A 122,399-nucleotide genomic window follows, 5' to 3' on the forward strand; every position below is an offset into this window, starting at 1 on the left:
CCCCTCTAGGTGGTCACAAAACACCGAGCTGATCTCCCTGTGCCATGCGGCTGCTTCCCACTAGCTATCTATTTTACGTTTGGTAGTGTATACATGTCCATGCCAGTCTCTCACTTTGTCCCAGCTTACCCTTCCCCCTCTCCGTATCCTCAAGTTCATTCTCTAGTAGGTCTGTAACACAACATTTTAAATCAACTATAATCCAATAAAAATTTTTAAAAAATTATCCTTAGGGTCCTCACTAATTCTAAGACTATGTACATATAATATTGATTCAAAATGTTTTGAGAATGGATGAGTCATCTCCTGGGGCAGGACTAAGGGAGACAGTGTGACAAAGAATGCTCAAGGCAGGAGAGGGGTCGGGGCAAACACCAGGTCCTGGGTGTGGCTCTCAGGGTCTCAGGACCCGAGAGCAGTGTTTCAGATACACAAAGCTCAGTGTTGGGGCATCCCCATCTGCCAGGAGGTTCACTTTTTCCCCTCACAATCTGTGTCAGACCCTCCTGCTAGAGTACGCGATCTTACCCCAGTTCGCACTCCCATAGTGGGTCCGATTTCTGGGGAAGTCAACCAGGGTCACCGAGATTCTCGGTTAAGAGTCCGCACGGGCCGGGACTGATTCTTCCCAGACCCCCTGGATCCAGATCACGGCGCCCTAACCCTTCCTCTTGCTGCTCTCGGGGACGGGGAGGGGGTGGACGGACCCGGGAGCGCGGGATCAAGAGAGAAACGGCATTTGTGGAGGAAGAGCTAAGGGACCGCCTGGCCGGAGCTGAGGACCCCGGGGAAAGCCTCTTCTGCCCCGACCCTTCCGCCACCTGGACCCGGGCCCGGCCCTCCCCCGTGTCCCGCCCCCTCCTCTCGCCCCCCGCTAAAGTCGCGGCCTCTCTCTGTCCCGCTGTCCCTTTCCCCTCTTCTCTACCCCCCTCACCCTCTCCTCCCCTCCCGGCCGCGTAGACCTCGGCCCCGGCACCAGTGCGGGGGTGGGGAGATGGGGGCTCTCAGCGCGTCCCCACCGCCATGCTCCCACTCTCTGCAGTGTTTCAACACTGCTTCCCAGCCGGTGGCCGGGAGCCCTGGTATTTCACCAGGAGCCTGAACACCTGCGCGGCTACTACAACCAGAGCGAACCCTGTGAGCGACCCGTGCCTGGTTCCAGGTCATGACCCCCATCCCAACAGATGGACCGCGATCGCCCCGAGCTTCGCTGGGAGGCTGCGGCACCCGCCCGCCCAGCCCCTTCCACCCGGAAGGAGCACGCGGCTTCTTTCACCCGGTTTCATTTTCAGTTTAGGCCAGCAGTCCCCAACATTTTTGCACCAGGAACCGGTTTTGTGTAAGACAATTTTTCGTTCGGGAGCAGGGGAGCGCGAATGGTTCCGGTGGTAATGCGAGCGATGGGGAGCAGCAGATGAAGCTTCGCTAGCCCGCTGCTCACCTCCTGCTGAGCGGCCCTGTTGCTAACAAGCCGGGGACCGGGACCAGTCAGCAGCCCAGGGGTTGCGGACCCCTGCTTTAGGCTATAATCACTGCCCAGAGGTCCGGGAGAGGCTGGCTTTGGGGTGGGGCTAAGTGGGCAGGGCTTAACGTGGACGGGGTTGTGTGGGCGTGGCTGGTCGGGGCGGGGCCAGGGTCTCAGACACATGAGTGGTTTGGTGGATGCGATCCGTACCGTGTTGCGCGCCTCCTCCGCTGGGTACAGTGAATAGGACGCCTCTGATGGCGTCGGTTACCTCGCCCTGAACGACGGCGCGGTCTGAGCTCGCGGAGGGCAGGGCGGCTCACATCACCCGCGCGAGCGGGAGGCAGCCGGTGAGGCGGAGCGGCACAGGAACTACTTGGAGCGGGAGTGCGTGAAGTGGTACCCCAGACACCTGGAGAATCTGACAGGACGGAGACGCTGAAGCGGATCTCCCCGACCTCCCCTTGGGCTGGGGCTAGTTTCCCACAAGAGGGAAAAGTGGAATCAGCGTAAGAATACCGCCCCTCCTGCTGCTCTGTAGAAGGAGAAGCCCACCTAGATTTTCATCTTCTGTACTACAGAGCGACTGGCCCAGAGGGTTCGCCTTTCTTTCTTTATTCCTTTTTTTTTTCTATTTTTGTTTTTATTTTTAATTATCACACATTAAAATTGACTCTTTTTGATGTACAATTTCATAAATTTTAACACATGCATAGATTCGTACAACCATCACCATAATCCAATATATAAATAGAACAGTTTAGTCACCCCCAAAACACTCTCAGGCTTCCCTTTTGTGTTCACATCCTCCGCCCGACCTCCAACTCCTGGCAACCACTAATCTGTTCTCCACCACTACGGTTCTTTCTTTTTGAGACTGCTACATAAACCAAATAATACAATTTAATTTTTAATGTTGGTTTCCTTAAAGGACTGTTAAGGAACACAGTCTCTCGCAATGGAGGGGGAAACGATCCCTGAAACGACTGATCAGCTGTTCCCTTTGACTCCGGCAGCTGTCTTGTGAACCACGACCTTCTCTCTCAAGCTCTTGTTCTTTGCCTGAGGACATCCTTGGAGGCCTGATTCCGGTATTTCTAAGTCATTCACCCTCTACCCCGGTCAGGAACAGCAGTCTGTGTTCTCCTTCTTAGAGACTTGGAGCCTCCTATCACAGGCTCTCACCCTGATTTTAGAACTTTCCAAGGAGTAGAAGATTATCCCAGATTCGCCAGTCCAGGCTGATGTCTGGGGTTTCTGCTTCCTCCTTCTAAACCAATTGTCCTGTCCATTCTCAGGATGGGCACGAGTGCTGCTTCAGTGGCCTGTGAAGGTAACCCAAAGTGGGAATTTTCTGAGTCTTCCTCCTCAGAATCCCCAAAGATGCACGTAGCCCACCACCTCATCTCTGCCCCTGAGGTCACCCTGAGGTGCTGGGCCCTGGGCTTCTGCCCTGCAGATATCGCTCTGAGCTGGCTGTGTGACAGGAAGGTCCAGATCCAGGACATGGAACTTGCGGAGACAAGGGCTTTCCAGAAGTGGGTGGCCATGGGCATGCCTTTAGGAGAGGAGCTGAGATACGTCTGCTTAGTGCAACAAGCCCATCACCCTGAGATGGTATAAGGAGGGGGCTAAGAGGTGGAGCTTCTCAGAGAAAGCAGAAGCCCTTCTGGACACCTTCAGCAAGGTCAGGGCTCAAGCCTGAGGTCTGGGCCCCTCATCTCACCATCCCCACCATGGGCATCTTTGTTGGCCTGTTTCTGTTTGTGGTCCCTGCTGTGGTGACTAGAACTGTGATGTGAAGGAAGAAGCAGGTCAGGTAGGGAAGGGAGGGAGGGGATCCGAGTTTTCTTATCCCATTGGAGGGTTTTAAGCCTTAGGTAGAAGCTGGCCCTGCCTCATTAATGGGAAATATGATCCACACACAGGTACTTGCCCAGTCTGGAGCTAATTGCTAACCCTTACTTTTTTGTAAAGCACTTGTGAGAATGAAAGACAAAATTTTCACCTTGATAATTCTGGTGTGCGGACCTGATCCCTGACACTCAAAGATCGGAGGGGAAGGTCCCTGCTGAGGACAGACGTCCAGGAGGGCATTTGGTCCAATTCTTCTATGTTTCTTCATGTTTCCCCATCCTGCCCTGAGTCTTCAGTCACAGTTCTAGGAACTTCTCTGCAGTCCAGGACTAGGGGGTTTGTCTAGGATCTCATGGTCCAGTCTTCTCCCTGGCCTCTCACGTGATGTTTTCTTCCCACAGCCAAAACACAGGAGGGAGCTCTGCTCAGGCTGCGTTAAGTTTGGGTGGGGATGTGGGTTGATCCCTGAGAACCGTGGGAGGGTGTAGGCAGGAGCCCATGGCCGGGACCTCACCCAGCCCATAATTTCTCCCTTAGTCACATCTCTGGGCTTTGACCACATCCTGTTTTTGCTCTAACCCAGTCAGTGAAAATGATCAGTGCTCTGATGTGTCTTTCACAGATCCTAAAGGTGAGACCCTGGGGGCCTGGAGTGAGGGAGGGGTTGGAGCAGAGGGGACATAACAGGGTTATGGAGATTCTCTGAGTGGGACATTCTGAGCACGCGTGGACTGTTGAGAATGTCAACAGTTAGTGACTGGCCTGAATTTGTTCGTGGTTGTTTTCTTCTGCGGTGTGAGACAGCTGCCTCTGTGTGAGACTAGTGATGCAAAATTTGTTCACTCTCTTGCCATGTGACATCAAGGTCCCCTGACCTCTTTTCTCGCAGGTGGTATCTGAATGTGTCTGTGTTCCTATTAGCATCACGTGAGGAGGTTGGGAGACTGGCCCACCCCTGCCCACCAGGACCCCCTCTCCACATGACCTGTGTTCTCTTCCCTAGTCAGCTTTCCTGTTCCATCAGAGGCAGCGCTGGGCCATCTCCATCCCTGACTTGACCCCACGTTGTACTAATAATGTTTTACTTCCTTATGGAAAATAAAAAACCGGATATGAATTTCTCGTTTCTAATTTGTGTCTTGTGGGGTTGATGGGTTAATAAAGGAGAAGAGGGGCTTCTCCGGTGGCACAGTGGTTGAGAGTCCGCCTACCGATGCAGGGGACACGGGTTGGTGCCCCGGTCCGGGAAGATCCCACATGCCGCGGAGCGGCTGGACCCGTGAGCTATGGCCGCTGAGCCTGCGCGTCTGGAGCCTGTGCTCCACAACGGGAGAGGCCACAACAGTGAGAGGCCCGCGTACCGCAAAAAACATAAATAAATAAATAAAGGAGAAGATTCCTAAAGTTTGAGGCGGGAAGTAAACGGAAGCACTGAGAACCTTCCAGCATGCACGTGTTTGCTGTTGGGGGCCGGGGTGGGATGGGGAAGACTGAAGAGCGAGCGTGGACGGGGCGTACATCAGTGCCCAGTGCACCAGTGCTCAGTGCATCCTGGGCTTGGGTGTGGTCACTCCTCAGCTGGGTCATCTTCTCTTCTCCTTTGTCCTTGTCCCTTTGGTAGAGCCTTGTCCCACCAGCACCTGTGATCACAGGGACTTAGACATCACCTTGTTCCCGTCCTGTTTCTAGGACCATGGGCAGTGAGGGCTTCATGTAGCCGGGTCAGCCTAGGTTCAGGCCTGGGTCCGGCCCTCAGCTCCCATCTTCTGTGTGTTTATGTTTTGCCTCTGTGTTCTTTTGGATTATGCCTGTTCTTTTCCGTGTTTAGAGTTCTGGTCTCATTCTCCTCGGTCTCATTCTCCTCCTCATTTCTGACAGTAGCAGGAGTCATTTTGCCTGTCATCGTCCCCACAAGTCTCAGGGAAGCCCCTACACGCAGGAGTCTCTGTGGTATTGAGATGAATTTTCAGACTCATCCAGCTCTTGCCCTTTTTCTAGGGGTGTTTCTTAGATTATTCTTCCCATACTTTACCAATATTTTTTTAAAGAACCAGATCCTGGAATGAGCAGAGCAGAGGGATCTGGTAGTTTCTCATCTTAATTAAGTTCCTGTTGGGTTTCTAGCTTCTCTGCAACCTGCCCTCTCTCTCTGCCCTTAGCTCTCATAATCGGAGTGCTGGCTCCAATGCAAACTCATGGATTTATAGAGTCTAATTCAACTCACAGTTGCTTAGAAAATGGGAGCTACAAGCCTAGGCTCATCGTTTCTGAAGAGAGAAACTGAATTGTGTGCTGTAGTATGCAGGAGGGTTGGTGTGAGAGGGGGAGCTTGGTGGAGGGAAGGGAAGGCAGTGCTCGTGAGGAAAGTACAGGTGGCACTGATGTCAGTGTGAGTGGCTGCTGTGCTGCAGCTGCCACGCAACAGCATTTGGCCTGAGGTTCCATTAATAAAGACACTGTCTCTAGAATAGGGAGGTGCTCTGTACTGCTCATTCAGTCAACTGATATCTGTTGTGTGTCAGATATATGACACAGTATTTTTACACCTAGGAAACCTCGGTGAACTAAAAACAAGCAAACATTGCTGGCCCTGTGGAGCATATGTTCTGTTGGTAAGAGGGAGACTATACTATAAGCATAGTAAATGAGGGAAGTGTTTATGTTAGAGGTTGGTTAGAGCTTTGAGGAAAGTGATTCAGAGTATATATGTGAGGGGGAGAGCAGATGGCTATTTTACTGGTGTGGTCAATGCGGGCCTCATTGAGAAGGTGACCTTTGAGAAAAGATTTGCAGGACATGAGAATCGTCTAAGAGGATATCTGGGGGAAGTTCTTTCCAGACAAGAAAAGCCACCAGTGCAAATGCACTAGGCAGGAGTCTGCCTGTGTGTTCAAGGAAGAGTGAGGAGGCCGGTGTGGCCAGAGCAGAGAGGAATTGACATGAGGTCTGATCATGTCAGACCTGCCTAGATCATGTAAGGCCTCAAGGATACTGGAAAGATTTTGAAACAAAAACATTTTGTTTTGTTTTGTTTCTTTTTTGAAACAAAAAAGAAGAGCAGTTATGTTTTCTAGTCTCCTTCCCCAGCCCTACTCAGAAGACTTAGAATCTTCTCTAGCTTTGGCAACCTTATCCACCTAGGGACTGGACCCCATTTCTGCACGCCTAGCCCATTGCTGTGATCCTGCTTTAAACCTCATGGACTGACCACCTGAAACAGCAAGGTTGCTGCTACCCATCTGGCCCCAAGTCATGTCCACCTGGAGACTCTTGTACTCAATCCACAAGATCACAACTGCTATTAAGTTGATACTGGCCCTCACCATGAGGTCTCCAGGCTCTTGTCAATACCATGGTAAGAGCTGCTGGCAACCACCCAGAGGCATTGCCTCTAGTGAGTCTGTTGACCTGGTCTAAGCCCTCTGCAGTTCTAGCTCCTGCTTCTTTCCAAATGTCCAGACACTGAAGTCCCAGCAAGCTTCCTGGTAAGCCAGCGCTACATATGTGCCCCCATATTTTACAGATGAGAAAATGCAGATTCAGAGTAGTTGAGAAGATTACCCATAAAAGCAGCGGAAGATTGGCAAAACTTATGTAAATTGGGACAGAGGGGCACACATCACAGTTACTGCAAAAGTTGGACTTAATGAAAGAGTACTATAACAAAAGATTTGAAATTAAATGGACATGTATTAGAATCCTGGCTCAGGTACTAGCTGCAGTATTGTACATGCCTGACGTGTTTCTCAGTTTTCTTACCTCTAAAATGGGGGTAATACCTGCATTAGTTATCTAATACCCCTAATCAAACCCTAAAACAACAAACATTTATTACCTCATAGATCCTGTGGGTCAGGAATCTGGGCCTGCCTCACCTTGCAGCCTCTGACTCAGGGTCTCTCAGGAGGTTGCGGTTACGATATCAGCCAGGACCAGAGTCTCATCTGGAGTCTCACGCATCTGGGAGGCCAGACTCAGTTCCTCTTGAGCTGTTGGACTGAGGGTTTCATTCCTCACTGGGTTGGCCAGAGGGCCTCCCTCTGTTTCCTGCCCCAGGGTAGCTCACAGCAGGTCAGAGCAAGCAAGCTAGAAAGCAGGAAAGGGCCCCGGAATGTAAACCAGGCTTTTTATCTCCTAATCTCTGAAGTGTCAGTCTTTCACTTCTGCCATATTCTTCTCTTCTTTAGAAATGAGTCACTAAATCCAGACCAAACCCAAAAGGAGATAATTACACAAGGGTGTGGACACCAGGAGGAGGAGCCAATGGGCGTCATCTTAGGGGTGAATCTTAGATTCATCTTAGGGACTGACTACCACAATGCCTTTAATGTAAAGACTTAAAAAATAGAAAAAAAATATGTACAGCATCCCGCATACAGTAAGAGCTTAATAAATAACACATATTGGTGAACTACAATTTCTACCAAAGAATCCTTGTTTAAAACCACAAATGTATACCTCCCAAAGAAGGAGGTTTTGGGCTTCCCTGGTGGCGCAGTGGTCGAGAGTCCGCCTGCCGATGCAGGGGACACGGGTTGGTGCCCCGGTCCGGGAAAATCCCACATGCAGCGGAGCGGCTGGGCCCGTGAGCCATGGCCGCTGAGCCTGCGCGTCCGGAGCCTGTGCTCCGCAATGGGAGAGGCCACAGCAGGGAGAGGCCCGGCGTACCGCCAAAAAAAAAAGGGAGGCTTGGTAAGTCCTTAGATGAGACTCATTTTTATTAGAAGGTGTTTCTGTTTGATCAGTAAGATGGTTATGCTTCATTGTATTTCAGAATAAGTTTCAGGAAGTGAAACAGAGATTTCTGAAATGTTTATCTGACATTATAAGAAGGAGAAAATCATAGGGTCAGGGTAGGTGTGCCTAGTTGCTAGGAGAGCAAAATCCCTTTAGAGATTAGTCATTTTGAAGGTGATGCTTAATAATGGCATTTAGTTTTAACTGTAGTGTTAGTGAAAATAATCAGGTAGATAAATGTTGAGACTAGAGGCTGTCGCACTTGTATTCTTCATAAAGAACATTACGAAGACTTAGCCTGTGATGGAGGAAGTTCGTTCCTGACATGTGCTCCTCCGACCCCTCTGAAGCTACTACTGAGAGTTTGCTTTCTGTCCCCTTAAATTCTGTGATTCTGCACATGATCTAATATGTCTTTCTGTGACGTCTTTCTTATGACAGCACTTATGTGTTAGAATTGTTTGTCAAAATGTGTTTCTCCCAGTAGAACATACACTACTTGCCTTAGTTTTATTTACTAAGTGCAGAGTGCAGAGTCCTTGCCTTAGTTTTATTTACATCCCCAAGTCCTAGCATAGTGCCTGCAGAGAAGACACCCAAGAAATGTATGTAAAATGTTGCTGAATAGTCCATTTCCCCCTCTTTGCAAAATAATTCAGATTAAGATTTTAGCACTCGACCTGACAGGGCATCATTTTTTAGTATATTTAGGGAAGCTTCAGTAATTTTCAGAAACATTCATTTGACAATCTCAAAAAATCCAATTCTTTACAACTTACTTGAAATAGTTTTATAGTAGGGTTCCCCATGACACTAATAAGGTATCAGATGTTCTGAATCCCCTCCAGATTTCCCAACGACCCTTCTTCAAAGGAGTCAATTGATTACGGCTATCTTAAAAAATAATAAATTTCTCTAAAAGTAGATATTGAGGACAGTCCAAGTATGCTGACTGGAAATATAAAGAAAAAAAACCCAAAAAACAAAAAAAAAAAACTGCAATGAAAGTGATTTTTCCAAGATGAAAAAGAAGCAATCAGAAGAATCTGTTGTAACCAATCACGGGCCAGTTTTATATTTCTGCTGAAATGTCACTTTATTCTTTGTTAAGTTCCTGACTCCTTGTCATTTCACTCCCCACTTGCCAACAGATGCTGCATTTCAAGTTGGAACAAAGGTTTCTTTTGAGGAAAGTGGCATCGAATGGTAGATTTTACTGTCTTCTCTCATTCTCCGGGCACATGTTCCTCCTTTATCGTACTTCTTTGTCATTTCACCCTCACCTTCCCTCTCCTCTTTTTCCATCGAATCGTCTCACTGTCACTTCAAGCACTTCTTACTCATTTACCCCAATGTCTTTCCTTTTTCCTCTTCACTCCCCACATATATTCACCACCCATTCTGCTTTATAACGCACTTTTTTAACTCTTTCATTATTGAGTCCTCTTTTCTTGTCACACCTGCTTCTACCCTCAGCTGGCTATCATCATTTTTCAAACTCTATACTTAAATGAGCACATCAGTGTGCATCTATTGGAGAAGGGAAAGTAAATAGTGTTTTTCCAAGTTCATATTTTCCCCTTTTAATAATTTGAGCATAAGCTGTTAAGAAGAAAGATGCCTCTGCCCACCATCACATTCCTAGTCTTTATTCTACCTCTTTAATTTTTTTTATTTTTTGGCCGTGCCGTGCAGCTTGTGAGATCTTAGTTCCCCGACCAGGGATCGAACCTGGGCTCTCAGCAGTGAAAGCAAGGAGTCCTTACCACTGGACCGCCAGGGAATTCCCATTATTCTATCTCTCTTAAAAATGGCATTATTTAATTTAGCTCACAGGAGCTAGAGACAGTACAGAGGGCATCAGAGCACTCAGTGAAGTCAACTGGAATGAGAGAAAAGGGTACACTACTTACACCCTTGGAGATGAGTCACTAGGTTAAAGGGAAGAAGCCAGGCAAGAAAGAGCAGAGGACGAGTTGAACGAGACCTTGTGTAATTCAGAAAAGGCAAAGCCATCACATTTCAGTCACCCTTCTAGAACCAAAGAACTTACAGAAACCGCTTGACCAAGAAACATCCCATGTATCATTGTTGAATACATTAGTGACTGGGAAATATACATTATAAACAAGGAGTCATTTTCCATCTTTAATCATTTTGTCAAAATAATCTGAACATGGGTACATAAATACTTGATTTGTTATAAGAATGTGCAGCATAAAAGTCCCTGAAACATATCCAAGAATGACTTGAACTGTATTCGTTGCAATTATTCACCATACTAATTACCAAGGGCTGGGCTCCCTTCCCTGATATTTAAGGCATGTTATTAAAAAAAGATATATATCATATATACACACATATATAAAATATAAAAATTACATATTATATATAAATAGATATATATTTTACTAATGCTACATCAGAGTCTCCCTCTCTGGTGCCTGGATTTTCCACCAGTTTACTGATGCTGTGTAGTAAGTCATTTCCAGACTGTAAGGAAGGCACTTAGGGAGGTAAATTAGTTCTTTAAGCCCTACGGTGCCAGTTAGTAGAATGAGGGCAATGGAACTAGAAGGTCCCAAGAGAAGATGTTGTCCAACCCCCTCCTTTTGCAGTTCAAGTGACAGAGGCTCAAAGGAGTTGTGACTTACACAAGCACGGCTGGTTCTGCCACTATTACTGTAACCTTAGGTAAGTCCTTAACCAGGTCCCTCTTCTGTAAAATGGACTGGTGATCATCACAGCTAACATCTTCCAGGTGCTTCCTGTGTGCCCGACGTTATCCTGAGTACTTTAAGTGTCTTTTCTAATTCTCCCAACACCTCCATAAATTATATATGATTACCTTCAATTAGAGATGAGAATTTCAATACGCAGAAAGCTTAAATAATTTACCCGAGATGAGACAACTAGGAAACGTTGCAAAGCTGGTCTAGTAACTGCCTCCAAAATTCTCTAATTCCAATTCGTATAAGAAAACCCCAGCAGGTAGGTTCTCAAATTCCTATCTCTAAAAGTCTAGAGCAGAGTTAACAAACTATAGCCCACAGGCCAAATCCCGGCACCGCCTCTGTTTACAGATTGTCAGTGGCTGCTTTTTGTACTACCAACAGCAGAGGTGAGTAGTGGCAGCAGAGACTGTATGGCCGGCAATGCCTGAAATATCTACTCTCTGGCCCTTTACAGAAAAAGTGTGCTGATCCCTGCTCTAGAGCTTTGAAAATTTGGAGCATCCTGTAACTGTATAGCACTTTACAATGTACAAAGCACCCTGGCAAACACATTTAAGCCTTGTTTTGCAGGGGCATTCATGCATTATAAAGGAGGACGCTAATTTAAGTAACTCGCCTAATCAGGGCCACAGGGGCAGAAAGTGGCAAAACCACATACCCAGGTTTTGACTCCAAATTGCGAGCTCTTTCCATGAAGCTACCCTGTCTCCTCTAAATTACTGCTGAGGAAGGGTTTGGAAACTGGAAAGGACCTGTGAATACTGAAAGCAAGTCAGACTGTCTTCTTGATGCAAATATTTCAGGCGTACTTGTGTAATTAAAGTCATCGAGCACTAAAAATATTAAATTAAATTTGCAATACATTTGAAAGAAAAGTTTATGAAAGCCATTTTGAAATACATGTGATGCATCTCTATGTATTTTTATATTAGCGTATGTGAAATTTTAACCTGCTCAATTTAGAATGACTCGAAAAATGTAATCATATAAAATGAGCAATTGCCACATTTCTCTGGCTGTTTGATGAAATTAGCCTAAAAATATATTGTTTGTTCCTTACCCCAAATTTGCACATAAAACTGCAATTATACCTTCCTCATGCTAAGTATTCAATAAATAACATGGTTAGTTTTAAATAGAGTTAATACCAAGGAGAGCATTAGTAAAATAATACTTATTTAACAATATAAATTAACCAGAACAAAAACAATTTTTTAAAAAAAAATTCACAGAAAGCATAGTGCTTCTTCCTAGTCTGCAAATTCTAGCTCAACCTAAATGGCAGTAATGACTCTTGAAATAGTGTGGCTGAGCTTTAGGGATTCATTTGAAATACATGAATAAAAAGGAAGGCCACTTCCTTTTTATTTCAGATATATTCTGTAACATACCCTGAGATTTAATTCTACAACCCATATAAATGGATAAGGAGGCACCCTGAAACCACTGCAAGAAGGGAAATAAACCTCTCTCTCTGTCACCAATTGAGTCACCACTATGTGTTAAGCACCTTATTACTTTATTTCCTGAACAGCTCATAAGGAGCTGTGAAGTCATTTCTTGCCCCATTTTACAGTTAAGAAAGCTGAGACTCAGGGTTATTACTAATTTGCCCAAGGTCACATGGCTGGAATTCAGAGTTAAGGCAGATTACCTTCAAACTATCCCCCACTGTCCCATGTAGATTCCCAATAACACCAAGACCACTGACCAATAATTCATAAATACTTATTTTAAGAATAGAATATTTCCTTCTTTATTGGGGGTTCTATTTTGATATAATTTGATAATTATCAAATTATTGATAATTTGATAATTCTGCCCATACTATAATATTTTAATGAGGACATTTTATCCAGGGATTTCAATTTCTCCTTTTAAGGAAAAGGGAGAATTGAAGCACCTAGACGTTAGTAAGCTTTTCGAACAAATGCATAGAGATAAAAGTGACTTTATGATTCAGCTAATTGTACTAATCAAATGCAAAATTACTGTTTACAGCAGAATTCTGTATAAACCTAATTAATCTTGGACCTTACCCACAACAGTCACTGAGGGTGCTTATTATAATAAATCAAGGAGAAAAAAACCCCATTATTTCAGGCTTTAAATCAACTGGCTTTCTAATAATTGATTTATGGTATTATTAAGAATGTCACTTTACTCCTAATTTATCCCTCCCCCCCAAATTAGGAGTTTGGGATTAACAGATACACAATACTATATATAAAACAGATAAAAAAGGATCCACTGTATAGCACAGGGAACTATATTCAATATCTTGTAATAACCTATAGTGGAAAAGAATCCGAAAAAGAAGATATATTATCTATAATATATATGCTATATAGAATATATATTATATATATATACTACATATATAATATATATATTAACTGAATCACTTTGCTGTACACCTGAAACTAACACAACACTGTAAGCCAACTATATGTCAATCAAAAAAAAAAAAAAGAAAAAAAACAAAAAAAACCCACTGGATTAATGCCCAGTCAACATATTTGGGCTTCCCTGGTGGCGCAGTGGTTGAGAGTCCGCCTGTCGATGCAGGGGACACGGGTTCGTGCCCCGGTCCGGGAAGATCCCACATGCCGCAGAGCGGCTAGGCCCGTGAGCCATGGCCGCTGAGCCTGCGCGTCCGGAGCCTGTACTCCGTAACGGGAGAGGCCACAGCAGTGAAAGGCCCGCGTACCACAAAAAAAAAAAAAAAAAAAAAAATGGGGGCTTCCCTGGTAGCGCAGTGGTTAAGAATCCGCCTGCCAATTCAGGGGACACACGCGGAGCAACTAAGCCCGTGCACCATAACTACTGAGCCTGCAATCTAGAGCCCGCGAGCCACAACTACTGAACCCGTGTGCCACAACTACTGAAGCCCACGCGCCTAGAGCCTGTGCTCCGCAACAAGAGAAGCCACCACATGGAGAAGCCCACGCACCTCAACAAAGAGTAGCCTGGGGCTTCCCTGGCGGCGCAGTAGTTGAGAATCCGCCTATCAATGCAGGGGACATGGGTTCGAGCCCTGGTCCGGGAAGATCCCACATACCGCAGTGCAACTAAGCCCGTGCACCACAGCTACTGAGCCTGTGCTCTAGAGCCCACGTGCCACAACTACTGAGCCCGTGTGCTGCAACTACTGAAGCCTGGGCGCCTAAAGCCCGTGCTCCACAATGAGAAGTCACCGCAATGAGAAGCCCGCGCACTGCAATGAAGACCAAACACAGCCAAAAATAAAATAAAATAAATAAATTAAACAAACAAACAAACAAAAAAAGAGTAGCCCCCGCTTGCCGCAACTAGAGAAAGACTGCGCACAGCAACAAGGACCCAATGCAGCCAAAACTAAATTAAATTTTTTAAAAAAGAACGTTACTTTAAACAAATAAGTTCTGCCAATTGATTTATCAAAGTCCACTATTTACTTTTTGACAGTGGTAGATTATAAGAGCCTTAAAGAGAGGAACCTAGCCTTACACATTTTTGTTTTTCCCGTGGTGCAGGTACATGGTGACACCTAATATGCTGTTCATTCAACAACTTTTAAAGTCAATGCATATATTTTCAAAGTTGGTCCCACAGCACAGTCTCAAGGGCACTAGAAATGTGAGGATGTACCCACTGTACTACTGGGCAGACCAGGAGGGGAACCTGGTGGCCCCAGGGAGAATTGCAGATTTCTGTAACAAAAGATAAAGTTTTTACTGCAGGCACTGATTAAGTTCTATTCCCTAGCAACTAAACATTTAACTTAAAACAGACAGAATCAAAAACTGCTATTAACAGACAGGAAACTTTCTTCCTTTTGCATGATTCCATAATACAGTGCAATCCCTTTCATTGTTCTGCAGACAGGTAATGCCAGGACCCCATGGAGGACTGACTTTCCAGTTTTAAATTTCAGCTCCAGTAAAGACACAAAATAAATAATTTTGTGGAAAGTGACACTGTGGCTTCCTTCTCTTCTGTTTGTAAACACAGCCTGGTTTTCTGGGAGGAAGGGAGAAGAAGGTTGCTTCTGCTTTATTTTCACATCTGTAATTTTAATATGCTTTTTAAAAGATCCAGGTTATAGAAAAACATAGACAGTTAGCAGATGATTATTCACATTATAAAGGGATTCTCCATAGGGTTCCATTAAATATTGCGCTCTTCTAAACAGTGAATTTGATTTAAAAGCGGCTTTTCAAGAATACATTTGTGTAAAGTGAGGTACACCAAATATTCATCCTAACTCTTCTCCAAGGACAATCCAGCATCTTGTTTCCATTCATAAAGCAAGGGAACAAACAACAGCACTTGTTAAGGAAATCGGTGGATTCTTGGACCACCCTCCTCACCTTTCTTAGGAGATGACGCTTTGAGAAATCCAGGCACAAAGAGAAAGACCCACCTGTGGCCACAGTCCTTTCTCTATCCTGCAACAAGGCTCCTTCTGAAACCAGGGGTTTGCCGCATTCGGCCCAGTCACGTGAGTGGAGGAGCATTGTGTGAGATTTGGACTCAGCGCAGGCCACAAATATGGCCTGTGGCACACGAGGAAATTCAGAGCCACTGACAATTGTTTCTTGTAGGTAAGCTGTTTCTTCACCTCTGCACTGGTTACAAGGGGAGGAAGGCCCCCATCTTCACCCCAGAGCTCAGATGCCCTTGGACAGCAGAGGAAGCCCAACTGTTAGCTGTCCAAAAACCATGAGCACCCAGGACCCTTCCCACCCAGTCTTTGTGCTGAATAATATTACTTGGTAAATCAACTTTAATCTATGGGAATAGATTAAAAATGGGTGTTTGGAAAATACAGTCCCATGATCCGGCAGTTAAGGAGATGCACAGCGGAGGATCCGGAGGATCCAAAAGCCGACGACTTGGCCTCCCTGGGTTACAGCCAGGGGAGGGTGGCTTCACCGCTGAAACCAGCCAGCCAAGTTAGGGACGCTCTTGGGCTGGTCCCCAGCCATCTGCACAGCCTGGCAGGCCCGGCACCAAGGCTCGTCCCAGAAGGAGGTGACGTGCACGGCATAGCTCCGACGCCAGCTGAAGTATCCGCGGTAGGCAGCTGGGTTTCGATCGAGGAATTGCAGGTGGGCCGCCAGGGAGGAGGCATCAGGGAAGTCGTCCACGTGGATGAAGGCACGGCGGGGCATGAAGCGCTCGTAATTGGCACGGTCTGGACCCAGCACCACCGGCACCGCTCCAGCCAGGAAGGCGTTACGCCACAGCTTCTCCGTGATATAATCCAGGTGCTGCGAGTTCTCGAAGGCCAGGTAGAACTTGTAGCGGGCCACTGTGTGCAGGAGCCCGACGTCAGGCAGCGGCTGCCCGGGCCCACCCTTGCCGAAGACGTCTACGGTCACGTACTGGCTCAGCTGGCGGTAGTAGCGGACCCGCGCCTGGCGCTCGTCCCAGTTGCTCACCACCCAGGCCACCAGCCCTTGTTTCCGGGCCAGCGGCGGGACCAGACCCGGCGGCTGCTCGCTGGGATGGGTCCTGGGGTAGAGGTAGCCGTAAGGCACGAAGATGTCCGAGTCGGCCCGGTAGGAGAGCGTCCAGTTGAAGAGGTTACCTGCCAGGCTCTGCAGCCCCGGGGAGTGGGTGGGCGACTCGAAGTTCATCCACACCCAGCGCTGGCCGGGGGGCCTGGGGCCCGAGGCAGCCAGGGCTAAGGCCTCCGCGGCTTCCTCCTCGTCGTCCATCAGCACCTGCTGCTCCTCCGCCGGGCGCACGTAGACGCCCCAGGGCGGGGGCCAGTCCTGGGGTCCCCTCACCAGGTCTCTGTGGTGGAAAAGCACCGCCTGGGCCTCCCCGTATGCCGCGCGATCAGTGAGCAGGAGGCAGCCGCTGATGTTGAAGCGCAACCGGCAATCGGGGTGCGGCCTTTTGGCTCTGTGCCGGCCCCCGAAGGGCTCCCACCACAGCAGCACGCTCACCCGCCGCGGCGGGACGGAGGAGGCCCAGGGCAGGGGCGGCAGCTGCTTCCAGCAAACATAGACGACCACGGCGCTGCACACCAGGCTGGCGGCCATCAGCGCCAGATGGGCCTCGGACAGCCTCAGGCCTCCACGCGGAGTGCGCCGCCCGCCCCACCGCGCGCCCATGGCGAGCGCCGGCAGAGCCGCCACCGCCTGCCGCGCGGCTGCAAGCCCGGAGCGGCGGCGACCGCTCTCATGCTGCCACTGAGGGTCCAGCCTTCGTTGCTGCTCGCCACCCGACCTGGAGCGGGAAAGGGCGGTCCCAGTATCTAAAGGCCCGCAGGTCTTCCTCTCTTCCTCAACACTCATCGCCCGGCGAGGGTCCAGGGCGAGGGAAGCAGACGCGGCGGCCCAGCCCGGCGCAGCCCCGTCCCTCCCCTCAACTGCGCGCCCGACCAGACCAGCCCGGCCAAGCCCTGGACGCCTCCTGCGGCACCTCCGCCCACTCCCCGGCCCCTCCAGGGTTCCCGGACTCCCCGGCAGCGCCCCGCCCGCGACTCCGGATGCCGTCGCCGTGATCCCGGACCTCTCCGCGTACCCCACGCCTTGGCCTGGCGCTGGTGCTCTCGCCCGCCGGGGATTCCCTCCCAGCTGCGCCCGAGCCCTCAATCGCGGCCGCCCAGATCCTTGCCTTCCAGAGTGAGGGCCCGGTCCATCCCTGGGCGCCGGCAGGTGGCGCGAGACCCTCCAGAAGCCGCGGCGGCGCGAGCGCAGGCGGGCACGGGAGGAAGGCGGCCCAGGGGTGCCGAGCCTCCGGGCGGGATCGAAGATCCGCTTCCTTCCTCTCGCCCCATCAATGGCCAGCGACGCCTGCCGGAGGGAGGGAGCCCGCGAGGCCAAGGAAACGTGCTGAAAGAGGCGCAGCCTACGCGAAGCCGACCTTGACCTCGTGACCTGCCGCCGACGCAGGCAGGTAGTGCAGTCAGCTCCCGCGGCGCGGCCCACAAAGGTGGTGCATTTTGTGAAACCAAGTTTTCAAGGAAACCCTACTGTCAGGAGAACATTCGCTTTGCCTACAGCCCCAAAAGAGGAAAGAGAAGAATCGAGAATTTTCTGAGCAATGAAAACACGTTCTTTTTCTTCGCTCCCCCACTGAATGAACGCTTCTGCCTGCTGGCTCATAGCTTTCTTTGTACCAGAGCTATGAATTTCCTGCCTATTCAGTGGGATGAATGAATGAACAACACCATTAATTTTACTAATCACTTAAGAAACAGCTTAGTATCTGCACTCATGAAGATCCAGCAAAACACTCTGAACTATAAAACGATGACTAAGATAAATATTATAGCATCCAAGTTTAGGGTATAAAGGGTAAGTATCACAGTGGCCTCTTCAGGTTTATCAATGAAGCAACTGAGGCATCTACCTCTACCTTGACTTAAGGAGTTTTTTTTCCCTGATGGCTTGAATTTGAATTTCTGGATTTTGGCCTTCATTTATGTAATTTAACTTTTATTCAGCAAAGTTCTAAATAGGGCATGGGTGGGCTGCTGACCTAAGGAGAGGAGGCAGTTTTGAGAGAATTTCTAGATCGCAGCAGTGCATTGGTGGTGCCCCGGCCCAGTGCCATGTAAGTTACAAGATGTTAGGGAATAAGTAGACTTGCTGGGAATGGGGCCATCCTCTCAGGTGTTTTTGATGTTATGCCATTTGGATTTATTGTGCAGAACTTTTTCATTGAAAACCAAGTACAGATTGTAAAAGCCTCTATAAAAATGGTTTCATTTAGGTAGTTTCAAGTGGCATTACCTGCCCACCCACAGTGACAATTTGGGAGCTGAATGGACAGCGCTAGGTGCTCTGGCTGTACCCATCAACCTAGTGACACTTTCTCCTACACACCAAAAACTTTTATAATGTTTTTATAGAATCATTTTTCAAGCTAGTTAAGCAAATTGTCTTTGAAATTAGAAATTTCAGTGATTCTCCACTCTTATTTTTAATTAGAAAGAAAAAGCTATAAATGCATGAATAACTTTTTTCAACCAAAGGAAGGAAAGGACATATTGGCTTTTCTTTTTATGCAATTCAAAAATCTATACCTTTATGCCCATTCCTCCCCAACTTCAGTTAAATAAGACATCATAGATAGAGCCTAACATTGTGTTTGGCATTTGCTAAATGTTAGCCTACTTGCTTGTATCCTCCCCCCACTCCCAATTTTCCCTAAGATCCTTCAGATATTCCAATTTTAATTTGCTTTAGCAACTTTTTACTGGCAGAACGGCTCAGATCTCATGAATATCAATTTCCATTGTGTCCACTTATCTTGGTAGGGTGCAGGACCACAAACTGTCCCTACTTCAGTCATATCTTGGTGTATGCGAGGGGATACCAAGCAGAAGGTTGTGGCTGGATCAGTGAAAAAGTCATGACTTACCTACAAACCATATGCATTTATTCACCGGGCAATGGTTTGTTCTTACTTAAAAGGGATGGAGGGGAGGAGGCAAGAGGAGGAAAGGCTTTAAGGGAAAGTAATAAAGCCAGGTGTTCTCATTTATTCATTTAGCCAACTGGGAAACTGGGATGAAAAACACTATTTCTACCTTTCAGAATCTATGGAGAGGAAGGGATCTTGGAAGGTTTTGAGAAGGTGGTTCCTGGAATAATTAGGAATGATTAAAATGGGGGAGGAAGAGGGCTGAGACATTAGTCTAAACAGAAGAAGCAGCATATGCAAAGGCCAGGCAGTGAGAACCAGGATAGTAGGTTAGGAATTACAAGAGTTTAGTTTGGCTAAGCAGATGGGGTTTTATCCTGAAGCCTGTGGAGAGTCCTTGAAAGGCTGTAACAAAGCAAGGGAGCAATATAATGAGATTAGTATTCTTTTTTAAATTTATTTATTTTAGTTTTGGCTGCGTTGGGTCTTCGTTGCTGTGCGTGGGCTTTCTCTAGTTGCGGTGAGCGGGGGCTACCCTTCGTTGCAGTGCGCGGGTTTCTCATTGCGGTGGCTTCTTGCGGAGCACGGGCTCTAGTTGCACAGGCTTCAGTAGTTGTGGCTTGCGGCTTCTAGAGCGCAGGCTCAGTAGTTGTGGCACATGGGCTTAATTGCTCTGCGGCATGTGGGATCTTCCCAGCCCAGGGCTCAAACCTGTGTCCCCTGCATTGACAGGCGGATTCTTAACCACTGTGCCACCAGGGAAGCCCTGAGATTAGTATTTTTAAAAACTCATTTGTGGGAGGAGGTGAGTATACAGAAAAGGACGTGAGATGGGCTTCTGGTGTGATGGCCATGTTTATTGATGTGGGCGCTGGTTAATGGGTGTGCTTGGTTGAGGAAATTCATCAAGCTGTATGCTTACATATGTAATTTTATGTATGTATATAATATGTCAGTAAAATGTTGCTAAGAAACAAATCATTTTGTCATCACTAAAGAATGAGTTGGATATTAGGGACCAGGATAAGAGTAGAAGTATCCAGTCCAGTTAGAAAGCTCTTGCTATAGTTCAGATGTGAAACAAAAAAAGCCTGAACTAAGACAGTAGCTGTGAGGATGAGTTTAAATTAAAATTAAAGGAGAATAGATGCAGAGGTACTTAGGAAGCCAGTCTCTTTCTCCAGGAAGCCTTCCTGGACACCCATATGAACACATCCAGGGTAGGTTACATGCCCCTCCTGTGTGTGCCCATATACACATCTTTCAGAACATCATTGGGCAGCAATCATGGCTGTTTCAGTCAAACTCCATCTCTTGCACAGAACCAGGCATCTAGTAGTATTCATCATCTCAATGAATACTTGAATGAATGAATGAATGCTCTTAATGTATTATTGAAATGATCTTTTGGTATCACTGTTCCCCAACTAGAAAGTGGGCCAGTATCAGGAGAAGCTGACAATGTGAATGACTTGCTGTGACCTTAAGAAGCTCCTTAAGCTTTCTGTGTAAAATGCTACACATGTATTAATCAGGACCCCGGGGACAAGCTTCAGAAACTCCATCAGATTAGGCTGGGTCTCGGGGCTTCCCTGGTGGTGCAGTGGTTGAGAGTCTGCCTGCCGATGCAAGGGACACGGGTTCGTGCCCTGGTCTGGGAGGATCCCACATGCCGCGGAGCGGCTGGGCCCGTGAGCCATGGCCGCTGAGCCTGCGCGTCCGGAGCCTGTGCTCCGCAACGGGAGAGGCCACAACAGTGAGAGGCCCGCGTACCGCAAAAAGAAAAAAAAAAAAAAAAAAAAATTAGGGTGGGTCTCATCGGCCCAACCTGGACAGGGTGCTCATTCTCGAAGCAATCACTGTGGTCAGGGGATGTGGACTCTCTTTACACCCTCTTCTGGATCTAGGGGGTAGAATCAGTCCCATATAAACCTCATGGACTAATAGTGGGGTGAAGGTAGTTGCCCAAAGGAAAAAGTGAAGTGCTGTTCCCTGAAGAAGAGGGAAGGGATGGTGGACAGAGGCCAACACAACGTGTCTACCAGCCTTGTGCAAGGAATTATTATTATTCTAAATGAATTCTAAATCAATTTAGAACTTTAAACATTCTATGATTCTTTTTAATTTGGTAACAATAAACAAATGTTTCTTTTGTGTATTTAAAGGCCTCCCAGTTTCCACAAAATATTACACAGGAAAAACTGGATCTCAGTCGCAAGCATGATGACAAAGTCAGGTATCAAGAAGGGCTTTTGGCCCCTGAATTTGCTAAAGATGTGTAGAGGGGAGCTCCAAAATTCAAGGCTCATTTTTTTTTCTTTTTTTAAAAAATACGGAACACTTCATGAATTTGCATGTCTTCCTTGTTCAGGGACCACGCTAATCTTCTCTGTATCGTTCCAATTTTAGTATATGTGCTGCCAAAGCGAGCATTCAAGGCTCATTTAATCAAGATAGATGAGGGCTCCATGCACAATGGGGCCAAGAATGGCCTATTCAGTTCCAAATTCTCTGGGGGCAAGAACCAGGCCAACTGTGGTTCCTCAAAATCTAACTCGTGCTTTGTTCTTCCCCAGGGAAAGAATTCGTTTTAAGCCTGTCCTACTGCTCCTCGCCAGAGACAGTTGCTGTTTTCCAGGGATGCCTCAGAACATGTTCTGACCGCCTTGAGTCTGCCCGCGAGCACCAAGCTCTGTCAGCTGCAGGTGCATGAGAAACAGGCTACCCTCAAATGGGTGGCTGTTTTTCGCTGAGATTTCTGTGGCTGAACATTGACCTGCCAAGTATACTTCAAATGTTTTTCTTGAAGAGATAAAATGGCAAAGTTCCTCCCAGTATTACGTACTTACCGGGAAATGGGGAGCGGCCAGTGAGCAGGTGCAACTGGAAAAGCTAACCCGTACGCAAAAAAAGATGGAACTTATTTCTTTTGTCAGATACAAGTTTTTAACTGTGTATAACTGGGCAGATGATTAGGCAATGATTGTTAGTTTAAAAGTATTAGGAATTGTATAAATTCCCCAACAATCCACAAGTTATTGGTCATTGCCCTATTCATTCCTTGATAGAAAAAGAAAACTAACACCAGCTTTTAAGGTCATTTCTTTTTATCTAAGTGCAAAAATTTACTGCCCCTAAAAGATATTGCTATGAATAGTCAATATGAGAATTTATTACGTTTATTTTAGGGTTTTACTCGCATGCACTCCAGTTCTTCCTGTATTCTTACTTGACTGAACAGGTAGTGCAAGAATTTTGGATGTTCAGGAAAAGGTACATTGTGAAATTCTGGTTAAAGTCAGAAATATTCGCACCATATTTAAAGTATTTATAGGGCTTACTTCTGCATTCTTCTTGTTAAACTACTCTTTCCTAAAATAGAGTTTATTTGCAGTCACATGTAGAAGTTATGGAATACAAGACTTACACAAAAGAAAATTATTTTGACATTGCAATAAACATGTTAATATCACACAGTGCAATGCCTGGCACATACGAGGTGTTTAATAAATGTTTGTTAAATAAATGATAGATGAGTGAATCAATGAACACCACTGTTAATTTTACTTTTCATGAGGCACTTATGAAACAGTTCACTTTCTTCATTCATGGAGAGTATGCAAAAGACTTTGGACTAAAAAGTAATGACTAAGATAAATAATATAGCACAAGTGTAGGGTGAAAATGGTAAGTATCATACTGGCCTCCCCAAATCCTCTTCAGGTTCACCAGCATCTCTGTACCTCACCTGAAGTCTACTTGGGTCCTCAGTCAAATGAGTTAGCTCAAATTCCATATGGCACTGCAGGAACCACTTCTATCCTGGAAGCACCACTGGACTCTGCAAAAAAAGGGAACTTCTTTGAGTGAGCTCGCTGTTCAAAGACTTAATTTCCAGGATCATCTAAGACAGGAGGGGAATAACAGCCCCTCCTGAGGTCAGAGAAGAGAAATTAGATGTGAATAAAAGCCGTAGATGCTGCCTGACCACCATTCACACATTCTCACCGTTCGTCACTGGAAATCTGCTGTGCCTCTTTCGTTCCCTTGAAACTCTCAAGGGCCCATTTCCCTGTCCACAGTTTGAGAAAGAACTTTGGGGATTGTTGTTAGAAGATTTTGATATGATGACCCCAGGATTGGCTGTGTTCCTTTAAAAGATAAAACACTGCAGTTTTTCTTTATTTGGATTTATTATGACGACTCCTTTGTCATTATCAGCTTGCAGAGCTATTTTTCAAGTGTGTTCCAGGAAATACAGGACTGAGAATTGTTCTATATTGACATTTGAAGGGCTCCATTAGGGTCAGACCTTGTTTGGGCTTAAAAACTTGCAAAGGCTATAACTTCATGTAGTAACACTTATTGGATGTCAATTATGTGCCAGACACATGAGGTATATTTGAACAAACAGACAAAAATTTCTTCCCTTGTGGGACATGTAGCTATCACACTCAACCCACCCGCGTAAATTATAGCTTTAGAGAAATTCCAGATCTGAAGAATCCAAAGGTAGACTTCAGAAGCTGTGATGTGTTAGGCCTTTAGTAACCCTGCCTATTTGCTTCTTGAGGCAACATTTCCTTGATTGCCTTGTCATTTTGTCATTTGTCACTTCTGAACTGATCAAGTGTCATTATCAGAGTGGAAAGGTCTTTCAGACACCTATCTTAGCAACTTTCTCATATCCATTTATAAATAGTTAAGCAAGGTTTGTTCATATTATCAAAGACGTTTTTCAAGTTAAAGCGAAGCCATGTTTTTTTTTGGGGGGGGGTGTACACCTGGGTCTCTCCACCCAAAAGTTTCCACTCTAACCCCTTTAGTTATAGAGACCTGGAATTATGAACCGGAAGGAAGCTATTTAGCCCACACACGTGCTCCAAGCAGGTATTATAATTAAGCCAGATAAAACTAAAGGCAGTTGTACTACTAAGGATTCTTTTTGTTGCCATTACAGTGACTTACTAGAGACAGCTTTATGATGACTGTTTCTTTTTTTTTTTTGGCCACACCGTGCAGCATGCAGTATCTTAGTTCCCTGATCAGGGATCAAACCCATGCCCCCTGCAGTGGAAGTGCAGAGTCTTAACCACTGGACTGCCAGGGAAGTCCCAGCTTTAGACCAAAAAATAAAAGGGCAGGGTTGGGGACAAAATTTACTGTCATGTAAGAAGGGGACAACATTTAGTTGTCCCCAACTAAATCTTAGGCCCAATGACGTTGCACCCTACCCCCATGTCCCTGGATATATTCGTTTGGGTATATTTTTCTTTTTAATTTTCTCTTTACATATTGTAATATTATTTCTTAGGAAATAGGTAATACTATTAAATAAGAATATGGAAAGCCCAATTAGAGTTTCAACACAATCCCAGCTGCAGGGGAAATCCTAATCTCTTTGCTTTTTAGCATTCCGAGAAGCAGTCCTTTCTTTCCCGAGATAATTTTCCTATGCTCTGTTTTGTTTTGAAGATATACATAAAGAACACAAAACTTGGGCTTCCCTGGTGGCGCAGCGGTTGAGAGTCCGCCTGCTGATTCAGGGGACACGGGTTCGTGCCCCGGTCCGGGAAGATCCCTACATGCCGCGGAGCGGCTGGGCGCGTGAGTCATGGCTGTTGAGCCTGCGCATCCGGAGCCTGTGCTCCGCAACGGGAGAGGCCACAACAGTGAGAGGCCCGCGTAGAACACAAAACTTAAGCACACAGCTCAGTGCTTTTTACATGCAACACACACAAACTCTTACTTGTGTAACAACTACCCAGATAAAGATATAAAACACAACAGGATCCTTCACGCTTGTTTCTAGTCAATAGTTCCCAAAGGAAACCACTATTTTTCATAGTTAAATTTATCATTTTTATTGTTTCTGACTTTCATATCATACTTAGAAAATCATACTTCTCCACCCCAATATTTTCTTTAAAATCTGCCCATATTGTCTTCTGTTACTTTTATTGTTTTATTTTATTTTATTTATTTTTAAATTGAAGTATAGTTGATTTACAATGTTTCAGTTGTACAGCAAAGTGATTCAGTTATACAGATATGTGTATATATATATACATATATATACACACACACACAGATATGTGTATATATATGTATATATATATACATATATATACACACACACACATATATGTATTCTTTTTCAGGTTCTTCAGAAGCTACTATTTTGACTTCTGTCTCTATAGGTTAGTGTTACCTGTTTTTCAAAATCTGTACAGGGATTCCTCCAGTATGTTCTCTTTTGTGCCTGGCTTCTTTTTGTCATCATAATGACTGTGAGAGTCACTGGTTTCATATGGCTTATTCTTTTTTGTTTTCTTGTATCTTTCCACTGTATAAATATATTACAATTTATCTAGTCTCCTGTTGATAGACATTTGGGTTGTTTCCATTTTTAGGCTATTTTGAATAAAGCCGTCATAAACATTTTTTCACTGTCCTTTTAAGTGGCATCATCTATTGTACAGGCACCATAAAAAAATATGGGTTTGTATTTAAGAGATATCATTACCATTTACCATCAAAAGGGTATCTAAAAAGAAAGAAAACAAAGCTGAAAGTAACTGAGACATGGCAAGAAATAAAATATATAAAATTACCTTGGTGCGGTCAGGGAAGATTATTTCATAGCATTTATTGTGTTTGTCTCATATATACAGCACATATTTACTATATAAAAATTTTTTTAATATAGAAAATATAAAGAAGAAGATAAAGAAAATATTGCTCCTCCCCCAACTCCATCCCCAGATAACCACTGTTTGTATTTGGATATTTAACGAATATACAGTATAATATAGTTTATATACATATGTAGTTTATATATATTGTGTATTGGGCAGAAGTAGAGTGGAAACGAGGAAGGAAATCCTTGAGCACGTGTGTGTAAAGTAACCCTGAAAGCCCAAGTGCAAACAGGGCATCGTTTCTAATGGGTGAATAAAAGTCAATACTCCCCAGCCACTGCTCCTTTTGTGTGGCATCCTAATATACATGCAGAAAGGTTGATTGTAAGAATCTGGGGGAGGTTAAGCGTTTAGATTCATAAGCATTGTAAATGTTTTACCCCATTTTCAGGTAGTTTGGGGTGTTATATTTCTTGACTAATTGAAGATGTAATCTCTCCAATTTTAGCCACTGGCTCACAACACTGTTTTTTAAGTAGCCAATGATGAGAGAGTTCCATTAACATGGTGATGGCTGGAACTGGCTTACATGTAGGATCTCTTAATGTGTATTAACTAAATGGAAGTTTTTGTATTAAATCTGGAAAAGTTTGGATTTTGACTCAAGAGATTATTGACTGTTTCACAGTGTAAATATTTTTAAGTAGGGAAGAGATATACCCAGTCAACAAATCTTTGTTGAGCTGACTTGATTTATTTCATTAAATCTGAGAAATAAACTTGAGAACCACGAATTGGAGGAAGTTTTCAGATGAGCTTAAGAAAAGAAGGAGAATGAAACGTGTATAACCAGAATACTAGGAAAAAGAACTTTTTAAGTGGGTGAGGGGGTGTAAGTAAATCACAACAGTTATGTATAAAATGAAAAATCTGAAAAATCCAAAGGTCCAAAACATAGAGTAATAAATGCAAAAATAAATAGTACAAACATATAAACATTTTTAATATAATTATTCAGTTATATTTTAATGAGTGGGAAATTATATGTTGTGTTACATATACCATACAATGTGATTCAAATATTTCCTATGCATGTAAAGTAAAACATGCATAGGAAAGAAGAATAAAAATATATCAGCATGTTATCAGTGGTTATTTCTGGGAATTGAATTACAGATGGGTTTTTGTCCTTTATTTTTCTTTATTTTCCAATTTTTCTATACAGTACATATGTTACTTTTGACAACTGGGGGGAAAGGAAGGTTACGGGTTTTTCCTCCTTTTTAACCTCTTTTTACCCCAGTAGTATTATAGTATTTGTAAAATGGCCCCCTCCCTTTAAAATCTCTTTATAAATTTCCTGGCTCCTTACTATTTAGTGGACAAATTCTAGAGAAAGGATGAGCTCTACCAAGGCTAGCATTAAAATGGTTGTCTCTGAGTCAGAGACTTTTCATCTCTGCCATTCATTTACTAACCTTTACTATACCTGTAATTTTTTTTTAATGGATGACCATAATTATATTACAGTGAAAGGTTAACATCTTAATAATGTTTTCCTTGAAGTAGACTCAATAAACATGCCTTTGTTTTATCATATTTGACATACTTAATAAAATAAGCTGAAATAGAAGCCCAGTGTATCCTACCTGTGACAACTAAAAATAAATATATTTTCCTCCATTGTTTTCAGGTGCTTAGCAAACTTTACCAATAGTCTTTCATTGCTTTGGATTAATTTATAGATAGGAACTAATACCAATAATAGGAATTACAGGCTAATATAAATGTTTTTAAACCCATCTAAACCATGAAACAAGCGTGGGTTTCTTCTGTTTTTTCAGACCTCAGGAGAAAGAGGTTTCTTCTCAATGGAAAAATTGTTCATCTTATCCTAAAGAAATGAGTGAAGAAACAAGTAAGTTTTTACTTTGGGGAAATGCTTTTTAATTCCAACCCCGTTTTCATCTAAAATTGATTTAATTTTCTTAACAGTGCTTCATTTGGTAGAGCAGAATATAAAAGCCATACCCATGTGATTCAAGTAACTGGAGAAACCTCGGTCTTCTAGACCCTCATTACTCAGAGTATAGTGTCTGAACGTGCAGAATCAGCATCACCAGAGAGCTGGTTAGAAATGCAAAATCTCAAATCCCAGCCCAGATCGACTGTATCAGAAACTGCTTTTTGATAAGATACCTATGTGATTTGTAGTCACATTAAAGCCTGAGAAGTGCTGGGCTGGACAACTTTATTATTATTATTTTGTTGTTGTTACATGCCACAGAATAAGAAGAAAATGATCAAAGTAAATGACTCAATCTGGTTAGTATGATGAAAGCAGGAGAGGCTTCCTAGTCTCTAACCAAAAACTGTTTTAGAATTTAGAACTACAATTAGATGATCATGATTCTAAATTTAAATTTTAAATGACGTGTATTAAATGTTGGAGGAGTTACAACTACAATGATCGTGTTGTTCATGAGAAAAAGGAAAAACAGCACAAGTGAATAGGAAAAAGATGACAGTGAGGATTGCCCAAATTATCTACCTAAAGTACACTTTATAGGAGAGGTTTCTGGAAATATTGTATTCCAAGGAAAACCTCTCTTTGAAAGCGTCAGTGTGTATATAAGATATGCACAACTTTTCATGACTTACACACTAAAGTCAATGGGTTCCCTTGTTTTTCCTTCTATTGTTTACATTGTTTCATTTCGCATTTCAAAGAGGGAAAACCATATACTTTTGTGGAGGGGGAGACGTGTGGGGTAGCAGCAAGAAGGTTCCGAACATACAGGAGGCATTCAACATGTATGTATTTCCTGTTTCATCATTCGCGCGGTCATTCTTGTGACTGATAGTGATTGAGCACCTACCGTGCCAGGTACCGTGCTAAGTGCCAGACAAACAGTGGTGAGTGAAAGAGACATGGGTCCTGCCTTCATTGGGTTTCTGACAGTGTTTGAATTAATACTGACCAACTTTTGAGAGTTATCTGTGGGTTTTGTTCATCTGTGCTATTGCTGTCTTGCATCTAACTTTCCTAATTGATAATGAGAAATATCTAATTCTCAGCTATCAGCTAATTCTTATGGATTCATCAGTTGTGATCTGTATAGCAGATAGTAGCAGTTTAAATGCCAAAATGCAGCTGGTAACTTACAGAGATGAAGCTAAAACATACAACAATGTCAGTTACATACTATAACATGACCACTGTAAGGGCTTGATGCGGGCTGGAGATAGAGGGCTGAGGGCCGCTAGGAAGGGAGTGTTGATGAGTATCAATGAGCGGGAGCTGTGAATAAGTTTCCCCTAAACCGTATGGGTAAAAGTAATGGAATTATGGTCAAAATCAAACATGTATTTTTATTATATGCCCCCAATTGATAAATTGGGTAATCTGTTGCACTTCTGTGTCTTCAAATGAAGGTAATTTGTTCTTCAAACCAGTCTTATATTACAGCATTTAGAAAATCATCTCTAAAATAAATTGCTTTGTGAGTTTTCTTGGAATGATGGATTTGCCCACTAGAGTTGGGACCTGACAAATTGGGTGGAAAGCTGAAATAAACAGCCCCCACTGGGCAAGTGTCCCAGACTTGGGTGGAACAACCATTACTTCAGGTCACATCTCTGTGGATTTTGCATGTAGTTGACTCCCAGGTTCCTAACCCTGAATTCCCATGGCCCTGGCATTTGTGCCTGTTTAACCACTACTATTCCACCCTTGTTTTCTGATGAGCAAATTCTCTGCCATGATGGCCCAAAGGTTGAAGCATAGTCTTGGAGTCAGATGGAAACAGGTCTGTAGTTCTGGCCTCACTACCCCCTAGACATAGTATCTTGGGTAATGTAATGTCTCCAAGCCTCAGTTTTCTCACGTGAAAAATGAAGATTGAAACTCTCATCTCATGTGACCCTGTGGATTACATAACTATAAAAGACTGCCATGCCTGGCACATGATAAATGGTGGCTACTACTTTATTATTATTAAACCCAGGTCTCTATTACTGGTTCCTTTTTGCTACACGAATCCCCTTAAGTAGCAAGTTTTTTGTTTGTTTATTTTTTCACCTTGTGTCCCAGTCTTTAGTGGCTGTATTTTCCTCCTACTGAATCCATATTCTGGAGGCTTCCTCCCTGGGGACCCCCCTCTTTTGTGGCACTTGGGCTGAGCCCTCACGTCATTCCAGATTCACCAGACAGCCCAGTTCCTGTGTACCGTTGGCTCACAGAGTTGGTGGTGCCTCATGACTTCTACTCACTAGCTGAGTGACTTGGGTAAATTATTCAAACCTTTTTGTGCCTCAGTTTCCTCATCTGCGAAATGAATTGTACTTGTTTCATGTGATTGTTGTAAAGATTTAATATATAATTATATATGAAGAATCTAGAATATGAAGTGCTATATAGCATTTGCCAGTATGACTCATATCTTGGTTAAGAGGACCCAAGCTTGGCACTTACCCACTTCTTTCCTCTCAGCCCAGGGTTCCCTCCCAATTGTAGAGTTCCCTCCCAATTGTAGGACTTATAGACCCAGTTGTATGTCCGTACACTACCTGGACACTGCTTGTGCTTCCATGTCAGAACCCCTGCCTTCTCCACATCCTGCCACAAATATCGCTGGCAGACATCGGCTGGGACAGTGAGGAATGAGTAATAGCTTTTCCCCAAACATAATGTCTGTGAGGAACAGTCTACTGGGGCCAGCCTTGGTGGCCTCCTACCTAAAATAGGGTAAAACTAATGGAACCTAGCAAAGCAGTTGCCTTATTCTTCCTGAATTCCCTCATCTCCCTTTCCTCATTTCCACTAGTAAACGCAGATCATCTGTCTAGAAGAAAGGACAGTGCAAGATTCCTTCCCACTGAGCCTGTGTGCTGGAAGGTCTTCTGTGGATAAAAAGGAAAGGAAAGAGTCAGGAGTATAACTCAAGAGTGTGAACTTCTATTGTATCCGTGGGGTAAATTGGTTACTTAAACTATTACTATTTAAGTTCCACAATGAGGCAATGTAGCTAGACTACAAGTAACCTGAGAGAAGCAAATCAAAAGAAGACTGGCTTTCAACTGAGAGCTGTAAATAAAGCACATACCACTGGTTTATAAACCGCTCAGTATCCTCCATGCTTGGGGTGGAAGTCAAGGGTATCCAGGTCTTACTTCGTAGCCCTCCGTGCCTCGAATAGTACTTGACTTGTGGCAGTAAACTGTTTCTGCTCGGCAGTCCTGGCTTCAAGCCTCCCACAGGGAGGTTCCTTTCAATGCTCCAAATCCCTTCCAGGGCCACTGTCAATATTTTCAAAAGCAAGATAATGATTATTAGCTTCTTCTCTTTTCAGCACAAAATGTTCGTAAAGTATTTACTTGGTGACTATTTTCTTTAGCCATTTCGGTGGAGGTTTATTTGGTTTGATTGATTAAACCACCCAAGGTCTCTGGCCTTTGTTTAATCTGTAATTCTAGCTCATTCATTGAATTATTCCCTGTGCAATTTAACCTCTACAGTGTTATTAATTTAACCTGCCCCTAAAGAAATAGATGAAAAGTCAATTAAGAAATACAAATAGCAAGATGCAGAGAAATCAGGAATAAATAATATTAATATATGGACTTCATCAGGCAATCTTATCTGATTCTGCTTTAACTCCTAGAAGCACAAATATTTCCAAAGATAACATAACCCAAAGTTACCAGAGTAATTCATCCAATAGATCCAATAATCTTCTAAACTAGAGGTTGTTTAATCTCCCCCTTGAAAGAAACAGTAAACTCACTGGAAAACGGCATAACAAAATATTTGTAACGTGATGTCTATGCACTGTACGAGGCAAATTATAGTCCTAAGTCCTGATACCATCAATAAGTATTGGTTTAGTAATGATTTGCACTGGGCTTTTCTCCATATCCTAAAATCACATGTTTACATTCTGGGAATCAGTTAACAAGCATTTAGTGAAAATCTACTGTGTAGAAAACCGTGACCCAAGTCAAACAAAGAAGTGAATTCAGGTAAATGCCATAAGTTGTTTTTCCCATTTCTGAAGCTGCAAATGTCAATGCCCAATATTCTCCACAGATCCAAGTCTGCCCAATGGCATACACACTGACATGATCCCTCCCTAAAGGAGTCTGTACCATGCAATGGGTAGGGGCACAGCCTTTGAGTTCAGAGGAGATCTGGGTTTCAGTCTCTGCTCTACCACCTACCAATTCTATGACTTCGGGCAAGCTATTTAATCCACGATGTCTCAGTTCCCTCATGGGGATGACAATAATATCTACCTTGAAGGATTATTATAGCATTTGGATGAAATGAAATGCTTTGTACTCAATAAATAGTAGCTTTTTTTTTTTACAGGGACAATGATTTTCCTGTACAAGCATGGACTCAGATTCTATTTCCAGAGGCACAGTCCCTGAGCTGACTCACCAGGCTGAATGTCAGTCCTTTCCCCTCCTTCCTGGCTCCTGAACGGAGCGGCTGGAGCTATCTGTCAAGATTCGTTTCCTCCCTCTTCTTCAAAGACCTTCAAGGAAGACTCCAAGACTCCTTCTGCCAAGACCTTACAAAGTTCAAGCTTTTCCTTATGTCTAACCCAAATCTTCCCTTAGTGATCAAGCCAGTTTCCTTTCCTGCCCCGTCTAGAGATAGAAAAGGGTAACAAACTCTCAGATGTAGGAGTCCACGAACACTTATTCAATACCCCCCGTGACACCCTGTGAGAAACCAAGAAAATAGATTTAGCTTTGTTCCGCATTGTGGGAAGGTCTGGTAAATGGAAAATGGTTAAAAATCCAGAGGTAGAACTCTGTAGAAAACCCACATCAAATTAAATAGAATTGTACTAGTCTAATCCAGTTGGCTCTTTCAGATGCAATCACATTTATGGCTTAATAGAGAAAATACCTGAAATGTAAATGCATATGCCTAGAAACGCATGGGGAAAAAACCCTCAAAGCAAAATGTTGTTACACGTACGTGTTTACTGTACTTGGGGATAGAGGGTGCTGGGAAAAGTAGCATGACTTTGCTTTGATAGGATATTTGGATGAAGACATTACGGAAAGTGATATATTCAGCTGGAGGAAAAGAGGACCAAAAAGAAGTGTGAATATCCTTTGAAGCAGAGGCTTCTTTAAAGGGCAATTCAACTCGCTCAGCTCTGGGCAAATGCTTTCCAGGAGGAGGAAGGAAGACAAAAGGGGGGTGTGCAGAACGGGGCCAGAGAGACCTCAATGTTGGCGGCCTAACCTGAAAAGGAAAAGGGCAGTAGGCATAAGAGAGACGCTAAGAGAAAGGAATCAAATCCTTTCTTGAAGCTCGGAATCTTAGAGATTCTTCTTCTCTCTCCTCTTCTCATGCCCCCAAACCTCTTCTACTCAAACACCTTTTTAGGTGTGTCTTTATCCTGAATTTTAAAGTTACAAAACCAAGTCTTTACGCTGAAAATTTTAGCCAATGGGATCTGACCTGGTCTATCAGAAGGTCGCCCTTTAAAAATATTTTTGTTTCCCCAGCTCTCAGGACTGTGAATAAGGAACATGGGAGCTTGAAAAGCCAGTTTAGAAACATATTGTCTATGCTTCCTTTGTATAAACATGGTCAGAGGAAGAAAATTTTAAGTAATTAAAATTTATGTTTGGTGACTTCTAAGCTCAGTAATTATCTTTTTTGGGGGAATTATCTTGACATGTCTTTGGTGTCTAGTAAGTTCCTTGTATATTGTAGGTACAAAAACATTTTTGTTGAATGAATTAATGAATAGCAAAAATATCGACACTTGCTGGGAAATATTTCACATTTCTTAAATTTGTACTGAACATAATAAACAAACCAGACTCAACGTTAAGTGTGCATGCATTCAGGCACATATAGACACAAATGAATGCATCTGAGAGTACACTCTTGAAATTCATTGGGAAAGGAAATGTATAAGAGAACACTAGTGAGCTTCATTAATCAAAGTTTTCATGACTACTATAAACTCTGCAGGTTTTAGCCTGAAAAATACAAAAGCCCTTGCAATTTGAAAACATTAAAGTAGTACATTAATGTATTTCCACATGGTCCTCTATAGAAAATTTTCAAAATGTAGAAATAGCTTTAAAATAAATGGCAAAATGAATGCAATAGTCCCATAATGCATGTCTCATAAACCTACCTCTTCTTTTTAAAAAAGTTGTAAGGAGGGGAAGATCTTCAGGGAACCACTAAGAATATATGAATTGTGATGTTAGCTAAATTCTTACTTATCCAGAAGGCTCCATAGGTAGCCCAAATTCCATTTACACCTGGCAGCAGATCTGATCAGAAAATTGCATTTTTTCCTTTCATCATTTCAGGATGATGAGACCCTGTAGATCCAGGCCCCTGTGCTTGGGGCAGGAATGTGTAAAGCCTCTGAAACCTCTTCTACCTCAAGTTTGAACTTAAACCTGGGGAAGATCGTGACAACTTTGTTGTTACTGAAGAGAATACGATTTTCTACCAGTACAGTTTCAAATCTTTTTTCCTCTAAGAAAACATAATCTTATATTTTAAAGTATATCCCAATGGCTAAGAGCAAAGACATCAGCTTCTGATGAGCCTACATTCAAGTATCAGTTATTCCACTGTGTGACAACAGGCAAGTCATTGTACCTCCCCCAAGCCTCAGCTTCCAGAGCTGCAAAATGGGAATAATAATGACAGGGACAGAGTACAGGGACAAAGTAGGTGATTAAATAGTTAATCCCACGAAGGGATCATAAGTAAAAAAAAATGTATGGGAGACCCCTCTAAGTTAAATGATCACGCAAGAAAGCAGGCTTGCTTAACAACAAAACTAAGTGGGCTTGCTTAGCTCCAAAACCATGCAACAGAAGCATTAGATGTGTCCCAAAACAATAAAACAGTGGGGGAATGAGACCCACATCCTGTCCAGTGAGGTCAGTAAGTTAATGATTCCTAGGACATGCTTCTCCGTGCACACTAAAGACAAAAATACAAGGAAAAGGTGACATTAAACTGAAACCTGAGATGATTTACCATATTTTAGTCTATGTAACTGCCTTTTCACTTATTTCCATTGCTGCACGATAGTCCCTGTTTGACCATGTAGGGACAAGAAAACTCCTGCCCAATGTGGAGGAGGAACTGACGATGGAAGCTTGATGTCTACCCTCCCCACTTTTCCTTTGATTATAAAACTGCAGCCCACTAAGTTCTTGGCATGCCACCCCTCTTGCGCACCCACTTGTAAATCTCACAAGTGTCCTATACTAATAAACTCTTTCCCTACCTGTCACTCTGTCTCTCACTGAATTCTTTCTGCACGGAGACAGAAGCTCTACCAAGCTCTATGCTCTACTAAGTCCCAAAACGCATTCTGCAGTTTCAATAAGAGCACGGGGTTGTTGCAAAGATTGAAAGAGGTAATTTGTAAAAACTTTCATGTCCAGGAGACACACTGTGAATGATGGCCAATATAATAAGTAAATAAATAAAATTATTAACGATTACCTCCATCATCATCATCATCATCATCATTAGAGAGACTCCCTTCACCCACCTACCCCTCCCCTTCTCACTGAACCCATATAGCTCTACGTCAGGAGCCTGGAAGGACTCAAAAACCCATAGAAGGGAAGGCTTAGAGGCCTGGCAGTCCATTTTTCTTGTTGTCACTGATGCCATTCCCCAGACCCAAGTATGGGGTGCACAGTAACAATCACCTGGGACATGTTGGCCATTGCAAGGTCTTCACAGCTCTTATTAACTGTTGTCATACACGACCACAAGAACAGGTGGGATAGCTCAATCACCTGAGGGTCCCTCACTGAACGGCTTTTTCCTGAGTCCCTTCTTGCTACCCAAATAACAATATTCTAAAATAAATGTAATGTTCACTGTTAAACATCCTTAAAACCTAACTTCTGGATCTTTTGACATTTGGTTGATATTGTTCAACCCAAAGAGAAGAAACTTTTGACCTTTTACCAATTTCATTCAACCAAAGGAGAAGAAAAAGGACAGAAATAACTTAAGTCCACTGCTCTGGGGTACTTCCATTATTGTCATCATTAGCTCCATCGGAAGTAAAACATGCTATCTTTTAAGTTGCTTAACTTCAGAACAAATGCCCCTCAATAGACAGTACGATTGAAACCAGGAGATTGAATTTGACCTTCAAGATCACTGCATTTGACCTTCAAGAAAAAGGTCATTTGCAATCCGGAAAAGAACAATTTCCCTGCACTCATGGAAGCAAAAGCCTATTTGGGATGGGTGAAGGAGCAAACGATAAGTAAAGAAGTGAAGACAATGAATGGGTCAAGCATACTTCCTCCTAACATCTGGGAATAGCTACTATATAAGTCATACAAGACCCTCAGAGTTTTATGCAGAATTATGGGTGTATGTGACAAGGTGTGTTTTCCAGCAAGAGAGGCCATAGCTTTCTTCTGATATTTAAAAGAGTGTGTCACTGAAAACCTCCTTCTAGAAGGTCCAGTGGCTGACCCGAGCTGCCAGCCCTCTGGGCTAGGTTGGAAGAGTGTGGCACTCTCCTTGGGTGCTAGTTTCCTATTCTGGCCAAGGACGTGGGGATTCCAGCCATTAAAAGAAGGAGAAGAAGAAAATGAAAAGAAAAAATATAGTAAGTTTTTGTTTTTCATCAATAGAGCCCTTTAAGACTTAACCTTACAGAATCAATCCTCAGCTTTGAAAGATTTTTCTAGGCTAAAATAGCACCTCCGTGCGACCTCTGGTGGATGTTATTAAAAATGCAGCCCACCATGCCCCCCAAGCATTCTCCATTTTATATGAAGAATACTTGAAAACACGGCTTAGAAAAATGAATTTTTATAAGCCGAATGATTTTTCCTAATCATTTAGACAGTCTCATAATCAAATGTATCCATTAAGAATAATACAACATCCAACTGGTGTATAAATCAGCTTTTACGTAATCTCTGAAAACAATGAAGGTGACCCAAAATATAATAGTATTAACTTAAATATTTTTTTTAATCGCCAGGGAAGTAGTATATGTAGATTGTGGTTCAGAGAAGTAATTTAGTAGGTCATTTTGCATCCATCCATAAAGTTCAAACTCTAAGACTTTAAACTTTCCTTCAAGACACTATATGATCATATGTATATGTATAACTGATTCACTTTGTTATAAAGCAGAAACTAACACACCATTGTAAAGCAATTATACTCTAATAAAGATGTAAAAAGGAAAAAAAAGGCACTATATGAACAGAATGAGCTGTTTTGTTGGTCTCTCTTTCCGTGAGAATGGGTGACACAAGAAGCCCTAAAAGGTGTTTCTATGCTGGTTTTAAAACATAAAGTGGGAAAACATTTTTAAAAAAAGAAAAAAAAAGACTTATTATAAAGCTATAGTAACAAAGACAATGTGGCACTGGTATTGAGATCAATAAATAGATCAAGAAGACCAAATGAAGAGTGAAGAAATACGAAAAAAAAAAAAAGTGGGAAAATACACCATGGAGTCTGAAAAGATGTACCTCTGGGCCTGCAGCATCTTCTCTTAGGAATCCTTAGTGAATTGGGGTCCCACCAGACTGTTGTTCAACAGTCCTCCTCAGAAAATGTCAACTTCTCTGAGTATAGGAGTTGTGCCTTACAGTTCTTTTATATCTTCAAGCAACTGTTGGTACCCAAGAGGGTTGCAGTAAAAACCTGATGGTTTGAAAAGCATGAAATATGCACCTAGCAATCAGAGAAGGAACTATGAAAATGAGGGGCTCCAGCAGTTTCAAAATAACATCTATGAGGGATTCTTGAGAGCACATCTTTTTTCAAATGAACCATCAGTGCAAGCTATCAATGCCCAGGCCATGTAACTCATATACCATGTGTATGTGGGATAAAATCCTTGGCTGCTTTGACCAATTTAAATGACTTCGATTCTTCTGGGTCAGTGATTTGCAAAGTGGGGTCCCTGGACCAGCATCTTCAACGTCACCTGGGAACCTGGTAGAAATGCAAATTCTTGGACCCCACCCCAGACCATTTTTTTTTCTTTTTAAAAATTTATTTATGTTTGGCTGCATTGGGTCTTTGCTGCTGCGCGCAGGTGAGAGCGGGCTACTCTTCATTGTGGTGCGCAGGCTTCCCATGGCGGTGGCTTCTCTTGTCGTGGGGCACGGGCTCTAGGCGTGTGGGCTTCAGTAGTTGTGGCACGCGGGCTCAGTAGTTGTGGCTCATGGGCTCTAGAGCGCAGGCTCAGTAGTTGTGGCGCACGGGCTTAGTTGCTCCGTGGTATGTGGGATCTTCCCGGACCAGGGATCGAACCCGTGTCCCCTGCATTGGCAGGTGGACTCTCAACCACTGCACCACCAGGGAAGTCCCTCATCATCTTTTAAAGAATAAACCTGAATTGTAGTAGTGAGCCACTAATGGACATAGGACTTTTTCCTATCCTCTAAACCTGCCCCCACAAGACAACACTGCTATAGTTGAGGATGGATTATTTGTTCTAAGTACTTTAGCTACATTTCTTCTGCTCACCCCAGGGAGCGCTGCATCATTTGAGCCCTTCCATCTCTCTAATCTCTCCTGTCAGCTTCTCTCTCTTGCTCTCTGAGCTCCAGCCACATGGCCCTTCTGTCCATCCCCACATGGAAGCCTTTGAACATTCTATTTTCTCTGCCTGAACTGCCTTTCTCCTAATTTTTTTTCCCCGGGTAACTTCTACCTGAATTTCAGGTCTATGCTGAAATGTCAGTTCTTTAAGGAAACCTTCCTTGGCTCCACAATCTTGAAATGCCCCTGGTTACTTTTTCTCATAGTACTCTCCTCTTTTCTTTCATTTGATTTATTGCAATGTGTGTGCAGCCTCATTTCCTTTATACACAATTATTTGTGTAACTATTAGTTTACCATATGTCTCCCTTACCAGGCCATAAATACCATAAGAGCAGGGATGTTGTCTGTTCAGTTCATTAGAGTCCTAGAACAGAGTTTGACATAATAATGGATGCTCAACAAATGTGTGTTCAAGTGGAACTAAGCATTGTTCAATTAGTGAAAGATTCTTCTATAGGCATGTCTGCGCACGCAGCCTTGTGAACAACAGGGAACCAGTATTTCTAGTCCTAGTGCCCAAAAGCCCAATCCAAGGAGCCATGGAAAACCTAACTAAGCAACACAAAGATATGGCAGGTGTCATCTTTTCCTGACTAACCGATAGGGAACACAAGTAAGTAAATTTGACTTGTGTGCAGACTGACCCAAATAGGGCAAAAGACCTGCTGCGTATGGCTGTGGGGCTGGTTCATTCCTGGTCATGAGACCCAAACACACCCTCAGACATGAACAAGGCAGAGTTAGATACTTTCTGCATCTTGTTTCCCCTAAATTAGGAGTCATATGAATAAGAGATGAGTGAGGGTCAGAATTACTCTAGCTTAACTTTGGTTTACACTTTTTTGGTTAAATCATGATCTTCAGGCAGAAAAAGGGTTTAAGAAATGTGGCTAAGAAAGAAGAAAAGGCTGTAATAGTTCAGAAGAGAGGAAGAGATCACTTGCTCTAAGTTCAAGTCTCGTGACAAATTTCAGCCCTTCTGTTATGAGAATTTACAGAGGAAATCACCAAAGGTTTTGAGGAACTATGAAAAATGAGAGAGTAGTAAAGAGCTAGTATAGGCGAATAGTCCCTGCTCCAAGAAAGACAGAAAGAAAGAAAGAAAGCAAACAAGCTGGCTAATAACAATTGCTACAATTTATCGAATGCTACCATGCCCTAGGCATCTTACATATATTATCTTTCTTCCTGACAATGAACCTATGGGCAGGTATAATTATTCCTATTTTATAAACGAAAAAGTAACTTCCAGAAATCATAAAAATTAAAAGCATGCCTACCTAACTCTCTCAAATCAAGTTACTAAACTAGACAGATTAGGGAGACGCTGTAGCCACAGTGTAGTATGTGCCTTTCAGCAAGGCATTTGATAAAGTGCATTTCTCTTTGGCAGAGAGTGCCCATGCCAAAGATGCTGACTGACAGATCAGGGGCTTCTAGAGACTCTACTTGGAACTGTTGGGATCACCATTTAATTTGTTAATTTGAATATAGGAACTTTCAGCAAACTCACCAAATGTGAGAATGGCACAAACCTGGTGAATGGTTTATGTGCTGAATGGCAAACTCAGGACTCAAAGGGCCTTCTACACCTAGAATGAAGTGCTAAAATTCATAGGACGGTATTGTTGGGGATACATATAACGACCTGTATTTAGGACCAAACAAAGGAATTGCATAAGCATAGGACAGAAAAGGCCTGGGTCAAATGTTTTCAGTTGGACAGGGGGGGAAAGAGAAACTAAGGATGTCATAGACTGCGTTTGTTATGTGTGTTAATAATATAATGTGTCTGTCTAAACAGCTCATGTAATTTTAGATCCACCTAATAGAAGTATAATTTTCAGATCAAGGGAGGTTATAGTCCCACCACATACACTAACCTGATTGTACTGGATTCAGTGATTTAATAAAATGGAGAATACTGGGATAGTTCAGCCAGTGTGGTGAAAGCACTACAAATTATTTTAAAGGTAACACTGAAAAAAGAAAAAAAGAAAGGACACGGAGTCTATGAAAGATTTGGTGGGTGCTCAAATAGCCACCACTATATAATTCAAAAATGTTTCAGCGGGAAAGCACCACATTTTATCTGTGTATATTTGGGAGCAGATGTGTGATTAGGGAGTAGAAGCTGTACAGAGACTGGGGACCTTTCCAAAAACTAGAGATTGAAGACCTTTCAAAAAAAAATTGAAAATTGAATGGATACTTTGTGCAGGTGTAAATATTCTGTCCCTATTTCAGCTGAGGCCAGGAACTCAGGAAGGCTGAGGCAGGAACTCTTTATATGTCCCCCACCCTGACTTTGTGAGCTCCTGAAAGTCTGGACACCTGCCTTAATTCATTACTCATTTCCCAGCAACCAGCCCAATGCCTGACATGCAAAAAGGACTCCATAGCTGTCAAGTTGGTAAGTGAATGGTTAATTCCACCTTTTACTCCTACAGTCACAGGGAATACAGAACCTTTAAATTATAGCCCCTTTAACAGGAAAATTCCCAGATAGAATTTTAAGTCGGAGTAAGGAATTACTTAAGTATACTGAATACTTATATACAGTGAATTTAGCTGCTCTAGATAAGGTCTCTGCGTGCTGTTGACAATAACAGGAATGAGGTATCATAATCAGGCACATTGTGGCTGATGCTGAGGGAAGAGGTCCTTTTACCAGGTGGCAGCAGTTCTGTGGCTCCTCGGGGGGGTCTCGTCTCCCAGGAGGAGGGTGCGTGGTCGCTCGAGGAGCGGAAGCTGAGTGGCTTCAGAACAACCCTCGCTCCTCTGTTGTCCTGGCGCAGAGGGAGCCACGGTGCTCTAGAGAGGCAATCAGGGAGGTGCTGCAAAAGGGCTGGGAACGCTTGCCTTCCTCTTTGGCCTGTTATTTTCATCTTCATCATTCCTTACCACCTACTGAAGACATGTGGGGCACAAAGGGCTGTGAAATATCTGTAAATTTATGGAAGAGCACTTGGACCTAGCGTGGACTCAACCATGTTGGCTGTGACTGTGAACCAGAACTGCTTTTACTTATTTGAATGTTGTTTGTGTGTTTGGCAGGGCAGGGAGGAGACAACAGCAGTGTGTTAAAACGTGGCCCATAATTGTGAGATTCTAAAAGGATCAGGTAATCATAATTTATGAACTGATAATCCAAGAGATGGGGGTTTAAGTGTTTGAAGGATTTCTCCAGCACTGAGTGACAGGAGGCAAGTCACTTCCTTTCCTCTAGTGTAGACCTCAGTTTCCTGGTCTGTAAAATGAAGGAATTGACAAAAATGATCTGCATATTTCCGTGTGTGTATATAATTTATGTATTTAAAATATAAACTTCATAGTTTTATTATGTGTAAAATTTAAATTTATATATTACATTTTACACATTTTTATAATTTAAACATATTTTAAAATATATTTAAAACTTAAATATATATTTTACACATTTTTATAATTAAGATATATTTTATAATTTAATATTTTTAATATCATATGTATGTATATATACACACACACAATTTTTTTCAATACCTTCCAGGCCAATGCCACTACCAATTAAGTTGGAGGATACCTGGACTCAGGTAGCCTTTTATGAAGGAGGGCTTGGGGAAATGGACCAGATGCCTTTGGCCACAAAACCATCACCCCTGCCTTTGCCGAAACAGCAGCTCCGCCCCCTCCCTCCAAAACCTTTGCGGCTTCAGCTAGTCTTAGTGCGGTTTCCCCCAGTTCACCTTTCACCGCTTCTCCTCGCCCACGTACCTCCCGCGGGGTCCGAGGCTGAAAGAGAACTCACACTGCTTCCGGGACTCCTGGGGGCCGCGGCCTCCGGTCTCCCCGCGCGCCCCGCATCCCAGGCCTGCGGGCGGCAGAGGCTGCTCGCCGTCGCGGCCCGCCTCGGGCATCGCCACCGCGGTCACCGCCTCCTCCCCCCTCATGCCGCGGGGGTCTTCTTCGCGGCGCGCGGCCGGCTGGCCTTCTCTGCTCCGCCGCAGGCTGCTGGAGAACGCGAGGCGTCTCCGGTTGCCATGGTGACTGTGGATCCTCCCCGCCCCCAGCCGCTCCCAGCCGCTCCCAGTGGGCTTGTGCAGGTGACCCGCGCGCCCAGGAAGGCGCTGGAGTTGGGGAGCTGCAATTACTTACTGACCAAAGCAAAGGACTTTCTTTCCATTTATCTCTCGTTTGTTTGTGACACCAGTTTCGCAAGAGGGGGTTTACTATTCCTTGGTAGGGAAACTGAGATTAAGAAAAGCAGAGGATATTGTCTGAGGTTACACAACTAGAAGTGCCACAGCCGGAATCCGAATTCCGAAAAGTTTGGCCCCAAAGGCTAAAGAATAAATCACCACCTGGAACAAGTAGGGGCGGGAGGAGGGACTGGACAGTGAGTTCAAGGAAAGGTCTCTGGTTTCACGCAGTGCTTTGCTTGTCGTGTCCCGCTCCCTGCTACACTCACATGATCGAATAAATCAATGTTGAGGATTCCCAACTTCTGGATTGTAAGTTGTTGCTGTTGTTATTATTAATAAACAACTCCTGTAGTGTCTAAGCACTTTTGTATTCACAATCTATTTGAATCCATATAAAAACTAATTTTACACATGAGAAAATCAAACTCAGAAAAGTTTAATTTGAATAGCAAATGGGAAAATCTAGGGCTTTATTTGGAGCAAGAGGTTGCTTTTGTTTTGTTTTTGCAGTCTCTTTTTTTGTATAACACGTTGGCCTTATACCGTGGATGCAATATCTTATCTGTCTAAGGATATCAATGATACATTTCATTTCCAATGTTACTTCCTTCTTGTATAATTGTTGCTTCCCCCAAGTTACCTGTTCTGGTTTGTTTTGTTCTCTTAGTAGCTTTCCTCTACCTTCAGGTGATCTTTGACTGTCTTGCCCATCTAGTAGTGGATGTATGACTCTGTGCATACAGGTGGGCTTATCAACTGGGGGTTTCACTGATGGGTGATCTGTCTCGGCTGTTCAATTGGGGAAGCCCTCATGCTGGTATTTTAAGGTCTTATCTCGTGAACTGCTCTGATTCTCCATGGCATGACTCCTCCGGTCTCCCTGCTGGAGGGAATCAGTCTGGTACCAGCACCCTGAGAAGTGAGGGGGAGAGGAGAACTGAAGGCTTAATATGTAGAATGTAAGTATTCATGAAATTCCCGTTTCAGTATGGTGGTTCTGCCTTCAACTGTGCTTTGTACCTTCCATCCAGAGAGCCTGTTTGACTTCCTTCAGTGAATTACCTCCAATCTTCTGCTGGAGTGGAGGGGGGGTCATCCATCTAGCTGCTAGGAATGGGGGATCTGGAGGTATAACTGCTTTATTTTTATTGTGATAAAATGTACATAACATAAAATTTACTCTTTTAACCATTTTTAAGTATACAATTCAGTGACATTAAGTACATTCATAGTGTTGTACAGCCATCACCACTATCCATTTCCAGAATTTTTTCATTATTCCAAACAGAAATTGTACCCATTAAACAATAATTCTCAATTTCCCCCTCTCTCTGCCCTCTGGTAACCTCTGTTCTATCTTCTGTCTCTGTGAATTTGACTACTTTAGGTACTTCATATAAGTGGAATCATACAATCTTTTCCTTTAGTGTCTGGGTTATTTCATTTAGCATAATGTTTTTAAAGTTCATCCATGTTGTAGCATGAATCAGAATTGCATTCCTTTTTTAAGATTGAATAATATTCCATTGTATGTACATACAGCATTGTGTATATCTGTTCATCTGTTGATGGACGTTTGGGTTGTTTCCACCTTTAGGCAGTTGCAAGTAATGCTGCAATGAACACTGGTGTACAAGTATCAGTTTTGAGTTCCTGCTTTCAGTTCTTTTGAGTATATACCTAGAAATGGAATTACTGGATCATATGGTAGTTCTGTGTTTAATTTTGTGGGGAACCATTAAACTTTTTCAAGTGGCTGCACCACTTTACATTCCCACCAGCAATGCACAAAGGTTCCAATTTCTCTATATCCTTGTCAACACTTGTTACTTTCCTTTTTAAAAATATAACAGCTAGCTATCCTAATGAATGTGAAGTGGTATCTCTTCGTGATTTTGCTTTGCATTTTCCTACTGACTAGTGATTTGAGTATCTTTTCATGTGTTTACGGGTTGTTTGTATATCTTCTTTGGAGAAATATTTATTCAAGTATTTTATCCATTTTTGAATTGGGTTTTTTGTTGAGTTTTAAGAATTCTTTGTATATTCTGGATATTAATCCCTTATCAGATATATGATTTATAAATATTTTCTCCCATTTAATGAGTTGCCTTTTCACTTTGTTGATAGTGTCCTTTGATTTTAAAAAAGTTTTAATTTTGATGTAGTCCCATTTATCTATATTTTTTCTTTAATGCAGTGTTTTTTGTGACATATCCAAGAAATCATTGCCAAATCTAATATCATGAAGATTTTTTCCATTTGTTTTCTTCTAAAAGTTTTATAGTTTTAGCTCTTACATTTAAGTATTTGATCATTTTAATTTTTGTATTAACATTATAGTGTGATGTAGGAGTCCAACTTCATTCTTTTGCACGTGGATACCCAGTTTTCCCAGAACCATTTATTGAAAAAGGCTATTTTTTCCTCCATTGAATTTTCTTGACACTATTGTCAAAAGTATTCAGTGCTCCATAAATGTAAGGGTTTATTTCTGGATTCAAAATTCTGTTCCATTGATATATATGTTGATCCTTATGCCAGTACCACAAGCTTTCTAGTAAGTTTTGAAATAAAAAGTGTGAGTTCTCCAACTTTGTTTTTTTTTTTTTTCGAGATTGTTTGGCGCTTCTGGCTTCTTTGCATTTCCATATGAATTTTAGGATCAGCTTGTCAATTTTTGTGAAGAAGTTATCTGGAATTTTGATAGAATTGCATTGAATCTATAGATCAATGTGGGGGGTAGTGCCATCTTAACAATAATAAGTGTTTTGATCCATGAAAATGGGATGTCATTCTGTTTATTTTGTGCTGCTTTAGTTTCTTTCAACAATCTTTTATAGTTCGCAGAGCAAAAGTTTTGTACTTCTTTTGTTAAGTTTATTCCAAAGTACGTTTTTTCTTGTCAATACTATTATAAATGAAATTGTTTTCTTAATTTAATTTTCAGTTTGCTCATTGATACTATATAAAACTAAAGTTGATTTTTGTATATTGATCTGGTATCCTGGAGCATTGCTGAACTCATTTATTAGTTCTTATAGTTTTTTCCCAGTGGATTCCTTATGATTTCTCATATACAAGATCATATCACCTGCATATAGAGATACTTTTAGTTCTTTTCCAATCTGGATGTCTTTTCTTTTCTTTTCTTGCCTAATTGCCCTGACTAGAATCTGCAGTAAAATGTTTAATAGAAGTGGTGAGAGCAGACATCCTTGTCTTATTATTATTATTTTTTGAAAATGTGACCTGTTTTATTTACTAGGGGAGCATTTGAAACTTTGAAAAAGAACATCCATTTTTTTAAAATTAATTTTTATTGGAGTATTGTTGCTTTACAATGTTGTGTTAGCCTCCACTGCACAACAAAATAAATCAGCCATACACATAGAGATATCCCCTCCCTTTTGGACTTCCCTCCCATTTAGGTTACCACAGTGAATTAGGTAGAGTCCCCTGTGCTATACAGTATGTTCCCATCAGTTGTCTATTTTGTACATAGTATCAATATACATAGTATACACAGTATCAATACACAGTATATGTGTCAATCCCAGTCTCCCAATTCCTCCCACCCAACCCCTTTCCCCCTTGGTATCCATACATTTGTTCTCTACATCTGTGTCTCTATTTCTGCTTTGCAAATAAGATCATCCATACCATTTTTCTAGATTCCACATATATGTGTTATTATACAATATTTGCTTTTCTCTTTCTGACTTACTTCACTCTGTATGACACTCTCTAGGTCCATCCACCTCTCTACACACGACCCAATTTCGTTCCTTTTCATGACTGAGTAATATCCCATTGTATATATGTACCACAGCTCCTTTATCCATTCCTCTGTTGATGGATCCTTGTCTTATTCTTAATCTTAGAGTGAAAGCACTCAGTCTTTCACCACTAAGTATGATGTTAAGTTTTGGGGTTTTTTTAGATGTCCTTTATCAGGCTGAGGAACTTCCTTTCTATTCCTAGTCTGTTGAGAGTTTTTATCATGAAGTTTAGCTGTAACTCTTTGCTTTGTTATTTTAGTGGTTGCATTAGTGTTTATGGTATACAACTTTAACTTTTCATGGGCTACCTTCAAGAGATGTTATACCACTCCAGGCATATTTTAAGAGCATTCCAAGGACTTCCCTGGTGGCACAGTGGTTAAGAATCTGCCTGCCAATGCAGGGGACACGGGTACGATCCCTGGTCCCAGAAGATCCCATGTGCCGTGGAGCAACTAAGCCCATGTGCCACAACTACTGAGCCTGCACACCACAACTACTGAAGCCTGCATGCCTAGAGCCCGTGCTCCGCAACAAGAGAAGCCACTGCTGTGAGAAGCCTATGCACTGCAATGAAGAGCAGTCCCCACTCACCGCAACTAGAGAAAGCCCTCACGCAGCAACAAAGACTCAATGCAGCCAAAAAAAGAAATTCCATTTCTCTCCTTCCAGCCATTATATAACTGTTGACATATATTTTACTTTTAGATATGTTATAAACTCTGTAAAAATTGTTAATATTTTTCTTTAAACAGTCAATTATCTTTTAAAGATAATTTTCCAAATCTGTATAATATTTACTTGTAAAATTAATGAGACCATTTAACGTACTTTGACAATCACAAACATTTGCAATTATCTTTTCTATATGACTAATAGTTTTTTTAAACCATCTTAACCATTTTAAAATGTTGAGTATATTTACATTGCTGTGTAATGGATCTCTAGAACTTTTTCATCTTGCAAAACAGAAACTCTATACCCATGGAACACCAGCTCCCTATTTCTCCCTTCCCCCAGACCCTGGCAACAACCATTCTACTTTCTGTTTCTATGAATTTGAATATTTTATTTATTTTTATTTTATTATTATTTTTTAATAAATTTATTTGTTTTTGGCTGTGTTGGGTCTTCACTGCTGCACACGAGCTTTCTGTAGTTGTGGCGAGTGGGGGCTACTCTTCGTTGCAGTGCACGGGCTTCCCATTGCAGTGGCTTCTCTTGTTGTGGAGCATGGGCTCTAGGCGCATGGGCTTCAGTAGTTGTGGCACACGGGCTCAGTAGTTGTGGCTCACAGGCTCTAGAGCGCAGGCTCAGTAGTTGTGGTGCACGGGCTTAGTTGCTCCGTGGTATGTGGGATCTTCCCCGGACCAGGACTTGAACCCGTGTCCCCTGCATTGGCAGGCGGATTCTTAAACCACTGAGCCACCAGGGAAGTCCCTATGAATTTAAATATTTTAGATGTCTCATATGAGTGGACTCATACATAATTTGTCTTTTTGTGATTGGCTTATTTTATTTAGCATAATGTTCTCAAGGTTAATCCCTGTTGTAGCATGTGTTAGGATTTCCTTCTTTTTTAAGGCTTAATAATATTCAATTTTCTGTATATACTACATTTTCTCTATTCATTCATCTGTCAGTGGGCTTTTGGGTTGCTTCCATCTCTTAGCTGGAATGAATAAACATGTTATGGATCCAAGGAAGATACACAGGTAAAAAAAGAATTCATGCTTTTTTTTTGGTTGTTCAAAACTTTTATTTTTTTTGGAATATTTATATTTATGCTTTTGTCACTATCCACAATGTGGCATTTAAAAAAGGCCTGAGCCACTTTGCGGTTCTCACCCCAATATAATCATCATCCCCTCATTCTTAGAATTCCTTTTCCCTGTCACTTTGTCTTTGTGTGGCTTGTATAAAATGAGGACCCTGGAAAAGAACACTTCCTGTGAACTTGAGAGTCTAGATGAGCAGTGCCCAGCTCAGTAGGACCAGGGAGGTAAAACTAGCTGGAGAGCAGATACGTTATGATCTGAACCAAGGTATAGTTGTGTGCATGTCTGAAGGGTCGTGCTGACTCACCAGCAGCATAAGGAATATGCAGGTTGACCAGGGTGAGGTAGGATGGTCCACAGGATTGTGTGGATTGTGGGAGGGGGCAGTATATAAAATTCGTGGATTAAACACCTAGCTACTTCCTGAAAATGGCCTAGGTTCTAGAAAACAAAGATCTAGGTGTCTTGATTTTTTTTTAATTTACGGAGATTCAAGACACTAATATGTTCATTCTTATGGTTTACAATGAAAGCAAATGGCTATGGTGATGCAGAGAAGACAGCTGAACTGCACCAGTATATTAAGAGTTTTAAATGAAATTCTGAGTTACCTGACCTTATAAAAATACACATTAATATACTAAATACTGCACAAAGATCTAGGATGGGGGAATATTTAAAAATACATTTCTCTTGGATCAGCACCAAAAATATCATTAGTTTTCTGTACAGCTTGTGACAAGTTTTTCAGTATAGGTAAGTTAAAATGATTTGATAAAAATCACAAACACCACGGAAATCATTAAAGATATATCCAATCAACTTCCAAATACATTTTGACATCAAGGTCAGGCAATTTACTTGGAAGGATATTATCGTGATATTACCACTGAATTACTGCCCTAAGACTTTTGATGTCAACTTTGTATGATGGGGACATTTCACATCTCACACAAAGGAGGCACTGGGACTTAGAAACTTAAGAAAATTATTAGAACCATTAAGACTGAGGTGAAGAATTTGTGCAGCCTTCCACAATTTCAAAGAGGTAGTGATACATGCTTGTCCTCCTGGCGATGTCAAATGCAGTTTCCTCCAGGTTGTTCTTCAGACCTGCTTTGATGTAGCGGTTCATCAGGAGGAGTTCAAGGGTATCTTTGCTGTCTCTGTTCCCAGCAGCTAGATGTAAGGGGGTCAAGAGGCCCTTTGTTTGGGCGTTGATATCTGCATCATGCTGCAGTAAGAAAGAAGCCACTCTGGTGTTATTCCACTTACAGGCACTGTGCAGGGGTGTCCAGCCATCCACAGTCACCGCGTGAACATCTGCCCTGTGTGCAATCAACTCCCGGACCACGTCTAAGTGTCCGCTGTAGGCTGCTCGATGGAGCGGGGTGTACCCATCTTCATCTCGAGTGTTCACGTGGGTGGCCTTTTCTGAAAGCAGTCTTCGCACTGTGGTCAGCTGAGAAGAAAATAGATCTTTTACAAACCCAACTCGAAATTAAACAATAAGCAAAGAAAATTAAACCATCTAGTGTTCGATTTAATTAAGTTAAATAAAAACTTCTTTGTTAGCAGATGACTGTAAAATAAAAAATACGATTTTTTTTGGGGGGGGGGAACTGATTTAACAATGAACAAGTCAGTGTTAACTATAAACTGTTGATTCTAAGAGCATGATTCTCTGAATACCAAACCATACATTTATTCCTGGTCCAATGAAGGCTTATTGTATAAAAGCTATAGTCCTAGATGAATAATACAGGCTAGAATTGTATTAATATTTTATATTTCATCTGCAAAGAAAACATAGTAATGGAACAGACTGATCTTTCTGTAGTAGGATTACCATACCAATATACATACTGTATAAAACTTTAAAAAATACCTACTGTATAGCACAGGGAACTCTACTCAATATTCTGTGATAACCTAAATGAGAAAAGAATCTAAAAAAGAATATATGTATAACTGAATCACTCTGCTGTACATCTGAAACCAACACAACGTTGTAAATCAACTACACTCCAATTAAAAAAAAAACTTCTTTTAACAGTAGAATACAATGGTAACAAGGAAGTCGAGATTAAGGAGCGCAATTCCTTCTAACTAAAACAACCTCAGATACATGTTTTCAGGAAGTGATTTTCAGTTTGGTCTGAGGACCTCTGGTGGGATGCAGTCTGCTCTTGGCTTAAAAAGTTATCCAAAAATATAAGACCATTTATTAGTTTATTAACACAGACATGGGGGAACTTAGTAAAACAAGATACAAATGGCTAAGTGGAAGAACAGACTTTGGCTGTTAAGCAGGGTCATCCTACTTGGACGATTCTGGGCAAATTAATGTTCCTGAATCTCAACTTCTTAATCTGTAAAAGGGAAGAATATGACATATCTTATAGGGATATATGAGGATTAAATCAATAATGTAGTAAGGCACATGGTATAGTTGGTATTTAATAAATGTTAATTCCCATCCTCTCTTTACTAAATACTTGTCTTTAGGATGACCCTAATGACTTAATATAAATGATTTAAAGATACAGATGATTGCTTGCTCTCTTTATAATTATTCTTAAAGCGCCCCAAAATACCCATGTGACACTTTGTAGCTTACTATGTGTTTTCACATACATTGCCTCTGTATAAAACCCTGTATGAAAGAGGCAGGTATTATGGTGGCCATTTTTATAGATAAGAAAATAGAGGTTCAGAAACAGTAGGCTTTGCCCAAAGTTACAGACTAAAGCAAGATTCAGTACAGGTCTTCTGGCTTCCAATCTAATACGTTTCCTACTAAATTAAGGTTTCCTCTTTAACTGTTCTTTTTTTTTTTTTTTTTTTACCCGATTTTTTTCAGCAGCCCAAAGAAGCAATTTGCTTGGATCTTTTTCCATTTTTTTTTCTTGCAATTGATACCACTCTTCAGTTTTTTCATCTTGCTCTTCATCTTCATCAGAATTCCCTACCCAGAGACTTTGGGTGCCAGTGGGAATAAGGTGTCCATGTGTTTCCAATAATTCAAGTTGGTTAAAGTGTTCAGAAAAGTCCAAGGAGTTCTCTGGGTCTGGTTTTCCATCATCATTTACTTTCTCTTTTTCCATTTTTACTACTATTCTAAATACAAAGCATTTCAAATGCCAGAGTATAAATAATCTTTCCAGAGATGAATTATGTCTGCTTTATTTTATTCATCAAGATCTGAAACACAAACACAAAAATTAGGAGCAAAATGGTTATTGAGGCTTTATCAATAGCATAGATAAGTCTTGCAAATATACACAAATAAACCCTGTCTAAACTTTTTTGGTGTTTATTAATACCCTTCACATTCATTAAATATTGGAACTGATAGATTTCAGTTATCTTTATTTTTAATATTGTTTTTCTACTAAGTCAGTGGTTATAACACTATTTTGAATCTATTGGTTCACATACTATATTGTATTATGCTAACAGTGATTAATCTTGAAGCTTTTAAATTATAACTAATAAAGATAACCACATTCACGATTTTTATAGACTAGACACACAGAAGCTATAAAGCAGGAGCAAAAATTTTTAGTTCCTAAAAAATCTACTTCCAAGAATCAGAGATTCTTAGAGATGGAATAGCCCCCAAAGGACATGTGTCCCAATCTCTCATCAATGTAGATATCTTTATCATGACATCTGTAATAATCAACCTATTTCTACTTTAACAATTTCAGGCTTAGGAAAATTCACTGCTTTAAAAAGTAGTCCTATTCATTGACAGATAACTATGGTTCTTAGTTGGGTTCTTGTTTTGAAACCGAACTTTGGTTGTCATTTACTCCTTCATTCAACAAAGATGAATAGAATGCCTGGTATGTGCCAGTCTCTGGGTACTGGGATTCAATAATGAACAAGATCCACGTCTTAACCTCAAGAAGCTTCCTGTCTCGTCAGGGAGATTGGCAAAGACAGTGTTTAAGTGCTATAATAAGACCATATCTAGAGATGATGAATATACAGGAAGATCATAATTAACCCAGTCCTTAGGGTGTAGAGAAGGCTTCCTGAAGGAAATGATATTTATTCTGCTAGGCTGCCATAACAATTTATAAACCAATATCAGCTTAAAGAGTTATGCAGCAGATTAAACTTTAACCAATTAAACAAAATGAGAATAATAGATATTTAAAAAATATTTCTCAGCTTCCCAACTATATTTGTCGAAATCTTATCAGTCTTTCATGACTCTTCTCAGATGTTGCCTCCTTCATTAAGTCTTTCTTGAGCCTCCAGATTACATCTCTCTCTAGTTTCTACTTTTTTTATGTGCTACATACTGTTTTATTTCACCACTAATTTTGTTCTTCTTTTAGTCTCTTAAAGGATTGTAAGCTTAAGGATAGGGACTATATTTAACTTACATTTATGTCCCACTTATATAAAGCAAACATTAAGAAATATTTGTAGAATTAAATAGAATTAAAGCCCTATCACTTGATTTTGCTTGGAATGGATTCCGAGAAATTTGAGAGTTAGTTGTGTACCCCTAAGATACTGATTTCTTTCTACCTAATTTTCACGAGCTTTAATTGATACAATCCTAATGCATCAGTAGATTTTATTACTACTGCCAAGAGCATTAAAGTCAAGTTTAAATTTATCACGCATGACCAGTACCTTCTCTGGACCTGTTACTTTGTTGCACAATGAAAGGACTGTACTAAAGGATTTCCAAAGACTGTCCAACTTTACAGAGTCAATCGAGAGACCCTATCAGAAAGGCTTTATGTTCTAATATTTTCACTTTCCTCAAACTATTCTCTGAACCTTGCAATACAAAATTGATCACAAATCTACTCATTAAACACTTTATTAAATACCTTACTGTATAGTTCACTTGTCATTTGTATCAACCACAGTAACATTATAGCACAGATCTTATAACCCCCTTTCCTTTTCATAAAAACTTTTCATAATTTAAATTTACTGTTCCAGGTACAATAAATTACATATAAAAATTTCTTAATGGATTTAATTTAAAAAGTCAACTCCAGGTGCATCTCCCTGATTCAGGGCTTAAAAAGCCGATCAAGATACCTACTTGATGATACTCCACCAAGAAGAACTAGGGTATGTTTTTTAAAGATCACATTCCATAAGAGATCTAAACTATGTTAACTCTTAACAATTCAGTGACAGGTGGGGCCGTAAACCCCATTTTACAAGTGAAGGCGCTGAGGTTCTGATAGATTAAAACAACTTTCAATGGAACTAAAAGCCCAAATTTTCTAATTCAAAAGTTTCACATTGTTTTTTAATGTACTCTATTTTACTGCTGTCAGCACAAAGCAATGCAGATGTGCTGAACCCGAGATCCAGGCAGACAATAATGGGACGCAGGGAAAGTCTTGTAAACTGGAGTCCGAATGCTCAATCTCTGGGGAGTGGAGGTGAGGGAGAAGACCACCAGTCCCGGCCCTCCAGCACAGGCTGGTCACTTCACAGGCCCAGGAGTCGCGTCTGCGGCCTTCCGAACTTCTACAAGCGAAGAAGCCGCTCCAGCCCTACTTAGGACCCACGACACGGCCCGATTTGCAGGGCTCGGCAGGGGTCGACAGGGGACCCGCCCCTTTGGGCCCAGGAGTTCTTAGGTGGCGCCAGGCGACCAGGAAGCGTGGCCCCGGACGAGAAAGACCTACCCACCTTAGAGAGGGGAAAATCGCCGCCGGAAAGCTCGCTTCCGGGGTTCGTCCCCTGGGCTACTCAGGATTGGCTCCTGTATGAGGGCGGGTCCTCGCTGCAACTTTTCCTGCTACCTTACGGCAGTCGGCAGCCAATGAGAGGAGTTGAAGCGCCTACGTCATTTATGAGGTATCGCGAGAGAAGGAGGTGCTTTTTCTCTCCCGCTTAATTCAGGTTTATGGCCAAGCTGCTTCTCAGGCGGTGCTGTTGCTTTTCTTCTCAAGAATCTCCCTCCTTCTTACCGGGTAAAAGACAGCCTCGGGTTCCAGGGTGGGGCTGTGGAGAGTCCAGATGTGGGGTAGTTTAGGAGTCGCTTTCTGTATCTGCAGGATCGCGAGCGGAAGCCCAGAGAGGATTGACTCTGGGCCGGGTAGGCTCGGGAGGAGCCTGGGAGGTTTCCGCGTTCTGGTTTCTGAGGGTCCGGTGGTGCGGGGCTGCTGAGGCTTAGAATCCCCACCGAACCAGGAATCCGGACGTGGGAGGGGTCGTTCCGCGGTGGCAGCTGCTCCTCCCCAAAGATCCTGGCCATTTTCCTTAAACCACGTGTTTCTGCTTATTTACACTAGCTTTAAACGTGGACCCCCTATCTTTTCAAAACAAGCCCATTCCTTAAAAAAAAATTTTGTGTTTAAGCAGGAAATACGGGGTCGCCTCATGCTCCAGAGTAGCCCATGCATGCAACTTAAAAATTTCTGCACATCCAGAGTTCGTGTGCTAAACCAGAACTATTGAGTGTGACCCTTTTTGCCCATTCATTTAACAAGCATTAGCTTCCCATGGGGCATAGAAAGGGAAACAGGAGAGGAGCTTAATCATAATGGTGAAACTAGAGTGTCACTGGAGATATGTTTTTCTGTTTTGTTTTTTAAGCTCTGAAAACAAAAGTATAGTAGGTGGTGCTTAATTGAAAATGAGTCACTTCCAAAATTGCCAGTCTGCTTTTTAAAAATGTGTTTTAAATAATAAAATTTTGTTTTAGAATTTGGAATCGAGTGAGTTTTCTGACGTGTTTGAGCACAGGACCCAGGGGTACTTGGAGAGAGAAGTGGTCCTGGAGGAGCTGGACTGATCATAGAAATGAGTCCTGCAGATGCTCTGTAAGCACCTGTCTTCCGAAGTCGTCTTTGTTGCTTTGGGTTTCTACAGTCTATCAACTATGATCACCATAAAAGAAAACTTATTTAATAAATTATGAGTAAATAAAGACCTTGCCTCTGAATACAAGTGTTAGTCATCAAAATGAATATTTGGAATGGTTAACATTTCATGCTATATGTTTATTAACTAAAGATAATATGCAGCTATAGATTGGGGTTTTGCAGTAGGTTGGCATATTGCTATATAAGTTTATGTTCTTATGTTTTGTCTTAAACTATTGAAGCTATAAATATGCTTGGACTAAGTCTTACTAGCTAATGCAAGTCTTTTTTTTTTCTTAATTTAATTTTGGCTGCGTTGGGTCTTCATTGTTGCGGCGGGCTTTCTCTACCTGCGGCGAGCGGGGTTGCGGTGTGCAGGCTTCTCATTGCGGTGGCTTCTCTTGTTGCAGAGCTCGGGGCTCTAGGCGCGCGGGCTTCAGTAGCTGTGGCGCACGGGCTTAGTTGCTCCGCAGCATGTGGGACCTTCCCGGACCAGGGATCAAACCCGTGTCCCCTGCATTGGCAGGGGGATTCTTAATCACTGAGCCACCAGGGAGGTCCTACTGCAAGTCTTTTAAAGCAGATTTTTAAAGAAGTAAATTGCTTTAGTACTGAATAAATTGCAAATGAATCTGACTAAAATGAAAATAAATAAAAGGACTAGAAAAAGTTATGTGGAAAAAGCTTCAAACTTGGAATCTTTCACCCTTGTTTTAATTTCTTTTTATCTATCTGTCTGTCTATCTATCTATCTAATCTATCTAGGCTGCACTGGGTCTTCATGGCAGCGCGCCCGGTCTTCCTTGCAGTGCACGGGCTTCTCTAGTTGCGGGCTCTAGAGCGCGTGGGTTTAGTAGTTCCGGTATGCGGGCTTAGTTGCGGCATGTGAGGTCTTAGTTCCCCAACCAGGGATTGAAGCCGGGCCCCCTGCACTGGAAGCGTAGAGTCTTAACCACTGGACTACCAGAGAAGTCCCCTTAATTTCTTAATTAGCATTGTGTAACCTTGGACAAGTTAGCAAGCCTCTAAACTTTGTCTCCATTTCTTCATATGTATAATTGGATTACAAATGACTCTCAGGGCTTCCCTGGTGGTGGCGCAGTGGTTAGGAATCCGCCTGCCAATGCAGGGGACACGGGTTCGAGCCCTGGTTGGGGAAGATCCCACATGCCACCGAGCAACTAAGCCCGTGCGCCACAACTACTGAGCCTGTGCTCTAGAGCCCGTGAGCCACAACTCCTGAGTGCACATGCCACAACTACTGAAGCCCACGCGCCTACACCCCGTGCTCCGCAACAAGAGAAGCCAACGCAATGAGAAGCCCGTGTACCGCAACGAAGAGTAGTCCCTGCTCTCCGCAACTAGAGAAAGCTGGCGCACAGCAACGAAGACCCAACGTAGACAAAAAGAAAAAAAGAAAAAAATGACTCTCAGATTAATTCTCATATTTAAGTGAGAGACCTCAAGGGAAAATACCTTACAAATTGCTATGGAAGTCTGGGTAGTAATGTGATCTGAAAGTATTCTGACTTACCTGTATGTATATAGCAATCAGAACTGTTCATACCATTTTGAAGTTTATGAAGAGAAATCTTTTCTGGAAAATTCTCTTATGTATAAAGATTTGAATTTTGGAAATATATATATAAATTTTTTTTGAAGTTCATATGGTTTAGTGAAAACAGCCTGAGTGTTAATACCGGCTTTTAGTTCCATTTCTACCATTTTGTTTCATGATAAATCAGTTAATTTCTCTGTATATAGCTTTCTAGTTTTTCAGAGATAACAATACTTAACCTGTTTACGTGTGGGAGTTGAGATGAGATCAGGGATACCAAAATATTTTAAAGACAATTAAAAGTTATATTAAGTTTAAGAGAGAATTAATAACTATCATATTGCTGCTTCACATGAAAGTACTTTTGAATACTACCAAATTTAAATGGCATTGTAAATTAGTTTTGTTACTTGGCTAAAGTCATTAGTGAAAAACTAACTTTGTATGGAGAGCAAACCTATTCAGGGGCCTGGATGTAAGTTACTAGTTTATTAGGATAAAAATCTACTTATAAAGTAAGGGGAAGGGCTTTTAAAATTAACCAGTTAATTCTAATTTTCCTGGGAAAGTGCAAAGTAGATAAATAGCAAGTTTAGATACTGGAATCAAATCCTCTTGGATTTTTGCTGTAGAACAGAGCAGGAAAACAACCAAGCTTTCAAATTCAGGTTATATATCAGTTTATGAAACTGGTTGTAATGAGGTTATACATTTCTGAAGCAGTTACAGAACCTTTTAAAAATGTGTATACATTTGTTCTGCTTTGTATTAGTGGTAAGAAAACTGTGACAATAATGGTCTGTTGAATGCTTCAAATTTTTGGACCTAGTTTAGGGCTAGAAAAATGATTTTACGTCATAACTGCTATTATTTTATAGATTTAGGTTTCAGTTTGCTTGAACATCCTTTTAATGAATTATATTGACATGTTTCTTCTTTTTAAATACAGCGATGATGAAAATACATTTAAAATCTTAGTTGCAACAGATATTCATCTGGGATTTATGGAAAAAGATGCTGTCAGAGGAAATGATACGTTTGTAACACTTGATGAAATTTTAAGACTTGCCCAGGAAAATGATGTGAGTTTAGTTTGCATTTTTGCGATTTCTACGAAGTTCCCTTACTCAACTTGCTCTTTTTTTTTTTTTTTTTTTTGCGGTACGCGGGCCTCTCACTGTTGTGGCCTTTCCCGTTGCGGAGCACAGGCTCCGGACGCGCAGGCTCAGCGGCCATGGCTCACGGGCCCAGCCGCTCCGCGGCATGTGGGATCTTCCCGGATCGGGGCATGAACCCGTGTCCCCTACATCGGCAGGCGGACTCTCAACCACTGCGCCACCACGGAAGCCCCCTCAACTTGCTCTTTTTCCTTTTAAAGATAGAGGTTTGTTTTATAGGCCCATGTCCTCACACTGCCTGCTTAAATATCTGTATACTGAAAGCCCAAAGCAGATTTTGTGTGCTTTATTCCCTGAATTCAAGTAGGAGCTACTTTTGTAAATAGTCTGTAAAAATTTACAAATATTTACAGTGTTTACTGAGTGCAGTATCCTGTGGCAGTTTCTATTTGAAATGTAAAGATGACTGTCATAGTTTCTGCTTTCAAAGAACATGCAGCAAGCAAGTCAGTATGTGAGATACGATAAATGTCAAAGATGCTCAGATGCAAGAGCCATAAGAGTATAAACAGCATTTCCTGGGAGTTTGGAGGTAGAAGAGATCACATTTAGATGAGGATAGCAAGATGAGGTGAATGAAGTGGCATTTAACTTGGGCTTAGAAGGATGGTAGGCTTTTAATGAGTGAAGAGCAAAGAGAGTGTACACCTCCCGTGAAGCACAGAGGTGAGCACAGGGCACAGAGGCGAGATGATTGGTCCATTAGGGGTACAGCAGCTGTTTGGCTCACTGGTAGGTCACGTGTTAGAAAGCGTGCTGAAAGACTAGAAATGTGGTTTGAGCTGCATCAAGAGCTTCAAATACCAGATTGAGGAGTTTGTACCCTGTTTAATAGAAAGTCTTCTGGCAACAGAGTACAGCATGAAGGCAAGATAAGTTGGAGGCTTTTTAAAAGTGGTGCCATGGGATGGAAAAGAGGAAGTGAATGCAGGGGATAATACAAAGAGAGGATTTGGATACTTTGATTGGTTAGTCAGTCGTAGGGGGTGGGGATGAGGGAGAAGGGGATGACGGTGACTCTGGAGTGTATTATGTTTGGGTGGATGGTGGTACCAATAACAGAAGTAGATTTTAAATAAGGAAGATTTCTTCCTTATTTTCATACTTCCTTATAACATCCTTCCTAATGTGGGAAGGTGATGAATTCTGATTGAGACCATTTGAGTTGGAGATTCCAATAGGACATTCAAGGAAACATTCCAGCAGACAGTTGAAATGTCCATCTCGAGCCCAAAAGACAGCTGGGGAATAAACATAAATTCTGGGACTTGCAAACTTCAACCTTGACTTTTCCTCTGAGGTCTCTTCAGTTTTTCTGCAAGTCCTTTGGTTCTTATTCCCAAATGGATACAAGTGGAACCTCTCTACTATTTTCTACCTTCATGTCTGTGAACTTAGTCCAAAACTTGTCATATTTTGCTGGACTGCAGTAGCTCCCCTTAGGTTTTTTTACTTCCATTCTTTCCTCCTACAGTATTCAGCATAGCAGCCAAAGTGAACTTACAAAAATCATGTCAGATCATGTCACTGCTGCTTATAATCTAAGTGGCCTTCCACTGAATCTAGAATAAAAATTAAACTACAAGGTTCAGTGTGATCTGGCTCCTGCCAGGAGACTTCATCTCCTTCCACTCTGCCTGGTTGGTTTGTGCTTCATCCATACAGAGATGTTTGTTCTACTCTGGTACCTCTGCATGTGTGGTTCTCTTCCTGCTCAGAGCACCTTGATCTTGCCAGGGTTGACTTCTCAGTTCTCAATTCAAGTTTTACCTTTTTGGGGGAGGTCTTACCTGATGTCTCCAAACACTCTTATCACATTACTCATTTTTTTTTTTATAGCACCATCTGAAATAATTTATTGAGTTATTTACGTGTGTATTATCTTCTCTACTAGAAGGTGAACTCCATGAGAATGAAAAATCTTTTTTGTTTGCTCATGTGTATCCTAGTACCTAGAAAGGATCTGGCAAGCAGTAGGCATTTTTTTTTTTTGCGGTACGAGGGCTTCTCACTGTTGCGGCCTCTCCTGTCGCGGAGCAGAGGTTCCGGACGCGCAGGCTCAGCGGCCATGGCTCACGGGCCCAGCCGCTCCGCGGCATGTGGGATCCTCACGGACCAGGGCACGAAGCCGCGTCCCCTGCATCGGCAGGCGGACTCTTAACCACTGCGCCACCAGCGAAGCCCAGTAGGCACTCTTATAAATGTGTCTCCTTTTACCTTGAGGGCAGAGAAATTTGCAGTCAAAGAAGGTCTGTTTCCTGTCAGAGAATCCTCTGTCCTTTCTTTTCTAACTCTTAGGTGCTGAAGTATTTCTTTCCCTGAGCACGAGCTTTTTTTTTTTTTCTTTACCTTGTCCTTTCCTTCCCTTCTATTTCCTCCTGTTTCCCCTCCCTGCATCCTTTAATCTTAACTGCCCCCTCCCACCTGCAGCCCCATACTGGTACTTCCAAATGCATGTTTACTTCCCCCCATCATTTGTGTTTATTATTTCTTCTTATTGAAATCTAAGTTCTTCCCGATTTTTAAGTCCTCTATTTTGTGGGCCTGCGCCATTTAACCAGCCTTATTTCTACTCTCTAGTTCTTCGGAATCTTTTTTTTTTTTTTTTTAACTTTTAAGTTGAAACAATATCAGTCTTACATAAACATTACAAGAATAGTACAAATAATTCCTTACCCTTCACCGAGATTTTCCTACACTTTACTACATTTGATTTATCCTCTCTCTTCATAAACACACACACACACTTTTTCTGAACCATTTGAGAGTAAATTACATATGTAACCACAGTGCACTTATCAAAACCAGGGAGTTATGTTGATTCAGTACGATCATGTAATTCTAAGATGCCAGTTGTCTCGACAAAGTCTGTCATAGCAGTTTGGGGGCAGGTCAGTGGTGTCCAGTTGCCAATCCAGGATTACATTTTGCATTTAGTTGTCACGTCTCTTTAGTCTCTTGTAATCTGGGATGTTTCCTCTGTCTGCCTTGTCTTTCATGACCCTGACACTTTTGAAGAGTCCAGGGTAGTTACTTTTGCAGAATATTCCTCAGTTGGAGATGTCTGACGTTTTCTCATGAGTAGATTCACTTTGGGCAGGAATACCACAGAAGCAAGTTATGTTCTCAGTGATCCCTGGAGTCACAAACCAGTTTTTAAAAATATTAAAAAAATTTTTTTGTTGTTTGTGGTAAAATACACATACCATAAAACTTACCATCCTAACCATTTTTAAGGGTACAGTTGAGTAGTGTTAAGCACATTTGCATGGTTGAGTGACCAACCTCCAGAACGCTTTTTGTCTGGTAAAAGGGAAACTATATGATTTAAACAACTATTTCTCTTTCCCCTCCCCTGTAAATATCTTTGTTTGCTTTGTTGTTTATGTTTTGTTTCTTTTATGCCTTGGATTATGATCATTTTCTCCCTTTACTCAAATCATGTTTAGTTTTGAAGACCTGGCTTAAATCCCACATTTTTATTGTACTCTCTCTGACTGTTGTCAGGGCAGAAATCTTTTCCTTCTTCCCTTCTAAGTTCCCTGGCTGGTCTAATAATTAAGTTGACGTAAGACAGATTAACAGGGTAAAAATAAATTTCATATGTATGGGAGCCCCACAAAAGTATGAGACTCCTCAGCAGTGAAGTAATTGAGGCTTATCTGCCATCCTGAGCTAAGAAGGGGAAAGGAGTCTGGGGCTTTAAAGCGGAGGAAGGCAATGCACAGGAAGTGAGACCAGCACATGTTTGGTAAACAGGTGTTTGCCATGCCATGCGATGTCTTTCTGATATCAGAAATTGTCTCTGGTAATAGCTCTCTTCCTGGTACATGCCCCCTATCCAGATTCTTTTAGGCAGTTTAGAGAGAGGTAAAAAAGCTTTTCCTGACTCTGCTGGGTCTTAATTGCCTTCAGCTCAAAACAGTCCACATTGCCACAGTGGTCCATTTTGTGGTGACATATCCTGCTGCCCTCACTACTGTAGCCCATGGCGATCTGTATTGCTGGGTTCTTTTGTATAATTAAGAACTTGATCAAGTTTCTTTAAGTAGATTGTACGCTTTTGAAAGTGTGTTGGACTTTCTTTCTGTGTGATTTCCCTTCTCTCTGGTTGTTCCTGAATGTTCTTCCTCGAAATCTCATTTATCCTTCATGGTGCAACTCAGATGCCACCATGTTAGCCCATTCTTCCCAGATGTTGTCCTCAGGTGAATTTCCTCCTCTCAGTTGGAATGAATTGTAATGTCATCTCTACTCCTGGTTTGTTTATATATCTGTTCTAGTGCGTGTCAGAGTCTGACTTACGTTTAGATGCTTAGCAGTTTGTCTCTCCCGTTAGATTTTGAACATACTTAGGATAGGGATCGTATTTTATTTATCACACTCAGTATAGGGTACGGCACACTGTCTGTATTTAATGAGGGCAAGGACATGATATATTTTGTAGATTGCTATTTCCTTAGCTGCCATTGCCTGTAGGGACTCTAAATAATTGTTGAATGAATCAAGTGAATAATTTGGATTGAATCTGCTATCCCTTCCATAGGTTTTATTAAAGTGCTAAGTTTATGTTTGATTTGGATAACTTTAAAAAAAGAAGTATGATCACTTTGGGTAGTGTGAATTAGAAACTTGGTGTAGTAATTTGAAGATGGCCTTTTTGAAGGTGGTCTAGGAACCTAAGCTGAAGTCATATTAATAACCAGATTGAAAGGCCCTTTAACTAAACAAAATATGAAGCTTTAAATCTCCACACATAATTGTATCTTTTACAAGATTTTTTTTCTATCTCTTTACGCTATAGTTTTAAAAATTTTATCTATAAAGCATACTAATTTTCACACTATTTTCTGTTGATTAGGTGGATTTCATTTTGTTAGGGGGTGATCTTTTTCATGAAAATAAACCCTCAAGAAAAACAGTACATAACTGCCTCGAGTTATTAAGAAAATATTGCATGGGGGATCGTCCTGTACAGTTTGAAATTATCAGCGATCAGTCGGTCAACTTCGGTTTTAGTAAGTAAGTATATGTAAATGCTTAAATGAATGTTTCCTTATGATATTTAATATTACATGTATGTATAATATGTAATATTTTCTGTATAAGACACATGAACATGGTAACAGTTAGCCATTTTACCTTCACTATAAGCTATTTCCTTGGTAAATGTAGTTCTTTGAATTTTCTATACATTGTTGTATTAAATTCTGTTTCCCTAATTAATAGTGAGATGAGTAACTTCTCAAATTTTTTTTGTACATTTGGTATCTCTTCTGTTCATATCCTTTGTCCCTTTTAAAATTTGGGATATTTTTGTCTTTTCCTGTTGAATTTGCAGGAGTTATTTCTAGATATTAAGCCTTTGCTAGGAATGTATTTTTTCCCAATCAGTGGATTGTCTTTTGACTTTGTTTACAGGGCCTTTTGATGACAGAAATATTTAATTTTGATGGTCATAGTCAAAAACGTTATTTTTCTTCTTTAATATTTGTGCTTTGGGGACTTATTTACAATATCCACCTAGAACCCCATGTCATAAAGGTACTCTGTTTTTTCTTAAACATCGTACAGGATACCACATTGCATTTAGTTGAAATGGTCTCAAAATCTCCTTTCGCCTATGCCAGTCTTTTCCAGGCAGACACTGACACTTTTGAAGTGTACTGGTCAGATATTTTGTAGAATGTCTCTCAACTTGGGTTCTTCTCGTGATTAGACTAGGGTTATTGGTTTGGGGGAAGAATACTCTTTATAGGTGAAGTGCCCTTCTCAGTTTGTAAGGAGTACATGCTATCAACATGGCCTGCACTGGTGAGGTTAACCTTGGTCACTTGGTTAAGACGGTGTCTTGCAGGTTTCTCCACTGTCAAGTTACTATTTTTCCCTTTCCATATACTGTTTGTTAGAAGAGAGTAGCTAAGTCCAGCCCACACTGAAGAGAGGGCGTTACGTTTCACTTCCTGGAGAGAGCAAAGAGTATCAAAGAATTTATGGGCGTGTTAAAACCACTACAGTAATTAGTAAATATTTTAGGGGAGGCTATGCAACTATTCTGTTTCTCTTTAAAGTTTGTCCAATCATTTTAGCATTCGTCAGTGGCTCTTGCCTACAGCAGTTTTAACTGTGGTGTCCTAATGGTGATTTTCTAAACATTTCCCACATACTTTCCGCATTTATTAATTGGAATAGTTCTGTAAAGATTTGTCCCTTGTCCCCCATTTGTTTATTTATTCAGCCGTCTACATCAGCAGGAATTTATTCAATTGTTTACATAAGTATGAACTCATTTTTTTTCCTTTGAATTGTAATTTAATACTATTATAATCTATTTTGTTGCTCAAATAAATTGTGCCAGCTTTAGCCTTCGGGCACTCTTTCAGACCACATCTTGGGTCCTTTCAACATGGCGTCATCTTTTCTCCCCCCGTTTTGGCTCTGTAAGATGCTCCAGGCTAATTTTGTATTTTCTTTTCCCTAGCTTTTTAGACTCATCCATTTCTTCAAGGAGTCTTGGTTCCTTTTGGAAGCTAGAATCTGGATGCTAGGCATGCACATGGCTATTGTCTTGTCACTGCTTCTAGGCTCTCTCAGTGCACAGAGCTTAAATACACACACACACACACAAACACACACACACACACACATTATACACACATGTATACATGGAAATGTAAAAAAAAATATATATATATATATATATATATAAAGTAACCCCTGAAAACAGACATAGCTATATTTATTTCTTATTTATTTGTATATATATATTTTAAAAATGAGTTTATATTGGGAGGTAAATTTTTGGGGATTTTTTTATGTAAGAAAATGGCTATTTTTAACTTCGGATTGATAATTTGGCTGAGTATAGAATTGGATTTTAAAAGATTCTTGTAATTTTTAACATATGTCCTTGTTTTTAAGAATTCTGATCAGTCTTTACCTGTCTTCTATTCAAATCTAAAACTTTATTATTTTTAAACTGCTTCACCCACCCCATAGATGTGTTTACCTATTTCTTTGCTTACTATTGCTGTTTCTTATGTTTCATTCCTTTTGTCTAGATTCAGTTTCCTTTCCGAAGTACAGTTTTTAGTAGTTTTTCACTGCCTGTCAGTAAACTCTTATTTTTTGGTGCTTTTGAGGAGTCTTGCTATCATTTTAGTTGCTGGAAAAGCAGTATAACATAGTGCTTAAAAGCATGGATTCTGGTATAAGACTGTCTGAGGTCAAATCCTGGATCTGCCCTACCTTAGTTTCATTATTATAAGATGGGAAAAGAATAGTGCTAATCTTACAGAATTGTTGTTAGGAGTAGTTGAGTTAATAAGAAAATTGCTTAGAATAGTAGCTGGTATAAAGAAAGCACTCAGGTAACCATTAAGTTTTTCTCATTGCCCTTAGCATTTTGCAGTCTTACTGTGACATATTTAGTTGTGGATTTAGTTCTATTTATCCTGTTTGGGCTACATGCATTTCAAACTAAGAATTTTTTTTGCAGCAATTTTGGAAAATTCTTATCCAGTATGTTTTCTGTTTCCTATTCTTTTTCTTTCTGAAAACTATTTATATTTTACCCACTTTTTAATATTCCCTATAACTTTATCTCTTTGTACTATATTTTGGATAATTTTCCCTCTGGTTTACTAGTTCGTGTAAAAAATAGACCAAAAAAAAAAAAAGATAGGGAAACTCTGAGAAAAGAAGACTACTAAGTAGTGACTAGCTCAATTCAATCCCTATCAAAATTCCAATGGCATTTTTCACAAAAATAGAACAACCAACAGGTACATGAAAAGGTGCTCAACATCACTAATCATCAGGGAAATGCATATCAAAACCACAATGAGATATCAACTCACTCACACCTGTTAGGATGTCTGTCATCAAAAAGATAAGGGAGAACAAGTGTTGGAGAGGGTGTGGAGAAAAGGGAACCCTTGTGCACTGTTGGCGGGAATGTAAATTTGTGCAGCCACTATGGAGAACACTGTGGAGGTTCCCCCCCAAATTAAAGATAGAATTATTATGTGATCCAGCAATCCTACCTCTGGGTGTATATCCAAAGGAAATGAAAATGGGATCTCAAAGAGATAATCTGCACTCCCACATGCATTGCAGCATTATTCACAGTGGCCAAGATATGGCAACAACAGAAGTGTCCATCAGTGGAAGAAGGGATAAAGTTGTGATATGTGTGTGTGTGTGTGTGTGTGTGTGTGTGTGTGTGCAGATATATCTGCACACACACAGCCGTGTATATATATATATATTCAGCCATGAGAAAGGACATCCTTTCATTTGAGACAACATGGATGGACCTTGAGGGCTTTATGCTAAGTAAAATAAGTCAGACAAAGAGACAAATACTGTGTGATATCACTTATACAGTATATGGAATCTGAAAAAGCTGAACTCATATAAATGGAGACTAGAATGGTGGTTACCAGGAGCAGGGAGTTGGGGGAAAAGGGGAGATGTTGATCAAAAAAATGTATAATTTTCAGTTTAAAAATGAATAAGTTCTCAGGATCTAATGTACAGCATAGTGGTTATAGTTAGTAATATTGTATTTTATACTTGAAAGTTTCTAAGAGAGTAGACGTTAAATATTCTCATTACGAAAAAGAAATGGCAGTTATGTGACATGATGCAGCTGTTAAGCTAGGTGTGTGTGAAGCTTAAAGTGGTAAGTAAGCTATAGTGGTTATCATTTTACAAAATATGAGTGTATCAAATCAACACATTGTATACCTTAAAGTTATACAACGTTACATGTCAATTATATCACAATAAAGCTGGAAAAAAGTATATTATAATGCTACAATAATTTAAAAAGTGGTGTGACTCATGAATTGATAGGCAGATAAGTGGAAGAGTATAGAAATTCCAGAAATAGCCACAATACATGTGGGAATTTAGTATTTGATAAAGGTGGTATCTCATATCTCCACAAAAAATATAGCTTATTCAATAAAAGAACTAGAAGGAACTGTAAGACATTTTAAAAAAAGATCTGGATGTGAAAAAGACTTTTCTAAGTGTTAACACAAACCCAGAATCCATAAAAAAAAAGATGGATATGTTTGTCCTTGTAAAAGTAAATTTCTGCATGGCAAGAGCCTCCCAAAGCAAAGTCAAAAGTCTGGGTTCAACCAGGAAGAATATTTGCAACTCATGGCAAATTACGGTCTAATTTTCCCAATAGTTAATAGTTAAGTAGTTCTTTCAAGTCAATTTAAAAAAAAACCATGACTTAATAAAAAATAGGTAAAGAATATGGACATAGTTCATAGAAAAGGAAATAAAGTAGCATTTTAACATATTAAAAGAATATGAAAGATGCAAAATGAAGTATACGGGTATATTTTTCTCCTATAAGATTGATACAGATCAGTAATTCTCAGTCCTGGGTGCACATTATCATTACCTAAGAATCTTAAAAAATACTGATGCCCAGTCTCCAGGTCATTTAATCTCTCTGAGAGTGTCTTGGACATTGGTGGATCTTCAAAGATTCCTAGAAAATTCTAACATGCAGCTAGGGTTTAGAACCACTGGCATAGATTGAAAAAGCTTGATAATGTAATTGGGTTGGCCAAAAAGTGCCTTCGGTTTTTAAGTAAAAATAAAAGACACATTTTTCATTTTCACCAAGAACTTTATTGAACAATGTGTTCACCCTTTTGTTCCACTACCTTCTGCCGTTTTTCAGGCAACTTCATAATTCCATCTTCCCAAAACTTTTTATCTTTTTGAGCAAAGAACTGTTCCAGGTGCCTTTTGCAGTCTCCAGGGAATTGAAATTTTTTCCATTAAGAGAATTTTGTAAACATATAAATAAATGGAAATCCAAATGTGCAATGTCTAGTGAGTATGGCAGATGAATCAGAACTTCCAGCCAAGCTGTAACAGTTTTTGCCTGGTCATCAAAGCAACATGCAGTCTTGTGTTATCCTGATGAAAGAGTATGCGTTTTCTCTTGACTAATTCTGGATGCTTTTCGTCCAGTGCTGCTTTCAGTTGGTCCAGTTGGGAGTAGTACTTGTTGGAATTAATCGTTTGGTTTTCCAGAAGGAGCTCATAATAGAGGACTCCCTTCCAATCCCACCATACACACAACATCACCTTTGGATGAAAACCGGCCCTTGGTGTGGTTGGTGGTGGTTCATTTTGCTTGCCCCACAATTTCTTCCCTTCCACGTTATTGTACATATCCACTTGTCATTGCCCATCACAATTTGTTTTAAAAATGGAACTTTTCATTACATTTAAGTAGAGAATCACATGCGGAAATACGGTCAAGAAGGTTTTTTTCGCTTAACTTATGTGGAACCCAAACATCAAAGCGACGAACGTAACCAAGCTGGTGCAAATGATTTTCAATGCTTGTTTTGGATATTTTGAGTATGTCGGCTCTCTCCCACGTGGTATAACGTTGATTGTTCCCAGTTAATGTCTCTATTTAATCGCTGTCAACTTCAACTGGTCTGCCTGACCAGGGAGCATCGTCCAGTGAGAAATCTCCAGCACGAAACATCTCAAACCACTTTTGACATGTTCGATCAGTCACAGCACCTTCTCCACACACTGCACAAATCTTTGTTTTGCATTTCGGTTGCGTTTTTACCTTTCTTGAAATAATAAAGCATAACATGCCAAAAATGTTGCTTTTTTCCTTCCATCTTCAGTATTAAAATGACTACACAAACCTTCACCAATTTTCATAAGTCTTTTTTTTTAAATGCCCGCTGATATGACAGCTGTCACATACAATCTAACAAAATTGTTTCAAATGGAGTTAAAGACAACTATGCGCTACTAGAGCCATCTTAGGGAAAAAACTGAATGAACTTTTTGGTCCACCCAGTATCTTGGTGGAGTAGGGGGAATTAGTCTCATGGATTGCCATTGTACTATGAGTAAATCATACAACCTCTGTGGAGGGAAATTGGCAGTAGTTATCAAATTTACAGATGCACGCGTTCCTTTTGAGCTGACAGTTTCCTTCTAGATATTTTCCTATACTCTCGCAAGGGCAACTTTGTACAAGATTACTCACTGTAACAATATTTGTAAAACAAAAGGCTGGAAATAGTCTAAATGTCCATTGATAGGTAACTACTTAAACACGTTATAATAATCCATGCAGTGTCCAGCTAAAAAAATCACAAGGAAGCTCTTTATGTACTGATATGGAATGATTTATAAAGTATGTAAAGTGATAAAGGCAGGCGGCAGAAATCTATATTGTGCTACCATTTGTTTAAGAAGGAAGATGTATTTATTTGCTTTACAGGTATAAGATATTTTTGCACAGATACACTAGAAATTCCTAATGTTATTTGCCTCTGAGAAGAGAATCTTGGTGACTAGGGGCAAGAGTGGGTGGGAAACTTTAAGTCATCCAAGTAGTAAGTGATAGAGCTGGAGTTTTTAATCTAGGTCTTTTGGATTCCAGAGTAGGTGTATTTCCCCTCTCGCTTCTACAAATAAAAACCTTTTATAAAGGCTTTCAAAATTTTGAAAGCCTATTTCCTATTAATCAGATATTCAAATCTCTCATACAATTCATAAGCATCATATATTTGTATGGTTTTCTTTTAAAGTGTAGTACTTTGAGAACTTTTGAAACTTGAATTGTAATGGACTGCTGCCTAGGATTTTATCTTTTTAAATCTCCAAACTAGTGGTCATTTGCCAGCTTAGATCATCCAGTTTACCTATAACTGTATTAATTTTTTGGAGGAGGATAACGGGGAAACAGCTTTTGTCTCTTACAGAAACTTTTCTTTCTTTCTTTTCTTTTAAGGTTTCCATGGGTGAACTACGAAGATAGCAATCTCAACATTTCAATTCCTGTGTTTAGTATTCATGGCAATCATGATGATCCTACGGGGGTAATTATTGGGTTCTTAGTTTGTTGAAATTTTAGGAACGATCAGTTTAGTTTGTCTTTGGAAAGCATTCTTTCATTTCTTCCCAGCAATTTGTAGTCAAATTGAGTCAGAAGTTCAAATTGACATTTTATCATTCATAGAAGATTTTATACTGCTTTTTTGATAATTTTTTAAAATCTGGAATAATAAATGGCATGTGACATACACATTTATTTCATAAGTGCCAAGGTTAACAATAAGTAACCAGGAGGAGGAATAAACACCTAACATTTGTATAATGCTTTGCAGTTTACCAAGGGCTTTTGTATCTCTTATCACATAAATCTCACCTGTAGGAAATGAGGGTTTCATGAACAGTTTTAAATCTAAATTAGAACATCTTATTTTCTGTTTGATATGAAAGTACAGACTGTCCCTAGTTTATGAGGGTTCGACCTTAGATTTTTCAACTCTACAGTGGTGCGAAATGGATATACATTCAGTAGAAGCTGCACTTTGAAGTTTGAATTTTGAATATCTTTTTTGCGCTAACGATACGTGGGAAGATACTTCCGTGTGATGCTGGGCAAAGGCAGCGAGGCACAGCTCCAGATCAGCCACAAGGTCACGAGGGTAAACAGCTGCTACACTTACAGCCATTCTGTACTCATACAGCCATTCTGTTTTTCACTTACAGTACATTATTCAGTATATTACACAAGATACTCCATACTTTATTGTAAAAGTATTTATACCTTTGCCCAACTGTAGGCTAGTGTACGTGTTCTGCGCATGTTTAAAGTAAGCTAGGCTAAGCTATCATTTTTGGTAGGTTAGGTGCTTTAACTGCATTTTTGACTTAACGGTATTTTCAGTTCACGATGGATTTATTGGGACCTAAACCGATTGTAAGTCGAGGAAGATCTTTAATAATAGGGCTCCTAAAATAATCTCAAAATACCTTTTTGTTTTATCTGGTCATTAATGTATTATAAATCACTACTTAGCTAGTCTTTTTTTTCTCACCTCTTAAGAGATCTGCTTAATATGACAAGGCACTGATTTCATGGCTGTTTTTTATTTTTTAGTGGACAAGACATTATAAGTTTTGATGAAATGTTAACTTTGCATTTAGCATGTGATTCCAGTCGCAGTGGGTCACTTGTAATAGAAAACGAATACTTTCACTATTGTAATATTGTTTTGAGAAGACATTATCCTAATCTAGGTTTTTGTAACTACTATATAAAATATACTTTTAATAAGTAATAATATGATATGCAGATTACTTATTTTTAGATATACATTTATATTATTTGAAAATACTGTCCATAGGCAGACTCACTCTGCGCCCTGGATATTTTAAGTTGTGCTGGATTTGTAAATCACTTTGGACGTTCAATGTCTGTGGAGAAGATAGACATTAGTCCGGTTTTGCTTCAAAAAGGAAGCACAAAAATTGCTCTATATGGCTTAGGTAAGATGGTTTTATTTTACTGTTTATGTCAATAAATGTTTAAGCAGCTAGGAAACCAAATTCCGGAGTTAACTTTGCTGCTGTTTGGGGAAAAGTGAGGCAAATCTAATTATTCCTTATGGGTGACTTAAAAAAATGATAGAAGGTTTTGGTAGAAATTTTTTAGTATTTTATAAGCACCAATAGTCCTTGATACTTATTTTTAATAGCAGTTTTGGTGAAAAAATATTTTTCCTTTAGTATCTATTTATTGTTTATTTTTTCTTTCTTTTAGACTCAGATAAAAATCCTGAACATTAGCATTTATCGAGTAATTAGAAAAACTGCATTTTGATATCTTGGAAGTCTTTGAAAGTTCTAAAGTTTCACTGCCCAATACAGTAATCATGTAGATACTGGGCACTTGAAATGTGGCTAGTCTGAATTGAGATATGCTATAAGTATAAAATACACATCAGAGTTCAAAGACTTAGGAAAAAATGTAAAATACCTTTGGTATTTTGGGTTAATATCTTAAAATTAATTTCACCTGTTTCTTTTACTTGTTGTAATATGGCTACTAAAAAATTTAAAATTACATATTTAGCCTGTTTTAGTAGCTCACATGATATTTTTATTAGACAGTGCTAATCTAGAGCTATCATTTACAATGCTCAGAAAATTTCCTTTACCAGCTTCACTATCTTCAACTTATTTAGTGTCCAGTAGGTAAAAGCTTGTTTTTGCTAGGCTTTATTCCATATGAATGGAAGACTATTTTTAGAGTGCATTCAAAGGCTATTTTTTGTGTTTTCCTTGGATTAAGTTCAGTTTGATTTGTTTTATGCATGCAATAGTTTTATTGATTTTGTAGTGTATAGAGTATTATAAAAATTATACTTCGTGTTAAACCAACCTTAAAGTACCGCAAGAGAAATTGAGAAAAAATTTCACACTATAGCTTCTACATAGTTTTTATTATTTTTTGAGTGACTAGTATAATAGAAGCCTTAGAAAATCTTATTTACTTCTTTTCTCTTTGTGTATGTTTTTTAAAGAATAATTATGATGGATGGTTTATTTAAATACTTTCTCTAGGAAGCTTCTCTAGGAAGCTTATAGTCTTTGCCCAATTTTCATAATTTCGCCAACAAGTAGAAAAGCATCGTGGTTATCTATATTTTAGAGATATGGAAAATGCGATCAAGGAATTATGTCTGATTTTGCAAGTGATAGAGCAGGAAGTGGAATATGCTTTTTTTAAAAACTACTAACAGATATTTTAATCACTGTAACGTTAGGGATCATATCTGCAGAAAATGGTTGATCCTCCTACTTTCAGACTAAGGACAGATCCCATTATGCCTCAGTCACTGCCCGAAGCAAACTGCTTCAGTCATCCATTTTCTCCCAAACTCTCATCTCATCCTGTTCTGTTTTCCTTAACTGGACTCTGTCTCTACCCTCCACCCACCTCTCACCCCAGCTCTGTATACTCTAGAGCTCTTTTTAGTTAGCATATTCCCTCATTTCATCAGTCTCTGAATGCTGCCTGTACTCTCTAACCCTCAGTGAAACTGAGTGGCCCCTGAGGTTACTGTGTCCCACGTAGTTCTCTCGTAGCCTCTTATGGGCTTTAGGGCAGAAGGGGTGGAGAGCAAGTCACTGTTCTCCTTGCTTCCTACTGATACCTCCTTTCCTGCCTGCAAACACCTTTGAAGCTAATTGCCAACTGGCTAAACTGCCTTCTCCATTCCCTCAATTTTCTTACTTGCCTACCTTCCAATTTTGTCAGTGTTCTCAGTGCTTCGACACCCAAGTAGATCAACCTTCTAATGCCCTGGATTTTTTTATGTCTTGGCTTTTTTGTTCCAGTTATATGTTCTGCATGCCACCATCTATTTCATTGGCCACACTAGGAATTCTTTTTAGAAGCTAGACCTCTTCTAGCTCTTATACTTATGTGGTGTTGACCTTTCTTCCCAGCCCTTCCCTGATCACTCCATAAAGTAGCAACCTTGTCCTCCCAGTGATAATCCCCATCTTAGCATCCTGACTTTTGTCCCTTTTATAGTATTTAAAATTGCAATTTTCATGTTTAATTGTTTTTGTTGGTCTCCTTCACTAGACTAAGGTGATCCTTTAGGGAATAGGAAGAGTTATTTAAAAGTCATTAAATTATTAAAAAGCACAGTATTTTTATTTAAAAGCATAATATACATAAGACGATTATTTTTAAATACATTTTTAATCTCATCCCCTGTAATATCTCTTCCTGTGTATTTTACAACGTATATGTTAAACCAAAGTGCATATATACTTAGAATAAATAAAGGGAGAGTGGAAAACAATATTATTAAAAATTTTAATAAGAATTTGAGCATAGAAAACTCAAATTTTTATTCCACATTTTCCAGATCTTGAAAGTATATATGCTTGACCTGGAAAACATTCTTCAAATGCAACTAACTGCTTAGCAGCTGTCAGGCATGAACCTGGAACATGTTCATTCGTAACTAATGACATCACATTTCAAATATCTCTCTAATAGGAAAGTGAAATACTCAGAGAAGCACATAATTTAGAAGCAAAACATATTCGTTTTTTAAAACCGAGTAAGAAACCACTTTTAAAATAATGTAATATCCATTTCAGGATCCATTCCAGATGAAAGGCTCTATCGAATGTTCGTCAACAAAAAAGTGACAATGTTGAGACCAAAAGAAGATGGGAACTCTTGGTTTAACTTATTTGTGATTCATCAGAACAGGTAAAAGTAGTCTCTAAAAATTTTTGAGTCAAGTATTGAGGTTCCCCAAATCTCTGTTTCCAAGCTTACCTATTTCAGTAAAATGCTCCTGATGCTTTGAAAGTTGTCAGTGCAGGATCAGGCAAGACTTTGATATGCATTGTGTGACTGCATCTTGAAATTGTTTTCAGTATATATTCATACTTACAAAGAATATTTCTAGCATATGGATAAGAAGAACCATAAAATGAATAATCCTAAATTCAGAAAGAAGTGGAACATTACCAGTACCCTACCCCATGCCCTTCCCTGATCATACCTTTTTCCTCAAACTCCAGAGGAAGCACTATCTTCAATTTTTATTTCATCTGTCCATAGCTTTTCTTTATTGTTTAATCACATACACATTCATTATGAGTATTTTTTATTTAGTTTTGGTATAACTGGAACACCATACTTTATATTTTGCAGTTGGCTTATTTTCTTCAACATTATGTTACTAAGATTCATCCATTTTGATGCTTAAAAGGGTAATTCATTTTCACTGATGTATACAGTTCAGCTTTCTCTCCTCTTAGTGAGTGTTTTGTGTTATTTCCAGATTTTTGCTTTTTTAAACCTTTTTGTTAGGAACATTCTTAGAGATTTTTCCTGGTACATATATACAAGTGTTTTTCCAGAATATTAAATATAGCTAGATCAACTTTCTTTTGTTAGTAGTTTTAAGAAATTTAATCTGTTGGCAGGGTGTAGGTTTGATTGAAAGGAATAGAGATTTGAAGAAGCAAGATTTATTATGTGATCATTATAGTAAAAAATAGTGTGAGATGGTAACAGTGATGGTAGTGAGAATGATATGTAAGGGACAAAGCTGAGAAGTTATTAAGGAAGAATCTAAAGGGGTTTGGGGCCTGATTATATAATTTATTATTTATTGAACAGGTATTTATTGACAGCAGAATACTGTGGTACTTACCCATCACTGGTACTCAGTGAAAGAAAGGCTTTAGGGGGCAGTCTTATGTTGCCTTATGTATATTCTTGAATAAACAGTGTAGTTAAAGGAGGAGCAGTCCAGAGTTTTGATATGTGTGGTCTCCATATAACAAACTGGGAGTTTGTTCCTTCTCTTGCTGAGGGCTTTCCAGCTCTGCTACACTTTATACTTTCCCAAGGTAGGGATAAGTCAGAAGGAGCAATTATCAGCGATTCCAAGCCAGAATGAAAGTTTGGAATGGCAGCATTGGTAAGGGGAATGGGTAGTATAATGTTGGTATGGCTGGTTACTGGTGATGTTAATTATCTTGATCATTCAATTAAGATGGTGTAGACCAGGTTTCTCCCCTGTAGAGGTCCCATTTTCTACTTTGTAATTAATATTTGGGGAAAAATACATTGAGACTATGTGAACATCCTGTTTCAACTTAAACTTTTGCCCACAAATTTTAGCATCCATTGGTGGATCTTGTTTCCAGCAATTAATACTGTGGTGTTGTTTCTGATTTTTTTTTCCCCTCATTCTTTTTATAATTATTAATTGAAATTCTTCTGTTAGGAAAATTTGTCCCTTCTCATTTATTTACTTATTCATTCGTTCATTTATTTATGTTACTGTGGACTCAGGGATGTTTATTTAATTCTTTGAGTTATAATCCAATCCTTTAATTTTTTGATATTGTTTTTGTTGCTCAGGTTGTTTCAACTCTGACCATTGGGAGCTTTTTTACATTGGCTTCTATGTCCTTTCAACATGCCCTCTTCCTTTTTGTTTTTTGAGCATGTGCTTAACCTTCACATGAGTGAAGTACCACAAGATGAGTACCACAAGATGCTCCTGGCTCATCTTGTATTTTTCTCCTCAAGCCCTGGAATCAACCACTTCTCCAAGGAGTCCTAATTGCTTTTATTGGAGAGTGGTATTTTGAAACCCAGATATGGCCACTAAATGTGCTTATTGCTACTGTGGGTCTCTTAGCCCTCATGACTAGAGTTAAAGAAATATATGTATATTCACTAATCCATACATACATGTCTGTATGTATACATGTGTTAAAAAAAACACAAACAAGCACGAGTTCATACTGATTCGAATCCAGCCCTACAGGATTCATTTTTGTCTTTTCTTATTTGTGACTTCTTTCTCTAACAGTTAGAAACCTTGATTGTATTATCTATGGTATGTTTACTTATTTTTTTCAGTACTGGTTGACATAACAAAGTAATTTCAAAATTGCTGACCCATAGCTCTGTGAGAAACAAATTTGCCAGCTAGGCTACAGTGTTTGTATGTTATTTTAGTCCTTAGCCTTACTATATCTAGTCAAAAACACCACTTTCTAAAGTTACTTTGGTCGGTTCCTTTTCCCTTACCCCTTCATTGTGGTTATAATAGTTTTTTTGTAATTCTGTTAGGTTCATTTGTCATCCTCTGCATTCTTAGGTACTTCTTTTGTTACTGTTTTCAGGGTATTATAAAAAACAGGTTTTCTCATATTAAGTGAGAATTCTTGAGCCTTTTACATTTTACTTTATTTTCCATTTGTTTCTATATGTGGACCATTCTCTTGCAGCAAAAGAAGGTAAACCCTGAGCAATTTTGTCATGCAAAATATTTCCACAAAGATGTTTTGATCAGCTTCTAGGTCACAAATCAGAGTCAGCCCACCAGCATAATCTTCCCTTTACCAGTGCTCCATTAAAGCATAGTTACATCATGTCGTATTTGAGTTATTCTCCATTTCTTCAGTGATTGTGATAGGATCATAATGTTTTTTACATAAAAAATGTTTTTTACATAAATATTCCTAGATACATGAGCTTCTCTGATTTCACTTCCTGCTCTTCCTTGCATTCATTCTGCTTAGCCACGCTGGTCTCCTTGCTGTTCTTGAACTCACTGAATACATTCCCACGTCAGCACCTCTGCCATCAGCTCATCTCTCTGCCTAGGACTTTCTTCCCATGCACACCTGATCCCTTTTCTAAGTTCTCTGCTCATTTGTCTCCTGTCAGAGATGCCTTCCCTGACCACCCTTTGTATAGTAGCCTCCCTTTTCCATGTAATTTTTCCCTTTATTTTTCTTTATAGCACCTGTCACTACCTGACAAATTATATGTGTGTGTGTGTGTGTGTGTGTGTGCGCGCGCGCGTGTGTGTGTATGCATAAACATATTGTATTATTGCTAATTTCCCCCACAATGAGCAAGGACTTTGTTCATTGCTATGTCTTCAGTATCTAGAAGAGACCTGGGAAACCTGACACATAGTAGACACACAGTAAATATTTGTTCAATGAATGAATGTCAGTTTGCCTTAAGTGAATGCTGGTTGAAGTATTTGAACACTTTTACTTAAATTCTCAGTGATATAAATCAGTATTAGGGAAAACTTTTTTTTTTTGTCTTCCTCTCTTTGGGTTTTCACATATCTTTTAATAATAGCAGCTAATCTAGGTATAAAATGAGAGTTTGAAAATCACATATTCATACAATATTTTATTTAATATTGAAAACTCTTATCTCTGTGTAAGACTGACATTCTCATTATTTTTATAGTCAGTAAAAGAAACATATTATTAAAAAAAGGATGGAACATATTTAGAGTTTTGACTTTATTTTACAAAGCTTAGACTAAACTCACTTCCCATTTTCTGTACTCTGGTATACACTCAGATCAATTTATAGGTTTTTACCATTTTTAGAGCTCATGCTTTTCTGACTTTCCCATAGGGGGAATTATTCCTCTCTAAAGCCTTTCGTGATCTGCCTCTGTATGTAGAATCGACTGCTTTCTCCTTTGAGGCTTCTACTTATCTGTGTCCTGCAAGTTTGTAAACCCTTTGAGGGCAGGAATTAGATACTTTCTTTGCATCCCCAATCCCTTGAAAGTTTCTGGCATATAGAAGGGATGTAATAAATCTTTAGTTAATGGAGAAAGAAAGATCTATACAGACTTATTATGAAGTTTTTCTGTATCTCTGGACATGTATAATATTTATTTTTAAAAATCTTGGCATAGGAGTAAACACGGAAGTACTAACTTCATTCCAGAACAGTTTTTGGATGACTTCATTGATCTTGTTATCTGGGGCCATGAACATGAGTGTAAAATAGCTCCAACCAAAAATGAACAACAGCTCTTTTACGTATCACAACCTGGAAGCTCAGTGGTCACTTCTCTTTCCCCAGGAGAAGCTGTAAAGAAGTGAGTAATTATTATAGTTTTTAAATCAATTTAAGAAAAATTTGCTATGATAGTCTAACCATCTCATAGGCTCAAGGTACTGATGATGCTGTTATTTATATGATAGATTTATTCATAAAGATTGATCATTCAATACAGTCTTACTGTTTGCCCAGATTTTAAGCTGTTTTCAACAGGAGAAGATCCCAATGGTATTAATGATTTTGCTGCTCATTAGGCCAGTTCAAGGCTAATGTTTTTATTAATTAAATTTTAAGTTAGAGTGCTGTAGGAAAAATGATGTATGAATGGATTTTATTTTGGGGAAGAAGAATGTTTAAGTTTTTTCCTGTGATACAACATTAAAATTAAATTACTAAAAATACTTTTGAAGGGTGTGATTTTATAAATAATTTGTAGAAATTTAGAAATATGATAGTTTTGATGTGCATATTTTCCTGAGGAAGTTTGCAATGTGACTATGCTTTCATTCCTCTCCTCATTTCAGACACGTTGGTTTGCTGCGTATTAAAGGAAGGAAGATGAACATGCAGAAAATTCCTCTCCGCACAGTGCGGCAGTTTTTCATGGAGGATGTCGTTCTGGCTGAGCATCCAGACATTTTTAACCCCGATAATCCTAAAGTAACCCAAGCCATACAAAGCTTCTGCTTGGAGAAGGTAATTCTTATAGATAAAGGTCAGTGAGATCTGCTTTAGTTGAGGGGTTATTTACCTTGAATTAAACACTTCAGTAGAGTAGAGGGAAGTCGTTATATTTGTTACGTTCTCGTGAAGCCTGTAAGGAACCACTGTTGTTTTATAAATGAGTTCAGTTGTATCAAATTTTTTTCTTTTTTTTCTTTTTAATAGGGACTTCCCTGGCAGTCCAGTGGTTAAGACTTTGCCTTCCAGGACAGGGGGAGCGGGTTCGATCCCTGGTCAGGGAGCTGAGATCCCACATACCTGGTGGCCAAAAAACCAAAAACATAGAACAGAAGCGATATTGTAGCAAATTCAATAAAGACTTTAAGGATGGTCCACATCAAAAAAAAAAAAAAAACGAAAAAAACTAACATCTTCCAGAGGGAGGAATGTTATAAATAGAAGAAACTTTGTTTAATGAAGCCCGTCTCCCAGATCCTTTCCTCCTTCTCAAAAACATATACGTAATCTTTTCTCTCTTTTTATCCTAATTTGATAATTTGTTCATTTTATTAATGAAAGCAGGCAGTGGCTTCGATTGGAGAATGGCAGCATGTTATGGTAGATGAGGAGAGCCTTGGCCTCTCTAGTAATCTCCATTACGCTAATAATCTCTATCACACATCCCTTTCACCCTGAAATCTCCCTCCACATAAAATCTTAAAATGTGTGCTATGCACCTTGTCACTTCAGTGTAAGTCGCATACCTCCCACCATGCAGATTGCCATCCCTAAACCACTGCGGAAATTCTAGAGCCACTATGAAGTGGGGTGAATGCATTTAATAATATTGAACTTGACAGCTTAATAACATTAATTATGACACTTATTCAGTTCTTACGCTGTGTAGGCTCTTCTGCTTTGCGTTTTACTCTTATAAAAATCATGATAATGATAATTATCACTGATATTCATTGGCGGCGTATATATTCTGGACACTGTTGACAACATTTTGCATTTAATCCACTGAATGATGCTATAGGTAGGTAGAGTCTACCATACACATATTATAGAAAGAGGAGCTGAACCTTAGATAAAGTAACTCGCCCAGTGTCACAGCTTCCTAGCAACATGTAACTCATATAACTGGAAAGTTTAAGAGTTTGCTGATTTCAGAATGACTAGATCCAGAAACTCAAATTAAGACTGTAGTTTTCTCTGTTTCTGTGTCTAGTTCTGTGCCACCTAGTCTGATGGTTTCTGTCTTAAGCTTCGCTATAAGGAAGGCATTTTCGCGTGGTGGCCCACAGAGTTACATTGTCCTTACAGCTGAAAGAATCCTTTTTTCCCAGTAGTTCCAAATAAACCCCTAGCATTGAGTTTCTCTGGACTGAGGTCATGTACTTGTCCCTGAACCCAATCTCTGAGGCCAGGGAGAAGGAAAATGAATGGATTTGTCTTGGCCTAGTCAGGGAGCCCGGGGTCTCTCAATCTTGGCACAATTGACATTTTACTGGGTAACACTTCATTGTGGGAGCTTGTTCTGTGCATGGTAGGATTTTTACAAGTCCTCTCTGACCTCAACCACTAGATGCCAGCCGGTAGTACCTCTTCCCCATAGACATGACAATATCTTTATTTTGAGATTGAAGAAATGCTTGAAAATGCAGAACGGGAACGTCTGGGAAATTCTCGACAGCCAGAGAAGCCTCTTATACGACTGCGAGTAAGTCCTCTTTAGATAAATTCAACTTTATTGATTTTCAGAGGAGAGTGTTGTACAGTTTACATGGATATTTTGGGAAAAGTACCAAAGAGAGTACGTATACTAAAAAGAGCAGTCATCGTTGGTGGAAAAAATAATAAAGCAGCCAGGATTTGATTTAATCATAGTTTCGTTTTGATAGGTTTGGGGTTTTTTTCTCTCTATTTTTCTCTCTTTCTAAGTAGTCTATTGTATTTGATACGTTGGCTGTGCTCTCTGACTTCATCGTTTACTGTTCCCTTCTTTCCCTCCCTTCCAGACACTTGGCCTTCTTGTAATTCCTCAGATGCATCAGACATGCTCTCACCTCCTCCAGATCTGCTCAGATGTCACCTCAGTGGGCCCCAGCCTAATTAAGATTGCAACCCCCATACCCTCTCTCCAACACTCCTGATTTCACTTCCCTTCTCTACTTTTTCTTTTCTTTTCTTCCCACAGCACATCCTCCTAACCTACTACACCCAATTTATTTATTTTGGTTATTGTTTGTCCTTCGTTACAAAACTATCAGCTCTGTAGAAGCATGGAACTTTGTGAATCTTCTTAACTAATATATCCAAAGATCCCAGAACAGTTCCTGACACATAACAAGTGCTTGATAAATATGTGGAAAGAATTGATAAGTATTTGACAGTATTAGAAAAGTCTTAAGAAATTGAAGTGTTTCCTGTGCCTATAAGCCTGCTTATCTTTTCTATCATGATACAAACAAACAAATAACAGCAGACTTTTTTTTTTTGCCCCTCTGCCTTTCCCTTCTCCTAGCTCCTGCCCTTTCTGATTTTCTTTCAAAAAAATACATTGTCTATATTGCTCATGTAATACTCTCTTCCTCAATCCACTATAATCAAGGCTCTGACCCCACCATCTAAGGTGGAAAAGATGACCTTCAGTTGTCAAATCCAGTAGATTTTTGTCATCTTACTGAATCACTCTTCGGCATTCTCTACTACGAATGATGTTTGTCCCTTCCTATCTTTCAGTTAGCCCTCTGTTCAGTCTAGGCATATGGTCACCTATAGAATGACAACTCCCCAATTTTTTTTTTTTTTTGCGGTACGCGGGCCTCTCACTGTTGTGGCCTCTCCCGTTGCGGAGCACAGGCTCTGGACGCGCAGGCTCAGCGGCCATGGCTCACGGGCCTAGCCGCTCCGCGGCATGTGGGATCTTCCCGGACCAGGGCACGAACCCATGTCCCCTGCATCGGCAGGTGGACTCTCAACCACTGCGCCACCAGGGAAGCCCCCAAAAGAAGCCTTTCTTGACTTCCCTTCAGAGTCATTGCTTCTTCCTTTGTGTCCTCAGTCTACTTTGTACATACTTCTTTTTTTTTTTTTGAGTTTGCCAAGAAAGAGAATGGCTTTATTACATCTCACTATCAGAAGATGTAATAAAATGTTATATATACATATATATGTAATAATGTTTTATTAAATATTTTTTTAAAGTTTTTTTTTTTGGCTGCACTGCACAGTGTACATACTCTTACAGCACCATCACATTCTGCTTGCAATTACTCCTTTACATAGTTTATCTTCCCAGTCAGCTTGTGAATTTCTTCACAACCAAGCTGCTGTTTTACTTATGGTGGTACCCCTGGCCCTTAAAAGAGTGCCTACACATTGTGGACACTCAGTAAAGTTTGCTTAGTGAACGAGCTTTGCGACTTTTAGGAGCAGAAAATTACAAATAAAACTAGGCTGGAGTACAGTTGTTAAAAATGTCTGAAGAGTTTTGGGGAGGCCCAATAGCTTGAGCATTTGGCATTTTCTGTTTTAGAACATGGCAGCAGCTGTAGAGATGGTCTGGGTAACAGAAACATAGTTGCTTCGGGGGAACCACATAGTTCTCTTTATCAGGGTAGAAGGTCCCATGTTCCTCATCTGTGTCTGCCTGATACCATTAGAACCAACCAGACTTGAATTGAAAATTGGCATTCCTTTTTCTAAGCACACTAAATTATTAATTCATTAAGGAAACAAAAGAACAAATATTTTCACGTAAGTAGTATTCCAGAAGTACATTGTGTTGGCTAGAGGACGCTTACTGATTCACTAATGCAGTGAACAAATGTATGTTGAGTACCTTCTTTCTGCATGCTGGTGGGTGGGGAGGAGGGCCACAGTGATGGTAAAGTAGACGAGGGTTCCAGGAGGTGGAGGTGTGAGGAGAGACAATAAGCAAATAGTGAATACATGAACAAACTCTTAGCTAGTGCTAAGTATGATGAAGAGGGTAAGTGGGGTGGAGGTTAGGAGTAGTCTGGAAAGGCTGGTGACGTGGTACAATGCTGATTCCCAGAGCATACTTTGAGAACAGCTAGTTTAGGAGAACAATTATATCTCTTAGAAAGAGAGGTAGTATTTTTCTTTGTAAAGAGCTTTGTACCACCATAGACTTCTTTAGAAAGAGCCTGCCTTGAGAGCACTTATTAGTTCTTTTATAAATAGAAACAGTCGGCCCTCTGTACCTGCACTTCTGCATCCACGGATATGGAGGGCTGGTTGAACTCCGCCATTTTATATAAGGGACTTGAGCGTCCACAGATTTTGGTGTTCTTAGGGATCCTGGAACCAATCCCCCGTGAATACCGAGGGATGACTGTACTGTGTTTTGAAGGAAGGTGATCATTTCTCAAAGCTCACAGACTAGCTTCTTTTCTTCCGTGGATTTTCCCAGCATTTATTTTTGTCTAATGTACAAGCTTATCCCTACATGATAGACCAATTAACAAATGCATCTAGGGCCAGCATTTTGTTTTGGTAGAGAATCTCCTTCTGTTTTAAAAGTTTAAAAAAATTTGTTTAGAAATTTCACATCCTTTTCAGATGATATTCCTGGTACCTAGACTGCTAGTTTTATCATGGGGAGATGTAATTTTCTGACATTGTGGGAATTCTTACTGTATCTTGATTCCATCAAACAATGTTCTGCATAAGTGTAAACCTTTGAAGTTTTATTTTCTCAGTAGAATAAATGGTATAACATCATCATGATCTTTAAAATGAATTGTGGAACATTAACGTATTAACTTAAAAGTATTACGAATAAACATGAATACTGAAATTGGTGATCTGTTTTTTCCTAGGCTTCATAGCTTATTCTGTATTTCCAGGTGGACTATAGTGGAGGCTTTGAACCGTTCAGTGTTCTTCGCTTTAGCCAGAAATTTGTGGACCGGGTAGCTAATCCAAAAGATGTTATCCATTTTTTCAGGCGTAGAGAACAAAAGGAAGACACGGGTAAGCTAGTTATCTTTACAAATTAAAAAATGCTCTTATAGGCTTCACATAAATCAATCTCCAGTAAAAGTACAAAACAATAATGGAAAATGTTTTATTATGATTCTTTCTACTATCTCAGACAAATAAACTGATAATTGGAATAATTAAATCTCTTCTAAAAATTAGATAGAAATCATTTGTAAACTTGTGGATATCAATAAAGAAATGAAGCCTTTCGTAGTTTTTTAAAAACGTGCTGCTGATTAACAACATACTTTAGAGATAAAGTGTTTAAATATCTACTATTTACTATACATTATTAATGTTCAGAGAACATACTCTCAAATTTTGCAGGGCTAAATATTTCAGCTTTACAGTGTACAGTGATTTAAGAAGACTCTAGTCTTTTGAAATGAGAGGTGTCCCAGAATGTTAAAAAGATATGTATTTAAGGGCTTAAGTTTGATGTTTCTATTGATCAGATAATTAATTTCCCATTAAAGTTCATAAAAACGAATTGCCCTTATTTTAGCATTTATCAAAAACAGGTCATCTGACTGAAACAGTGCTTCTTCTTAAGAAGTATTGGTCCTTTTAAATACAGAGGCTCATCTCCTGAGAGCTATCGAGTCAGAATTTTCATAGAAAAATATGGCCCTTGTTTACATGTACGCTACCTTGATTTTTATTAACCCCGATTTAATGAGCTTCTGTTTTTCATAGTGAAATTGTGATCACAATGGTGTGTGCTGTTAATTCACCCTGAAACAGTCATTTGGCTATTTAAGTGGAGCTCATAGAATACTGTTTTGGGGGAAAATCCATATCAGAGAATGATATTTTTATGCTATGAATTTTAGCTAGTTACTTACTGATGGTGATTTACTTTAATTGTCCATCCTTATCAATTCCTTGAATTTTTGGGGTGTAGCATTTGTGAGAATGTGGAGTATAGAACCTAGTACTTTATGTTACTTGAGTTTCATCCATTGTCAGTTTTGTTCTCATGATCCCTTTTTTGTTTAAACATTAATTGCTGAATGGAAACAGTGACCCTTTTGTATATCTTATCGAAAGCATGAAATTGTTTGTTGTTTTGACCAGCTCTGCTACTTTAACTACATGTGTGACATCATGCAAATTACTTAATCTCTGATGTTTTGTTTTCTTGTCTACAAAATCAGGATAATAACTGTGCCTGCCTCACAGGATTGTTGTGAGGATTAGATGGTATACTGTGTGTAAATGGTCTTAACATTGTGTCTGGCGTAGTAAAATATAGTAATCATATTTATGAAGCAATATTAATTCTCCTGTCTTGAAATTCAAAAAAGATTTCTATTCACCTGTCCTCACCACTTTGTAAGAGGCACACTGAACTTTGTGCCTCTTTACCCCCTAAGCCATTGCATAAACTTTTCCCTCTGCCTAAAATACTTTTTCTTTTTCCTTTTTTGCTTAGTAAGTCTTATTCATTCTGCAAGTCTTTTTTTTTTTTAATTTATTTGTTTTTATTTTTGGCTGTGCCAGGTCTTAGTCATGGCACGTGGGGTCTTTGTTGCAGCATGCAGGATCTTCAGTTGCAGCATGCGGACTTCTTAGTTGCAGTGCAAGTCTTGAGTCATATGATAACTACGTTTGCTATCTGCATGTTATTTTCAGCCTTCTTTGAGAAGAATTAATTTATTTCTTCTCCGTGTGTCATATTTTCTGTTCTTACCTCTGTTGTAGCACTTACCATCTTGTATTGTAATCATTTGCTATTATGGGTGGCATCCTGTCATTTTATCATTGTGTTTTCCACACCAGGTCACACACGTGCTAGACAGTTAATATTCATTTCCCTGACAAAGGTTATGAGCAGAGCACCTACTGGACCCTATGCTTTTTGACTTCTTGCCCAGTATTCTTTTTATTCCGTACCTGCTGTTTTTTGAGACAACCATCCTGCCTAGGAATGAAGCAAATGTGCTTTAAACCTACTTCCCATTTGTCTCACAGAATATTAAAAAAGTTTGTGTTTAATGGCCAAGATTTAATTAAATTAATTTTGCTGTTTCATCAAGGACATTCTTATGTGAAACTGGCTTTTTGTTTTGTCTTGTTTTGAACTGTGAGTACAAAGTGATGACTCTCAGTAGAACTCAGAGACACTGCCTTGACTCATCCCAAGGAACCGGCAGTTTTACCCACGACTGCTTTTGTATCATCGGTGCAAATGGCAATACGGTGGAAGAGATAAATAACGTCTTAGTATTATTATGAACGTACGTTTGACCTTAAGCCCCCTGAACCAGTATGGGGGACTCCCAGAGATCTGTGGACCACTCTGTGAGAATAGCTCCAAGAGACATACTACTTGGAGATTTGGAAAAGAAATACAGACTTTGGGGAAATGACTCTAGATATTAGCAAAAATGACGTTTTTGCCTCAAAATTTACTGGGTTGAGCAAACTGACAGTTGATAAAGTTTGGCCATACCTCCTTCACTGACAGCAACCTTCAGTGAGTTTGGGCACTTTAACATTAAAAGAGAAACTGCTACTTTTTTTTTTTTCATGGACTTCTTTTTTCTAGGAGAAGAGATCAACTTTGGGAAGTTCATCACAAAACCTTCAGAAGTAACAACTCTAAGGGTAGAAGACCTTGTGAAACAGTATTTTCAAACCGCAGAGAAGGTAATTTCTTAGTTACAGTTCTCAGTTTAGATAATGGCTATCTTATAATAACAGATTTTAATTTAAGATATGTGTAATTGATAGTTTAAACAAAATGAATCCTCAGAATGTCTCCATGAAGTAAGCAGGGTGACAATTACATTCATTTATAGTTATTACGTATCAAGAAAAATAAGTGCTTAATTAATGTCAGTCATTAATATTGTTATTATTGTGTCTATTATTGTCAGTGTTGTTATCCTCTTTCTTTTTTATCGCTACTACCTAAGTCTGAATCCAGGATTTAATTTTCTTGCATCTGGATGTAATTTCAGAGTTACTTTATTAATAAGCCACTGGATGGTGAAGCTATTCTTATTTTTGTGGGTATATGCCACTTTGAGATCCTCTGGTTGTATTAGCTTCCTACAGCTACTGGAATAAATGTCCACAAACTTAGTGGTTTAAAACAACACAGGTTTATTACCTTACAGTTTTTGTAGGTCAGAAACCAGACACTGGTCTCACTGGACAAAAACTGAGGTGTTGTCAAGGCTGTGTTCCTTTCTGGAAGCTGTAGGGAAGATTCCATTTCCTCATCTCCTCCAGCTTCTGGAGGTACCCGTGTTTCTTAGCTCCGGGCCCCCTTCTTCCATCTTCAAAGCAAGCAACGCTGGATCTGTCTGGCCGTCATTTCCCCGGATACTTCTCTGTGACTCCCTTCTTCGGCCTCCCTCTTCTATTTTCAAGGATGCTTGTGATTGCACTGGGCCCACCTGGATAGTCCCTGATAATCTCCCAGTTTTGTAGCAACTGGTTAGCAACCTTAATTCCATCTGTAACCTTAATTCTCCTTTGCCATGTAACATATTCACAGGTCCCAGAGATTAGGATGTGGACACCTTTAGGGGCCATTTTTCTGCCTACCACACTGGTTAACCTGCTCTCTTAGTCATCAGCTGCTATCTCTGGACTCTGTGTCCCAGGCTCTCAGGCCTCTGCATTTTCACAAGTCCTGTACTCTACTCCTGTTTCTTGTTTTTACTTTACTTTTTCTGGCCCTTAATATTTATCAGTAGGCTTAATTACCATCCATTGATTTATTTTGCTTTGCTGTGTTTTCCCTCCAATAACTAGATGACTTTTTTGTCTTTTTCTCTGGTAAAATTATTCTGTAATTTTCCTTGCTTATACAGAATTGTTTTGTAAGGAAGATGCTGCATCCAGTGATTTATATGTCTCTTACAGAACGTGCAGCTCTCACTTCTAACAGAAAGGGGAATGGGTGAAGCAGTACAAGAATTTGTGGACAAGGAAGAAAAAGATGCCATAGAGGAATTAGTGAAATACCAGTTGGAAAAAACACAGCGATTTCTTAAAGAACGTCATACTGATGCCCTAGAAGATAAAATCGATGAAGAGGTGAGTAACTAATTTGGGGTGGAAAATCTATTATTTAGATAGTCTCTCCTTAAGAGTAGCTCTAAGTTTCTTTCTGGTAAATCACTAACTTCACTGATTTGTTTAGTTTCCTCATCTATAAAATTGAGATCATAAAGTGAGGATTAAATTAGAAAATGTCTAATAAGTGTCTAGAACACAGTCTCAAATATGATTGAAACCCAGTGAATGTTAGTTTTGTTGCCCATAGCTAGTATCTTCTCTTGAAGATCATGAAAGTGCTTTAAAATGAACCTCATAGGGTGAAAATGTCTGCTTATCTCAATTTTTTATTAAGTTTTGATTGAGATTTTGAATTTCATCTAGGAAATGCAGTCCCTCTGAGCATAAAAGCAGAGGAAAACTCTTTAGATTTGACTACATAAAATTTTTAAATGTTTGCATGTCAAATTGTCAAAAAGCAAAATGAGAAGGTATCGACATGGAGAAAATATTCGTATGTGGGCAGAACAAAAGGTTAATATTCTTACTACATTAAAGGGCTCTTATGAATCTTAAGAAGAATATTAAACATTTCAATAGAATAATGAACAGAGGACCTGAATAGGTGGTTCACAAAAGAAATATAAATGGCTAATAGGCATATGAAACTGGTATTTAACCTAGGATAATCAAAGAAGCCCAAATTAAATGTATTTTTTATCTATCAAAGTGGCAACAATTTGAGAAAGATACTTAGTACTCTGCTGGTAGGAGTATCAGAGTTTGAACAGCTGCAATGAAAAGCATTTTTGCCTTCTTAAGCATGTCAAGAAGCTTAAGATTTGTCCTTTAACTCAGCCCTGGGAGATTTTCCTAAGACAATAATGAGATAGAGATTTAGAATGGGGAGTAATTTATGTCAGTTTTATCTGCAGTGGGGAAAAGTTGGAGATGTTTTGGTAAAATAAATGTTGGCACATACACAGTATGGAATACTATGCAGCTATTAAAAATTACACTTTTGAAGAACATGCAAAAGTATTTTCAGTGTTAAGTGGGAAAAGAATTCCAAAGTGGTAAAACTATACACAATGTGATCCCAGTTATTTTTATTTTATATGTGAGTGGGTGCGTGTATGCAAAGAATGGAAGAAGATATTCCAAACATTATCAGTGGTTATGCTCAGGTGGTGGGATTATAGGGGATCATTTCCAGTATTTCCCAAATTCCCTCTGAGCAGAAGAACACAATGTTATGTTTAAAACTCATTCCCTTTTACTTTTATTTTTGTGCTTTTAGTCATTTAACATGATTCTTTTAAAGCCTTATGGTGTCGACTAATGTACAACCAGTAATATTAAATGCCAGGTACTTTGACAGGGAAGGCAGATAATCCACACTCTAAAACTACTTACCCTGTGGCTCTGGATGTGTTAGGTTCATAAATTTTTAGCATGGGTGGATTTGTCAGTCAAGTGCCGTAAATATAACATGACCATACCCACTAAATGTAAAATGCAAAACTGCAAAACTCCTGGGAGATAACATAGGAGAAAACCTAGATGACCTTGTGTATGGTGGTGACTTTTTAGATTCAACATCAAAAGCACGATTCATGAAACAAGTAATTGATAAACTAGACTACATTGAAATTAAAAACTTTTGCTCTGCAAAAGATAACGTGAAGAGAATGAGAAGACACGCCACAGACTGGAAGAAGATAGTTGCAAAAGACAAATTTGATGAGGGATTATTATCTAAAATATACAAAAACTCTTAAAATTCAACAATAAGAAAATTTAATAATCCAATTAAAAAATGGGCAAAAGACCTCACCAGACCAAGGAAGGTAGTCAGTTGGCAACTAAGCATATGAAAAGATGTTCGACATCTTATGTCATTAGGGAAATGCAAATTAAAGCAAGAAGATATGCCACTACACACCTGTCAGAACGGCCGAATTCCAGAACACCGACAACACCACATGCTGGTGAGGATGTGCTGCGGCAGGAACTCTTAGATTGCGAGTGGGAATGCAAAATGGTACAGTCACTTTGAAAGGCAGTTTGTCAGTTTCTTATAAAAGTAAACATACTCTTCCCATACTCTCCAGCAGTCGTGCTCCTAGGTATCTACCCAAAGGAGTTGAAAACTTATGTCTAAACAAAAACCTGCACATGATATTTATAGCAGCTTTATTCATAATTGCCAAAACTTGGAAGCAACAAAGATGTACTTCAGTAGGTAAATGAATAAACTGTGAAACATCTAGACAAGGGAATATTGTTCTGTGCTAAAAAGAAATGACCTATCAAGCCATTAAAAGACATGGAGGAACCTTAAGTGACTATTACCAACTGAAAGAAGCCAATCTGAAAAAGTAACTTAATGTATGATTCCTGCTATGTAACATTCTAGAAAAAGTAAAACTATGGACATAGTACAAAAATCACTGGTTGTCAGTGGTTGGGCAGGGATGGGATAAGGGGATGAAAAGGTGGATTCACAGAGGATTTTTAGAACAGTAAAACTACTCTGTATCAAACTGTAATGGTGGGTTATACATGTATACATGTCATTATACATTTGTCCAAACTCATAGAATGTACACCACCAAGAGTGAACCTTAAGGAGTTTAGGTGATATGGAGTATGGAGTGTCAGTATCGGTTCATCAGTTATAACAACTGTACAGTTCTGGTGGGGGATGTTGATATTAATAGGGGAGGCTGTGCATGTATGGGACAGGGCTATATGGGAAATCTCTGTGCCTTCCTTTTAATTCTGCTGTGAACCCAAGCTGCTCTAAAAAAGTAAATAAATAAAACAAACAAACCCTCCTTCCCACCCTCCACTCCCCAAAATGATCATCCACACCTGGAATGACTTTTGAGAGAGAGAGAGAGAGAGAGTGTGTGTGGGTGTGTGGGGGTGTGTGTGTGTAGCATGGTGGCTAAGAGTATGGACTATAGACCAGATGACCTTACTCGCTATGGAACCGTCAGTGAAGTATTTAACCTCTCTGTGCCTCAGTTTCCTCATCTATGAAATGGGGATAATAGAACCTCATTCAAGGTTGTTGTGAGGATTAAAAGAATACATGTAAACCCTCAGTACACTGACACATAGTGCCTGCTCGGTATTTTTACTCTGATGCTCATTTCTCTTCTGTGAATGACTCAGTGCTTTTGATATATCACATGCCACCTCGAGCACTGTTACATGCTGTGCCGTCTTTTAAAAAAAATATTATTCCTGTATTCTTCCCCTTCTACTGAATCTTAACAAACATGCTGCTATTTCTTTCAACAAAACTCGAGCCTAGATCCTATTTCCCTTTCGCTGTTATTCTATTTCTTTTTTCCTCTTTTATAGCAGAATTGCTTCACAGAGTTTTCTGTATTTGCTGCCCAGATTCTTCGCCTTCATTTTTCTCTTAAATCCATCTATTCAGGGGGTTCGACCCCCTCTTTCCAGTGAATTTACTCTTGTCAAAGCACCAGTGACCTCCAGTGCTAAATCCATTGTCCGTTCTCCATCTTAAATCTCACTTGACCTCTTCTTAAAACCTTTTTTCCATTGGCTTTTAGGGCTCCACACTCTTCTGGTTTTCTTCCCAGCTCACTGTCTGTGTATTCTCAGTCTCTGTTGATTCCTCTCACCTCCCCAGCCTCTTAAGTTGGAGTCTCCAGAACTCAGTCCTTGGACCCCTTCTTCATCTACATATTCCTTTTGTATTCTCACCCAGCTTCCTGGCTTTAAATACTGTCATCTGGTGATGACTTTTCAAAAGTCTAGCCCAAACCTCTCCTCTCAACTCAAGACTTATGTAGCCAACAACCTGCTAGACCTTCCACTCGGATGTTTAATAGACCTCTCCAACTTCCAACATTCCCAGTCTGAATTGCTGAACCGTAGCCCCTGCTCTACCTGTAGGGTTCTAGTGGAAGCACTATTCTTTTCATTTGCTCAAGCGGTAAACCTTGAAGTTATCCTTGACTCCTCTTTTTCTGTCACCTATATCCTGTCTGGAAATCCTTTAACTCTACCTTCAGAATATATACAGAATGTGACTATTTCTCACCACCTTCATCTCTATCAGTGGTCCAAGGCCTGGCCATTTCTCACCTAGATTACTCCTGTTGCCTCCAAACTGGTCTCCTTGTTTCTGCCTGTGCTTTTCCTCCACACTCTGTTCTGTCCTCAGCTCAGCTGAGCTGTTGGTGATCCTAACATAGTTTAGATGAAGTCACTCCTGCCTAAAAACAAAAGTCCTTACAGTTGCTCCCAAGGCCTTACTCAATGTGGTTTCTGTTACTTCTTCATCCTCATGTCTGCTCCAGCCCAGCGACCTCCTTGCTGTTTCTTAAACATACCATGCTTCTGCCCCGGTGCCTTTGCATATATTCTTTCCTTTGACTGGAATGATTTTCCCCAGTTATTTTCAAGGTTCATTCCCTACCTTTTAAAATCTTTGCTACCTTCTTGCTTTGCTGCTTTCTCCGTGAGGCCTTTGATGATCATCCTGTAGCCTCTGTCCGCACTCTCTGTCCCTCTTCCTGCATTACTTTTCTCTGAGCACGTAACACCTTTTGCAAAGATTTCACAGGTTCACATATTTGAAAGGACTCATAAGACTCCACTGAACATACTCACTTAAAGATTTTATTTAAAGGCAACTGATAACGGTACAGCAAGAGAAGGAGTATAGGCAGGCATTAGGGATCTGAGAGATACCAGGCGTCTGTTTCTCATGTCCTTATATGCACACAGCAAACCCGAGACAGAACACCAAGATCTGTGCAGAAGTTTCCAGGGAGTCTTTTACGCCTCTCTGGTCGCATAATCAAACCACGCTGTCTAACTGCTCATGCAGGTTGAAATCCGTCAGTAAATAATTTGGCCCTGGGAATGCCAGAGGCTCCTCAGAGGTAAGGGTGGAGCTTTCTCAGTCTAGCTGTAAATTAACTTGATCCTATACACTTTCTAAAATACAACATAACTTTTTATTTTGTTTCTTATTTTGTAACACACACACACACACACACGCACACACTGATTGTAAGCTCCATGGAGGGCAGAGTTCTTGACCATTTTGTTCATTATTGTATTCTCAGTTCCTGCAATAGCACCTGGCACATAGCTTGGCTCAGGAAATATGTGCCGAGTAAATTATTAAATAAATGGAGTTTATTTCTAGCTATATAACTATATTATAAGAGCTTTGTGAGCAGGAACCAGTAAAAAAGGAAGCTTTGTATCCTTCATGGCACCGGGACCAGGGTTGGCAGACAGCAAACATTTGGTGGTTGGCTGTTAGCAAAATGGATCTTCAGGGGCCCACCCACTTCAGATACCATTTCAGAGAGCCTCCTGGATGACTTGCAGCCAGGTGCCCAAGAATGATTTGAGCAGTGTAATAATTCAAGCCTATTAAAAGAGAGGTTTTTGTGTTTAGCTCTTTTACTGAACTATAACACCCATAGGACATTAGAATTTTCTCCTTTGCAGTCCGACAGGCTGTTTTTCAATGACTTGGAGCATTTGGTCAGCAGGTAATATCATTTTGCTTAGGGCCAGTTTTTCTTAGAGCACATTTCTGAATTTTTAATGTAAGTCACTGGGGGAATATGACTTCTTTAATCTTTTGTGAAACAAAACTATACTTGAATTTCCGAATTTTACGTTGTAATGGAAAACCTCAGTTAATCAGTTTTATATTTACATAACAGACATGTTTGTAACATTTTCGTGATTTATTCTGTTATAATCCAGGTACGTCGTTTCAGAGAAAGCAGACAGAAGAATGAAGAAGATGATGAAGTCCGAGAGGTAATTTTTCTGAAAATTCCTTTATTATATGTCAGCTTGTTAAATCAGAATAAATAGTAGGTTTATTTAGAGCAGTCAGTCCACAGGATCTCTTTTGGGTGGGTAGGACTGAGCAGGCGTTGGCTGAGGACCGCTGCCTTTGACTTATTCCAATTCGGCCTATGAGTATTCGGCTTGCTGATATTCTCTTTTTTTTTCCTTTTGCTCTTGTCGAAAACTTACTTAATTGTGCATGTGTGTATGTGGTGGGTGCAGGCATGGAGGGGAGGCGCAGGAATAGTAGCCCGAAGAGCTCTTTTTAATGAAAATAATTCCCAACTGCTATTATAAAATAATATAAAATTTAAACATAGAATTGCCACATGATCTAGTGATTCCACTTCTGAGTATTTACCAAAAAAAATTGAAAGCAGGGACTCGACCATGTATTTGTACACCAATGTTCATAACATTATTTACAATAGCCCACAGGTAGTAACGATCCAAAGTCTATCAAAAGTTGAATGGGTAAACAAGATGTGATACATACATCCATTGGAATATTCTTTAGCCTTAAAAGGAATGAAATTGAAGTATAGAATGGAACATACTATATCATGGATAAATCTTCAAAACATTATACTAGGTGAAGTAAGTCAGACATAAAAGAACAAATACTATGTGATTCCACTTACATGAGATACCTAGAGTAGTCAAATTCATACAGACAGAAAGTAGAAGAGTGATTATCGGGGTTTGGGGGAGGTGGTTAGGGAATGAAGGGTTATTTAATGGGTATGGAGTTTCAGTTTGGGATTATGAAAAAGTTGTGGCAATGGATGATGGCAGTGGTTGTACAACAATGTAAATGTACTTAATGCCGCTGAAATACACACTTAAAAATGGTTAAAATGTCTTACCCCTAGGTTCTTCATGACATTTTTTTTTTCTTAAATTCCATATATATGTGTTAGCATACGGTATTTGTCTTTTTCTTTCTGACTTACTTCACTCTGTATGACAACCTAGGAGTAAGACAGGAATAAAGACATAGACCTACTGGAGAACGGACTTGAGGATATGGGGAGGGGGAAGGGTGAGTTGTGACAGGGCGAGAGAGAGTCATGGACATATACACACTAACAAACGTAAGGTAGATAGCTAGTGGGAAGCAGCCGCATGGCACAGGGATATCGGCTCGGTGCTTTGTGACCGCCTGGAGGGGTGGGATAGGGAGGGTGGGAGGGAGGGAGACGCAAGAGGGAAGAGATATGGGAACATATGTATATGTATAACTGATTCACTTTGTTATGGGGCAGAAACTAACACACCATTGTAAAGCAATTATACCCCAATAAAGATGTTAAAAAGGTTAAAATGGTAAATTTTTATGTTACGTATATATTACTACAAAAAAGTACAATAATACTAGGGTAGTATATTTTTAAATCTCGCAAAAAGTATATGGAAACATTGTCTTGCCATTGGCCCTATGCCTCCACTCATGAGATAAATTCATAGAAGTAATGTAGTTCAAAGATACCAGTAAAGTCCACAGTCTGTTGTACAGAAGGATGAAGTATTATCTGAGTATAATGTTTGAGATGCTAAAATGAAGATGTAGTATTTAGACAAAGGTAAAGTATGAAATTTGGCAATGATGATAATTCATTCAAAGAAGTAATAATCATAAAAAGGCATGTGTGTTTTAAATTTTGCTAGATTCTGCCAAGTCACTCCAAATACGTTACACCAGTTCCTCTCCCGACCAATAGTATTAGGGAGTGCTTATTTCCCTGCATCCTTCCGGCCATGACATATTACTACATCTTTTGATCTTTACAAATCTAAGTGGTGAGAAATTATTTCTTACTGTTGCTTTTAACTCATACTACTTGTATTACTAGTGAGTCTGAGCAATTTTTATGTTTAATAAGTTATATTTATATGAAACACCTGATCATGTTCTTTGCATAGAATATTTTTTTCTTTTGCCTAGGGCATTGGTCTTTCTCTAATTGGTTTATAAGAGCACTCGTTTCGTTATATAAAAGAAGTATCCACTTGTTCCTGAGAGTTTTTTGTTTGTTTGTTTAAATCCAGAATGGGTAATGAATTAAGAGCTTTGTTGGCATCTGTGAAGATAAGCATGCAGGGTTCTTCCTCCTGTGTTCTGTTAATATGGTGAATTATATTATTTTCTATCCTATTATTGACCCAACCTTAGTATCACTTTGTGAAGCCCCTGATAATAGGTGTACTGGTCTTTCCATGCGCCCCAGGATTCCTTTTGTTTGCTTTGATATTCATGAGTAAGATACTGTAATTTTCCTTTTGTACATGCAGTCCTTTGTCAGTTTTCAGTACCATGTTATGCTGGCTTTATAAAAACCAGCTGAAAGCTTTCTTTCTTTATGCTCTGTTCCTATTGAAATAGCCATGGAATCATCTGTTCTTTGAAGGTTTGGTAGAATTTACCTGTGAAACTTTCTGGTTGTGATCCTTTTCGGGAGTGTAGTTCTTTTAAGAATTTTCTCAAAATGTTGTTAATTAGTCTGTTGACACTGTCTATCTTTTTTTGATTCAGTTTAGGTCATTTATTTTCCAAATTACTTAGAATTGAGCAAAGTGTTTTATCACAATTCTTTTAATTTTCCTTACATCTTTTTTCCCCTCCATTCTCCTTTCTTTGCTTTAATTTAACAATTCATTTTAAAATTTTTCATGTGTTCTGGTATGCAGTATTTTTATTATCATTTTCTAGGTATTCTACAATTTTTGTTTTGTTTTGCAGTTTGGAGTCCAGGCTTTTGTCTTATTAATTTCTAATTTTATTGCATTGTGATTAGAAAGTATGATAATATTCTTTTTACTATTTAGGATTGATGTTTTTCTTAGCATCCCATTATATATTGGTTAAAACATTTCATGGGGTCTTGAAAAGAAGTATATTGTTTATTTTCAGAGTACAGAGTTCAACATGTATCAGCTAGATCTACCTTATTATCTAATTTAGGTCTCCTTTTTTCTTTTAAATATATATATTTTTTATTTTATTTTATAAATTTATTTATTTATTTTTGGCTGCATTGGGTCTTCGTTGCTGTGCGCAGGCTTTCTCTAGTTGCAGCGAGCGGGGGCTACTCTTCCTTGTGGTGCACGGGCTTCTCATCGTGGTGGCTTCTCTTGTTGCGGAGCACAGGCTCTAGGAGCATGGGCTTCAGTGGTTGTGGCACGTGGGCTCAGTAGTTGTGGCTCATGGGTTCTAGAGTGCAGGCTCAGTAGTTGTGGTGCACGAGCTTAGTTGCTCCGCGGCATGTGGGATCTTCCTAGACCAGGGCTCGAACCCTTGTCCCCTGCATTGGCAGGCAGATTCTTAACCGCTGTGCCACCAGGGAAGTCCCTGTATATGTATTTTTTAATGTAGAGCTAGTTCTTGTTATTCATGGTAGTTGTGTTCTATAAAGTCACTGTAAACACTGAGTGAACACTGAACTGTTGCTCCTAGGGGAAATATAGGAATAGGTTCCTGCCAGCCACTGGTTACAACATTTTTGTTAACTGATTAATACATAACCCTTTCCATGTGTGTTTCTGTTTTAAGACCTTACTCAATATATATCATTGATTCATTAGCATTGAACTTGTGGCCCATTCAGTGCATGCCTTAATGAAGCATATATGACACATGTGTTTCCTCCATAAGGCACATCACAGCTTCTTGCACTTAAGAACCCTAGACAGCGCTTCAGCACTACACTGGGGGCCGTTTTAAAAGTAAAAACCCCAGCTGAAAGCACAAAATTGTGAACACGGCACTAAACGTACTGTGAAAAGGATACTCGTTTAAAGAAGGCTGAGTGTCGCCTCGTTCGACCTCATCTGGGAAGGTGTGTGTCAGGCGATTCAGAATTTGCACCTCTCTGCACGTGTCCATGAATGACCACAAATGCATCAGGGGTTAGAAATAAATTTTGGCAAGTAGGTGAATTTGCATATACGGAGTCTGAAAATTATGAGGACTGGCTGTACTTCATCTGGGGCAAGAAAGATGAATTGAAATCTTTTTCAACTATTTTTTCTTTGTATCTTTTTGGTTGTATTCCCTAAAGTTTTGTTCTTTTGGAGTTGTAATGCCATGTTGAGCCGTTCCCGTAGTGACTTAGCTGTTGTTTCACTTCAGCAAGTTCATCAGCGTGAAGCTGGGTTACCTCCACCTCTCCCCACCCGCTGCACTCCTGCTTCTGCCCTGCCTGCTCTGTGCTTATCTCCTCATCTAGCCCTGTCTCTCCATATTTCATGGCACCACACAGAGCTTAGAAAAGCTCTAGATGCCTGTTCTTAGACCCAGAACTAGTCATTCCAAGCAAGAGAGACTGTTGTCATGGCCTCTTGGCACGGGTAGATCAATTTTGGAGCTCTCTACACTGTCTGAAACTCTTCTCAACTTTCTCCCTTAGCTAGGCCAAATATTCACTATACCCATTAACTCTTTCTCCTAGGTTTTGTGTTTTGTGGGTGGAGCAATTTTCTAATTTTATTCAAAAATGTATTTTTAAAATTTTTGTTCTCCTTGTTACATTTTGATAGGTTTAAAGGAAGAGATCAGGGCAGCATTGCTCTTACTCTGTTTTTAATCAGAAAATCTATATTCATTTCAGAGTTAGGATATTTCATTAAGTCTCAAACTTGTCTTTTCTAGACAGTTTCTTATCAAATTAAAATTTATTAAGTTAAAATCTTGGCCCTCACATTTTTATTATTTTCCAGGCGTTCAACTGTTTTGTTCTACCTAATTCTTTTTACTATATATTTGTAAGAGATTATTGCTTATGTTTTTCTGATTACAAAAGTAATATTTTAGAAAACGTACATTGTAGCAAATTTGAAATATTCAATAATAATGAAGAAAACAAAAAGCACCCTAAAATTTCATCACCCAGAGATAGCAGCCAGTTTCGGTGAGTTTTTTTCTTTTCTTTTTTTTTAGTTTCATGAAAAAAGGAATCACTATCTTTTATTTAAATCCATACACCTAAAACAAATATCATATAATATCACTTATATGTGGAATCTAGAAAAATGGTACAGGTGAACTTATTTGCAAAGCAGAAATAGAGACATAGATGTAGAGAACAAACATATGGACACCAAGGGGGGAAGGGAGGGTGAGATGAATTGGGAGACTAGGATTGACATATATACACTACTATATATAAAATAGATAACTAATGAAAACCTACTGTATAACACAGGGAGCTCTACTCAATGCTCTTTGGTGACCTAAATGGGAAGGAAATCTAAAACAGAGAGGATATACGTATATGTATAACTGATTCACTTTGCTGTACAGCAGAAACTAACACAACATTGTAAAGCAACTATACTCCAACAAAAATTAATTAAAAAATATAAATCCATACACCTATTCTCAGTCTTCATCTGGGTTGAACTCTCAGCAACTTTTAAAATAAAACTATTTTTCAAAAAAAATTTAAGAAAACAAGTCCATTTACAAGAACATCAAAAAGAGTAAAATACTTAGGAATAAACCCAATAAAAGAAACATAAGACGTGCACAATAAAAATCATAAAATGTTGCTGAAAGTAATTTTTAAAGTCCTAAAACAAAGTACTAAATAAATGAAATGATATCCCATGTTCATGAATTGGAAGACTTAGTACTGTTTAGATGACAGTAATCCCCAAACCCCATCTGCCTCTTTTTTTTTTTTGGCAGAAATTGACAAACTGATCCTAAAGCAATGGTAATTAAAACAGTGTGGTACTGGGATAAGGCTAGACAAGTAGATCCATGAAACAGAATCAAGAATCCAGAAATAAACTCTGACATTTATGGTTAATTGGTTTTCCAGAAGGGTGCCAAGATATTTCAATGGGGGAAAGAACAGTCTTTTCAACAAATGGTGTAGGGACAACTGGATATCCATATGCAAAAGAGGCTGGATCCCTATATCACACAGTATAAAAAAATTAGCTCAAAATGGATCAAAGAAGGGAAAAAAAGGATCAAAGACCTAAATATATGCATTAAAACCATAAAACTCTTAGAAGAAAATATAGGAGTGGATCTTTGTGACTCTGGATTAGGCAATGGCTTCTTAGATATGACACCAAAAGCTCAAGCAACAAAAGAAAAAATAAACTTGATTCATCAAAACTTAAAAACTTTTGTGCATCAAAGGACACCATCAAAAAGGGAACAGACAACCCAAGAAACGGAGAAAATATCTGCAAATCATATATCTGATAAGAGTTCGATATTCAGAACAAATAGGGAACACTTATAACCCAACAATAAAAAGACAAATAGCCCACTTCAAAAATGGGCAAACTATTTGAATAGACATTTCTCCTAAAAGATACACAAATGAAAAGATGTTCAACATGATTAGCCACGAAGGAAATGAAAACCAAACCCACACTAATACACCACTTCGTACCCATTTGATCTTTTGTCGGGTCTTCTTTGCCGCATGTGGATTTTCTCTAGTTGCATCAAGCAGGGACTACTCTTCACTGTTGTGCGCAGGCTTCTCATTGTGGTGGCTTCTCTTGTTATGGAGAACAGGCTCTAGGTGCGTGGGCTTCAATAGTTGTGGTGAGTGGGCTTCAGTAGTTGTGGCTCATGGGCTTAGTTGCTCCGCAGCAGGTAGACTCTTCCAGGGCTTGAACCCGTGTCCCCTGCATTGGCAGGCAGAATCTTAACCACTGCGCCACCAGGGAAGTCCACATCCATGTGATCTTGATGCTTGGAACATTCTTTTTGGGTGGCACGGGGTTCATGACACAAGATTATTTTTCTTTCTCTATAGATTCAGTTACTTTAATTGGTTCTTCACTAGAGAAACAAGAATCTCATAATTGGTTCTCATTACTTGCTTGTAAAGCTCCTTCTGCCGTGCCTCTAGATTCCGCCATTCTTCCTCGGAGAAATAAGCGGCCACATCCTTGTAAGTCAGAGGTAACGGAGCTGGCTTGGCCATGGGCCCTTGCGGTCCCACCAGGCCCCGGACGGGGTTACGGCCAAGCCAGGTGTCCCGGCTGCCCGCGGCAGCCTCCAGCTCCCCACCGACCTCCAGTTTTTTTTCTTGTTATTTATCAAGAGCCCATTGTACAAAGTAGCTCAAATGATGACAGTCTCTTACAAATGGCGGTGTTGCGTTAGGGGCGATTGCCAACATTCCTCCCAGTTCTGAAACTTTTGATTCTGTGAAATTTTATGGTTCCTGATACACATTTTCAAAAGGTCTCATTTTACAGGTATCAGTAGTATTGTAAATTGATCTAACAAATCGTAGGCACTGAATTTGATTGATGGGGGAGGGAGCTTCTCCTGTTTTACATGTTTTAGCATGATTAGTGAAAAATAATAGTTTAGACAGTTTGGCAATATGAAATGTCCATCTGAGTGGCTGGATTAATGACTTTTAGACTGCTGCATTGTCTACTGATGTGTATTTTCCTCTTGTCATCCCTCTTAGGCCATGAGTAGGGCCAGAGCCCTCAGATCTCAGTCAGAGGAAGCTGCTTCCGCCTTTAGTGCTGATGACCTGATGAGTATAGATTTGGCAGAACAGATGGCTGATGACTCTGATGACAGCATCACAGCAGCAGCCAACAAAGGAAGAGGCCGAGGAAGAGGCCGGAGAGGAGGAAGAGGGCAGAATCCAGTGTCAAGAGGAGGATCTCAGAGAGGAAGAGGTTAGCACTGAGTCTTTCTTACACATTCACACTTGGCAGTTGTGTGGGAAATTCAGAATTGTGTTCATATTGGCAGAATTGAGTTACACAGTCCTTTAAAAATTTATTTTTACAATGCATAAAAATGGTCTTTAATGTAATTCCAACATGTACATTTCACGTATATAAATTCTGAATGGCCACATGCACATATAGTTTGAATAGTTCTTACCACGTTCTTTTTTTAAAGAATTTCATAGTGCTTCTCACACATTGGGAATATTTAATAGACATGTTTACTCTCACATGTACAAAGTAATAGTGAGGCAAACACTTAAGGAAAATATCTAGGTAATGCCCACTAACAGCAGGAAGAAAACTCCAGATTATAAAAATTATTATTTTTGAAAACTGCCCCTACACAATTTGATTTTTTAAAGCAATCATTAAATTAATTGCCATCATTGTGTCTAATGTGATACTGTTGTCATTGAATAGGCCAAATAATAGGAGATAGTCATCCAGTGACTTCCTGATGCATTATAGAAATCCATCCCTAGGAATAGTTTTAAATTATTTTTCTATTAAATATTTATCTGTTGGAATTTTAAGCTGTTAAAGTGGGTAGTACTTTAGTTAAAAATCTCCCAGGAGAGAAATCCCCATCTTCTAGTGATAATTGTTTTCATTATCCTTACATTTATAAATTTTTTCCTTACATTGTAATTGGAACAATATGAACCAAGTGCCGCCTAAGAATAGTCTCTGAAAATTGATTGATCAGACTCTAGATGTTTCTTCTTATATATATGTTTGACATTTTACACATAAACTATGTTTTGACATAACTTTATTTAGTGGTGTTTTTTTAAAAAAAACAAAAAAATCCTTAGCCACTGATGGACTGGTATACTGACCGCTCATTATTCTAACAGCAGGCGCTGCTCTGGAGACTTCTACTCGAGGCAGAAGTTCAAAGGCCACTATGTCAACATCTAGAAATATGTCTATTATAGATGGTGAGTATAGACTGCAAAAGATCACCTAGCAGGTACTTATAAATTCCAACACAGGAAGACTCAGGAAAGCCCATGAGTAAACCTTACTGGTTTGTGTTGAATCACAGGATAAATTATGCTGATTTAAAAGCCCTTTGCCATTCATGGAGGCTATTGAAGAGGGTGGGCTCTAAAAATTAATTTTTATATCCCACTTTAGACAAATTTGGTTATTTCCCTTTTATAGAGGGATCACTAAGACATGGAAAAGGCAGTTGGTCAGTGTATCAACAACGATTAAGAGAGGAGGAACTGCTCCTTAATGTACTAAACTTTCTTTCCTCGTGCTCCTTTTGTCCATCTCTACTGTTAGTATAGACTCATGTGAGCTGCATTTAAGGGAAGTTATAGTTAGGATTCTTTGAATTGATTTTGTGTATGTTGCTGTGGTCTAAAAATTAGCCTCAAACTAAGGGAACCTATTTTTATAAACTATTTTAGTAATAATTTAATATAGAAATGTATAAACTATTTTTAATATTACAGTTTATGAGATCAGAGGAAGTTGTAAGTCAGATCTGTGTTGTAAGTTGTAAGTCAGATTTAAAATATATGTTAAAATAGGTGGTGATATATTTTTCTCCCTACCATTCAGAGTATATCCATATGTATTTTATTTATATTATCTTATTATTTGAGATTAATTTTTGACAGATTGGAGAGTTGGACTAAATCTCACAAGATGAAATTTATCAAGGGTAAATATAAACTGTATTTATGTCCAAAAGGACAGCTGCTCAGAGAAGTATATGATATTAGTCGGGAACCAAGTAAGAAAGACTTAGGTCACTAACGTTGTGCAGGTTGATCTAACTGTCCAAATCTAATGGTGCCTTAAGCATTATTAATAGAAGTAATGCTTCTTTACAGCAAGGAAGTTCTCCCTTGTACTAATTGGATGTATCATGCCAAGAATACTGTGCTTGTCTTTTGAAACCGTATTTCAAGAAAGATGTCAACTTTATATGATCATTCAGAAGAGAAACCATATAATATAAAAAATTTGATAGAAGGAACTTAGGATATCTAACCTGGGAAAAATTCAAGTCTTTACAGAAATTAAGTTCTGTTATATCAAAGATCGAATAGATTTGATTTGTATAGTTCTAAGACAGTGGTTTTAAATCTATTTTAAGTTATGGATTCTGAAAGCTGTGTCTCCTATCTTTAAATAAGTACTCATATGCAATTGTACTCCATTTCAAAGGGCTCAGGGACCCCCATGAAGCCTATCCATGGGCTCCAGGTTAAGAACTACCAACCCAATGAGGATAGATGGAAAAGCTAATCACACACAGATTTAAGTTTATTATGTGATAAAGTGGACCTGGAAGGCTTAAGAACAATTTCACCTACTCCCTCTCTTATAGACGAGGGAATTGAGCTAAGTAATTTGCCCTAGGTTGATAAAACCACTAATAGTACTAATAATAGCTAATACTTATGCGACGATTACTGCAGGCCTCTCAACAGCTCAGTGGGATAGGCACTTATTATTTCTCTGTTTTACAGAAAAGGGAACTGAGGCTGTGAAAAGATAGGCAACTTACCCAAGGTCTCACAACTAGTAGATTCTAGAGCTTGAATTGATCCCACATTCTCTGGCCTTCAGAGTGAGTAGGTAACCACTCTACTGTTAGTTTCCAGAGCAAGAGAAGATTAGAGGTTGAGCTACTGGCTCTCAGTAGAGAAGTCTTTGCATTATATGGAATAATCTATCAACCAACATAAAGATGGTGTAAGCTGCCTCAGAAGGAAGTGAGTTGTGACTCCATCAGAGGAAGTTTTCAATATTTTCTGGATGACAGATGACATTGGAGAATGGATAAAAACATCAGCTCTATTAAATGATTCTTAAAGAACCGTCTTATCAAAAGTTCTGCTGCTCTGTTTTTTTTGTTTTTGTTTTGTTTTGTTTTTTTGCGGTACACGGGCCTCTCACTGTTGTGGCCTCTCCCGTTGTGGAGCACAGGCTCCGGACGCACAGGCTCAGCGGCCATGGCTCACGGGTCCAGCCGCTCCGCGGCATGTGGGATCTTCCCAGACCGGGGCACGAACCCGTGTCCCCTGCATCGGCAGGTGGACTCTCAAGCACTACGCCACCAAGGAAGCCCCATGCTGCTGTGTTTTTATTGAAGGATTATTCAGTACTTGAGTAGGGCCAGCTGAGATCCTTATCTTTTTTTTTTTAATAAATTTATTCATTTGTTTATTTATTTTTGGCTGTGTTAGGTCTTCGTTTCTGTGCGAGGGCTTTCTCTAGCTGCGGCGAGCGGGGGCCACTCTTCATCGCAGTGCACAGGGCCTCTCACTATCGCGGCCTCTCTTGTTGCGGAGCACAGGCTCCAGACGCGCAGGCTCAGTAATTGTGGCTCACGGGCCTAGTTCCTCCGCGGCATGTGGGATCCTCCCAGACCAGGGCTCGAACCCGTGTCCCCTGCATCGGCAGGCAGACTCTCAACCACTGCGCCACCAGGGAAGCCCAGATCCTTATCTTTTGACTTTAGAAGTATATTGTCTCTGTTGCCGTTTAGAAAATGGCATTTAGAAAGATGCTGTGACATTCTTGGAAGGTGTAAGATAAAAGCAGAGAAGGGAAAAGGAAGTGAAAAAAGGCAGCACGGTAAACGATCTGGGATGAGTTCAACGTGTAAAAAGCTTTGTGACTTCGGACAAGTCACTCACTCTCCTAGTTTGCTTACGTGTGCATTGGGAATAATCTTGCCATATTGGATTACTCTGGGGATTAAAAGCAAAAAGCCTTGGAATTCCCTGGGGGTCCAGTGGTTAGGACTCCACCGAGGGCCCGGGTTCAATCCCTGGCTGGGGAACTAAGATCCTGCAGGCCACTCAGTACAGCCAAAAAAAAAAAAAAAGGAAAGCCAAAAGCCTGGCACATAGTAGGCTTTTGTGAAATGTTTATATATATAATAAAAAAAGAGAAAACAGAGGGAGTTAGAAAAGGATCGTGAGTAAAATATGAGCACTTCCATGTTAAACTACCAAAAGTTGGTCAGCGTGCAACATAGAGGCATAGACTTTGTAAATTACCTGCCTTTACCTTAGCCCAAACTGCCTTTTCTCATCATGGTTTTGTTGTTCTATGTGAAACTTTCCTTGACACCAGTGGGCAGAATTAATCACTCAGATTGAGTCTTCAGGTTTCCATTGTTGTCGTTAAGAAATGAGCTGTTGGGCTTGCCTGGTGGCACAGTGGTTGAGAGTCCGCCTGCCGATGCAGGGGACACGGGTTCGTGCCCTGGTCTGGGAAGATCCCACATGCCACGGAGCGGCTGGGCCCGTGAGCCATGGCCGCTGAGCCTGCGCGTCAGGAGCCTGTGCTCCGCAGCGGGAGAGGCCACAACAGTGAGAGGCCCGCGTACCGCAAAAAAAAAAAGAAATCAGCTCTTAGTTTAGCTTGTTGCTTTATTTAAAGTAGTCTGTTTCTCCTCCGGCTGGCCGTCTCTGGTGTTCTGTACTTTCACTATGATGAATCTAGATATGGGATTCTTTTTATCCTGCTTAGGATTTATGGGGTTTCATGAAACTGTGAATTGGTGCCTTTTATCATTTCTAGAAATCCTTTGCTCTTATCCCTTCAGATATTACCTCTGTGCTATTCTTTTTCTTTCCTTCTAAGACTTCAATTAAATAAATGTATGACCTATTCACTGTGTCCTCCCACTGGAGGAGGAGTACTAACTTCCCAGAGTAGTTATAAGTGTTAAATGAGCTATGCATAACCATTACTGAGCACAGCACTTAGAAAGAATCCAATAAATGACTGCTGCTGTTAGTATTAGTGACAGTGTTTACAATTAACTCATGATAATGGATGTTTCTATAAATCAGTCTAAATTTGTCTTTTATGCAGTTGATTTGGTCCAATGGTTTTGCAGTTTAACTCCAACATTGGCCTTTTTTTGAAAAACGGAACTGACTTTTTAATATGGTCTCTGACAAAATAACCATGGAGTACTAACTATAGTTACTATAAGTTTGGGATGAAAGCAACTTTCCCTAACACCATACACAAAAATAAGCTCAAAATGGATTAAAGACCTAAATGTAAGGCCAGAAACTATCAAACTCTTAGAGGAGAACACAGGCAGAACACCCTATGACATAAATCACAAGATCCTTTTTGACCCACCTCCTAGAGAAATGGAAATAAAAATAAACAAATGGGACCTAATGAAACTTCAAAGCTTTTGCACAGCAAAGGAAACCATAAACAAGACCAAAAGACAACCCTCAGAATGGGAGAAAATATTTGCAAATGAAGCAACTGACAAAGGATTAATCTCCAAATTTTACAAGGAGCTCATGCAGCTCAATATCAAAACAACAAACAACCCAATCCAAAAATGGGCAGAAGACCTAAATAGACATTTCTCCAAAGATGATATACAGATTGCCAACAAACACATGAAAGAATGCTAAACATCATTAATCATTAGAGAAAAGCAAATCAAAACTACAATGAGAGATCATCTCACACCAGTCAGAATGGCCATCATCACAAAATCTAGAAACAATAAATGCTGGCGAGGGTGTGGAGAAAAGGGAACACTCTTGCACTGCTGGTGGGAATGTAAATTGATACAGCCACTGTGGAGAACAGTATGGAGGCTTCTTAAAAAACTACAGATAGAACTACCATACTACCCAGCAATCTCACTACTGGGCATATACCCTGAGAAAACCATACTTCAGAAAGAGTCATGTACTACAATGTTCATTGCAGCTCTATTCACAATAGCCCAGAGATGGAAACAACCCAAGTGTCCATCATCGGATGAATGGATAAAGAAGATGTGGCACATATATACAATGGAATATTACTCAGCCATAAAAAGAAATGAAATTGAACTATTTGTAATGAGGTGGATAGACCTAGAGTCTGTCCTACAGAGTGAAGTAAGTCAGAAAGAGAAAGACAAATGCCGTATGCTAACACATATATATGGAATTTAAGAAAAAAGAAATGTCATGAAGAACCTAGGGGTAAGACAGGAATAAAGACACAGACCTACTAGAGAATGGACTTGAGGATATGGGGAGGCGGAAGGGTAATCTGTGACAAAGCGAGAGAGAGGCATGGACATATATACACTACCAAACGTAAGGTAGATAGCTAGTGGGAAGCAGCCGCATAGCACAGGGAGATCAGCTTGGTGCTTTGTGACCACCTAGAGGGGTGGGATAGGGAGGGTGGGAGGGAGGGAGACGCAAGAGGGAAGAGATATGGGAACATATGTATATGTATAACTGATTCACTTTGTTATAAAGCAGAAACTAACACACCATTGTAAAGCAATTATACTCCAATAAAGATGTAAATAAATAAATAAAAGCAATGAAAAATTCTTTTTAAAAAATGAAGCTTGGTTACAAAAAAAAAAGCAACTTTAAACTATAGCTTCTACATTCGTATTATAAGTGGAGGAATGAAGAGATAAATAAATGTTCAATGCTATTATAACAAGCTCCATGGAGTGTAAAGATTTGTACAATAGTACTGGAGTTTTATTGGGAAAGGTAGAAATTACACTTATAGCCAGCAGCGGTTGTAAATGAGAGTTATCAGCCCAGACTTTTCCACTGAAGTTTGTCTGCAGAGGATAGTGACTAAGTTAATAAAAGAAGCCTCTGTCTTTGCATTTAATTTATACCATGGTTACCACTGCTGCTACTCCATCCACTATTACTAGCGAAATCATTTGAAGACCTACTACATCTAGGCGCTTGCCAAAACAAATTACGTTAACCACCTCTTTTTATCCTGTCAACAATTTTCAGCATGAAGTATTATTAACACTGTTTTATAGGTGGGGAAACCGAGACTTGAAAAAGCCAAGGAACTTGGCCAGTCACCCAGCTAGTGAGTCCACATGGCTCTAACTCTAAAACCAGAGCTTTTAACCCCCAATACAGTATGTATTGCCTTCCTAACAGAACCGAGTGCTTAATTTTCTGATAATGTTAATTTATCACACAAATATTTATTGGGGATAAAAAGAAAGGAAGGCTCTTGTTTCTTCCAGGAGCCGAGAGTTTGAGGGGTCAATTAGTGAATAACGATTGAGCAGAAATAGTTTTTGAAAGAGTCACGATTGCTGGCCTTTGCATTCAGTTGCCCTCTCCAGCCTTTTGAGTAGAGTAGGATGTGAGGCTAGTGATTGAGTAGGGTGGGTAAGAACTCTGCTTCTGCCTTTCCTTTCTCTCAGGTAGACATCCTAAGATTGGGGATAGAACCTGGAATAGGAAAAATGAGTAAATCATAAATTTGGGCTAGGTGGAAAGATTCCTGAGTTTTCTGACTGGGAGAATTTTGGACTTTGTAGGGTTCTTTGAGCATTTGACTTCTTCAAGTCCTCTGTCTTTTTATCTCCTCTTGCTCTGTTGTTTAGTTTGGGGGTTATCTTGGGGGAAACCTTTTTTTTGTATTAGGAAACTGGTAAGGCGTAGGAGAAAATTAAACCTCTAATTGGCTCTTTAAATTTTATTCTAGGTTTTTAATAATCTGCACTTAATTCCAGTGGGGGTGTGTGTGTGAGGGGGGGGGTGGTTACCCACACCACCAAGCAGTCCTCAGACACCTTCTGGGTGTCCTGCAAGTCAACTCAATTCTGACACTACCTGCCTAGAGACAGCATCAGATCCCACAGGGGAAGGACTCAGTTCCAGAAGACTGCCCCCCTCTACTTCAGATGCCAGTCACAAGTCCAGGTTGTTATCTGTACTTCTGACTAATAGGCTATCAATCAGAGGTCCCCATGACTCCCTCCTTGGATTCAGTTAACTTGCTAGAGTGGCTCCCAGAACTCCGGAAACTAGTTTACTCACTAGATTACTGGTTTATTACAAAAGATATGAAAGGATGTGAATCAATAGCCAGATGAAGAGATGTATAGGGCAAAGCCCAGAACAGAGGAGCTTCTGTCCTCATCGAGTTTGGGGTCCAAGCATGGTGGCACGTGGAAGCATCTTGATTCACCACCCGGAAGCTCTCTGAACCCCCTTCCTTTTGGGTTTCTATGGAGGCCCCGCTACGTAGGAATGATTGATTAAATCATTGGCTGTTGGTGATTGATTCAACCTCTAGCTCCTCTTCCCTCCCCAGAAATCGGGGATGGGACTGAAAGTTCGAACCCTCTATTGCTGGTTGGTTCCCCTGGTAACCAGCCTTTCTCCTCAGTTGTGGTCCCAAAGTTACCTCATTAACATAACAAAACCTTGATGGCTCTCATTGCTTTAGGAAATTAGGGTTTTAGGGGTTCTCTGCCAGAAATGTGGATGAAGACCAAATGTATATTTCTTACTGTGAAATCAAAATATTATAGTTTTGGTCTCAGGAAAAATAAAAATGAACTAAATTTCATGTTTCTAACCAAGTTTACAAAGCTGAAAATGTAAGGATTCATAGGAAGGTTATGGAATGAAAGATAGGCTGTTTTCTAGCATTCCCTCGACTATTTCTTAGGTACTGAATATTTCTAACAAAGTAGAGGAGAATAAGGAAGCGCTTACTGGAACCATGTGGCTCCTACAGGGAAAGAGATTGCCAACTATAAGAGAAGGCAGACCTGAGGAGGGTTACTTTCACTGTATTTGGAGTTCAGTCCATTAGGTGATCAGATTTTATCCTTCAGGTATTTTTCTATAAAATATTTTTAGTGTAGGTGTATTTATGAACACGGCTTACTACTTTATTTGACTAAACCGGGAAATCATATGAGACTGGTAGTTAGACATATAATTCCATCTCCCGATTTTAAAGCATATTAAGTGGTTTTATAATCAGTCATCATGGATTTTTGCAGATAGGACTTAGGAAACCTTCAGCTAAAGAAGTGTGCAAATTTTTCTAAACTTTTTTAAGAATAACATAATGGATGTTTCATCTTTTTCATTATAGCCTTTAAAGCTGCAAGACAGCAGCCCTCCCAAAATGTTGCTACTAAGAATTATTCAGAGGTAAGAAAAAAAGTTTTCTAATTGTGTATCAATTTATGTTTCCTACATTATGATTGTCAGTTCTTTGGTCTGCAAAGTAAATAAAAGAAGAAAAAATGTGGAACATTAAAACTGCAGAGAACTTTACTGATTATCTAGACTGAGGGCTTCTAGGGTTTCTGCGCGGGAGGAGGGTTTCTCTTTTTCTTTCTTTAATAATGGATCGCATGATTGGACACCCATAAATGTATGTACCCAGTAATATTTTTAAGGATAATAACGTTGAACCAAAAGAGTCCATGCATGGAAAACTATGATTGAAGATGGGCGTTCAGTGCGTAGAGAGGTCTTATTTATTGCTGACTTCCTTTTGTTACTTATACTCTCATAATACTCTGGCTTGTGTCTTAATGGCTGAAGCCAGACTCAAGACAAGCTACAAGATCTGAGTCTACGGACCTCTGTGTTCAGCTCTAGATTTAACATGAAACTTCTGCTCTTCCTTTGGATTCCAAGAAGAGTCCAGAATGGACTTGATTCTCCTGTTACCTCTCTTTCAAAACACATGTGTCTTACTTCCCAGGCACCATCCCTGGCCTCTACCTACTAGACGCCTGGGGTGTCCCCCCTAGTTATGATAATCAAAACGTCTCCTGACATGTCCAGATGTTTCTGGGATGGGAGGGGGAGTTAAAAATCACACCTAGTTGAGAATCGTTGCTCTATATCATACTGCCCCACCAGCATTTTCTTAAATTTCACTCCTTCTTGATCTCTTGAGTATGTGACACAATTGACCACCTCCTCTTCCAGAAAACTTCTTCTCTGTTTTTTTGTTTTTTCCTCTCATTATTATACAATTATATATGGGTATACTGGTGCTAACTTTTATCCTGAGCTCCATTTCATTATTCCTGTTCAACTATTGCCTGCTATCGCTTCAGGATCATATCTGAAAACAAAATTATCATCATGTCCACAAGGTAGCTTCCCTTCTAGATTTTTCTTTTATAATGCAAGAACATGAGTTCAGAAAGAGCAAGTCATGGTAACTTTTTCTTTCATGATTTTGATTGAGGTGACATAGTGGTAGATCAGGGGAATGCTGAAGGCATTTGATCCCTTCAAGGCACTTAAGACAATCTCCTGATAGTTTCATGGACAAAATGCAGAGATATTGGCTGGATTCATAGCCATTTAGACAACTTCATTTAATGGTCTTTGATTAACAGTTCAATGTCAGCCTTGGGTAGGGGTGGGTCTCAAGTGCTGCTTTTTTCACTATTTTGTCTTTGGCTTTATCAGTTGGATGAAGACATGGCAAATGTGTGTATTAAGTGTCAAGATCACACAAAATGTAGAGGAGTAGGTAGTAATTTGGATGATAGTATCAAGAATCACAAATATCTTTCATGGGGCTTAAAAGCAGCAAGTGGTATTTAACAGGGATAAATGTAACAGAAAAACAGATATCCGGTACTTCCCACACAGTCTTATACCTCATTTAAAATTGGAGATGAAGCACCGATGGCCTAGAACCCAAGAAAATCACAGGGCACTGTCCGCACATGACCCAGTGTGAGTCATTCACCAATCTGAGTGCATGTTCCTTTAGGTACCCAGGCTGCCGTGGTAGCAGGAGAGAAGTGAGCTCACACATGTTATATAAAAAAAACCATAAAAAAAACCATAAATGAAGAGTGACATTAGTGGGGAAGTTAGGCAGAGCTTTAGTTTTCATGGTTATTGCTTACATGGTATCTGCCTCCTTTTTTGTAACTTTTTGTAAAAATATATATTTTTTGACATTAGTTAATGCATTTTTGTTCAGATTTTCCATTCCCACAAAGACTATTTGCTGTTTTGTTTCTCCCTCTTAGGTGATTGTGGTAGGTGAGTCAGATACGGAAGAAGACATTTTTCCTACCACTTCCAAAGCTGATCAAAGGTTGGTGCAGTGACTTCCTGCAAAAAGGAACATCTGAAAAAATTAAAAATTATCCAGAATTCAACATATACATTTCTCTATGCTACGGAAGTCTGATTTTTTAAAAAATTTTATTTATGTATGTATGTATGTATGGCTGTGTCGGGTCTTCATTCCTGCACACAGGCTTTGTCTAGCTGCTGCGAACGGGGGCTACTCTTCATTGCGGTGTGCGGGCTTCTCATTGCAGTGGCTTTTCTTATTACGGAGCACGGGCTCTAGGCGTGCAGGCTTCTGTAGTTGTGGCTCGCAGGCTCAGTAGTTGTGGCACACGGGCTTAGTTGCTCTGTGGCATGTGGGATCTTCCCAGACCAGGGTTCAAACCCATGTCCCCTGCATTGTCAGGCAGGTCTTAACCATTGCGCCACCAGGGAAGCCCTGGAAGTCTAACAGGTTTATTTTCAGCTAGTCACGTATGTACAAAAGTGAAAAATAGACCAAGGGGTAGTTGTGGAGTCAGTGCAGCATTATTACAAGTATTTTCACTGAAAATTTGAATAACTTGTCATTCATTTCCTTTTGCCTTTATTACCCAGTGATTTTCTTGCTGGAGTGCTATGTCCTCTCCAATTAACAGAAAATAGCTTTGTATTTTGTTAATATTCTGTTTCAGCTTTCAGCACTTCCTGTGTGTCAGGTACCATTCTGAGCCTTTGCCTGTGAATTAGCTTATTTGCTGGTCACAGTCACTCCAGGAGGTAAATGTACTTATAACTCTATTTTCCCCCTTTTACCTTTGAAGAAAGTGAGGCGTGGTAGTCTACGTAACTTACCTAAGGTCACACAGCCAGTCACGGAGCCAAGCATTCTGCTCCAGGACTCATCTCTGCTGTTGCTGCTGCTTCTTCTTTTCTTTTCTTTTTTTAATTTTATTGAAGTATAGTTGATTTACAATGTTGTGTTAATCTCTGCTGTACAACGAAGTGAATCAGTTGTACATATACATATTCTTTTTCATATTCTTTTCCATTATGGTTTATTACAGGATACTGAATATGGTTCCCTATGCTATGCAGTAGGACCTTGTTGTTGATCCATCCTGTGTATCAGTATAATAGTTTGCATCTGCTAACCCCAAACTCCCACTCCATCCCTCCCCCACCTGCCTCCCCCTTGGCAGCTACAAATCTGTCCTCTATGTCTGTGAGTCTGTTTCTGTTTTGTAGATAAGTTCATTTGTGTCGTATTTTAGATTCCACATGTAAGTGATATCATGTGATATTTGTCTTTCTCTTTCTGACTTACTTCGCTTAGTATGATCATCTCTAGGCCCATCCTCTGCTGTTGCTTCTTCACATAATAGATTAAGCTCTCAGACCTCTGTGCATGTAATAAGAATCATTTAATTGACGAGAGGAGATTTAGAAACGAACATTTTGGCGAGAAATCTGAAATCAGCCTTGGCAGGTTTGTGTTCCTGATGACAGCAACTGGGTGACGCAATTTATGCTGTCTTTGAAGAATTGTTTAGTAATGGCACGGTGTGTATAGGTATTTCACTCATGATTTAAAGTATTTAAGCTCTACCACTTACTGAGTGTGGACCTTGTGCAAGATTTTTTGACTTCTGTGCCTCAGTGTCCTCATTTGTAAGATGAAGATAATAATATTTACCTCAAAGTGTTGTTATGAGGCTTTAAAGTGAGTTAATATTTGTGAAGTGCTAAGTACAGCACTTAACACATAGTAACACCTCTAGAAGGGCTTATTGAAGAAATAACAGGCTAGGGAAATAGAACAAGAATAATGGAAAGAATGGTAAGCAGTAAAAGCACTAATATTCTGGTAGTTGACTTTAAAAAGGAAAGAACTTCCAGCTGTAAAACTCCTTTCTGCTGGATGGGCAGTGGAAATCCACCCACTTTCCCCTGGAAGAACTGCACCAAACTCTACATGGTTGTACTGGGGACAAAAGGACCCTTCCAGATTTGATAGAGCTGGTGGCAACCTTCCCCTCCCCGCCGACCTTAAAGCAGTGAGCAAGAGAAGACCTGGCCCCGTCAGGCCAGGTAGAGGAGGAGAGATGGAGGGGATTCTATTCAACCTTGCAGCGGGGGGAGCCAACATTTTGGGGGCACCTTTTATGTAGGCCAGTTTAACATGTTCTCTTATGCTTGTGATGCTGCTACAACTGACATAATTGGCTGAACATCTCTAGGTAGGAATTCTGACTTGTGCCTCCAAATTATATCCGTACAAAAATGGAGAAGACTTACAGCTCCTGGCACTCAGTGTAATACCCCCTGTCTGCCTTATTTTTGAGCCATCCACAGGAAACTAATCCAATTAAACATTTTTTGACATCCAGGACAAGAGTCCATTTATTTGACCCAGTAGTCAAAACTGTATAACTATTCTTCCCTTCCTGCCACTGCTCTCTGAGGATAGGGGACCTCGCATAGACTGGATCTGTAGGTGTGTGAGGTCCTCTGGTGCAGAATTGGGGGCTCCTGCTAGGATCAAATGAGCCAGCATCTGGTGTAGAATGCCTGGCTTGTTTCTGGACACCACTGGTTATTTGTCTGGGGAGACATCAGCAAGCAGAGTCAGGCCTCAGTGGCTGCTTCTTCCCATAACCCCCCTCTTTCCCCAGCTCTCACAGCAACAATGCCTCACCTGCTGTGGCTAGCCTTGGCACTGTGGCTTCATGCTTTTGATCTGCTTCTTCCTGTCACAGATGATGGAAACAAGTCAACAATGATCAGTTCCTGCTTAGGTCAAGTACAGAGAGTTGGGGACTTCCCAGGTAGATTGGTTGATAAATTCCTTGATCCTCTACCTCCAAAGCTATGTTGCTCTTCAAGTTTGCTCGGCAAATCCTCCTGTCCTTTACTTTTGTGCCTAAGAGCCTGTGGATTTTTCTGTTTCCTTCTGATGCATAGACCTCTTGACTCTCAACAATTTGTCCAGACAAGCCCTTTAGATATATTTTGTTCGCTATAGTAACATCCCAAAGCATGGTAATAAATTGTTGGCTAAGAGTTCACAGACACTGCTTTTATTTAAGACAGGAGCCGGCAGACTTTTTTCTTAAAGGGCCAGGGAGTGAATATTTTAGGCTTTGCGGGCCAAGAGGCAAAACTGGGGATATTATGTAGGTGCTTATATAACCATTTAAATATACCCATTTCAAAATGTGAAGACCATTCTTAGCTCACAGGCTGTAAGGAACAGGTAGGCTGGGTTTGGTGTGCTAGCCAAGTTTGCTGGCCCCTGTCCTAAGATGACTTAAAATTTTTGTTAGTAAAAATACATAGGAATATGAGTTCCATCACTACACGTTAAGCTTCATAAAAGTAGATTCCTGATTATCTTGCTTACTGATGTTTCCCAGGGCCTATCATAGTACCTGGGGTCAAGCACTAAGTAAATATTTGTTATTCGGACTGGACACAAATAATATTAACAGTGAGGCAACGCTAGAAAGCGGTGAGCCTTTCCTAAGATCCTTTTATCCTGTTATAGAAACGTAACTGAGATTTGATTTAAAATATTTCAGTATTGCCATAGTTTTCAGGAGTAGAGGGTGGTAGTAGGTACATGTTAATATATGCTAAGAACTATGATGTCAGCAAACATCTGTGGCGTGCTTCATGTGTATCAGGCACTGAGCAAAGTGTTTAAGTATATAAACACATTTAATCTTTAAAAAATTCTTATCAGGCTTCCCTGGTGGCGCAGTGGTTGAGAATCTGCCTGCTAACGCAGGGGACACGGGTTTGAGCCCTGGTCTGGGGGGATCCCACATGCCGTGGAGCAACTAGGCCCGTGAGCCACAACTACTGAGCCTGCACGTCTGGAGCTTGTGCTCCGCAACAAGAGAGGCCGCGATAGTGAGAGGCCTGCGCACCGCGATGAAGAGTGGCCCCCGCTTGCCACAACTGGAGAAAGCCCTAGCATAGAAACGAAGACCCAACACAGCAAAAATAAAAATAAATTAATTAATAAACTCCTACCCCCAACATCTAAAAAAAAGATTAAAAAAAAAATTCTTATCATCCTCGTTTTACAGGTGAGGAAATTGCGGCACAGGGAGGCTAAGCTGCTTGAAGCCATGTAGCTCCTAAATGGCAGAACTGGAATTCAGACCCTGACATCAGAGTCCTTTTCATTGCCACTAAGCTTCTACTGCCTCTAATGTAGCTCGAAGGGAATGTGTTAGTTATTTTTATTCATGGCTGCTACTAAAATGAAAAACTTAGCTCGAAAGCCTTCTGTGATGAATTCTTTGGTTCATTTTCTCTGTTTTTCTCACATTTTGCCTCAGGTGGTTGAGCACTTCATCATCGAGCAAACACACGTCCCGGAGCAAAATCACTAAAGGGGTTGATTTTGAATCAGATGAGGTAATAACGTAATACGTTAAGTCTTAAATCATTCTTAAATGTTTATAAAATCTGAATAGGGACTGCTAAGCTAGTTGCCGAAAATTATTTCTAAAAATAGTTTCATTGATCACCTTCCTTTGAACCATAGTTAATATTGAGTCAATGAGTGGCCTCTGTTGAGTGCTCATCGATGGAAATACCTCAGATGTGAAAGGCCTGCAGATCCTTAACATATAATATCACTCAGCTCTTTTTTAACTTGCCCAGTTAACAGGAGGATCAGAATAGTTTTTTCAGCTTCTGTTGTTTATGTTTGGAGAAATGGTGATGATATCGTGAAAGCCTTTAATGTTACTCTACAACAGAATGTTTATTAACTGTTCACTGCATGCTCTACACATTTCCTGTATATTTAAGGTGGTACATGGTGGTGTTTTTCAGTCGTGGTAGAAACACATAACATAAAACTTAACAACCAGTTTTAAGTATACAGTTAGTTCACTAATATTAAGTATATTGACACTGTTGTGCAACAGTCTCCAGAACCTTTACATGTTCCCAAACCAAAAATCTATACCCATTGAACCACATCTCCTCATTTTTCCCTCTCCTCAGCCCCTGGCAAGGGGCTCTTCTACTTTGTGCATTATGGTTTTGACTACTCTGATACTTCATATAAGTGGAATTATACAGCATTTGTCTTTCTGTGCCTGGCTTATTTCACTGAGCATAGTGTCCTCCAGGTTCATCCCTGTTGTACCACATGACTCACACCTTTGGTTTTGAGCTTCACCTGCTGCCGTCATGTTCTCTGTGTCCCAGCTGTGGTTTTGAAACAGCTTGAAGAGAAGACGCCCCAGAACTCAGGCTGCAAAGAAAAATGGCACCATGAGCTCAGTCTGCCTATTAAATACTATCATGTTGTCTCCAGGAGAGAAGTGGGCAGTTGTTGACCCGTTTGTTAATTCCAAAGCATCTAGATACACATGTGGTTATATGTTAGTTACAGAAATTCATATAGTTCATGTTAGCTACAAAGGAGAACTATTAGAAAATTCTCTACTATAGTTTGGATTTATCTCTGGTTTATTAATGAGTTCTGCCTTTTATGGTAGCAGAAAATGAATCAATAAGTGAGAGCGAATTTGTGTTTCTCAAGGCAACCATATCTCACTAGAGATAGCTAATTTAGCGAACACTGGAACATGTTAATATCACCAGCAGAGCCTAACACCAAATAATTATCCCTTTTTATTAATGTCTTAAAGGAAACATAAACCAAAACTTTACAAATTTGCTTTCTCTTTTGAATAGTTATAGAATGTATATCATTGATTTTATGTTAACCTCATCAAATTATGTATTTGGGGCTTATCGAAGGTTTAGTTTTCATTCTCTCTAATTAAATTCTTAGTTAACATCTGATATTCCTGCCTGTTCTTACTATGCATATAATCTACGTCCCAGCAGCATGGGAAGTCTTTGAAACTAAATAGTTCCTCTACTTATTTTTCCAAAAAAAATATTTGAAAGATTGCTTTCCTAGGTTGTTTCTTGTACCAGTCTGAGAGTAGCTGTCTGTTTCTAGCATTAAATGGGTAATGGAAATAAAAATTACAGCTATTTCTGAATTAGGTCATGTGGCTTCATTATTTTTTTGGCTCTGAATTTCCAGAGCATCAGATATACCAGTTATAAAATGTAAATGAAAAAAAAAACCTATTTAAAAACCTAATAGAAATTACTTGAAGAGTTTTTTTTTTTTTTTTTGTCTTGCCCATGCCTTATTTGCTTTTGTTAAGGTGAATAATTGAGAGAAATACATATGATATATATTGTGGGCTTATATATATACACACATATAGAGCAGGATAAATTTTTATTTTTAATGCTTGCTAAGAATTTAGTTGGACTTTCATTGTTTTAACAATGAAATAGCTACTAAGGAAGGGAGGAAGAGAAAAAAATTGACAAACTATTCATATTTATAAAGGAAATAGGAAAATGAAAGTCTACCCCATGTGAAAGGAGAAAATGGCTCTTACTGGTATTGTTTTGCCCATAAGAACTTCTGTCTTGTTTCAGTGAAGTGTGGAACAGTCACTAATTGTACATTTGGATTCATTCCAGGATGATGATGATGATCCTTTTATGAACCCTAGTTCTGTAAGAAGAAACAGAAGATAATATATTTAATGGCAGTTTGAAGTTTTCAAGATTCAGGAAAAATCGAAACGTTGCAAACTACGAGTTTACCAGTTGAAGATTTTTTGAGTGTTGCTGTTAACTGAAGAATTTGAATGATTCTTACTTAACAGAGAAACTAATGTATAAAAATTTATGTTTTTGAATATCATTTCCTGAACATGACTTCATTATTTGAGAAACTTCCCAGCTCAAGGGCATATAGAATAGCATTGGTTTTCCTTATTTTTTAATCTGCTTGTTAACATTACCTGTTCTATAAATGCTCCATAAAACTTAGAATGTTGTTTTTCTGACATACATCAGTATATGTCTTACCGAGTGAGAGCTTTGCTTAAATACAGTCTTGAGTAAGGACTAAAATAAATCTACCATTGTATGTTTCTGCTTTATAATCAAAGACTGTGCCAGTATTTTAAGGTTATTATAGTTAGCCAAAGTTGAGGAAAAGAGCTTATAGAATCTAGTCCTTTTTATAATTTTCGTAATTTCTAGACATCCTGGATTTCCTGCAGGTAAAACAATTTATATGAAACGGTGCCTAAGCTCACTGTCTGTTACTCAGTATATGTTCTTTTTCTAATGCTTGTGATAGTATCAGCCAGAAACTTTGAATGATTACATATACCCTAGACTTTGAATAATTAGATATAAGTTTGTATTAAAAAATAAAGTCTGTCAGAATTATTGTTTTTTATTCCAGTTGTAGCAAAGATTCCAGAGGATTATGTTCCCATTGAATGGTGGTAATTTTCTCCATTATTTTCTATTATTAATGGTTCCCTTTCTCTCTCTCTCTCTCTCTCTCTCTCTCTCTCGCTCTCACTCTCGCTCTCGCTCTCACTCTCACTCTCTCTCTCTCTCTCTCTCTCTCTCTCACCTGTTTCTAGGAGGAAAGGGTTAAAATAATTTAACCATATCTTCTTAGAAGCTACTGAAGAGTTTTGTTTTGTTTTTTTTTTTAGATAGAGTGGTCACTTGAACCTTATGGTTATATTAGATAAACATATTGAAATATAACTTCTGTGGAATATCGATGCCAAGGTTCTCATTAATATATATAATTTTTTTCTCATTAATATTTTATCTTAACATTGAGCATGGGCAATTCCAAAATCTTAGAGAAGCAGCTCCTGTTACATTTTCTTACGTGTATTCGGGGGACCTAAGAATTTGACCTCTTCAGATTTAAGTTCAATAATCCCATTCTCCTTTCTAAGTCTCTGTTTAAAGACTCCCTGAGAGTATTCCTTCTTTTCATCTAACAGTGCAGCTATATATTCAAGACTCCTTAAGGAAGTTATAGATCTTGGTGGTGCAACAGCCTGACATTTCTTTATATGTAGAAACAAACGCTAGACTGAGTGATATTCCTGATTATTGGCATATTCATACCTAGAATGTGTCAAACTATGAAAGACAGCATTTGCTTAGTGGCTGCCTCTATATCATAGCCCTTTTAATGGGTCTAAGTCAAGAATTGCGATGTAGCCTTAGTTTCTTTAAAAATGTTTTCTGTGCCTCACTTGAGCATAAGGATTATTTTAGCAGGTTGCATTAACTCAGCAGAAGGCCTTGTCCTGTGAAAGATTCTCAGACACATCTGCTCCCATCTTTAATATTCCCAGTATTTGAATGAAGCAAAGATGAAATCATGAGTAAGAGTTGCTCTCCATGGTGGGATGGAAGCTGGTTTGGGTGGCTGTCTGGGAAGACTCAGCCAGTGGCTCTTCTCACCTGCCAATGAGATGTCACCTGCTGGGGTGAGGGTCATAATGAGGGAGATGGTCACTAATGCGTCCTGACAGGTTCCTGAGAAAAAAAGAGTAAGGCTTTCTCCCTTCCTACAAACTGCTCTACGGTATGAAAGAGGTACTAAATGTGATTCTGTTAGCTCCTAGGAGAGGTGATTCCATGGCAGTGAGAGAGGGTGAAACTCTCAGCCAATTCAGGTCATTTTGTGAATAGCGTGTGTCACCTCCTGGAAATACAGTAAATAGGAAAGAAAAACCTTTTTGATGAATATTGCTGCATAGTTAAATATGCCACATATCCTTGATATTCTGTATTGATGCAGTGAAGTCTAGGGTTTTTTGGACAGTTCTCAGACATGTTGGGATAGGTGTGTAGCAGTGATTTCCAGATGACTGCAGAGCCCCTACGGTTCCTCGAGGCTGAGACAGGGCCTCAGTGAAAACATTCTGAGGGAAAAAATCCTTCCATCGTTTACCAAAGAATATCCCTCTTTCTGACATTTTGTTGTGTATCAAAAATACAATAGTGCATTTACAATTCTAGGAAATAAAACTGGTACTTAGAAAATTCAAGCATTTAGGCATACGACTTTCAATTTGGGTACAAATTGGACATTTTTTCCCTCAACTTTTAAAATTATGACCTGCAATAACAGAAAAGTCATGTGCTTTAACAAATAATGATAAAGTGAGCCTCATGGCATTCTCTATACAGGTCAGGAAATAGAACTTGACCAATGCCTCAGAAGCCCACCAGTGTTCTCTCCTGGAAACGCGTCTTGACTCCTGCAATTCAGAAGTTCTTACTTTTGCCACAAGGTGGTGCTTCCAAATCTAAACTTAAGTCAGTGTAGTTTTGCAGTAAATTTGGAACCTGTGCATACTAAACTGTGCAGTAAAACCAAAGTTAGCTTTCTAATTTTATGTGTAAATTGCTTGACATATTTCACCTGGCTCAGCCTGGTGAAATTGCCAGGAAATTGCCCGTAAAATTGATAGATTTTACATGTAAAGGGTCAAGAAGAAAACGTTTTATGTTTTAATAAACAAAGAGGAAAAACTTTATTAGAAAAATGGAATAAAGTCCCCCATTGTAAAAGTTTTCTGTTGAAATGTACTATATTTAAAAATAACGGGACTTCCCTGGTGGCACAGTGGTTAAGAATACGCCTGCCCATGAAGGGGACATGGGTTCGATCCCTGGTCCGCGAAGATCCCACATACTGCGGAGCAACTAAGCCTGTGTGCCACAACTACTGAGCCCACGTGCCACAACTGAAGCCTGCAGTGCCTAGAGCCTGTGCTCCGCAACAAGAGAAGCCACTGCAGTGAGAAGCCCTCGCACCACAGCGAAGAGTAGCCCCCGCTCCACACAACTAGAGAAAGCCCACGCACAGCAACGAAGACCCAACGTGGCCAAAAATAAATTAATTAATTAAATTTAATAAAAATAACCATCCCCCAATGTAATCTGATGTCCTCTTTTGTATCTCATACATTTAATTCACAGTATTTTGTGGCTTTTTAAAGCTAACTACCATTAAGGTTATTATAAAAGATTTTATAGAATGAAGAGTTGGTTTTTTGAGTCCAAAGAGCTTCCATATTTTGAATGAAAAATGTCCACATTTCATCATTTGCTTATCTCATTTTCTTTTAATAGTCTGAACTTAATGTTTAATAGCTAGGTCTGAAAATACTAGTGATTTAGCTTAGCCTCTTAAGAAGTCAGTTCACGTAGCTTGCTATTGCCATGACTGATAACTAGATCTGATTTTAACTGTTTAAATTGTAAAGGAAATGCATATTTATTCTTCAAAATTCACACATTGAAATTTTATCAAAATGTGTGTATTTCCCTGTAATCCTCTCCCCAGACACAACCTCTCAACAATGATGT

The 122,399-nt window shown here is 39.9% G+C and overlaps 4 protein-coding genes across 6 annotated transcripts; 1 reads left to right on the top strand and 3 right to left on the bottom strand.

Moving 5' to 3' along the window:
* Nucleotides 1–15,707: 15,707 nt before the first annotated feature.
* Nucleotides 15,708–16,901, bottom strand: FUT4 (fucosyltransferase 4; the record flags this gene model as incomplete). Its single annotated transcript, XM_082845218.1, has 1 exon — nt 15,708–16,901. The coding sequence occupies one exon, from the start codon at nt 16,899–16,901 to the stop codon at nt 15,708–15,710; it is 1,194 nt and encodes a 397-aa protein (XP_082701344.1).
* A 479-nt stretch (nt 16,902–17,380) lies between these two features.
* On the bottom strand, nt 17,381–42,347 carry LOC309965439 (uncharacterized protein C11orf97 homolog; the record flags this gene model as incomplete). The annotated part of the gene is made up of 3 exons (XM_082844963.1): nt 17,381–17,585; nt 30,908–31,100; nt 42,206–42,347. 3 exons carry the CDS (start codon nt 42,345–42,347, stop codon nt 17,381–17,383), a joined length of 540 nt encoding a protein of 179 aa, XP_082701089.1.
* Nucleotides 42,348–48,648: 6,301 nt separating this feature from the next.
* ANKRD49 (ankyrin repeat domain 49) lies at nt 48,649–51,359 on the bottom strand. Its single transcript, XM_082843812.1, has 2 exons — nt 51,009–51,359; nt 48,649–49,621 (listed from the first exon to the last, which is right to left on the bottom strand). The coding sequence occupies exons 1-2, from the start codon at nt 51,264–51,266 to the stop codon at nt 49,160–49,162; spliced, it is 720 nt and encodes a 239-aa protein (XP_082699938.1). The 5' UTR covers nt 51,267–51,359; the 3' UTR covers nt 48,649–49,159.
* Nucleotides 51,360–54,060: 2,701 nt separating this feature from the next.
* MRE11 (MRE11 homolog, double strand break repair nuclease) lies at nt 54,061–120,093 on the top strand. 3 transcript variants are annotated; one of them, XM_082845550.1, is made up of 20 exons: nt 54,061–54,125; nt 54,860–54,977; nt 57,527–57,659; nt 62,617–62,777; nt 69,565–69,652; nt 70,967–71,108; nt 73,743–73,857; nt 77,855–78,040; nt 78,528–78,699; nt 80,309–80,389; nt 83,544–83,670; nt 86,231–86,331; nt 87,559–87,732; nt 93,469–93,525; nt 101,010–101,229; nt 102,144–102,227; nt 110,188–110,246; nt 112,106–112,173; nt 116,480–116,558; nt 118,671–120,093. In XM_082845550.1, exons 2-20 carry the CDS (start codon nt 54,958–54,960, stop codon nt 118,725–118,727), a joined length of 2,124 nt encoding a protein of 707 aa, XP_082701676.1. In that variant the 5' UTR covers nt 54,061–54,125; nt 54,860–54,957; the 3' UTR covers nt 118,728–120,093. The 3 variants fall into 3 exon arrangements, with proteins under 3 accessions (XP_082701676.1, XP_082701677.1, XP_082701678.1); XM_082845551.1 differs by lacking the exon at nt 112,106–112,173; XM_082845552.1 differs by lacking the exons at nt 110,188–110,246; nt 112,106–112,173; nt 116,480–116,558; nt 118,671–120,093 and adding an exon at nt 106,141–106,239.
* Nucleotides 120,094–122,399: the final 2,306 nt, after the last annotated feature.

This window comes from Leucopleurus acutus (genome assembly GCF_964270905.1).
Source record: "Leucopleurus acutus genome assembly, chromosome: 8".
NCBI classification, from domain to species: Eukaryota; Metazoa; Chordata; class Mammalia; order Artiodactyla; family Delphinidae; genus Leucopleurus; species Leucopleurus acutus.

Bases quoted from the DNA above. Each gene is read 5' to 3' on its own strand.
- MRE11 (XM_082845550.1), top strand. From the start codon at position 54,958: ATGAGTCCTGCAGATGCTCT. The intron at 57,660-62,616 runs GTGAGTTTAGTT...TCTGTTGATTAG, and splicing joins GACTTGCCCAGGAAAATGAT to GTGGATTTCATTTTGTTAGG. The intron at 62,778-69,564 runs GTAAGTATATGT...TTTTCTTTTAAG, and splicing joins GTCAACTTCGGTTTTAGTAA to GTTTCCATGGGTGAACTACG.
- ANKRD49 (XM_082843812.1), bottom strand. From the start codon at position 51,266: ATGGAAAAAGAGAAAGTAAATGATGATGGAAAACCAGACCCAGAGAAC. The intron at 49,622-51,008 runs GTAAAAAAAAAA...TTTTCTTCTCAG, and splicing joins GGGCTGCTGAAAAAAATCGG to CTGACCACAGTGCGAAGACT.